Genomic DNA, 126,382 nt, shown 5'->3' on the forward strand with positions numbered 1-126,382 from the left:
AGTGTCTCGTGTTAAAAGCCCATCGCACACGCACGCACACGCGAGAGTCGCCGTGACGATTCTTCCTCACGCGAGCGAACACAACCCGGACGATGAAGCAAAACGGAACGGAGTCGACCAGACCGGACCGGATTACAATCGACCGGAACGGATTTGACCGGACCGGATTGGATTCGACCAGAATCGACCCGGCCACAGCGCGAGAGGCACATGGTTGGGATTGCTATCTCCCGAGAAGTCGACAAGGAAGAAAATGGAAATGAAATGAAGGAAGTGAACACAAATAAATAATGGAACCATGTGACGGGAAGAAAGAAAAACTGGCTCTTAAACACAGGCCTGGTACTAAAGTTTTATATTCGATATCCGAGTCACAAGGAGAGCTATTTTATTGAAAAACTCGGCATTTAAAAACAGAGCAAGGCGACAAGAAGATGATGATGATGATGATTATTGTTTGTATTTTTAAAAATCGCAACTCCCGCGGTAGATTTTCCTCACGAGAGAGTTGCTGTCGCGGCTACGGTTACCACACCCGAGGTACACAGAACCGGGATGACATCACGGGGAGAGAGGAGTAATATTTCACAACACCACGGGAGGGGACTCCACGCCATCGCATCGCGGACTTGGCACCGTCTATCAGGGACTCGCCGTGTGCCAGGAGAAGACGGACAAGATTCCCCAGGACAGCAGCTGCCTCGACAAGCCGAGGATCCTGGGGAAATCCAGGAACACACACCCCGAGTCGTGGCCGAAGGCGTTCTCCCCCAGGTTCTGACGAGGCGTTGGCCCGCACCAGGTCCGCTCCGTGGGAAAAGGCGCGACGGCATCCTTGTCCGGTGCTGTCTGCCACGGGGGAAGGCGGCCACCTCTCCACGCCAGCGCCGGTTGTTGAATGGGTCGCACGCCCGTGTGAGCGGTGAGCGAGTGTGCGCGCGGGTGAGTGAGTGTGTGTCTTTGTTTTATCTGTAGTCCTGTGGTAGTTACAGTCACGGTGGAGATGGGTCAGTGGCTGCTTGCGTCTGTCCTGCGCCCCCCCCCCCCGCTAGCCGGCGTGGTGGGTGTGTAGGCGCCGATTAACACTGCTCGCGGCACATCGCGGGGTCGCCGTCCGGCACCACTAGGAGAGACGGGAGACCCTGACCCATAACCCCTGGGTCTGTCCCCGTAGACCGCCTGCCGAGCGAGCCTTTGGCACTTCACGGGGCATCCAATTGCACCTAGCCTGGCACAAGCGCCGTGGCAATGTCACCGTCGCTTTAGTGGCGAATGGACGTTGCCGATGTGTTGCGTCCGTGTGGTGCGGGGGGCGGTGGCGGCGGCGCAGTATAGTTTGTGGCGCCGCTGCAAACTTGACGAGGCCTGCATTTGATTTCTGGCCACCGCTAACATCGGTGACCAACAGGTATTCCCTGACCTGTCCTGGGTCTCCCGCCTGTAAGTCCACTCGGCCTTGCACGAGTACCGGCTGCAATGTCTAGGCATCAACACCGGGGACACAAAGGGCGTGGGGGGGGCTGGCTTACACCATCCGCTCGTGCACGTTGCCGGCCTTGATAGGTGTTCGCGAACAAGCACTTGTCCCCAACAGTCGTCCAAATGGGAATATCTTTATTTCGGTCGGCGTATGGATTTGTGCGCGCGTGTAAACCGCGTGTGCGCGCGCGTGCCAGCGTGTATATTAACATGTGCCATTTCTCTGTGGTGCGTATTTTGGAGAACAAAACTGGTGGATATTGATGATGATGACGATGAAGATGCGGATCTGTTGGGGCACGTCCTTCGTGTGTTTATTTGTCTCCTGAGTTGCCAAAGTGTGCGAGATTGTTACCTCATTTTCATGAAAAGGCATTGCTATGTCACTTCACATCTCTCGTTCCGATAATTTTTTGTCGTCGTCGGTCCTGTGTTATTTATTCTTTTAATTTGTATTTTATCACTTTTCGTGCTTTCTGTTATGTGCCTGCATGTGTTTATATTTTTAATTAATGACTTGACTTGTAAAACGAACCGAGCTCTGGTTTTGTGTTTTGTTTTACCAACTCCTTCGTGCGGAGTTGGCAGGGGAGAGGCGATAATTTTATGTCAGTTTTTTTTTTTTGCCAGATGCTGGCAATGTTGCCGCCAAAACTGACTTTTGACAACGCGTGAATTTGAACCCCACCCGGGAGCTTCGATGCGGGGAAATATTTTTTTTTTTTCCATAACGTCCCACGCAGGGCTACGATTGTGGGACGATCATTCACGTCGTGAGAGCAAAACGGGGTCGAAAGTCAAAAGGTAAAAATCTTCGGTGCCGTAGCGAGATGGTAAAGCTCTCACGTTAAGAACTGTTTGGTTGGTAACGTCATCGAAACCCGCTGTCGCCGGCCAGCCAACCTGGCGGCAGGATAAAACCAAGCCCCGTGCATCATATCTGGTATGATGTCATCACCGTTTAACCCATCTGGCAGAGGTAAGAATTCTCATGCCCGTTTATTGATGTTCATGTTGTTATCGCGTGTTCCGATATAATCGGCGCTAACGATGGACTTGCACGTCGGCCCTTACCCACCCCGTGACATTGCTGACATGTTAAACTTTCGCCGCCGTACGTAGCCAACCGTGCGAATCGGTGGTGCGGGGAATGACGGCAAACTAAAAATCTGAACCGTCGCCCAGTACCGTAACTCTTTCGCGACACCGCTGCGATGTGCTCCGACCCCGGGTTTGAGAATCGTTCTTTCAAAACCGTTTTGTGCATTTTCGCCACGGCCGGACGGCCCAAGCGGTTCGTCTGCCGCCGTCTGCGTTTTAATTCTGTTTACAGCGCGAGCCCACGCGGACGTGCAAATTAAAGATAGGCGCGCTCACTTTGTCTCGTTTCCACAAAGTCGGAATGCCAAATGTACCGCGATTTAAGGTTTTTATGCCGCCGTTCACCGTGTAACTCCCGCTTGTTTGTTATTTTATGACATGTATGACATTAGGTTGTTGTTTAGCAAGGAGATGGAAACACGGAAAGACCTTGAGCCCCCCGTGTCCCTTGTCTTCTGTCTCTAACTAATCGCGGTTTGTAGGGTGTGAGCCCTGTGCAGCTAGTGAGAATTTTTTTTTACTTAGTGGCGAGCCGCCGATCAATTTCATCCACCCCAGCAAGCCTCGATGGATCGGGATGCCCGGTCAACTAAGCCACTGCGCACATAAGAAATAATAATAACAAGCCTCCCTGACTCCCGAGACACATTTTCACGAGGGGTCCTGCATCGTCGCAATGTTTGGCCATGAATTCTGTGACGTGTGAGAGTTTGGCCTCATGTAGGAGGAGACCGGAGAAAACCCCACCACACAGGGTCAAAAGGTAAAAATCTTCGGTGCCGTAGCGAGATGGTAAAGCTCTCACGTTAAGAACTGTTTGGTTGGTAACGTCATCGAAACCCGCTGTCGCCGGCCAGCCAACCTGGCGGCAGGATAAAACCAAGCCCCGTGCATCATATCTGGTATGATGTCATCACCGTTTAACCCATCTGGCAGAGGTAAGAATTCTCATGCCCGTTTATTGATGTTCATGTTGTTATCGCGTGTTCCGATATAATCGGCGCTAACGATGGACTTGCACGTCGGCCCTTACCCACCCCGTGACATTGCTGACATGTTAAACTTTCGCCGCCGTACGTAGCCAACCGTGCGAATCGGTGGTGCGGGGAATGACGGCAAACTAAAAATCTGAACCGTCGCCCAGTACCGTAACTCTTTCGCGACACCGCTGCGATGTGCTCCGACCCCGGGTTTGAGAATCGTTCTTTCAAAACCGTTTTGTGCATTTTCGCCACGGCCGGACGGCCCAAGCGGTTCGTCTGCCGCCGTCTGCGTTTTAATTCTGTTTACAGCGCGAGCCCACGCGGACGTGCAAATTAAAGATAGGCGCGCTCACTTTGTCTCGTTTCCACAAAGTCGGAATGCCAAATGTACCGCGATTTAAGGTTTTTATGCCGCCGTTCACCGTGTAACTCCCGCTTGTTTGTTATTTTATGACATGTATGACATTAGGTTGTTGTTTAGCAAGGAGATGGAAACACGGAAAGACCTTGAGCCCCCCGTGTCCCTTGTCTTCTGTCTCTAACTAATCGCGGTTTGTAGGGTGTGAGCCCTGTGCAGCTAGTGAGAATTTTTTTTTACTTAGTGGCGAGCCGCCGATCAATTTCATCCACCCCAGCAAGCCTCGATGGATCGGGATGCCCGGTCAACTAAGCCACTGCGCACATAAGAAATAATAATAACAAGCCTCCCTGACTCCCGAGACACATTTTCACGAGGGGTCCTGCATCGTCGCAATGTTTGGCCATGAATTCTGTGACGTGTGAGAGTTTGGCCTCATGTAGGAGGAGACCGGAGAAAACCCCACCACACAGGGTGGGGGAGCCACACTCGGAACTGCCTTCTCCTGGCCTCGACTCGACCGACAAAGCCTGGCATGGCCTAGGTGGCGGTCGCCCATCCAAGCACTAGCCAGGCTCAACACCACTTAGCGGATGGGGTTGTTGTGCATTCCAGGCGATCTGGTTATCGGCCATTCGTTTTTCTCGTATGGCCGTGCGGCAGCGCGGTTGATTCTTGGTGCAGGCGAGCCACGGTTCAAACCCGAGTTGACCGCCCTGGTGAATACTGCGAGTGTATTAACCAAACGCGCTTTAGATCCCGTGACGGTGATTTGAAAACTCTAGGGGGGGGGAGCGTCGCCAAAGTGGAAACAACAATTCCTGGCACATTTTAACTCGTTGTGGGCGAAGCCACGGAGCACCATTTGCCGCCGCGTGCTTTGCTGGCAGACGACACCAAGCGAGTGCAACAGCAGCCCCCGTCGGTGACGGCCACTGACGAGTGGCACGGGTTCGTCCGATGGCTCTTCGCACGGAGCGTCGTGCGGTGTGGCGTGCCGAGAATGAACACGGGTGGGTGGGGGCGGGGAGGACGACACCCAACGCTTGGAATAAATTTTCACTTTTTTTTATTTATCAAAAAAGGATCAAAAACATTTTTTTTTAAATGCAGCACATTTGTAAAGTTTTTAAGGTCCATGATTTGTGTCCGTGAGTCAAAAAGTGCGAATGCGCGCGCGATCGGGGAGGGGTGGACGAAAAAATGTGGCCGTGCCAAAGTTTTTTTTTTAAAGGCCAAACGATTCCGAGGGGTTTCTTGCAGAATCTCTGCCCACTGTCGTCACCCCCCCCCCCCACTTAGCCCCCCACTTGCCCCCCCCACCCCCGTCCCCTCCTGCCCCCCGCCCTCCCGCGGTCCCACGGCCGCAGGTGTTTGGCCAAAGCCAATGAGAGGCAGGTTACCTGATTAATTATTTTTATTCGAGTTATTCCGTCAAAATTATTAATCACGGTTTTTTTTTCCCCCCCCCACAAAATTAAAGCTGAAGGTAGAAGTCCTAATTTAAACAGCAGTTTATACATTTTTGCTAGTCAGTGATTATTAATGAAAGCAGCATTTTTTTGGTAAATTACATTATTTTTTTTTATATATAAAAGAGACACTGAGAAAAGGAGAGAGAAAAACCCAACGTACGAAAATATATTCCCTATTAATTTTTTGTTTAAATTTTTTGCGTATTTTTACGTTTTGAATTTTTTCCGTAAAAAAAGGTGTTTTTGCCGTGTGTGTGTGTAAATATTCAGCCATTCCCGAGCCAAGTGACGACGAGATATATTATAGATACGTTCAGTAAAAAAACAACATTCTGGCTCTCCAGTCACCTTCAGTGCATCCAAAAAGTCCTCGAATTTTAAAAGCAAAATGGTGCTAAAAGTGAAAAGCGAACAACAACAAAAATGAAAAGGCCGGCATGGTTTGAAGTTTTAAAACAACGTTCCAATGTGTGATTCGCTTCGGGACGAGCAGCCGTGAAGATGCTGCGACTTGCTGCTGGGCACGTCTTGGTGTCGACGACTCGGTTTGTTGGGAGCTCTCAATTCGCACGGTGAGGTGATGGGCGGACGTTTCTTGTGTGTTGCCGTTGGCAAGTGAGCCGGCGAACATCCGAGCATCTGGCCCGGCGAATGACCGCGTGGAGTCCATGGTTTGAGATGCGAAGAGGTTAGGACTTGCGTGGACACCCATGGACTCCGTTATCTAAGCATGGCCAGTGCGGTTACTGTGTGGTTCACGGTTTGAGATTGGTGAGTGCAGTTGCACTGTGGGCTGTTATGACTCGCTGTTAGGGTTTGTGATAGAGGCTATGAAAATCTGGCTGGCTCCGTGTGCTGCTGCTGCTGTTACCCTACCCCTCAATATTTGGCAGCCCCAGACCCATCCTATTTGCTTTTCACTCTTTCGGCGGCCTGATTCACACAGCATTGACGATCATTTCTGCCCGGGGTTTTTTTTTGCAATCGCAGACACCACCAGAATGCCCCCCCCCCCCCCCAGCTATAATGCCCTCAAGCGGGAAGAACGGCGGCGCAACTTTGTCTGCCCGCCGCTTTTAGCACACCACTTGCAGGATGCGTTCCGCGAGCGCGCACGTACAGTATAAAGAGCCGCGGGTGACGACGACGACGCAACCACTCGACGGCGGTACAACCCCCCCCCCCACCTCGCCCGTCGAGACCGGCACGAGCGCGCGAGGCGTTGCCGCAGAGGTCACGTGCATGCACGACCTCAAAAGTCCTCTGCCCCTTTAAAGACCCCTCCACACCACACCACCACCGCGTGCGCTGCCCTTTGCCACAGACATACACCTGCCCCCTCTCCTCTGACCTCTGACCCAAAGCTCTCGTCTGTTGAGAGCCGAGCCTAAACACTTTCTGCACGACGCGTCTTCTTCTTCCGCGTTCTCCTTTTTTTGTTTTTGGCCCTTAGTCCCCGCTTTGATTCCTGCAAAAGTGAACTCGCGTACGGCCAGAAAAACACTCACAGGAATGCATAGACGCACGAATTTGGAACCTTCAAGGGCATAATCATAACAGCAGCATGGATTCCATATTTCAACCGCCCTGCGTCGCTGCCATCGCAACAACTCTTACCCACAACCTCCATGTTCCCTACGGTTGCCACCTGTCCTGGTTTTCCCAGGACACCCTCTCAAGACGCAGACTTAATGTTCTACTAAGATGGGGAAGGGCTATTATCTGACCTGTCGCCAATCATGTATTTGCTCTTCTTAAAGCCCACAGCGTTACTGACGAATGTGTTTTTTTTACTCTTTGCGTCGTCTCTGCAGCAACAGCAGCAGCATCATCATCATGACCGAATGATCTGTTGCATTCCCACCTCGTTCTCGTCCTCTCCTTGGCACTCCGCGTAATTGACTCCTTGCCGGCTATTTGTTTCTCAAAGGTCTACTCCCGACGTGTGCCTCCCCCCCCTCCGCTCATGCGATCCCCGTCTTCCCCCTCAAAAACCTGCGCGCTGCCCCTCCTCCGATCAGGCCCGCCCCTAGGTTGCTCAGGCCCAGAGCGTCCCCATCTGTGGTGGTGGTGCTCGCAAACTGGGACGGTGGGAAGGGAACCCCAAGCAACAAATGATTATACCCCCACCCCCCCCCCCCCCCCCCGAATCTCTTAAAATTATAAACTCCAAGTGAGATGACAAGCGACAGCAGATGTAGCTAGCTTTAAGTGAAGGATCCGAGACAGATGTGTGTAGTGAGATAGAGAGAGATTTAACTGGCTTGTTGCTCTGTTTATTAGGATATGCATGCAAGCCGATAACGTGGCGCACGTGCCCTGCTTGAGTTGCTTGTGGCCTCGGAGCAGCCGCTGAGTCTGCGTGCGCCCCCACAGCCACCGCTCCCCCCCCCCCTTGGGCGGTGAGCGTGGTTGCCATTTACAGAGCGTACTGACCCCAAGCCTTGACTTTGGTTTACATATTTTTTTAGGTGAAGCGACAAAACCCGCTGCCCGCAGCGATGGGGCAGAAGCGCGACGAGGGGGAGGCCGAGAGCGCCGGAGGGTCCGTGGCTTCACGGCAATAAATGCCCCTTTTCGACTGGCACATCGGAGGCGGGGGCAGGTGCCCTCTGGGTAATGAGGTTTTTTTCCCATTGGTTATATTTCGAAGCAAAGCCAGGTCCGTGCCTGTGATACGCCGACCCCGCAAGACATCTTAATCCGGCTTCAGGGCCAAGCAGGGCCAGAGGTGGCACTAACGATGGGTTATTTGTGCATCTGACGTCCATCGCCATTTGTCGACGGGAGGGAGGTGTGATAACTGAGCTAGCCAATGGGAGGTCGGGGTTCACAGTGTACCCCCCCCCCCCCCCGGCAGGAAAGGTCAGGCACCCAGGATTGAAGCATCAACTTCAGCGGTGGGGGGGGAGGGGGTTTGCCCTGGGGTGGAGCAACCCAGAAAATATTTCCCCACACGGCACACCACATCCAGTATACCTCGCTATGGCTGTGGCTTACTACAAATAAATGTGCCACCTACTCTCTAGTCGTACAAGCGATTGCCGAAACACGTTCGGCGAGAGAGGAATCCGGTGGCCGAGGGCGTTGCCGTGACCGAAACGAGGGTGTTGGGCGTTCAGGGTATCGCGATTGTACAGTGAGACACCCCCCCCCCACAACCCCTCCCTTCACAGCTTAAGCGCGCTTTGTTATAGTGGGCAAGGGTCCGTGAATGTTGTGCCACATGGACCGCGTGGACACGCAGGCGAGTGCAGCAGAGTTAAATGTTGATGGGTGGCGGCCACTGGCGTGAAAACTGGTTGCGGCTTCTAAATTATCGTTGTCGTCGTCGTCATTTAATGAAGGCAATCTAGTCGAAGTTCAGGAATCTGGCCTTCTTTGCTGCTGCCACCACTGAGTATTGCCCCGCTGCGGTTTGTTTGTGTTGCATTTTCATCCGCGCGTAGATTTGAACCACGCGGGCGGTGGGAGGGTTGCCAGGCTACGCGGACCAAAAATCCAAACAATATTTACAGGTGCAGTTCCGTCGCAGCGAAAGCTGCAGGGAGAATCCAGGTTCCAGCGACGCTAAAAATCTGAAGCCCGAGACTCTTGACAAGGCAACGGAGAAGCCCTTGAACACACGGCAAGCGAGCGCTGCTCACCACCATCCTCCTAACGCAACGGCGACATAAAAAAAAAAGTGTCCGTCGTAACGACTCGGGAAATCGCCGAAGCAGGCAAAGTCTGGCAGACTGAACGTCGGCCCCGCCTGCAGACGGCGCTCCTGCGTGACGAGCTGCCGCCTTAGGGACGGGGGGGGTGGGGGGGGATGGCTTTAGCTTTTTTCAGGGTCCGCAAACATCTGTTCGTCGGGGCGACGGAGACAAGGCGAGTGCAACCCTTGGCTCCGTTCGCCCGCCCTCCCTCTCGCCGCAACGACTCCACGCCGGGCATCTCCTCCACGCTGGAACCGCGCGCCGGCCCCATCAGCCGCGCGGGTTATTGTCGCGGATGCTGTCGATGCGCAGCAGGAGGTCGCGGAAGCCAGGCCGCTGCGGTGGCTCCGTGTGCCAGCAGTCGAGCATGATGCGGTACACCTGGCAGGGTGAGGATGTGGACGCAGGCGCGCACACACACGCTCCATCAGACAACGCGCTCTCGCATCGGCAGAGGAACCCGCAGTGGTCGGAAAAGCACGAGTCGGGTGGCCATTTTTTTTTTTCCCCACCAACACATCCAAGCCGAACCAGCGCGGGGCCCTCATGGGAGGAGTGGTTTTTCGCTGCCTGGAACTGAAAGTTGCACTACGGCTGTCTCGCAAAAAGGACATCTGGCTCGGGGCCAAGCAGGGCCAGGGGGGTAATGACGTATGTAGGTAATATTGAACTTTTTTCGCACCGTGCATAGCCAAACATGCTAATCGGAGGTGCGGGGGCGGGACAACAAACTATGTATGTTGAACTTCTCTGGTTTATTGCGTGCGACGCAGGTCAGAGTAGTGGGGAAAGTGCCAAGAAAAAGAACGATGGTGACCGATGATCAAGGCAACAATCCCCAACGCCGTCGACGCCATCGTCTGTGCGTGCGTGCCTGAGACAGAGGCGAGGGGGAGCGGCGGCAGATGGAAGAATGAACGCGGCCAACACAAACCCCCAAGCGGTGTCGTGTTGAGGGGGGCAAATGTGGAAAATACCTTTGGACATTTGCGGTGGGATGGCCAGCTGAAAACACAACCTGCTGTCTCTCTGGATGTATTGCCTCTGGCTTAGGCACGCGTGACCTGACACGTGGTTGGGCACTGATCGTGTGGAACGTGACCTTTTCGACCCAAGCGCCTTTCTCGCACGGCCCCCAAACAATTGATCCACTGCTGGATTGCCATTTCTCACGGTCCCAGGATTGCAATAATCTACCTCTCACCGGATGCGATCCCTGATGCGTGCCCTCTGTGTCCAGTGTTGACCGCCGGGCAATGAGCCCTTCTCACCACTGGTCCTGCCCGAGCCCGCTCAATTTTCCTAACGGTCAGCAACATATCTACGGGACCTTTGTTTGCCAGTTGGCGTGTTCTACCTGTGGTCGCGTGGATTTTTCTCCGGGTCCTTCCGTTTAGTGTATATGGCTGCTATAAATTTCCACGCGATAAGCCACTTTGACCGATCATTTGTGGCCAGGTCGCTTCTGAAAAAAGAGCTACACAGCTCGGCGGGCCTTACCCGGTCAAATAGTTTACAGCTTCAGAGTTTAAGAAATGCGCCGAACGTTTCCGACGAACACTAATGCCCCCTTGCGTGCGTGTGAGTGGGCACGCGCGTGTGGATATGTCCGTGTGTGCGTGCACGTGCGTTCGGAGGGTCGCTCACCTCTTCGGGGCACTCGCTCGGCCGGGGAAGCCGCTGCCCGTTCTTGAGCAGCTCGATGAGCAACACGACGGCCATCTGGCCCTGCTTGGCGCCACCCATCATCCGCATGAACTCCTGCGAGCAGACAAAGACAAAGGGGCCCCCACACCCCCCGTGGTGTAGCCTTTAACAGACTGTTGGGACAAGCGCTGCTAGCGACCAGCACCGACACCGCGCCCGGCCTGCCTCCCTTGTGGCAATGTGTACACGGCGCACGTGGAACTCGTAAAGGATGCGTCGAGCTAGGGGAGAGGCCCAGGACCACCGGCCCCAGATAATTCATCACTGGTGATGGGGAATCGAACTCTGGTCACCGCCTCTTTAGCACGGTGCAGTAAACTACAACGCTACCACTCCCCCCTCCTCCCCTGTGTGAGAGCGAGGACACGCAAGCTTTGCGCATGCAAACACCGCCATCAAATTCCAACCGACGCACAACGGGGGGGGGGGGGGGGGGGGCTGAAAGTCCAAACGAGCGCCTGCGCGTTTTGGCAGCGCAGACAATGTACCAAGTGTTTTTCTCAGAGTCCATAAACCACATTTATTGCCCTTGCTTTACTTCGCCATCATCATCACGTCCGTCTGCGATCGTGACTGATCCTTTGAAGTGTTTGGGGGGGAGAGCGAGCCTGGGAATCGTCTCCCATCCATGGCATGCCCCAGAATGCCCTTGGTGTCTGCTGGACTTTGGTCTGGAGGCCACTGCTGAAGCGGCCATGACGGTGGTGGAAGCCAGGTGCTGGGGACAACTCGTGCCCCCCCACACCCCCCCCCCCCCCCCACACACCCCCACACACCCCCCCACACCCCCCCACACACACACACCCCCCCACACACACCCCCACACACACCCACACACACACCCACACACACCCCCACACACACCCACACACACACCCCCCCCACACCCACACACCCCCCCACACACACACACCCACACACACACCCCCACACACACACCCCCCCACACACACCCACACACACCCCCACACACCCCCCCACACCCCCCCACACACACACCCCCCCACACACACACCCCCCCACACACACACCCCCCCACACACACACACCCCCCCCACACACACCCCCACACACACCCACACACACACACCCACACACACCCCCACACACACACACACCCCCCCCCCACACACACACACACACACACACCCCCCCCCCCACACACACACACACACACACACCCCCCCCCCACACACACACACACACCCCCCCACACACACACCCCCCCACACACACACCCCCCCCTACACACACACACACACACACCGCCCCCCCCCCCACACACACACACACACCCCCCCCCCCACACACACACACACACACCCCCCCACACACACACCCCCCCCCTACACACACACTCCCACACACACACACACACACCCCCCCACACACACACACCAGCACACCCCCCCCCACACACACACACACACCCCCCCACACACACACCCCCCCACACACACACACCCCCCCCCCACACACACACACACCCCCCCCCCACACACACACACACCCCCCCCCCACACACACACACACACACCCCCCCACACACACACACACCCCCCCACACACACACCCACCCCCCCACACACACACCCACCAAAGACCACCCCCCCCCCCCCCTCGATTTTCACCAACCGGGTTATTCACCAATGATAAACCGGTAACCATTTTCAGAATTGGTTACCGCTTTTGAAAGCCAGGAGCGGGAAACCATGATTCTGGTGGAATGTAAGCGAGTCACGCACGGACCGGCACGCTCAGACAGCACTGTGGCTCATGTACACCCCTTGCGTCCCAGTTCAAAGGTAAAGGTGAGGCCCTGTAACTGCCTTGCTCATGCCCCTGCTGGTGGAAGGGGTGAGGTGGTGGGGGTGTAGGGGGTGAGGCAGTGAGGGTGTAAGGTGGTGAGGGTGTATGTGAGGCTGTAGGGGGTGAGTCCCCACCTGCGGAGGGCTCTTGTTTTTGTCGCTGTAGGTGAACAGCTCGTAGAGGACGACGCCGAAACTCCACACGTCGGACGCCGCCAGGAACTTGCTCTCAATCAGCGACTCGAGCGCGTACCTGGGGGGGGGGGGGGGGGGCAGGGCAGGGGGGGGGGGGTTTGGCGTCACCATCAGCCGTGATCTATCCACTGCTGGAGGAAGGCTCTCCCCAAACCACTGCCGGCTCGGATAAAGGCCTTTGCCAGAACCGCTGCTGACGAGTGGACTTCTACCCGCCGATGACGATTATCATCGTCGCGCACAGACGGCACTCGGGGGGGGCCGTGGGGGGGGGCCGTGGGGGGGGCCGTGGGGGGGGCCGTGGGGGGGGGCCGTGGGGGGGGGGCCGTGGGGGGGGGCCGTGGGGGGGGGCCGTGGGGGGGGGGGCCGTGGGGGGGGGGCCGTGGGGGGGGGCCGTGGGGGGAGGGCCGCGGGGGGGGGGCGGAAACTTGGGGCGATGGCTCACCAGAAGATTGGACTCTCCCCGGGCTGCTGGACCTTGTAGTATTCCTTGCCCTGGGGGATGACCTTCGCGAGGCCGAAGTCGCCGATCTTCACCTGCGTGTGGCTCTGCACCAGGATGTTGCGCGTCGCCAGGTCGCGGTGGACGCAGCGCCTGGTCGTCAGGTAGTCCATGCCCTGGGGGTGGGGGCGGTGTTAAACGTCAACACTCATTGCTTGTTTTGTTTGCCAAGGTTGCGGTGGACTCGCGAGAGACCAGGTCGCAGTCTCGTTTACGAGCCTGACCTGGGTCAAGAAAACGATAAAAGCTGTAACAAAAAAAAAATGGAGCAAGCAGAAATCTGAGTTAAAAACGACCGCGTCACGCACCGCCAATTATTTATTTAGAGCGTTTGGTTTTTAGCGTGCAGTAGGACACTGGAGTGCCCAGACAAAACCCACGCTTCAGCGAATAAGGAAAGAAAGAAACTCTGCATGAGAACGGATAAGCAACATATTTCCTGTACTGCCTTCTGTGGGGAGATCTCAAGCGTAAGGTTACGGGCGCGATTCACGACGGACGTTCACTTTTGTCCGACCATTGGCAAAAGCTTGTCCGTCAGGCGCGTTGCCCAAAAGATCGCTACTTTAAAAGCCGCACACCAACAAAGTTGTTTGTCTTTGCCCTGCACCTCTGACTAGCGCGGTTGGCTACACTAGGCCTGGCACGAGCAGCACGGTGCCGTCACCACGGTAGCGTCGTCATTGCTCGCGCGCGCGCGCGTCCGTTACCTTGGCGATCTGCGAGGCGAACATGAGCAGGCACTTCTGGTCGGTCTTCTCGCGGTAGTGAAGCAGGTAGTCGCGCAGGCAGCCGAACGGCAGGTACTCCATCACCAGCTTGAGGCTGCGCCCACCTGCGCAGAGCGAGACACGCGGGTCCCGTTAGGGCGGGCGGACGGGCAGGCAGGCGCCACCCGCAAGCGCCCCGCTCGGGTCGACGTGGCGCCAGCGGTGGCGGCCTCCGTCGCCGTTCGCAGCGCGCAACCCGCTGCTCTCCTACACGGCTGACTGGCCCCATACAGCAAAGCGGGCAGGACGACTTGAGGGGTCATTTTTAAAGGGATCTCAAAAGTAGTACTGCGCTACCTGCTATCCGTGGGCCACTCTGTCCTGACCAACATTTGCCTTTGGTGTCGCTGTGCGGCGAGTATGGATTCCGCCTTGAGGAGTGATTTTTACCCCCTGCCCCGCCCCTCTGTTGCGTGGCACCTGGACCCCCTCCACCCCCTCCGCCCTTGGTCGGCAGCAACAGTTGCACCGCCTGCACACTCGGCTGAAGACTGAACTCTTTTAATCAGCCATCGTTTGGCTCCGAGCAGCCACGGCCGTGTTCTTGATTGCAAGACCCCATGGCGCCACTGAGCGGCCCCCTAGTGACCTTCACTGTGCCCCCCCCCCCCCCGACACACAAATGTAAAAACATTCCCCCCCATTTTTGTCGTGCTGCTGTCAAACCCCAGTGATTTCTAACGTGTGGCGGCCCTCGCAACTGCCGATGTCTTGTTGGTGAAAGTGGAGCCCCCCCAAACCCCCCCTCTGAGAATCCGTGAAGACCACTGCGCCGCGCTGAACGCCTGACCCACTGGCGTAATGTGGTTGACATGGGCCACCGCCGCAAGGAACGACACGAAATGGGCTCTCCCCGCACTGATCCGCTCCCCCCCCCACCCCTTTATCCGACTTCCCCCTCTCTTCATTTGCACCGCCTGCGCACTCGACAGCTCTCCCCGCTCGGCGCTCACCGGTCCCGCGGCAAACGCCGAGGTACTTGACGATGTTCTCATGGTGCAGGGACTTGAGGATCTCGATCTCCTTCTCGAAGTCGGCGTTCGACTGCTCCGGGTTGCCCTGCAACTTCTTGACGGCGACCGTGTCGCCCGTGTCGTCTCCCAGGCGATCGTAGCGGCACAGCTCCACCGTCCCGAAGTTCCCCTTTGAGAGGGACCGGGGGGGGTGGGATGCAACGCAAATCAGAGGTCGCAACCGGGTACCCGATACCCGTACCCTACCCGATACCCGGCTACCCGTACCCAGCCGGGTACGGGTACGGGTACCCGTTTGCGACCCTGGTGTGGCCGGGTACGGGTACAGGTAGGCCGTGAGTCACTGGTGAGTCACCGTTTGTCACTCATTTCCCAACGTCTTGTCTCTTCTCACAATTCAAGTTCCTAGAATCAACCCACCCGCGCCTGCAACATGGCTTCATCCCAGAGGTCGCAATCAAGTACCCGTACCCGGCTGGGTACGGGTGTAGGGTACGGGTACGGCCGGGTACGGGTACCCGTTTGCGACCCTGGTGCGGCCGGGTACGAGTACGGGTAAGGAATCAAAACCCGTTTGCGACCTCTGACGCAAATGAGTCGCCAATAACCTTGCCGAGGAGCGCGAACCATTGCGCAAACTCCGGGTAACCATCGCAGCAGCGGCGGCTTTTGACTGGCCATCGAACAAAGACGGTCGCCACGTCGCGCGCTTTCGGATGCGCTTCTGTGGTGGCCGTCTGGAATGCTCTTCCAAAATTAGGAAGCCACTGGAGCTTATGCACTTTTAAATCTATATTGGACGACTCGTGTCTTTAAAACTGCTTTGTGTTTTAGTTTGTTGTCCTTCCCCCACACCTCCGATTAGCACGGTTGGCTACGTACATGCGAAATAAGTTCAACATGCAGATAGATTCAAGAATCTGTTGCTGTACTGCAGCAGTCTCGTGGCCATTCTGTAGCCCAGGCCCACAAGCACCACTCGGTTGCATTTCTGTGTGGAGTCGGTGTGTTCGCCCCCTGTACTGCAGGGAGCGAACACACACGACAGCCAAACCAATATACTCCCAGAGCTAAAAACACAGGACCAGCCACTGGTGTTGGCCAAACATCCCAACGCAGCAGCACCCGCGACACCGACAGCACGGCGGGAATAAAATTGTGGCCAAATAACAAACACATTTGCATCGTATTTATCATACGTGTGTAAAGTGAGTATTGTGCGTATCGTGTCCGTACCGCTCCCAGGATGCGTATGAACTTCAGGTAGCGATCTTCGAACGTGTTCTGGTCCTGCAGGCCGGTCCACGCCGGGTAGGCAATCACCGGCTCCTCCGGCCTGCGATCGTCCTGCAGGGGCAGCACCTCGTACCCTGGCACACGGAGATCGTGCGGCGACACGGGCATCGTCAAGCCACCATCGCACCCGAGCCATCGGTTGCGGGCGACCAAATTGCGCAACTCGGAGCATCACCCGCGACTGCTTTGCCCGCCGTTTTGGAAACCCATAGACATTCGTCGACCGACGGGCGATTAAACTGGGCTCTCAAGTGGAGTGCAGGTGACGCTCTTAGTCAAGTCACCCAGTCACTCACATCGACCCCCAGGGGCTCGATCAGACCGAGTTGTGAATAGAGCACGTTAAGTACGTTCGGTTCGGCAATTCACTTTCACTTTTTTAAATATGACTTTGGCTGTCATGCGACGAACATGACTCTCGTATGTTAGGGTGGGTAGCCGATTGCTACCCCCCCCCCCCACCCATACTGCATTGACTTGAGGTCACTTGAAGGGATCTCGGCAGTAGTTCTGCGATGTCCACTTCCGTGCCCTCCGATTAACACCAAGGGTCGTACTGCTCCGCGAGATTTCCAAGTGCATTCATCATCTCGGAACGACGGAATACGGATCGCGCTCACCTGAGTTGATGAGGCTGTTGAGCTCCCGCACGACCGCACGGAAGGACGGACGCATCTCGGGGTCATAGTTCATGCACCTGCTGATCAACTCGGCCAGCTCGGGCCACGACAGCTTCCCCAGCTGCTGCCGCCGCGCGTAGAAGTTCACCTTCTGCTCGCGCCACACGGTGACGCGCGCACACACACAGATCGCTCGCATGTTCAGCAGGGGCCGAGCCTGGCTTGTACTCGGAATACGAAGACCGCCTTGTGTGCAATAGGGTGGTGTGTGCGTGGGCTGCGAGGAAGCCATGGAGATGGCAGTGCAGAGATGAATTCTCAAATATATCTGTGTGGGGCACGGCGGGTTTTCTCCGGGTTCCCCGGTTTCCCCCACGCGCGTCTGTCTCTGCATGCGCGTGCGAGCGTGGTGGTGCAGTGGTTCGCGCGCTGCCCTCGGAACCTCCTCACCAGAGTTTTATCTCCCTCCAACGCTGTGCGCCGTGCTGCCCGTAGCAGCCGCTGCCTGGCGGCGCAGTCTGGATGTAGCCTACATGGGAGGTGCTTGCGCCTCTTTTTTCCACTGCACAACCGAGCCGCGCCAGGCGCCGTGCGCCGAGCCAGCCCAGAGTGGCTCGGGAGGCGCCCGCTTGTTTTTCCACCACGGGACACGAGCCGTGCCACCGATGCCACGCGACCGCAATTAACGCGCGATGATCCCCGCCGCTTGGCCCCGAGGCCGGTATGGCAAAAATAAAAAACCCGTGTACTGCGACGGGCCCCCCCCCCCCCCCCCGCCTGCTGGCCAAGCTTACAGACACGGCGCTCACACCGGTGCCGCGTGGACAGGACGCGCTCACCTCCTCGCGCGTCAAATTGTGCAGCGGGCGCTCCCCCTGCATGCAGATCTCCCACAGCGTGGCGCCGTAGCCCCACTTGTCGGCCAACAGGCTCAGCCTCCGCGGGTCCTCCAGGCACTCGGGCGGCAGGAAGGGGATGCGCTCCTCGCGGTCTGCCAGAGGCACGGCGACAAAACGCGCGCCGGGCTCGATCTCGCGCCAGGGATGCACACGCGGCGGCGGCACGACTTGGCACCGTGACTTGCCGTCCCAGCCCCTCCCCCCATTTCTCTTCCATCCTCGGGGATGCGACGCCGATCACCGCCCCGTCGGAAGAGGCTTGGGCAAAAAGCCAAGGAGAGTTTTGACTTAAAACTTTCGTGACTGCAGGAATTCAGATTCTTTGGTTCCTTCGGTAAAGTCACGTAGATAGAAAAAATAATAAGATATAAAAAACCACGACGTTTCGATCGTCATCAGGAAAATGATGACGACCGATTGTGTTGCGATCGAAACGTCGTGGGTTTTTTAGATCTTATTCTTTTTTCTATCTACGTGACTTTACCGAAAGAACCAAAGAATAAGCCAAGGAGAGCGAAAAGTGGAGAGCGGCGAGGCTTGCAGATTAACGCAGAGCCCCCCCTCACCCTCGAGCCCGCCCCGCCCCCCCCAAATAGATCATCTTACACCCACGTTTGTGGGCATCGGCGGCGCAACACTTTCACGTCGCCGTCACGTTCTTGGCGAGAGAGAGGAGAGCGGGAAAGAAAGAAAAAAAACACGCGTTTACGAGCCGGAAACAAGCCTGCTAATTTTATTTTGTAAGGCACCAAACGGGCGGCCGCTGGCGGCATCGGGCCGGGTCGGGCCGGCACGGCACAGCTCGCGCGTTCGACACCCGCAGGGCGGCGTGCGTCTAAACTATAAAACTATATTGCCAGGTAAGGCCCACCGAGCTTTATTGCTCTGTTTCCGACCATACCTGGCCACAAACGATAGCTCAACCAAGTGGCTAATCATGTGGAAATGTATAGCAGCCAAATACTCTAAAGGCATTGAGCCCGTGATCTCCTGTATACCAGGCGAGGTAGTTAACATCTTGCCACCGGCATGCTCCGCGCAAGTGACCGCAGAATGCGACGGGCCCCCCACCCCCCTATTCGAGGTTGTCGTTATCGTTTTCAAACTACGCCTCCCACACGTGTACATCGTTTGTGGCGATCGCAATTGTTGTCATCTGTCGGTCTGTGACCCAAATAGGTTGGTAATTCTGTGCTAAGTTCGTGCAGCAAGGGCCAAGCTTTCCCACTGCCCGCAACCCCCACCCCACCACCGTCTGTAACCGCTGCCCGGCACCCGGCTTCTGCCTCGTGCCTATGTCTGGCAACATTAGCCAGGACATTGGCAGGGCTGGGGCCGTGCCCGCTTGCCCATCAAGGCCTCCTGTCGCCACCGGATTACAGGCGGCGGCGGGGCCAGTCAGAGGTTTCCGCGTGACTCGTTGGTCAGAGACGCTGAGCCGGCACTTGTGAGATCCTCGATTTAGCCGCTGCGCTATTAAACTCGGTTCTCGAGTGTAGCGAGTTGATGGCCTTGGCTCGGTCACAGCGGCTTACGTCGACGTACGTGCAACGGACACTTATCGGGGCACGTAACGGGCTTAGTGCCGCTAAGTGCGGAAAACGAGGCCTGTCAAATAGGCTTCAGAAGTAGTTCCGTGACATCGTCTTCCGGGCTGTTCTCGGACACTCGGCTTCCGTCACTTGATTTGGACTATTTGCAGCTCTCGCGCAATTGGCAGCTCGGAGCACGGTGGCCACCCTGGTTAACACTGCGGGCACGTTGCCGTGGTCGTCAACGGGACGAGTGACGTTGCTGGACAAACAGCCGGCTGCACGCCGGCGTCGCGGCCCAATTTTGAGCAAGTTTTAACACTACTCGCAAATAGACTCGTTTCGTTTAAGCTTCACAAGCAACATCGGCTCCCCTCCCGTGGAGCTACGGGGAGACTGTGAAACGTAGCAACCTTCCCATTATATTAGCCTCGTGCTATCAGAACGGCCATTTGGATGCGAACGCCGGCGTGACTGTCGGCATGACGGCAACGCCGTGACCCCGAGGGGAGCGGCTCCGTGACCGCGAGCACTTGCCTTCCTGCGACAGCGCCGTGATGCTGACTCCCGAGTCGCTGAGCTTGATGAACGGCTGCGTGTGGTCCCGGGCGTTGCCTTCCCTGGTGAGCAGCACGTTTTTGGAGCACACGTTCCCGTGCACCATGCCCTTGTCCTCCTGTTCGCCGATGGCGGTGACGAGAGGGAGAGAGCGCCAGGGAAGGGGGGGGAGTTCCAAAGGTGAGGGCGTTACTACTGCCACCGCCGCCGCCACAGCCGGTGAACATCACTGGGTGACGTCAACGATCAAGCAAAGCCCCTCCGTTGTGCTGGTTATCGTAGGAATCAATACAACGGGTTTATCGTAGGAATCAATACAACGGGATTATCGTAGGATTCAATTCAACGGGATTATCGTAGGAATCAATTCAACGGGGCCCTGATAGTGGCTGTGGGGCTCATCCCCTCCACCACGCCCCGGGTGATGTCATTTGTTGTCGTCAGCGTCTGGGTTATTTGGCGGTCGGAGCTCTCGCCACTTGGCAGGTTGTGCCACGGCGGGTCAACGGGTCGCTTTCCCGCGCCATCTGTTGCTCTCCGTCGGCGGGTAGTTGGCGGGGCCTGGGGACGGCCACGCGGGTCAGTGTCGCGGGGCGGGGCGGGGGGGGGGGGACGCGGTCGGCCGCCATCGCCGCCCGCAGCCGTCGTGGCCGCAGCGGCAGGGAAACGTCGCGCATTTACTCGTAATAATTATAATTATTACGAGTAAATCATTATTATTGCTGTTGTTTATTTATGCAGGAACGCCACAAAGGATCATAGGACTCTTTTTCCAGGAAGGTGCTGCATTGGGTTTTTATTTTAAGATATTTTCAGCCAATTATTGACGAGTTGTGTTTTTTTTCCCAATTGTGGAAACTGGAAAACCGGGAGAAACCCCCCAAAAGCCTTGCACAGGGTCGGAGGGGGGGGGCAACGCTCTATCCCCGTACAGATGGAATAAACAGATAGCGACGAGTCCACTTGCTGTGCTGCCTTCTCCTGGTGATCCACCAACCCTAGCTGCTGCATTCACAGTGCAGGATTACAGGCAGCCACCACCACCACAGCCCGGAGATTTGATTTTTTTTCGTACCTTCCGATTACTCAGGACTCCCGCAGAGAAGAGGTCACTGAACCCAAGTCAGTTTGTGCCGGATTGAATAAAAGATGATATATAGGCGCGCGCGTATGTATGTGTGTGTGCGTGTGTGCGCGTGAGTGTGTGCGTGTGTGCGTGTGTGTTAGTGCACGTACACGAGTGTGTGCGTGTGCACGTGTGCACGTACGCGAGTGTGTATGTGTGTATATGTGTGTGCGTGTGCACGTACGCGAGTGTGTATGTCTGTATGTGTGTGCGTGTGTGCGTGTGCACGTACGCGAGTGTGTATGTGTGTGCGTGTGTGCGTGTGTGCGTGTGTACGTATGCGAGTGTGTATGCGTGTGCGTGTGTGCGTGTGTACGTATGCGAGTGTGTATGCGTGTGTGCGTGTGCACGTACGCGAGTGTGTATGTCTGTATGTATGTGTGTGTGTGCACGTACGCGAGTGTGGGCGTGCATGCGGCACAGAGTAGCGGTCGGCGCGCCACGAAATCGGCAATCCGAGTTCGATTCCCCACTCGTGAGCCAAACGCATCAATGTCGATTATCCGAACTGGTCCTGAGCCTCCCCTAGGTCAACTCGGCCTTAAATAAGTACCTGATGGGGGTGTGTAAAACATCACCACTGTGGAGGCTCAGGTGGGCCCGGGTGTGGTGCTGGCCACATGGCCACCTCGTGTGCCGTGCCGGCCTAAATAGATGTCCGCAAACAGCTCCGACAGTCGGTATATGCACGCGCCGCATCTCACCAGGAAGCTCATGGCGCAAGCGAGCTGCTTGGCGACCTGCAACCGCCAGCTGAGCGCTAGCGCGGACTGGCGGTGGCGCTGCAGGTAGGTGTCCAGCGAGCCGAAGCGCACCTTCTCCAGCACCATGACATCTGCGAGCAGCGAGCGACGGACAGCACACACGCTCTCTCCGTCAAAGCGCCGTTCCCCCCGGCCGCCGGTACAAACGCCGTCGCCTCTCTCCGAGTCCACGCGCGGCCCTCGAAGGCCCGACCCCGATGGAGTCTGGCCAGACTTTCCACAGTTGCTTGCCAGGCTCAGATTTCCGACTGCCCTCTCGGGCCGAATGTCAACAACAACAACGCCAGCCAGACTTCTTAGAACGTGGGAAAGTGCTTTTTTCCGTACTTTAGAAGCCAGAGAATGTATCAAGGACACATTCCTGAAGGTTACACCATGCACAAACAGTAAATAGTGTGCAGGGCGGATATTCGACGGTCGATTATGTGACGTTGTACTGCAAAACATTCCTCGCCCCACCCCCAACCTCTCCTTTCAATGCCCCCACAAACCCTTTCCAACTCACACTTGTGCCTTTCCTGTTGGGATTGTTGCCGCGTTGAACTATTCCCTTTCCGGTTTTTATTTTTTTATTTACCATACGCACGAGCGAGCGAACGGCTGAGCCAACAGCCGTCAGCATCCGCCCTGCGAATGTCGACTTTCCAATCCCAAGCGGGCACGACCTTAAAGCTGGCGACGGTCGGCGTGGAGGAGGACGGAGGGAGGGAGGGAGGGAGGGAGGGGAGGGAGGGGAGGGAGGGAGGGAGGGAGGGGAGGGAGGGGAGGGGAGGGGAGGGGAGGGGAGGGGAGGGAGGGAGGGGAGGGGAGGGGAGGGGAGGGAGGGAGGGGAGGGAGGCTCGCTGCGTCGTCGAGTTTGGCAATGCTCGCTCATCGCTAATCGCTCGCTCCCCGGCCTACAAGGGTTCGTTCGAAGTCCGCCGTGAAGCCGTCGTGCTTGCTCTAAAGCGTGACTGATATGCAGCGCGGCAGACTGCCCGCGGCACCGCCAGTGGACAATTTCGATAGGAAGGAGGCAAAAGAGGACAAGGCGGTCGGGGGGGGGGGTAGCGGGAAATGTGCCTGTGCGTGACACGTCCGTGCGTGAGCGAATTTACGGGCGTGTGAACGCACGGGGGCGCGTGTGCGTGCGTGTCTGTGCGCGCGCGTGTCTGTGCGTCTGTCGTTGCGTCCGAGCAAGTGAATGGGTGTGGCGCTGAACAAACATTCCCAATCGTCCGCAGTCAGTTAAAGGGGAAGGCTATATGGGCGATCTTTGTCTCCGTTTGCACGCGTCGTCATCGGGAGCGGCGGGCGGCACAGTGGCGAGCGAGTTCTGAAGCCGGTGATGCGAGTCCGATTCCCGCTCGCAGCCCGTGACTAACTATGTATGAACCTGTCCTGGGGGGCCTCGCCTCGGTCAACGCAGCCTCAAATGAGCACCTGGTGCAGTGTGTAAACATCGCCACTCGGAGAGACAAAGATGGCCGGGAGTTGTGTTGGCCACCCCACTCCCTCGTGCTCCACGCGCCAGCCTTCAAAGGTGCTCGCTAACAAGCCCCTTGCCCCGACAGCCTGTCTGTGTAGGCTGTACGGGGGATGTTCGACTTTGTGTGCTTGTACATGTGGATGCGCGGGGTGCCGTCTGGCCATTCTGTGCGTTTGTTCGCAGCCCCTACGTTTTCATCGAGTCAACGAGACTCGAAAGGATTTTTTTTAGTTCAGGATGTTGCCACGCTCAGATATGCCGTGGCCAATTTTTTTCTTTTTTACGACGACGATTTGCCGCGTGTGACAAAACCAGACCGCCCGGAGACAACCCACGCATACCCAGAAGATAACAGCCGTAGAAGTATGCATAGATAAGAAATTCAATTCTACAATACGACGTTTTGATTGCAACACAAGCAACCAACGAATGCGAAAACAAACCTAGTAACCTAAAAAATGTAATGTAATACAACACAGAGTCGGCTAACACAAGAGTCACACTATCTGGTTGATAACATTCTTCCAAAGATTGATAAATTTGAGAGACAAAATTTTAGAAATCTTTGGAAGAACGTAATCAACCAGGTAGGGTGTATTACATTTCTAAGTTTACTATGTTTGTTTTCTCATTCATTCTTACCTGATGACGGTTGCTTGTGTTGCAATCGTAACGTCGTATTCTATTATTTAATTAATTTTCTTTCCACGTGACTTTGCCGAAAGAACCAAAAAGTAATTCCTGCGGCCACGAAAGCTTCAAACCAAGTTTTATGCACAGATAGTCCACAAACGTATTTACAGTCAACTACTGGGTCCGTCCGCCTGGCACACTTGAAGCCAGTGCACATCCACGATTCTTCCCATGTCCTGTAAATTTTTCCTCCAATTCACCAAACTACAGCCGTCGGAGAGGGCACACGCGCGCACGTGCGCACGCGTGCACGTGCGTGCGTGTGCAGCATGACGCGGGCGCGTGCAAGCGTGTCTGTTGCCATGCGTGCGCGTCACTCACGCTCATCTCCCCGCACGCACACCCCATGCATGTGCACCAGGTGCTTGTGAGAGAGCTGGCTCATCATGCTCGCCGCCTCCAGGAACGACTGCGGACACACACGCGGGATGGGGGGTGGGGGGGTGTGCAGGTGAGTGCGGAGGGAGACCGCAATAGCGGCGACCAAAACAAGGGGCGGAGATCGCCGCTCACGATAAGCTGCCGTACGAGCCGGCGAAGCGGAAGCTCCGGGTACTCCCCCGCCCAAACTTTAAACTGTCCCGTGACACGCGGCTTTAAAAGAAGACACGCACGCACGCCTAGGCGCAGGTGGCTGCGGCACATTTGATCAAAAGCAGTTTTGCCGGCTCCTTTCAGTCCGTCTGTCTGTGCGTATCTTGGTGATGCGTAACGTCACACACGACGGTGGGGGGGGGGGGGGCTATATGGTCCTCGTGAAGTGCAAATTAAGTAAAGGTGCGGCCCTGCTCCGCTGCCGGAAGGGCCTCCAGCAGAGGGAAAGCGCGGTAGGGTGTCGCAGCACGGAATCGTTACTCTGTGCGATGTGTAAACATCAGTACTGGGGAGACAAAGGTGGCCCAGCCGTGGTGCTTTACAGGCAATCTTTGTCCTTGTACATACATCTACACGTAGATGAAGATTCAATCACATGGAGGATTTTTGGGGTCAGGAACTTTTGCCTTTCTATATAGACAGTATATATACACACACACGGTAAACTGTCAAAAGATACCAGCAGCAGCGGCGAGCAGGGCAGGGCATGTCATGTCCAAGTCTCGCGTGGCGACGAGGTTGATCAAAGCGAGGCGAGGTTTTTTTTTGGGTCGCGCGACGCTGGGACCCCCGCGGGTTGAGAGCGTACGACGAGATCACATCCAGCGGACTTCCGACTTCAAAGTGTTTTTTTTATCAAAAGCATTTCTCCATTCAGTTGCCGAAAAACAACAGCCGCCACCGCCGCCACAACCTGCCCCAGCATGAGGGGGGGAGGCCCTGGTCCGGCCGGGCACTCGCACTCTCGACCCGCGTAGATCAGTCGCCTCCTTGTAACTCATTTAGTCGCTCCTACCGCGGCCACCGTTCCCGTGGGCTTCACCCGTCGAATTCTCCACACGGTTTAGAGGGCTCGGTCAACCACACCGACCGTTCTGTCACGTCCAACTGCGTTCGTGCCGTTTGTTACCGAGCCGACGCAGCGACCGTGCGTTTTAAGTCGAAGGGCGGTGGAAGGGTGGAGGGTGGAGGGTAGGGGGTGGGGGGGGTCAGCGGGTAGGGGGTCAGAGGGTAAGGGGTCAGAGGGTAGGGGGTCAGAGGGTGAGAGGGTCTGGAAGGGTAGGGGGTCACAAGGTAGGGGGTCGGAGGATAGGGAGTCGAAGGGTCGAGGGTAGGCGGTGGAAGGGTGGACGGTAGGGGGTGTGAGGGTCGGAGGTTAGGGGGTCAGAGGGTAGGGGGTCAGAGAGGGAAAGGCGCGCGAGGAGGGGGATTGAAGAGGCACGGAAGGAGTGAGCGTACGCCAGCGACGTCCTTCCTCCTCACCTCGGAGCAGTTGCGGTGCTGGCTGCTCAGCACCTTGAGGATGACGTCGACGCGGCGCAGCTCGCCGTAGTCGCTCATCTCCTTGTGCACGCCCACGTAGAGGTCGGTGAGTGTGCCGCTGCCGATGTGGCGCTCCTGCACGCGCCGCAGCGCCGGGAAAAAAAAACTAAGACAAAGAACCCCCGTGTATAGCCCGAGACGAGTGCTGTTAGCGAGCACCTACGAAGGCCGGCACTGTGGCACACGAGAGGGTGGGTGGCCAGCACCACGCCGGGGTGCCGATGTTTACACGCACACACACGCACACAGGTACAGACAAGCACACAAACAGGTGTACACACGGACAAACCCAGCAATCGCGCGTCGTCATCACCGTGCATCGTCGTCCGTCTGTCCCAGCCCAGCCTTCGATTAATGATCACCGGCACGTTTCAACGATCCGCCCCCATCATCCATCCACGTTGACCGCCCCCCCCCCCACCCCCCATCTGGATGACTCGCATGTTTCAATTGTCCATCTGACCATACGCGACTTCCCATTCCAAATTTTGATCGCTCGCCAACGTTGATCACCCGCCAGTCCGCACCACCTCAATTAAAATGAAGCTCATGGAACGCGAGGTCGGAGGCTGGCGAAGCAACAGAGCCCTTGCCACTCTCTCGTGCTACTGGCAAATAGAGAAGCGTTTACCCCTGGTACAAATCCTTCTACATCCCCGTGTATTTATAGCCGAGTGAAAGACCCTCCGAGACGTTGCATTGCCGAGCAAGAACTGGGTCACGGTGATAACCCGGGGTCGCACCGACCACCGTGCTGCGGTTGCCATCGCGACGGCTGGACACTCGCCTGCCTCTGTCGGAGCTACGATCGCCCAGCGACTTAAATCGGTAAGCGACGTGGAAACCGCATCGCAACGGAAAAATAGTGCAGGATGGAAAGTAAATGGAGCTTTCAACAACACGCGACAGAGGCGCGTAAAGCAAGCACTCAGTGCATTTTGGAGAACACCGTCAGCATTTTCTGAAGAAGTGCATTATGGTCCTCTTGTCTGAAGTCACCAAAACAGCCAATCAACTAGCACCGTTGGCTACGTACGGCGCGAAAGAAGTTCAACGTAGACAAGTACGTACTTACCGTTGTCTATCCCTGCACCATTTCTGACCGCCAGTCACATCACGTTTGCTCAAATTGATTTCGATGGTCGCCAAACAGAATGCACTCGTTCACGAAACGCACATAGGCCGAGCGCTCCCCGCCCAGGGACTCGCATGGAACCAAACGGAACGACAGCGATGGGCACGAGGCCCACGGCTCTCCTCGGCCCGAGAGGTGCCAGCGTCGTACCTGCTCCAGGTTCTCGCTCCTCACTCTGTTGAACTGCATGCGGCCGACGCTGCGCTGCATCGTGGGAGAGCTCGGCATCTCCGACGCGTCGTTGCTCCTGACGATGAGCAGGTTGGACTTTTCTGAAAGACGCAAAAATGTCGGAATCCGTCCAGGAATGCCAAGCCGGCGGCGGTAGTGTCAGGTGATAACAAAACAAACTCACAAAAATCACTCGCGGATGGCCTCACTTTTCAGATGCTTATCTCCCCTTCAAAGGCCGACGGTGACGCGCCTGCTTTTAGCCTCGGCGGCACGCTCGGGTACGTCCCAGTCCCAGGGCTCGTGCGCGTCCCCGAAACACGCACCCCCCCCCCGCCCCGCCCACCCGCCCCCCCCCCACCCACCCCCCCCCACCCGCCCCCCACCCGCAGTGGAAACAACGGCGCAAGTTTCTTAGATCCCCCGACCCCCGCCGCCCGCCACCTCCGTCCCACCCAGCAGTGTGGACGTGTGCACCACAGTTAGCCCACGATTCGGCAGGTGGCGGAGTGGTGGGGTAAAGTTGTGCGTACTCCCGCCTCCTCCAAGATGTTTGACCAGTGTGGACGACTTGGTCGAAAGACAGTGGTGTGAGCAATGCATCTCAGGGCTGCACCTTTACCATCCTCACCTTCGATAATTATTATTATTATAATTCTGCAGGAATCCCACAGTGTGACCTTGACCATCTGGCGTTGAACAGCCGGGGCTCAGATCACGACACGAGCCGGATTGCTGGATTGCCGAAATGCCAGAATGCCAGACCGCCGAACGACGGATTTCCAGATGGCCAGAATTCCAGATTCCTGAATTGTTGGGTTGCCGGAGCACCAGAAATCTGTTGTTCCAGGATGCCAGATTTCCAGATCACGGGAATTCCGGAACAGCGGAAGAAGGTGCGTCGTCGCGGCCGCCGCCTCGCCGTCGGGCCGTACCCTTGGGTCTGGGCGGGCAGCAGTGCGTGAAGCGGAAGGTGACCCCGTCGGAGCGGAGCGTCTCCGAGCGGTAGTACGCCACCAGCTCGGCCAGCGTGGGGAAGGAGCGCCGCCCGCCCACCAGCACGAACTTGGAGCCCTCCTGCCTCACCAGGCAGTGCTTGAAGTCGTTGTCCTGGCGCCGGACAAGGGGCACACAACACGGCAGCGGAGGGAAGGGAGGGGGGGTAAGAGGTCAAGCGATGGGAGCAGTGGGAGGAGAGATTTTCGGAGGGGGACGAGGAGGCCTAAGCCTCCCCTCCCATTGCTGCAGGCAAATTGAACAGTTTTATTTTCAGTCACAATAAATTTGTAGGAGCGCGTAAGTAAGATGTGTGTCGTGTACCCTCCTCCGCCCGACACTGCCAATTCGATGAACAAACGTGGCCACAGTTTATCGCTGCTTCAGGAGCACCCCCGGTAGCGTTGTTGGAGAGCGATCCGCACAACGCGAAAGAGTGGGCTACGGACGTTTCGCCGGTAGTTGCAACCAGCGTCATCAGGCAGGCACGTGTAACCCAACCGGGCGTGCGACCCAACGTTCCACGAAGCCGCAGGCACGGAAGTTCCACGCCACGCGACAAGGCGAAGCTCGCGCGGGGCGGCGCCGTCTCCTCCGCCGTGTATTTCGCTGCGGCTCAGAACCATCGTGGGATCTCGACTGTTCACCCAGACAAGCCTCGCCGCGTCTCGAGACTCCTTCTCAGGAGGATGCTGCCAAGTCTCCGCAGTGTGGATGAGGCGCCAATGTGTGTGTGTGTGTGGTGTCTCACCCGCGTCTTGAGCAGTGGTGCAGTGGTTAGCGCTTTGATCTACAAAAGCGGCTAAACCGAGGTCGATCCTCGCTCGCGACCAATTACAATTGCGAATATTTGAAGCAGTCCTGGGCCTCCCCTAGGTCGACTCGGCCTTAATCGAGCACCCGTTGCGCTCTGCAGTAAACATCACCGCCGGGGCGACAAAGGCGAGCGTGGCGATGGCCACCCACCCCCTCCCGCTCGTCGTGACGACCTTCATGAGGTGCTACATCGCCAGCGACACTTGCCCCCTTAACAGCCTGCCGAAGGCTACGCGGGGGACCTTTGTCCGAGTCTCACCCGCACGCGCACGCTGATGAAGAACTGGTGGGGCTCCTTGGGGCTGCAGCGCAGCACAAAGTGGCCATCCCCGTGCTCCAAGCGCCGGAGCTTCTGCACCGCAAAGTCAGAGCTGGCGGAGGGAACGAAGACACGTCAAGCGTCACACCACCGCCATCCCCACCATCACCCACCACCACCACCACCCTCCGCCAAGACCACCACCATCATCAACGCCACCACTCCTATCATCCCCATTATAACCACCAACCACCACTACCAACCCCCATCCTCCCCACCATCACCACCAACAAACCCCCACCACGGCCACCACCATCATCACAACCACACCACTCCTGTCATCCCCATTATAACCACCAACCACCACTACCAACCCCCATCCTCCCCACCATCACCACCAACAAACCCCCACCACGGCCACCACCATCATCACAACCACACCACTCCTGTCATCCCCATTATAACCACCAACCACCACCACCACCAACCCCATCCTCCCCACCACCACCATCCCCACTATCACCACCGCCACAGCTACCACCACCATCATCACCACCCCCCCATCCTCCCCACCATCACCACCAACCACCACCACCACAGCCACCACCACCAATATCCCAATCCTAATCACCACCGCCACCACCATCCCCACTGCCACAGCCACCACCAATATCCGCCCATTCGCCTGTGCCAGGCCAGGTGCACTTTGAGGCCACGTGAAGTGCGGAAGGCTCCCTGACAGAATGAGCTCGGAACAGACCCAGGTTGCCATGGGTTGGCTGACTAACATGACCGGCAGATGCACCACCAGCTCTACGGCGCTCCGCCCGTTGTCGCGAGCGTCGCTCCTCTGCCCTCCGTCGTTGCTGGAGGGCGACGTTCATCGTCGTCGTTAACGTCGCTGTTCGTGTTGCTGTGGGGGTGGGAGTGGTGCAGTGCTGCGGACTTGGTGACCCGAGTTCAATTCGCGATCACGGATAACACCCGGAACCAGTGCAGGGGGTCTTCCCCGAGGTCGACTAAGCCTCAAATGAGCAGCCCTGGTGCGGCGTGTTCAACTTCAGCGCTGGGGAGACAAGACCCGAATTGCCCCGAGTAAACCCGCGAATGTGTGCCGCGGGCGCCGTACAGGATTGGTCCGTGGCAGTAGTTGCGGCACAGCTCCACCAGCCGCGGCGGCGCCAGGTCCTTCCACATGTAGTGGTGAGCGTCGGCGGTGAGGCGGTAGTAGCCGTCCAGCAGGCAGATGGCCGACTGCGCCTCCTGCAGAGTCGCAAACTCCAGCTCCTGCGGGTCAAGGGGCGGACGAGCGGATCAGAGACACGTCACCAGGCCGGCAGCGGTGCACACGGCTGCTTCATCATCATCAGCAGCAGCAGCAGCAGCGCTGCACACGGCTGCTTCATCATCATCAGCAGCAGCACTGCACACGGCTGCTTCATCAGCAGCAGCAGCAGCAGCAGCAGCGCTGCACACGGCTGCTTCATCAGCAGCAGCAGCAGCGCTGCACACGGCTGCTTCATCAGCAGCAGCAGCAGCGCTGCACACGGCTGCTTCATCAGCAGCAGCAGCAGCGCTGCACACGGCTGCTTCATCAGCAGCAGCAGCAGCAGCGCTGCACACGGCTGCTTCATCAGCAGCAGCAGCAGCAGCGCTGCACACGGCTGCTTCATCAGCAGCAGCAGCAGCAGCGCTGCACACGGCTGCTTCATCAGCAGCAGCAGCAGCAGCAGCGCTGCACACGGCTGCTTCATCAGCAGCAGCGCTGCACACGGCTGCTTCCGCAGCGATCCGGTGAGGTTCACTGCTCGCACAGCCGGCACCAACCCGCCAAACTGCACCACGCGAACGGCCGCCCACGCCCCGCAAAACCCCGACACGCCGCCAAAGCCTTCCTCCTCCTGCCACCGCTGCCGCCACTTCTCCTCCTCCTCCTCGTGTCGTGCCCCCCACCCCCCCCCAGCCCGCCCCCAGCGAGCTCCTCGGGGAGTCTCGTAAACTCCGAACACGCGGAGACGAGCGTCACTCCGGTGGCGTTGCGGAGCAAGGCAAGGGAGCTGCCGCGCCGGCGTTACGGTCGGCGGCGCGCCGGACAGAGGTCGCCGGTTCCGCTAGATCTGCCGGCGAGACTGTCGATACGACGGGGGCGAATTTCTTAAAACCTCCCACCCCCCACTCCCCCGCCACTGCGCTTCTGTCCACCCAGCGGTGAGCGGTGCAATGTGAGCAGTTCGAGTGAGGTGGGGTAAAGTGTAGGTACTCCCACCACCCTTTAAGATGTCTGGCCACCGTGCGGGCCTAGCCAAGTGCTGACACAAGAAGAGAGGCATCTTGCGTGTGCCAACCCGCCGATAATAGACTGACCGGCGAACGTCCCACCGTCCACGGAGAATCCGTCACGCGTCCCACCGTCCACGTGTGTCACGTGCCACACACGTCATGAAATAGCGAGTCCGAGCGCATAGTTCAGGCATGACTTTCAAAGTGTTGCTGTCATAACGCAGGGCTGGGTGAACCGAGGTTGAACTCCACACGGCTTCACAGGATATATTACTCTATATTAATTACTGTGAACGCAGTGACCGGAGTTTGATTACCGATAATGGCTAAAATTAGTGGCGAGTGATATCTTAACTGGTGCTGCGTCTTCCTCCTTCACCAAACCCCACTGACCTGCGTGATGATGTCCGGCCAAACAACCCCCGTGACCTACACGCTGCGGGGGAGTCCTTCGTCCAGCAGCGGATTGACCAGGACCGTGGCCCACTATCAATTCAGTTAAATCACAAATAAATTTCCCTTTTGCGTTCATCCGTTTTTGCTCCGCTTTTCTCGAGCGTTGTCGGTTGAATGTTTGCGCTGTCGACACGTCTGACCAAGGGCGCGACTCCGAACCTGGATGCAACGAAGGCCCACGCGGGGCTTCACGCGCCGACGTCGCCGTGCCGTGAACGAGCCGTCGGCACGCCGGGGGGGGGAGGGGCTTTGCGATCCGAAAGGTCGCCGGTGAGATTCCATCTCCTTGCCGGCGGCCCGGAGTTCTAAACGACGGTGGCAAGTTTCTAGAATCTTCGAATTCCAGCCGCGTCTGTCCCAGTAGCCAAAGGGGGGGGGGGTATGTAAATAGGCGACGTTTCGGGCAATGGCCCTTCAACAGGAGCAGCGGGCCAGAGAGAAGCGGCGTTGTCGACTGGAACGCGTCGAGTCTTTTGTTACTTTGCACTTTTGCATCACTGCCAACACTGTATGACAAATGTGTCAAGTGTGCAAATGTCGAGGGGTGGGGGGAGGGGGGGGGAAGGGAGGGGAGGGGGGGCTCCGTCCACTGCAGCGCCCGCCTCGGCCATCGGCCATATACTTCCTCGTTCACGAGCGGCACCTGCCTGCCTCGCGCTGATTAGCGTCCCGGAAACGCGCGCCGGGGGTACGGAGCGGAGGGGGGAAAACGGAAAAAACCCCAAAGGTCGCCGGCTCCCTATCGGCGTGCGGCAGCGGCAAGCGGTACCTGCCCCAAGACAAGAATGGCGAGCACCCGCACCAAAGATCCCCCCCACCCCCCCCCCGTATTAGCCTGTAAAGCATAAACTCAAATGATCTTTTTTACCACGTAAGGCCCACTGAGCTACGTAGCTATTTGTCAGACGCGACCTGGCCACAAGTGATTGCTCAAACAAAAGTGGCTTCTCGTGTGGAAATTTACAGCTGCCAAATAGTCTAAACGCGTGACATTGAGTCTCTACGCGGACGGAAAAACCGGAGGACCCGGAGAAAAATCCACGCGACCACAGAGAGAGAAAGAGACACACGCAAACTCCCAATACACATGCGTCAGGGGTCAGGATCGAATCCACAACCTCCTGTAAACCAACCAGGCGAGGTGGTTACAACACCAGGCTGTTGGGGCAAGTGCTGTGCCTACAAAGGCCGGCACGGCACACGGGTTAGACGAGCCGCGCTGGCGCCGGGCCTGGCGAGGGAGGAACGCCGGCGCTTCTCTCGCCCTCCCCCGCCCCGCGTCACCGTTCGCCGCCGGCTCACGCAATGCTGCAGCGTCGGCAATAACGGGCGCACGCGCTGGCGGGCGAGAGGCAAGCGGGCACGAACCCGTGGGGGTGGTTTTGGCTTCTGGGTGCCGACATGCGATACACGTGCGTGACGCGCACGTGTGTGGAGAGCAAAACTGGCTCTGTGACGGGCACGGATGAGGTTGCCCGAAGTTAGCACGGTGTGCCCACAACCGCTCTCTGGTGGCGTGAGCCGGCTGTTGCTGCTGCTGCTGCTGCTACTGCTGCTGCTTCTGCTGCTGCTTCTGCTGCTGCTGCTACTGCAGCTGCAGTAGCAGCTGCTACTGCAGCTGCTACTGCAGCAGCTGCTGCTACTGCTGCAGCTGCTGCTGCTGCTGCAGCTGCTGCTGCTACTGCAGCTGCTGCTACTGCAGCTTCTGCAGCTTCTGCTACTGCAGCTGCTGCTACTGCAGCTGTTGCTGCTGCAGCTGCTGCTGCTACTGCAGCTGCTGCTACTGCAGCTTCTGCAGCTTCTGCTACTGCAGCTGCTGCTACTGCAGCTGCTGCTAATTAACGTAGCCACTACTAACCGAGCTGCTGGTGGCGGTGGTGATTAACGTGGTCACTGCTGATCGAGCTTGCTGTGGGTCATGCTTTCCCACGACCCCGCACCGGCCACCCATGCGAAACCCCAGCGCGCTACTCGCGCACCCCCGATGAGCGCGGTTGGCTACGTACGGTGCGAAGGAAGTTCAACGTTCACACACAAACAAACAGGAAAGGGGGCGACGGCTCTCGTGCATTGCCACGTGACCAGCCCCGTTGCTTGTAGAATGCTCTCAAGCCCGGGAGCTGAACTTGCGGCCGCAGTGCCGTTTAGACCACAGACTCAAAAAGAGTTGAACATGCGGCCGCGCCGCATGTTCAAGGCCGGGAGCAATGAACGTGCGGACGCGTTGGTCAAATGACATGCACACGAGGCACATGGATGGGCTTCGCGCCTTCCTGATTCTGTCAGCAGCAGAGCAGCAGCAGCAGCAGCAGAGCAGCAGCAGCACACCCTTGCACGCCGCTGGCTTACGAGTTTACACACCCTGCACACGGCGAAGCTTTCTCCTCGTGCGCGCAGAGCTCGCTCGACGCGAATTACTGCTGCCCGAGAGACTTCGCTTCCGCAAAGGGGTGGGAGGGGCAAGGGAATGGGCGCTTGGCCGTGAATAGACCCAACCGTGCCGGGTCGTATGGCGCCCGTCGCGTTAACAATAGACCGTCCTCAGCACTCCGAAGCAATAAACACGCGTGGCGGGCGTTTGCTTAGATCCACCCGGGGGCGGGTGGGCTTGTGCCAAGCGACTGCATAAGCGACACATTATCCGGTGAAGGGGTGGGTGGGGGAAATCTTTTATATATATTTATTTTAAAAAGTAACTTTGGGGCGAGCTACCCCCCCCGCCCCGCTTGCCCTCGAGCATCCGCTCCGTCGGTCGCCGCTTCGGGGCTCGCCCGGACTGCTCGGGCTCGTCGAGATAGAAGTTCGTCCACCCCGCTGGCGCTGCCGCGGCAAACAGAGTACAATTCAAGTCGATGTCCCCGTGAACTAAATGTTTTAAGTCTGCATTTTTATGGGTGGGGAGGGACAGGAGGAGGGAGGAGGGCGGGGAGGGGACACTGCCGATGAGGGAGCAAGGCCCCGGGCACGATGCTTCTGCCCGGTGGGCCCTGCGGGCGCTCACCTGGCCTCTGTCCGTGAGCCGCCCCCCCCCAGGCTTTTTTACTTGACGGCGACCCAAGGGACCCGCGTGACGGGGGCCTCGCTCGCAATCCAAAGCGAGTTTCTCGCTCGTTTGGACACAGAGGGCAAAGGCAGCGGGCTCATCTCCCCGCTTAGAGCTGTGCACATTCCACATTCCTATGGCGGTGGCAAGTCTGTCCCCCACAGGACGTCCACTTTTTGGACTTGACCCCGCGGTGGATGATGGGGCCGATTCAACACCCTCCAAAACAGAACTCGCAACCCCTGTCACTGCGTGCCTGCTGCCTGGGGGCACGACGCGGTCAATGTTGAACGAACGTTAAACGCTAAACCAAACGAGTAACTCCACGGTCCGTGTGTGTCTCCCGTGCGTTCCACTCTCAACCCATGTACGACCGGAAGCAGCGGTGCCCATCGCCGAGTCCGTACCCGTTGAGTCCAGCCCCCCTCTCCAGCTGGTATCAAACATTCCACCAAATATTTTTTTCAGCATTTTCCCCCCAATTTAATGCCGAACAGCGTACGTAGCCAACCACGCTAATCGGAGGTGCAATTAGCACGGTTGCCTTTAAAGCGACCTTCTACTTGACGTCACGGGGCCGGCCCTGTGTGCCGGCCAGCAGCCTGTCAGCCCTCCCGCCCGCCACACCACGCGTCGCTCGAAACGAAGCAGCGGCCCTCGACACCAGCGCAGAGACGGCACGGGTGACGAGCGGGAGCGCGGACAGCCGGGAGCGCGGACAGCCGGGAGCGCTGCCATGCCGCTGGCTTCTGGTGCGCTCCCCCGGGTGGTGTCCACCGCGGGAGCGTGTGAAGCGCAGCTCTTGAGGTCCCTCCGCCGCGTGTGAAACTCTTTATCTCAAACCCGCACGCAGCGCCCCGGCCGTGGGTAACCGTCGTGGGGGGGGGGGGCAGGGTGGGTGGGGGAAGGGGTGGGGGCAGAGGCGCAGTGCCACCCAACCCCAAGCGAGGTCACGGCGGCAGAACCCCACGGGGCCCCCCTAGTGGGGGCCCTGCAGGCGACCCCCCCCCCCCCACGCTGCTTCCGTCCAGTTGAAAAAGGTAACCCTCGCGAGACGACGGAAGGTGTCAACGACAAATCGAGATGTGCCGAGACGAGAGAACAGAGATGTGGACGAGGCAGCGATGCAAACTAGAGACGGACGTGGATCCACGTTCCATGAGAGGAGATGCAGATTTTGCTACGAATCAAAATGCTATTTTATCTATGATGCAGTGCCCCCCCCCGCCCCCTTGAGCTGCTTGGGTGCCCGAAGCATTTTATTGGTTGTCTTGGGCCTAGCAGGCACCACCAGAGCACGGGGCGCTCCACGCTCGCTTCACGGAAGGCCCGTGGCGCAATGTCCCAAACGCTCCCGCCGGGAGCGCGACGAGGCCACGAAGACCGAGAAACGGGGACTGAGAAACGGTGGCGGCGAAGACTCTCAACTGCCCCCCCCCCCCTCCCGTGCGTCATCGTTGGGCCTTTCCAGAAAACGCACTGATGCGGCCGAAATTTGCGTGCGTGTCGCGCGATCCCAGCGCCGTGTGTCACTTCCTCCATGCCCCCCCCCCCCCCCCGCGGCCAACGGGCACCGAGCGGTGGGCGAGGTGTCGGGCTACGCCACCGCCGTCGCCGCACCGCGGTGGTTGCGGAGCGGGGTTTCACGTGCGGATGCGTAGGTCGCTTTGCCCTTTTCTATTTCCTCGACCGCCGAGCGGCAGGTGGGAATTTTGGGGAAGTGGGGCCTGGATTTGAAAGTAAAACATTGAACTTCTCGTCATTGCAAGAAAAAGAAGAAAAAAAAACTTCCCTTCACCTCCCCCCGCCCCGAAGGCCCACGGCAAACTGTACCCCGTCATCAACGCTGTGAACTACCCGTGCGTCGATTACCGGAGCGACGCTCGTTCAGCCGGACCCGTCAAGACTCGTATTTGATGCGGGCGTCCTTCACGGCAATCGCCGTCGTCGCCGTCGGTAGCGTGCCCCTCCCCCCCCGGCCCGAGCGCAGAGCGGTCCCCACGGGACGACGCCGCCAGGCGGCCCGGTAACCCCGAGCGCGCCGGCACACCGGGGAGGGGGTGGGGGGGGGCACGGTGCTCGACCTCGGCCTCCGCGTCGACCGCGGCGATGCCCCCGAGGTCGGCCGCAGCGGCGGAGGGTTTTGCTTGACGATGGCTCCATCACGCTGCTCGGTGTTGGTTTGGCAAAAGGCTCTGAGCGGCGTAGACGCAATGCGGTTTACCGTACGGCCCCGCGCTGAACCACAACGCGGGCCCCCGCTAACACCTGTTATGCACGGCGGTCGCCCGTCCGTGCCGCTGTCCAGGCTCAAACCTGCTTAGCTTCCCGGCTCCGACGAGACCGGGCGCAACTGCGGCCAATTTGGTCAACATTGACAAGCCTTTTGCGTTCAATTCCTCTCGGCTGCCACCACCGCCACCACCGCCACCACCGCCGCCACCACCGCCGCGTCGTCGGCACATCGTCGTCGTCCCCGCGACGCTCTGTGCACGCTTTGTGTTGATCCTCTTCCCCTCTGCATCTTCCCCTATTTTTCTCCCCATGTGTTTTGCACTTCCCGTCTCGTTTTGCGACTCTGGCGTCGAAGAAGCGACAAGTAATTCGCAGCCTCTTGCCGCTCCACTGCTGGATGAGAAGGCATCAACCCTTCCCTCATCCCTGCCCGCCGTGCGGCGGTAGTTTTTTTTACCGTACTTCACCACGTTTGTCAGTACGGCGTCTGCGGTGCCCAGGAACCGGTCCGGGTCGTCGGGTTCGTCGGATAATTATGAACGGCAGTGGAGCAGCGCCTTGATGCTCGTTTGAGCAGGATAGCACGTGGACTTGTGCACCGAGTGGCCTTTAAAAGGTTTGCCTGCGCGCGCATATGCTATGTCTCGCTGGACACCCGGTACTCCCTTGCATACGAGATGTGAATCCATCACGGGGGATTTGCGAGTTGAAGTGGGTGGGGGAGAGGAGCGTCGGTGCGGGGGGGGGCTCTCTCCACCCGGCGGAGTAAACTCACGCGCGGCGAGCGTGACAGGCCACTGAAGCCAAAACAACGCAAACCCCGTGAACTCGGAACAGAGAGAGACCAAACAGGTTCTGGGGCGCAGTGGCGGGGGTGGAGGAGGAAGAACATCTGCCGTCGTGCCGAGATACGGAATGCCTCGCTCGGGTCGCGCCCTCTGTTCAACCGCGCGACGCAGCAACAGAGTCGGCGTCGTTGCTTGAGCGGGGAGAGAGCGCGAGTGCCGGTGGACGGACTTGTCGTCGATTGAAAGCGACCCGCGCGCTTGCGTCGCGTGCGGCGATCGGAGCGGCTGTCGCGAGCGCCCGCGGTATTTCCTCGGCTCGTTGCTACGAGATCCCGGCAGCCGCTAGAGGCGCGCTACGAGTGGCAGCGGAGTCCGGGATTCAAGCGCGGCAGCGAACGGCGCAAGAATTCATCGAATCCATGAGCAGATAGCCCCGTAGAGGTTGTCCACCGCAATTTTCGTCATTCGCTTTCCTCCGTCTTGTGCCAATATGCCCCCCCCCAAGCAGTGCCACATCATTCTGGCACCGATCTTTTCCGCAATGTTTTTGTTTTTTGTCAGCATCTTAATTCCGAGCGAAGCTTTCGCGAACCATCCCCGAGATGCCGTGGCGTTCCTCCTCGCGTAGCCACGCGACACCGCGCCCCGCGGACAGGCCGCGCTGCGAGTGAGCCGCGGCAGGAGGTGCGTCGCGCGCGAGCGGCCCGGGCACTGACCATGGGCTTGCAGTCCTGGCGGTTGATGGTGACGATGCAGCCGTCCTTGGGGGTGCAGGCCGCGTGCATGCTGATGTCCGTGATGGCCGAGAAGTCGCAGAACGTCTGGAAGGGCATGGGGGTCTGCGGAGCGCGACAAGGCGGTCGGGGAGGGAGGTAGCGGGAGTGGTGGGGGGGGGTGTTAGTTTACGACTCTGCCTTGAACTTTTCACACTTTGGAAGGCTTTTCCGAATATTTTCCGGACGTTCGGGATCCACGCGGCGTCGCGTATATTTGCGCCCCGCCGGGGCTCGCAAGCGGCAGCGCCACGGTGCCACCGATTCCCGCGGGAAAGCAGCCGGGGGTGACGTTCACATCGGTCCAAATTTCACGTCCACACGTCTGGAACTCGCGGATTTTTCGCGAGCGCTTCCCTCGCTTGTCAGCCCCACTGCCGGACAAGGGCCTTCCCCCCCCCTGCCCCCCACGCCGTGCTAGTTGTGGCGAGCCATTGGACCATACTTCACCACACTGGTCCGTGCTGTTGGTTTCGTGAGGCACTTCAAAACCACTCCAAGCTGCCAAACCAAGCGTTTTTATTTGACCACGCAAGGCCCACTGAGCAATGACACTATGTAACACGATTTGTGTTCCTGGGTAGCAGGTGTTATTTTCTAATTGCTTATGCCTCAAAAGGATAGTAAATGGCTATTATTCCCCACAAACTTTGCTGTTGTGACCAGGACTTTACGTGAACGAAAGACACAAATGCACACCGCGTTTTCTCATTGAAAATAGGTACATTTCAAAATATCACTGTCCTGGTCACAAAAGCAAAGTTTGTGTGGAATAATAGCCATTTTCTGTACTTTTGAGGCATAAGCAATTAGGAAATAACACTTACTACCCAGGAACAAAAAAAAAATTTGTTACACAGTGTTATCGCTCGCCGCTGATGTTCGTCCGGAATCAAACTCAGGCTGCCGCACGCTCACCACCACGCCTCCGCTCCTCCGCGAGATATTCACGCATCCTCCAGTTGTGACACCGGCACGCACGCTGGCAGGGGCCGCCCAGCGCACGGCCCACACCCCCACTGCGTGGAGTAAAATAACCGCCCAAAATAATAATGACACCGACGACTTGCTGTGCAGGTTTCCCAAGCTCGTTGGCTGAGTGCTTTTTGTCTCTTTATATAGACCGTAACATATTTTACTGAAACCGCCGCCCGACTAAACAAGTTATTTTTACAGTTTTAATGCCGCCGTCGCAAAGGTCGTGTGCGTGTCTGTGCATGGTGTAGAGGTCGCAAACGAATTTTGATTCCTTACCCGTACCCGTACCCGGCCGCATCAGGGTCGCAAACGGCTACCTGTACCCGTACCCGGCCGGGTACGGGTAGCCGGGTATCGGGTAGGGTACGGGTATCGGGTACCCGGTTGCGACCTCTGGCGTGGTGCTGGCCACCCACCCCTCGTGTGCCACGCCGGCCTTCATAGGTACTACTCGCTAACAGCGCTTGCTCCTACAATCTGTCAAGGTTATACGGGGGAACCTTATGTTGGCGAGCTGTAGTGTTGTGGTTAGCACGAACGTGGAGGTACAGGTTCAATTCCCGCTCGCGGCCAACATCGGCGATGAATATCTCAACCGATCCTAGACCTTCCCTTCTTCAACTCAGCCTTAAATGAGTTCATGCACATACGTGCATTGCTGTGTACGCGCTAGTGAGATTGTGCATTTGTCTGTGCGTGCTTGTGTGTGCGTGTTGCGGCACGTTTATTGATAGGTGCTCGCTAACGGCGCCTGTATAGCTATGATGATGATGATGATGACAATGACGACGATGACAGCGGTAAGGATGATCATTCGGGCAATAACGACAATCGCGATAACAAGTAAGGCGACGACGGCGACGATAAATGTGACGACGGCGATAACGATCATTACGACGATGTCAAAAGCGCCCGCCCAGCCCGCCCAGCCCACACCTCTCCGTCGAAGCGCCACTGCACGCCGTGCTGCGCCGACACGGCGACGAGCAGCGGCTTGTGGTCGGTGGGCTGCTTGGCGGCGAACACCTCCTGGCCGAACGTGGGGTCCAGGCTCTCCACGTTGGTCAGGTACTTGAGCGTGAGGTCGCGCAGGCCCGTGCGGCACTGCCCGAAGCGGCGCACAAACCGCCGGAAGCGGTTGCGGATGCGACGCCGCGTCAGCAGGTTGTAGCTCTGGATGCGGCTACGCACGCCCACTGGGAGGCACTTCTTGTAGCTGAGCAGGCGGTCACGGCGGTGGCGGAGGAGGAGAGGCCACACACACACATGCACACACGCGCACACGCACGCATACGCACGCACGCACATGCACGCACGCGCATACACACGCACGCACACACACGCACACGCACACACGCACGCGCGAGTGTCAGTTTATCCGCCTTGTGCTCCGTTGCCGCCGTCCGAGCGACACGTTGAGCGGCGTAATGCACGCTAATCCCGGCCGTCTCACCTCCCTCCGCCCCACAACGCGACGCCCATCTTGCACAATCGGGACAATGTCTCGTGACGCGACGCCGATAGCAGTAACAAACATAGAACGGGGAGAGCACGGACAGCGACAAGGAGAGCACAGACAGCACGGACAGCAGGAACAGCAGCGGTGACAGCACGGAGAGCAGCACGGAGAGCAGGGAGAACGCAGGAGACGCCGACGACGCACCTCATGCTGTTGAACACCTGCAGCAGGGTGATGTTCTGCAGCTGCGCACGCCGCATCATATCCAGCACGGCCATGCCCAGGCACTCCTCCTCCACGCCCGCCACGTCGCTCAGCGACACGCGCCCGTTCACAAAGTCGTGTTGGACCTTGACCCCCAGGCACATGCAGGGAAGAACAACGACGATGAGGATGACGGCCACGATGGAGATCCCTCGCGAAGCCTTCGGCAGGCTGCTTGCGGCGTCGTGGTTGCTCTCGTGCCTCGCGCCAATTAGCGCCTGGGTTTGACTCCCACGTCTCGGGCGCTTTTCTGCGTCGGGTTTTTTTGCCACTTTCTCCTCCTCCGCCTCCCCCCCCCTTCTGCATGCGTTTCCTCTGGGCCCTCCGCTTTTCTCCCACAGTTAAACAGAAACCCACGCAGTGGCCAGAACATCCCAATCGTCAAAAAAATTACCCGCGCATTAAGCTACTCAATTGGGATCATCACAACGCCAGTAGCAGTATCGGCACCATGCTGCGAAATCCTGGCAGGACCCTCCATGATCAGCACGGTCGGCTACGTACAGTGCGGAAGAAGCTCAACATACACACATTGAGTCTTGAAACTCAATGAGGCTTTCTTGAGTAAACAGGCAGAATTAGATTGTTGTGAATGGCAATGTCGAGCTCCTACTGCTGGCCACGATGAGAACAGAGAGAGAGAGTTCCTCTCGTGTGGATGTTGCTCCTCCTCCGTTGAAGGAGCGCAGACCGGAGTGGCTTCATTATCCCCATTCACGAATGAGACGCGTGCACGGGCCTGTCGATGTGCTCGCATGCGTAAATAAACTACCAATATAATTGTTCAACAGGAGGCATCGGCCCGAGATCGACCTTTGCCGCGAGGTCACGGGGCGGGAGGAAGGGGCGGGGGGTGGGGAGGGGGTGGTCGTGCGTTACCTGGCAGTACAGGTAATTCATGACGTGGTCATCGAAGATTCCGTTCTCCCCGTCCTTGGACAGGCTGAATCTGTGAGCGCACGGACCCTCGGCTCCGTGCCAATGGGGGAAGAAAAACCTGCGGCACGCACACACGGACACCACACGCACACACGCACGCACGACGATCACCATGTTTAGTCTCGGAGGAGAGCCGGGGCAATGGGGCTCAGGGGTGGGAATTGGGAGGGATTTTAAGACGCAAAAGATCATCATGCGGCGTGGCACGTTTCATCTTCACCCGCACGTGGTCCTGCGATACCCACAATCCCCCTTTCTCGTTCCTGCCGTCACCACCGACCGGCGAAGTATGGTCAAACAACTTCGCACGACCGACAAAGCATGCGGGCACGTTGACATGCAGCAGTGGATCGACAGTGGGGTGTGAATAGGGCCGCCACCAGTCCGCGTTTCTCCAGGACAATCCGGGAATCGACATCCGTGTTCAGGCAGCAGGAGTCGATTGGTACCGATATCCGGTACGGGTTACTGCGTGGAACTTCATTGCAGTTTCCTGCACAGTTTTGGTCGGCCTAGGCTAGGGGTTGGCAACCATAACAACAAAAAGAGCCTTTTATTCGGTAAACAAAAAACTATTTCAAGAGCCGTAATGGAACGGGAATAATATCACGGAGCGGTCCCTTAAAGAGCCCCTGCATGTGAATAGGTTTTCCCCTTTTTTCTGGCAACAAAACAGTTGTGTTAAGATGTTAAAACACCAAACTGAAACCTTTTTCAATGAATCATGTCTGAATTAACCACAATACTTGTGGTCAGAATGCAAACAAAAAACATACCCTGATAATATATGGCATTGTCATTGAAACTGATTGGTCCACACCAGAGACGGCTTTCTTTGGAGCCTCGTCTCAAAAAGGTGTTCGACCAGAGGACGCCAAAAGGCGTACGTACGGCAGACCTGCGGCTCCGGAGCCGCAGCTCCGCCGATCCCTGACATAGACAAACTGATTTTAAAAAAAAACACATCCAGGTTTGGTGGCACCGCTGGCTGCCGAACGTCACCGACGCATTCGACGTGCGCACCGAACATCGTTCTCACGGCCGCCGCTGGGAAACCGCCGCGGCAGCGCGCGGCGCGGAGCGTGGGGGGAGAGGGGCGATCGGCAGCCGTGGAGGAGTCGTCTTTTTTTTAGGAGACTTCCTCTAACAAAAGAGGGGGGGGGGCAAGGGTGGTGGTGGTGGCGGCGGCGGCGGAACCTTCACTTTCCCCGAAACGCATCCTCCTCGCTCGGTGGCCGGCCCCCCGCCCGCCCCCGTGTGCCCCGAGAACGATTGAACGATTGTTTTCGGGGCGCTTTACGAATTAAAATTATTGTGCGGGGCAAAGGAGAGAAAGAGAGAGTGAGGAAGGGGCTCGAAAGCCTCCTGGCGACGACAATGGAAGGAAACGGGACGTTTACTGTAAACCGTGCTGAAAGTGAAACGCCCCCCCCCCATACTGCAGTTGCCGAGTCCGAATTAAATGGGTTCCTTTAAAAAAAAAGTCGTAGAGGAAGTGCGTGCGTGCGCCTGTGCGCGCACGCGCGCGTGTGGGCGCGTTATTTTTTTCTCTCTTCTGTGCGAATGCATGCAAGCGTACGTGTGCGTTGGCCCAACCGTGTGCGTGTGGGTGGGTGTGTGTGTGTGTGCGTCGCCTGTGTGTGTGCTCACGTGTGTGTGTGTGCGCGCGCGCGTGCGGTAGTGGGAGACGGTGGCGCAGTGGTTAGGACACTGCACCACGAACCCGGCAAACTAAAATCAATTCTCGCTTAAAAAACCAATAACGGTGGCAAACATTTTGAACCGGTTCTGGGCCTCTCCTTGGTCAACTCAACCTTATCATAAGTTGCAGCCGTGTGAAAACATCAGCACTGGGGAGACAAAGGTGGCCGTGAGTGATATTGGCCAGACCACCCCATCGTGTGCCGTGCCGGCCTTCACTGGTGATCACTAACAGCACTTGCCCGAACAGTGCGCCAAAGGCTATACGGGGGATCTTTGTCTTTATTGCGTGCATGCGTATGTGGGTTTGCCTTTGCGTGACCACGTGTGCATATGTGCGCGTCCATGCATGGCGTACACAGTTCGGGTGAACTCGTTCTTCATCTGAAAGAGCGAGGGGAGAGTGAGGGGAGAGCGTCCGAGAATGAATGAGCGTGTGTGCCATTGTGCCAGGGCTAAGCGCCAGCTCTCCATTGTAATGTTTAAAAAAAAACACCCAAAGCTCGCGGGATTAGAGTCAAATTCCACACAAAAGCATTTGGGGGAATCGCACAATCGGCCACAGTAGTGGCGGACACCGAAGGGGGGGGGCGGGACAGCTCCCCGCGACCCCCCCCCCACCGCAGTGCCCCCACCACTGCCATTCACTCGGAGTCGCTCTCCGCCCGGCGCTCGCAAAAATCAACGTTCACCTCACTGACTGGCCGCGGTTTCTGTCCGTGGCCCTCCGTGCCCACGCCTGCTCCCCCCCGATCCCCCACTAGACTGCCCCCCCCCTTTCCCGTGCCCCCCACCATTCCCGTGTCCCCCATATGCCAGCCATCCTTGCCTGCAGTGCAGTGGCACCACACTTGAATCGATCTGTCTGAAGTTTTGAGTGTTATTCTACAGACAAGATCTGTAAATTCAAATCGCAGTCTGGGTCAACAAAGCATCATCATCATCGCCATCGTTATCATTATCGTCACCGCCATTGCGATGGAAGACCAGCAATGGATTCTCAAATCCACCTGTGCGGAGCTTTGAGTGTTACCCTTCCACACAAATGCGTGGTGGGGTTTTCTCCGGCTTCTCCGCGCCTCCTCGCACATGAAGCGCTCCAACACTCATCCCAAAAAAAAGGAGCGGTCTCGGCATTCACTGCTGTTACGAGCAAAAGGACCGGTTTCAACATTCTGGGTCTCGTCAGCAAAGGGCCAGGACTGTGAAGCCACTGCCGTTATGTAGTCCAGATGTTAGAGGGCAGCCTAGGCTAAGGGGGGGGGGCACCGCGGGCTCCGTTATCGCCCGGTCCCAACGCCGTCAGAGCCGCCCCCGACACGGCCTTATCGGCAGGAAGCACACGGACTCCACTTGTGCGCAGCTCAGGAAACAGCTTCGCGTTGCACAAGGAGCGAGCGCGCGTGCCACCGCTCGCTCCGCGCGCCCGCAACGACCCGGCGTCACGACCCCCGGCTCTCGGAGTGGCATGCGCGGGGACGATCGCTTCGCCGCCGGCATCGCCGCCGTGCCGCCTGGCGTTTTTGCCGGCGTGCAGGAAGGTCGCCCGTCGCGCCGACACCGTGGCGTCCGGCACCGTTGCCGGTGAAGTGCCCAAACGAAGCGAGTGTGTCCAGGGCTCACGCCCGTTCTGGGGCACCGGCTGAGAACTCGTGCGTGACCTTTGCAAGGGCGACCCGGGGGCCACCGAAATGACAAAAAGCTAAAGGAATTAACAAAATTAAAAAGTAACAGCCCATGAAGCAAATAAGAAATCCCGAGTCGTCCGATGACGATTCGAAAGCATTGGACAAGCGAGGGAGTTTTTTTTTAATCGGTGTGTGCGTGCGCGCGCGCGTTCTTGCAGATGACCTACCACGACACAGATCACGAACGTGGGACACACAACGGAACGCGATGGAGCGGGTGGGGGGGGGTAGGGGACAGCCGTGCAACTGAGACGTTCCAGACGAAACGATAGAATTCATAAACAACAACAACAACAAAGAAGAGCTCTGAAGAGCGCAAGGAAGCACGGGGAGAGATGCACGCGAGGGATTGCGCCGGGAGACCGAGAGAGGAGCGGGCGGATTAGAAAACGCGCCCGCGTTACATCCATAACTTTCGCCCTTCAGAGACGCAAGTGGCTCATGTGCCGGGCGGCGTGCCATGAGAAGGGATGGAGGCCGCTGGGCGAGGCCGGCGTCGGAGCAGCAGCCAAACCGGGGGAATGTTCCGGAGAGCGCGGCAACCGCCGCAACCGCCGCAACCGCCGCAACCGCCAACACCACCACAGCAGCAGCAGAGACGGAGCGGTGTGCAGCAGGGGCCCGGCTGCGTCGCGACGGCAACAGCAGCGTGAGAGGTGGAGGCGGCTTGGGGAAGGTTTCATCCAGCAGTGGATTGGGAGGGAGGGAGGGAGGCTGTGACTTGTAAACAAGCCGTTTTGCCAGGAAATGCAGAATTTATCTCGGTGTGATCTCAAGCTGATCAATAAGGTGGCGGCCCTAGCAGCGACACGAAAAACAAGCACAAATAATAAGGACACAAATAACCGACTACAGGGGGCCGCATACTGCCGCTACCGCTCATCAGCACACGCACGCCTAGCCTCCCCTGGGCACCTCTAACTTTGGACTGCGAACATCTGCGTTGTTGGTCCTAACTCGGTAAGCGTGGAACGTTGGGCCAACAAAATTGATTCGACATTGGTGTATTTATTAGGAAGGCGGTGATGGATATTCCACCTTCATTTCAATGGCGGGCCCCCAAGTCTGTCCAGAGTCAAAACAAACACAATAACGGTTTGTCTTACACCAACTAGTGTGGCTTATGATACAGGTAATAATAACCATTCCCTATATTTACCTAGCTAGCAGAGAGCCTCACCGAGTCTCAGGACCCCTTTTTGCAGGAGGGTCCTGCTACAGTTGGACGTTTTGGCCCTTTCCATTCACGACTTCTGGTGGGGGGGGAACCGGAGAACGTGGAGAAAACCCACGACCAAGCAAACGTCCTGGCAAAACTCTCAAACAGCCGCACAGATGGATTCAAAAATCCAATTGTGGAATGCCATTTCCTAAAGGCGGTGGCTCAGTCTACGACTGCCAGACAAACAATGATGACGACGACGGTGGTGGTGGTGCTGATGAAGAGACAGCATAGACCCAGGCTGGGATTAGAACTCGCGCCCTTGTAGCCACGAGCACCCCACCCACCCCCCGACGCTTTGCGGTGGAGGAGCAACTCGGATTGGAGAACGTACGCTGCGGCCAAGTGGCCTTGGGCAGGGGGCAGGACCTTGCCGCCGCAAGGGATCGATGATGGCCGGCGGGCGAGACTAAGCGGTGGAACGGCAGCCAAAGGTGGGGGGGGGGCAGCGCGCCCGAGAGAGGATGACGATAGCGGTGCGACGATAGCGGTGCGGCCAGCGCGCGGCTCCACGGTGGAACTCAGTTGACCCAGGCAGGGATGTACACCCGGAGGGGCGGGGGCAGGGGGGGGGAGGGGCAGCACGTGAGCTCCGCGGGAGGCCTGCACGTGACCTCGCTGGTCTCCGCGCTGCCGCCGAATACAAAAGGGGGCCGCCTTGGCAATCCCGCCTGCAGCGGCCACAGAAATCGCGAGCCATTAATGCAAGAAAACAGCGCCGAGGATTATACGATTTTCAGTTTTTATCCCCGTGTCCTAATCTTTATTTTAACAGGTGCTGACGTTTCAGCCACACCCAAAAGAGGGCCTCCCGCTGGCCGAAAGCCTCTGAAGTCGCGTGACCGTCTGCACAGGCAAGGAGGGATCGGAGGGACCTCATTAGAACGTTCGGCTCCACGGAGGGAGGGGAAGGAAGGAATTCCGCCGCCTCCGAAAACTCCCACTCGCTCTCTCCCGCGGCGCTTTCGCGCCGCGCCGCTGTTGGGGCACGTTGTCCGACGCTTCGCTCCTCCTCGGTGCCTGAAAAACTCCCAGCGGCACGTGGCGCAAAACGTCGGACATCATGCCCGGAAGACAGGGTGGGGGGGGGGGCGGTACGACCCGAAAACGCATCGGAGAGCCGCACGGCGACGTGACGGTGACGACGCGCCGTGGCAACGGGAGCAGCAAACGTTTTTTGGAAGTTATTTTTTACAGTTTGCTTGAATAAACACATGCTGCTGGACAATGAGTATGCGCAAGCCAACAGGCTAAAAGGAGTAAATTATACTGTTATCCACGTGCGGAAAGACGTTGATTCTTAACCGTAGCGCTCCACGGGAAAACGCACCATGAGTTTGTCCACAATGCCGCTTTGTGCGTTGAACAGGGGCCCCCGATCGCGGGGACGGAGTGCTCTTGCCAATAACATCTGGTAAGCCAGGAGGGCATTGTTTCACAAGCCCCGAGCCGTGCTCGTGAGACCCAGACTCTCAACGCAGGCCCAGGGTTTGCTCGCTGCAACAATTGAACCTTATAGCGGGACCCCGGGTACCCAAATAAACGGAAGCCAAAATCGTAATTAATTGATTTACTTTGGGCGACTCCGTCCCACCGAGCACATAAACACCGCGACCCACCTGGCGCGGATCGTTCTGTTGTCGTGTCGTCCAAGCGCAGCAGCGAGGACGAATGCGCAGAAGAAACAAAACTTTGAAACTTCGATTAGCGCATCGTGTAGAGCTCGTCGAGAGGAATAGATCGCCGTGTCGTTCGCCTTCAAGAGACACGAAATGACGTCGCAACGCAATTTACGCGAGAGCCGGGGGCTTATGGGACCCCGGGGTCCCGCCATAAGGTCCACAAGCAGCTTGGGGTAATGTCAGCGTTGATCGCCAAGAGGCCTGTGGACTCGCACATACCTCCATTCGTACGCGGAGACGGAACAAAGCTCCGCTTATATTTTCTTCACCCGCGATGCTCCACTGAACGGCCACTCGCGATCGAATCCTGATTGGCGGAGGGCCCACTCAGCGCAACGTCCCCGTGTCGGGGTGAATAATAACGAGTGCCCCGGGGGGAGTCGATATTAGTGGTCTTACGGATAGACTCGTCCCCATCACAGTAATGTGGAGCTTCCACCAGTGAGCAGCACCACCTCGATCAGCGGGGGGGGGGGGAGATGAAACTAAAAAAGAATCCCACATTGACTGCGGGGTGGTGTTGTTTTTTTTATATATATAGAAAGCTCCACGGAAACGCCACAGCGACTTTAGGAACTCTCCAGTCACCGTCTGCGAATGCGGCAAAGAAGAAGAGAAGAGGAGGAGCGGAGTGCAGCGCAGCCTTGGCCTGCTGCCCTCTTGTCTACAATTCGGAGCGGCCGCCAGTCACCCGGAGCAGCAGCAGCAGCAGCCCCATCGGCGCGTCACGCACCCCACCCTGCCGGCCCCACCACACCACCACACGTCCATTAAGGGGTAAATTATTCGGCGGATTAATTGAAGTACAGCTGTTCGTTGGACGCCGATGGTTAATTAGCGCAACCGCAGTGGGCGAGCGGGGTTGGGTGTGGGGGGTGGCAGGGGGGTGGGCACGTGCGCGATGGAGAGATTGTTTTGCCGGGCATCCAAAGTGACAAAACGAAACGGTGTCGTCAGCCCCCCCCGCCCCAAATGCCACCGCTCCTACTTCGCCGTCTGTCTATAATAAAGCACCGCCCGGTGTTTTACCGCAGCGTTGCCCGAGGGAGTTTTACACGGCGCTCTCACGGAGGAGGGGGGGCTCCGTTTCCACACTCGTGAGACACCTGAACGTATCGCCTCCCCGTAGTCCGTAAGCCCATTGCCGTGCCGTGATGGCCAGTACACGCGGGCCACGCAAAGCCGCGGCGTCGCCGGCGCGATTCCACCTTCCGGCACGGTCGTCGCTGGAAAGAAAGCTTCCCGGCTCAACGGGCCTCGCCAAATCTAACGACCGAGACCCGGACGGCAATGAATGGTTAAAAAGCAGCGGACTGACAAAAGGTCGTGATTATCGTTATCATATTCATTCAGCGCTGGGTAATGTTTTATTTGCATTTCGCCCCGAGGTGTATTTTTCACATCGACACCCACGCACAGCAGGCGCATATCCTTGCAAATGATGTCACAACGTCCCTCGAGACAATTCACCAACCCCTCCACCTTGTGAGCGGGGTTACCCGGCGTGACCTTTCTGTGCGAGAGAACGTGGACCGCCGTTGCCCCAGTTCCACAGCTGCCCCCCCCCCTTGCCCCCCCAGTTGCTAACCTCGCCGCGCCGGCTAGAGCCCAAGAGGGGAGCGGCACTCGAGTAGAGGAAACCACTTTCCTGTAGTCTGTGCGAGTCTGTGGGTCTCTGCGTGGGTCTCTGTGGCCGGTTCGAGTCCGCGGACTCGCTGGACTCGAGCGGTTTAACCACGGTCGGGCTGGAACTCACTGCGAAGCTTTCCCCTCCTCTCTCTCCGTCCCCTTCCGCGCGGCGAGCGAATCCCGTCAGCCGCAAGTCCGTGACGAAAGCTCGGAGCAGTCTCGCCGTCGTTCACCACGTCCGACAACGGCCACGCGCCCTCGCCGCAACCCTCGAAACCGCCTTGCAGCACCAGCTGCTGCACAGTGCCGTGACAGTGCCGCATTGTATGGCTTGCTTTTCTCTCGCTCTCTCTCTCAACCTCTTCGAGCGGCGCTTCCTGTAATGCAGCACTGGAGGCACCCTCCCCCCCCCCTATCGGGCCCTCGGAAGTAATGCGTGGGGGGATATCAGGCGGCCGGCTGGTTCGGGGAGGCCAATTTGAGACAATCCTAACCCCGGGCTTGAATCGCGGTTTCCGCCGAGAGGCGATTTCGTCCGGGGTCCTCAAGCGGCACGGGGAGGTCGCTCCTCTCTCTCTGCCGCCACTTGTGGGGTTCGAGAACAGCCCTATCCGCTCATCCGCACGGCTGCCGCCATCCACCTCCGCGCACGCGTCCCCCTCTCCTCCTCTCGCGATGCAAACGTTTTGGATTGCTCGTCGTGTGACACAGTCGAATTATATTCTCCCATGTTCTATTCGCTTCCATTCCCGCACCTCCGATTAGCACGGTTGGCTACGTGTGGTGCGAAAGAAGTTCAACACGCATACGTATATCCCCGTCCTTTAATTTCATTGGTTTGCTTTTGTTCTTCCGAAGACCCAGGTCACACTTGTAAACGAGACTCCGTCCCGGTTACTCTCACTCGTTCTCCCCGTGGCCACGTGGCTTTTTCTCCGGGTCCTCCGTTTTTTCCCCCCACATTGAGAGACACGCCTTCAATGTGTATTTGGCTGCTGCTAGAAACGTCCACGCGCGGTAAGACGCTTCGTTGAGCTGTCATTTGTGGCCAGGTCGCTACCGGATAAAAGCTACATATCTCCGTGGGCCTTACCTGGTTCCAAAAAAAAAAGTGTTAACAGTTTATAGTTTAAGCAGGTCATCTACACGAAACACACCGATCAAAAAACTCTCCCGTTTGTGCAATATTTACGATTTATCATTAGACACCGTCGTTTTTGTTTTGCTCAAATTTCGATTTGCTTAATGACTGTGAGACTTTAATTGTTTCGCCCTTTGTCATTCTGGTGACCCAGGTGCCACTAGCAAATGAAGACTCATCTGCGACTCATTTGCAAGCGAGTCTCGTTTGGCGACATCTCCCCGTGCTCAAACAAAGTAAACTTGCAATCTAACCCAGGAGACCTCCCCCCCTCACCCCTCGACTCCCCTCCTCTCCGTGCCCCCTTCAACTGAGCTCGAAAGGGAAGGCCACGTGGCTCCGGAGGTCAGAGCGCCGCGCCGCGGACGGAGTTCCCTGGGTTCGACTCCGGGTTGCGGTTGAACCGCGCCCTTAGGCGCAGCGAGACGATGCCGCCCCCCACGCCCCCCCCAAACGTAATTTCACTTTTTGCCGAATTCCAGCTGCGAGTATGAAAGTAAGCGCATCCGATTGCCGCGCCGATGAACGATCTGTGGCCTCGAACACAAATGTGGACATTAGCGTTGGAAATTGGGAAAAACGACGCGCGAGCCCTCTCCACAAATACAAAGATCACCCCCCCCCCCCTGCAGCTTCTAACAGACTGTTGGGTCAACGGCTGTTAGTGAGCACCTGTTAGGCTTGCTCGGCACACGAGGCGTTGGTGGTAGCTAACACACCACGCCCGGCCGCATGTGTGTCCTCGGTGACGATGTCTACCCACCGCACCGGATACTCATTTAAGGCCGAGTCGACCTAGGGGAGGCCCAGGACGGGTTCAATATATTCGCCACTGTTATCGGTCGCGAGCAGGATTCGAACTCGGGTCGGCGCCAGGTTCGTAGCGCAGCGCGGTAACCGCCACGCCTCCGCTCCCCACACACATGTTCACACGTACAGACACGGACACACACGCACACATGTACACACACGAACACACACAGGCACGTGTTACTTTAACCCAGATATAAAACCGGCACCGACTCACGCGACGCTCGGCGTGTGTGCCTAGCGTCGCGATCGCTGCAATGCGACGCTGCCAGGACTCAGGACTATCTTAAGGCCGGGCTGCCGTGTCCCGTACATGGGGATGTGCCCCCTCCCTGACTCCGGTTCACGAGCCCGTGCCCCCGACCCCCGTGCCAGGCTAGGTTTTCGGCGTCAATTCAAAGGAAGTTTGTTTTTATTGTTGTTGCTACAACAGCAGTTCCCAACCTGTGGTACGGGTGCATCCCTCGCAGGTAGCGATGAGTGTAACAGACTGGTTCATTTTTGTTCGAGTTGCGTGCGATTTTTAGCGAGCTGCCAATGCGCGCCGCGTTTCTCTGGCTGCTGTGAGCACCTGCGACATATTCATGGCTCGCGCCGCGTTTCTCTGGCTGCTGTGAGCACCGGCGACAGTCGCCTGGTAATGGACGTATTCACGGCTCGCGTCGCGGTGGTTTCTCGGTGGGGGGGGGAGTGTGATTTGTGTGCCGCATAGCGGCGGCCAGACGCACGCGCTCGGCGTCAGCAGAGTCAAGCAGAACGACAGGGCCACGCAGGGCCACGCAGAGCCATGAAGAGCCACCACCACGCTCCGTCAACGGTGACAATTATTACTGCACAACGCCTTGCTTGGGGAATATCGTGGCTTTCTGTCTCCGTGTCCATGTGTCTTGTCTGAGAGGACACTTCACGCACTCTCAAAGAAATATACAAAACCCCCTAACCACGTGGTTGGCGACCACCCCCCTCCCCCCCCATGTTGTCGAGGCCACAACACCGAGAGAGAGTCCGCGTGTCCACGCCACTCGTCCACGCGACGTCAGCATTCACGCAAGGTGTTCGTTTCACGTTTTACTCCTGTACGGAATGCATTTTTTTTTTATCCTGCACGGTATCCATGCAGCTGCCTCCACCAGCGCTCCACCCCCCCCGACACCGCCCACTGGTTTTCACGAACCTTACTTTGTTAACAGAATAGTCGCTGATCCATTACTAGATTGGCTTGCTGGATTTGTTATTATTTACATATATATTGTTTTGTTGGGTTTAGTTGGAGACACGCGTCCGGGGGTGGGGGGCTGGAGGAGGAGTCTCACCGGATGCGGAAGGTGACGATGACCGAGGCGGAGGGCTCGACCTTGAAGTTGTGACTCGGGGAATACCAGAGAGCCACGTCTTCGTTGGAGAGCGCGAAGAGGCTGTGGTACATCAGCAGGATGTCTGCAGAGGGAGCACAGAGGCGCAGCGTCACCGTCACCGCGTCCGCTCAGCCATCGCTCGCTCGCCGCGCCGCTGGCGGAAGGGGCCTACGCTCGAGACAGGGTGCTTTGGCCTAGTCTTCCACGCGAACCGGACCGACGCGGGCGTAGCCATACTTTACCCCGGGCGTGCGCGTGGCCTGTCGATCGTGGACTTAACTGCGATGCACCCATTCGTACGGCTGGGTGGACAGAGGCGGTAAGGGGAGGGGGGGGATTGTACGAAACTCGCCCCATTGTTTCAACTTCCGCGCATGGAGATGGAGTCGAACCGGCCACCTCTGGATTGCCAGCAGCGGCGTGCTGACCGTTACACCGCCGCTGGGGCAGCGTGCGCAAAGTATTTTTTTTTTTATCACGGTGGCTGAGCAGAGGCCCAAAGGCTCGAAAAGCCAAGCGGCCTGCGAACGAGCGTCGCCGTTACAGTTGTAATCCGCAGGAGCGTGAACACTTCCATGGAAGCGAAAGAAAGAAATAAAATAAAAAGTATACTCTTTGGTTCTTTCGGTAAAGTCACGTAGGTAGAATAAAATAATACAGCACGAAGTTTCGATCGCAACGCAAGCAATGGTCATCAGGCGACTGCTTGAGTTGCGATCGAAACGTCGTGATCTATTATTTTCTACCTACGTGACTTTACCGAAAGAACCTAAGAGTATGGATTCCTGCAGTCACGAAAGCTTCAAATCAAGATTAAAATAAAAAGTATCCCAAACGAAACGTCGAGGATGTCCACTTATTAATTTTTACAACATTGCTGAAATATATCTTTTTAAAATGGTCCATGACGGACAAACTGGCCCCGAAAAATTTGCCGGCTCAACTGTCCCTCTTGGGCACTCCCCCCTGCCGTGCCTCTCTGCGGGTAGTGGGGGGGGCGGTGGGGAGGGGGTGGCGTGCGGAGGGGGTAAATGTTACATGCCCAATACCCACACCCAGCAGCACAACCGCAGGAGCCAACCGCGTGCGAGCTGCTGCGCTCCGCTGATTAGAACTTCTGGACGCGAAAACAAGCGGACGCCCGCCCTGCCCTCCGATTTGCTCGCCGGCCAAGCGGCAGCGGTGCAGCGCGACCCTTGACCCCTCGGCATCCGCGGCGCGTCCGTCTGCCCTGCGGCGACGGTCCGGTCGGGGGACGCGGCGGCGTGGATGCCTCACCTCTCCCCCCCACCCCCCCCGTGCATGCAACCGGTCCCACCGCGCGAATTCTAACGCCGTGAGACCACCGCGGCTTTCGTGGCGCATTCTAAACGGTATGTGCATACCCCCCCCCCGGCCAACATCGCCCCCCCCCCCGCCCCCCGCCGGCAACATCGGCCCCCGGATTCCAGCAAAAGGATTCACCCTTAGGGAGACTTTTGAGAATGGGAGCCTCAAGAAACAAAAGTGAAGGAAGCACCCCGTGGATTCCACGTGCGCCTGAAAAAGCTCCGCAGCCACCCACCCTTCCACGCGGCGCAAGCCGCACACGTGAGCGGCCGGGCGAGATAGCGTCAGGCCAGATACATCTCCGTCGGGGACGGGGAGGGGAATTTGAGATTTATCGTCGAAAACGCAGTGCGCACTCGGCCATCAGAAATGCCGAGAATGAGGCATTTACAAAGGTCGCGGCTGTCTCAATGCCGGGTCCTTCTGCACAAATCACCAGAGAGAGAGAGAGCCAGCGAACCGATTGACTACTTCACAGCTTTGATCGTAACGGGTACGAGATAAAGACGCAGGACGCGCAATTTGCTCGCCGACGGGAGGACCTCCCGCCCCCCCCGCCCGAGGGAGCTCGAGAGAGGGTCCCCCTCCGTAGACGCCGCTTGGCCTACTCTTCCACACCGGCTAGGCGTCTCGGAAGAAGTGTCAGAGTACCCACATTGTACGCCACCGCACGCGACCGGCTGCTCGACCGCGACAATATCGATTGCCGATCAATAAGCAATGCGGGACTTTGTTGATCCACTGCTGGATTGAAACTGTACAAGTGTCAGGCATGGGGCATAGGCATGTAAGGTTAGGAGTACAACAATGAATACAAATGCAATGTAATCCATCAGTCTATGGGCTTTCCTGACCAATATATCACGTTTGTTTAAGCAATCAACCTCTGGACGGGGTTTCGACCACCTGGGGCTCATCGGCAGAATCAGGCGTGCGACACGAGGGCTGCCGCCAGTGTTGACCAGAGGCTCAAACAAGCGCGGGGAGCAGACCGCATCGAACGTCAACGCGAAAACAAACACAGACGTAAGATTACGAAGCACGGAATATGCCACAACGCCACACTTCACAGAAATTAACGACAACAACAACAACAGCAGCAGATGCCGTAAGTGCATCGCTGTCGAAAGCGGCCTCAGAAACATTTGTTCCAACAGAGGGGAGAGGGGTCGGGCGGGCGTGGAGTGGGGGGTGGAGGAATCGGCGTGAGAGGGGGGGGTGTGGCGGTGATTACGCAATCGACGATCTGCGGGCCGATGTGTTTTTCCGTCTCGGGGTGGCTCGAGATGTTGACCCCCCTCGCGGCGGCCACTTCGCCGCGGGGGGGCGGGGGGGGCGGGAGAGCCGGCGCTGCTCGACGGCTCTCTCCCCCGCCGAGCAACTGCGCACGAAGCGCGTCGGGGCCGACCGCGAGCGTTCGACTGGAGTCGGACCGTCGACGATGCGGCGATGCGGGGCGCCCGCTGGCTGCTTTTGTTCACCCTGCGCTCCGCTCCATCCTCTCTCACCGCCGCTCCCCCCCCCCGTGTAAATATTGCAGCAACATTTTTTCATTTTTACTTAATCCCCGAGGATTCGGAACTTGGGTGCGGGGAGACAGCAGAAGGGGGACGGGGGGTAGGGGTTTAGTTCCTAATGGCCACGCAACTTCACACAGTCCAGTACAAAGTGGGCGGCTGTCAGGGCAAAACACGAATTTGCGTATTCACGCATCGTCGTCTTAGCTCTGGTTTCGTGCCGGCGAGTTTTGGCAAAGCCGGTTTTCCTCGCGCCGATTCCGTAACAACAACACGACCTCACTCCCAAGCTAGGTTCCCACTGGGTCGTCTTCTTCGTACCGGTTATCTACTCTTGTGTGCGGCCGGAGACAGTGGGCAAACGCAGGCACCATTGCGAGAGACCCGGAGCCTCCTTCGAGTAAACTGTCCGTCCGAAAACATTTCCGAAAAACTAAAAATTCACCTCCCGATCATTTTTTTTTCGCATTGTTCCAGGAGACATCTGTCGATGCGCTTTGTTTGCTCGATTGCATCAACGGAAATGCTGCCGACGTCTTAAAGGTGGCGCGGAGTTCGCCTCCGTAAACAAAAGCTGCCAGATAATGTTGGTCTGGGGAGACCGATTGGTTGATGGAATGCAACAAAGATGGTTTCAAACTTTTATTCTGCGACCAACATTCCCCCCCGATAAACCTCAACGAGACGGAGAATCCGTTAGGAAATATCGCAGAGTCGTGCAACCCTGAGAGCGGAAGCACTGCTCACACATGTGTTGAGTTTTTGTGAAGAGCATTGGGCCAGCAGAAGCGGATATCACAGCGCTACCTCTGAAATCCTTTCAAGTGACATCTGGTCCACCCGCTCCCTGCTATGCAGAGAGCGATGTTTTTTTTTACGTGCCAGTCAAAGTTGTGATTTAAATGTTCAGAGCTGAAACGCATCCAAATTAAGTGCAGAACCAAATTTGATATAATGGGGATTTGTTTATGCATTCTCTACGCCTGAGAAACCGGTTTAACCACGGACGGTTGTGACCTGGACTCAAACCCAATATTGTCAGCAGCACCCGCTCGATTACGACGACCTCTGAGCGCGTTTGGCTACCTCCCAAAACCACACGGTAATGTTTACTTGGAGACACAAATAGGGAGGTCTATTTTAAAAGCGGAACAGGGCGTATTTAGATTCGCTGCTGCCGCTCCAGACCACACATTCCAGCCCATGATCTGGTCGCGGGCAAAACTAACGAGTGACGTGCCTTGTAATGGTGCGACAATCATTTTCTCATCGTATTTGGCAGCTCCTGTTTCCGCGTTCCAGATCACCATCCACTCCGCTCCACGCACAGTTGTTTTTGATAACGCTAAAGAAACACACGTCATAGTGATATCCTGCACAAATGAACAATTATGGCGATTCTCGTGTCCCGTTTTTACAGCCCTGATCTATAGTCGGTAGAAATTCCACATTCCTTTGCCAGGAGCAAGTCTTTCTAGATGTAAACAGCCGTTCAGTTGTGGACCAAGGTGGTTGCTCGTTTGTGTCGACGACGGAGGACCGGATAGGGCCGAGTCAACCCCCCACCCACAACCCCCTCCCCCCCCCCGGCAAACGATCATTCTTAACTCGCAGCATTTGAACTCGCGACCTCCCCGCTCGTGACCGCCGCTCGCTCTCGCGCCGAGTCAGCCACCACGGAAAACATCCCTCGGGAGAAAACGGAAAGTCCACGACGACACGCCGCCACGAAGCCGCCCGGCGCCAGAGAGAAAGCCCTCGGGTGCCGCACGGCTCGAGCGCGCGACGAGAATCGGCTCGGCAGCCGGGGCTCGGCAGCCGGCGCTGCCGCCGCCGCAGCACGGCGGCGGCAGCGGCGGTTTCCTGACGGCACCGATTTGGCAGCGGAGGCGGCAGCGGCGAACGCACCAGGCGACCCCGCGCCGGGGCCGTTTGAACAGGCAGCCGCTCAGCCCGGCGTGACCCCCCCCACCCCCCCTCCGCCGCACCCACGGGGCTGACGATGCGCGCGTGAGCACGTGACGTGGGCGGCCCCCGGCTCCCGCCCCCGCCGGCCGTTTCCCTCTGGCGCGTTGCTTCCCCGCGTCCGAGCCCAATGTGTTTTTGGCGGCGAGCGGTCGGGCCGATTGCCACGCGTGTTTGAACCGAGCCGCTCCCCCCCCCCCCGTGGTTCCGGAGAGACAGCCCCTTCCGGGGAGGGTACTTGGCCTACTTTTCCACGCTGGCCAGACGTCTCCGCAGGAGTTGGAGTTACCCACGCTTGACCCCACCACACGCGACCTGCCCACCTGTTTCACGGAGGTCATAAACGGCGGAATCGTTTTTTTTTTATCACGGGTCGCCGAGCGCGGGCCCTTTAAAGCTCCCCAAAACCCCAACAAACAGCGCCAATGAAGGTGCAAGAGATGAAGATTGAGTGTGCTTCTTGAAATCGAGTAAGGTTAAGAGAGAAGCACCAGGAAAGAGAGACGACAATGGGAGCAGGGAATTCCAAAGTGGAGCAGCGCGGAGGAAGACGCGTGGCGGCCTTCAGCAGAGTGCGACATCACCAAATCACGTGATGCTGTTAATGTCGCTGGCAAGAGGAATGCCGGGTTCGTGGTGCGCCGAGCACGGGAAGAGTGTCCCGGGTCGCCGGCCCGGACACATCCGTCTAAAATTAATCCCGGGGGGCACCACCACGGCTGGGAGTTCGACCGGACCCCACTCGGCGGCCCAAGCGTACAACTAGCACCGCAAAATTTGCCACGAACGTTGGCCGTGAGCGGGGACATTAACTCGGCGTGCACTATACATTCCCAATTATCTAAAAAGTTCCCAATTAAACGAAAGGGTAAAAAAATGAACGTAATGAGCCGATGCTCATCTCCTGTTTTACAGGCCTGAAACAATGGCGGAAATTCCACAATCCTATGCCAGGGACGCACCTCTTTATACAACGACCACCGCGACTTCCTCACAAAGTGGTGATCATTTTATCGACCCCCCGGCGGAATGATGGGCGGACATTTCAGGTGGTTTACTTCGTCCTAATATTTTCCATCGGCAGTTGATCGGCTGTTCATCGTGACACACTTTGAATGGCTTCGTGCATGTATTCTACGTGTCATGGGCAAAGCTGCTGTTGGGCAATTGACACCGAGATCGCCACATGCCACAGGCAAGAGTCACCGCGAGCATCGCGAGGCGCCGAGCATTTTAAAAATAACGACTCGCGGCACCCAAACCGTTCACGTGGATGGAACACGAATATTTAATCTTTTCGGCCGATATTTTTTGTTTTCATCATTGACTGAAAGGATGTGTGACAAAATCTATCTTCCTACTGACGGGACTTTGAGATTCATATTTTTATTTGTCTACACTCGCATCGGCCACGATGATGTCGGGGGGTTTTTGTTCTTTATCTCCGTTCGGTTCAAAGTCGTCGTCGTCGTCGTCGTCGTCAGCAGCAGCAGCAGTCGCGACAATCTATCCACTGCTGGATGAAAGCCTACCGGCAAGCCGTCACCACCTCTAATCTCACGGCAGAGCAATTCACACTGCCGCCGGTTACGTTAACGAGCAGATACGACAGCAGCGCTCCGACGCATCTTTGCCGTCGCACCGCGCGTTGTACGGCACCACGTCCGACGTTTTCGCTCCGTGTGCTTCATCTAGCAGTGAATTGACAAATTTGCTGTAACGTAAAGGAAGCCAGCCCTGCACCATGACGCCACACGGCCAAGCTTCGTGCGACCGATGGAGAGATGTTAACTACCTGGCCTGGTATACAGGAGGTTGTGGGTTCGACTCTAACACCTGTATATTTGGATTCTTATCACGCGTTTAGAGTATTTTGGCCGCTATAAATTTTCACGTGATAAGCCACTTCATTGGGCTATTTCTTGTGGCCAGGTCGCTTATGAAAAAGAGCTGTATAGCTCAATGAGTCTCTCACTGGTAACATTTTTAAAAATTGCGGTACGGTAAAGGTGCAGCTGTGCAAACTCTCCCCCCCCCCCCCAAAAAGATATACATTTTATTTTATATATATACCGCACAGCAAGCGCGGCGTGCGACGCTGGTGCCGTCGACGGCCGTGGAGACGGCACGGGCGAGCGGGGGTCGTTGGTGACGCCGCGGACAAAGCCAGCCGCTTTGTATCGCCGTCAACTCTCCGGGAAGCGTCGCGCTCAAGAATGGAGGGGGGGGGGGCAGGAACGGTCCTCGCTGTCTCACGCTCCTTCGCCCACGTAGAGGGGGGAGACGTGGCGAGCCACTACGTGCGGTCTCGAGAACCGGGGCCCCCCACGCGAGACCCTACGGGGCGACCCGCGAGAACCGGGGCCCCCCACGCGAGATGCGGCGTGCTCTCGCAGGCAACGTCAGGCGATCCGGCGGGCCATTTGTTTAACGGGCCGCGCCCCGCCGATGAGGCGCAGGGAAGTCGAAACCGGGCCGTGTCGTGCACACTTAAAAGAGACGGTCCTCGGGGGCTTTGGGCTGATGGGCGCAGGGCTTTACGCTTCGTCCATTATCGCCGATATTTAGAAGTCTCTCGTGGAGACACATGTCTCGTCTTGTTATTATTCATTTAGTCATATTCCATCGTTGCAGTCGTGTCGAAAGGTTATATTTTTTTCTTTTCCTCTCAGCGAATCGGAAAAGCAAAAAATATTTACAGCTTTGGCCCAAGTTTTCCCACGCGAATAATTTGCTGACGAGAGTAATTTCACCGATTGTGAACGATCCGCTCCGAGGCTCTCGCTCTCTCTCTCTCTCCGCTCGGTCGTCCGTGGCCTGGCGACGACCCTTGGCCACATCGCCAGGTTCCGCGGTGTACATTACACCGCTGGGTTTCCCCAAGTTAATTTTGTTGAACCCGGTTTGAGAGCTCAAGAGACTGGCAGAGGAGTCTCAAAAAATTACAAAAGCAATAATATAAAAAAATATAACGACGACGAAGCAAATAGGAGGAAGCAAACTACAAGTTGCTGATGACTCCTGAAATACACAAAACTCATCTAAGCCAGTCACGACGAACAACCAAGCAACCGTCAATGGAAAATATGAACAAACTGCAGAGGAGAGTCATCCATCGAGTTTCCCGTCACCGCCCGTTAATTGAACAATCTCCAATTTCTCGGCAACACGTTAGCGCCGCGCCGCGAACCCGCCGGCCCAAGTTCGATTCCCAGCAACGGCCACCCCGCTATGCCCGGCGCGGTGAAGTATGGTCAAACAAACGACCCCCCCCCCCCTCCCTCCCATCCCCCCCATCCCACCCTCCGTGCCCCAAGCAGCGTGCGAGAACCCCCTCAAGTGCGTTGTTACTCGGGGCCCTTCCAGAGCAGCGGTCTCTCCAGGTTAATGGCCATCTGTCCGTCACCTCGGTCCATTAACCCACAACACACCTGGGTCTGTCCCATGACCTCCTGCCAGCAAGCCTAGCCACACTTTTGCGCGGCCTCAAAGTGCACCTAGCCTGGCACAAGCCCCGCGGTGACATCACCGTCACTTAGCGGTCAATGGCTATTGTCGTTGTCGTCGTACGTGGCGGTGGCACAGTGGTTAGCACACTGCACATGGAACCCGGAGGATCATCTGAACCTGGTTCTCACCAAGATCATCTTCATCCTCACGCAAGCGCCAGGTGCTGGCCACACCACCACCACCTCGCATGCCGCGACGGCCTTAATGGCTGATCACAAACAGCGCTTGCAGCCATCCGTCTGCATGGCTGAATGGAGGATCTTTTTCTTTGCGTGCGTAACTTGCACAAGCAAGCTTGCCTTGCAGTCGTGACTGATGAGTCAGACTTTTTGACTGGCATTTCAGATCCCCCCCACCCCCACTGATTATTCCTGAGAGACTGGTTTTATTTTCATCAATTACAGGAGAACCAAAACTGCATCGACCCGCGGCCCAAGGGAGAGCGACTGTCAAAGTGATGCTCAGCTTCCGTTCACAGCCCCGCAGAGCCAGTGGTGGAAAATGATGGGCCGAGTTAGCACCCCCACAATCCGGATTGAACTCACAACATTGCGATTGCGCCACGGTGGAGAGACGTTAACGACCTCGCCTGGTATACAGGAGGTCGTGGGTTTGATCCAGACGCCTGCTGTATATTTGGAGTTTGCATGTTCTCCCCGTGCTCGTGTGGGGATTTTTCTCCAGTTCCTCCGTGTTTTTTCCCTCCACGTTTAAGAAAAGCGCGTTTAGAGTATTTGGCTGCTTTAAAATTCCACGCGATAAGCCACTTCGTTGGGCTATCATTTGTGGCCAGGTCACTTCTGAAAAAGAGCTAATATAGCTGAGTGGGCATTACAGTTTTTGTATAGTTAGTAAGATTGCGAGCCGCAGGTTCTCTCATGCTGAGCCAGCCGGCTACATGCACCGGTTCTTGTTACCCAGTCAAGAGGCCTCCACCATCGTTTCATAGACTGCTGGGGCCAGTGCTGTTTTAAGCGAGCACCGATTAAGACCCGGTAGTGTTGCCGGCACCACACCCGGCGGCTGCCTTTCTCTCCCCGACGCAGACGCTTTTACACATCGAAGCAGATGCTAATTTAAGGCCGCGGGGTCAACCCACGACCGGTTTCGTGTCAACGCCGCTGATGTCAGCCATGGCTGGGAATTGAACTCGATTTGCCGGGTTGGTGGCGCCGTGTGCGCTAACTGCTGCGCCACCGCTCCACCCCACAGGGGCATTGCGCAATGACACCTGCGCGTGTCACTTGCGGCGTTAGCGATGCCCTCGAACGAGTCGGGGATTGCAGACCAGGGGTGACGGTGCTGGCACATCGCGAGATTTGGAGGAGAGATATCGGCAAGAGATGGCGGCGATCGAGCGAGAAAAAACACGCGCACTCAAAACCACCGCGAATGTTGGCGGTGGTAGTGGTGGTGTCTTTCAAATGTGAATAATTAACCATCAACTGCAGGACGAAGGCCTCGCCGTGCCTTGTTCGGTCACGGATATTGTTTCACCATACTTCACCGCGCCGGCCAGGGAGGTTAGCCGTCCTCTTCGCCGCATCTGCAGAGACCGATGGGACTGCCCAGACACCCGCAGGGAATTGCAGGCGCCCTCATAACGGACGCACGCACGGACATACGCATTCACGCACGGACGCACGCAACCACGCAATCCTGGGTTGCGAAACCTGCCGTGGCCGCGCAGGCTATTGTGTAAAGAAGGCCTCGGGCCCCGCGTGTGATTTCGCTGATCTTGATTCTGGAGGCTGCGGCTCGAGATTTCGTTGTTGAAATCGCGTATCGTGCGTCGCGTGTCACGCGGCCCGCTCTCCGCCGCTAAAACACCGAGCGAGGACGACGGGAGGGCACCAGGCCCCTCCCCCGGTCAGGCCTCACCCATTGCACGGTCGAGCAGCGGACGCGGGAATCGGTGGATCGCTCGACCGACCGCGCGGAGATCACAAGAGACGGTCGCTACCTCCGTTCCTGTCCATACTTCGCCGCGCCGGTTTATCGCGGGGCTGGTGGATGCGCCGACCGTAGATTTGGGAGCGCGCAGAAGCGCAGTACAACGACGGGTGGTCATTACACACGCGTCGTATCAATTGCTAAGACAGGCAGTCTTGGGAGGCAGCAGAGAACGGGGCCGGAAGGGAACGACTGCTGGTCGAGGCAAGCGGCGGAGTGGCAGCCAAAGGAGGGAAGAGAAATGCTCCGAATGAGCAATAATATTAACAATGTCCAGCACGATGTCTGACGTTGCGCCCCATTTGCCCGAACTTTGTCGTCACGTGCACTGTGCCTCGACGCTCCCGTGTCTGTGGCTGCCCCACCCCCGCCTTCGACAACCCTCGGTGACCAGCGCGGTGAAGTACGGACAAACAACTCCCACAACCCGCGCGGCGCCGGGAGCGAAACGTCGGACGTGGCGCCGTAAAAACAACGAAAAGGAGCGATCCGCTGAGCTTACGAGCGGAGAAAACACCGAAATTAACTGTAAAGGAAGTCCCCCGTTCAGCGTGCGGGGTTCGTGCTGCCCAAGCGCTTGGCCGCCTTATCTCGCTTGTCCCCGCAGCCCAATAACAGGATATCTGCTGGCCCTTACTCTCGCTCTTGACCCTGTCAGAAATATCTTTCGTTAAAAAAAAATGTCCCGACCACACTAGGCCGCGCATGAGCCCAACACCCGCGGGAACCGAGCAATAACTTTCCACTCGCTGCAATAATACAGTTGACCTCATTAATGGGGTTTACGGTAACACTTCTTCGTATGCTCCCAAACGTGCACACCTCAAGTGCCTTTCTGTTGAAACGTTTCCTCTGCAAGATGTGCAAGTGCTTCGCAATTTCCGACAGATGCACCCTGCCACCGTGCTCCTCTGTCTGTGGATGTGCTCCTTCTTTATGGGATGCACTGTAAATGTCCTCCTTTGTGGGTGCACTCTGTAAACACTCCTTATTTTTGGGCTGCACTCTGCAAATGTGCTCCTGTCTATGTACATGTAATTCCTTGCGACTAATTGGGCTCTGATCTCACCCTCCCAACCTCGTGGGATCGCAGAAGCTCAGCGAGGGTTGAGTTCTTTTGAGTGCTGTTTTTTCGCATGCCGGGTTGTCTCCGGTTCACTCCCACACTCGCGGGATTGGCCCAGCATCCCAACGTAGTGGGGACCGTCTTAAAAAAAGGTCACGTGACCCCAGTGAGGCTTTCCCGAGCAATAACGGCGCTTTATTCACGTTATTTATCGCTGTCACAGTACAGCTGTTCCCTCCTTTGGCCGTCACTCCACGGATGGACTGGACCGCCAGACATCGCTCCTGCTAGGGTCAATGTGATGCGTGTGTGTGATGATTACCTGTTGTACTATACTTCCATGCTCCAAACCCAACTGTATGGGTCTATGTAAATCCATGTGTCTCGATGGATTTATTATTAGGTCCATAATTTTGGTTGCGTGGCCACAATCGCACTACTGTGGCATGTCTTTAATGTATCTCTACGTATCTCTATGTATCTCTGTAGGTCTGTGTATATGTATGACCCTTTATGTATCTCTATGTGTCTCTATGTGTCTCCGAGTCTATGTGTATCTCTATGGGTCTCTATGTGTATCTCTATGGGTCTCTATGTGTCTCTGAGGCTCTGTGCATCTCTATGGGTCTCTATGTGTCTCTGAGGCTCTGTGTCTCTATGGGTCTCTATGTGTCTCTGAGGCTCTGTGCATCTCTATGGGTCTCTATACATCTCCGAGTCTCTGTGCATCTCTATGGGTCTCTATGTGTCTCTGAGTCTCTGTGTCTCTATGGGTCTCTATGTGTCTCTGAGGCTCTGTGCATCTCTATGGGTCTCTATGCATCTCCGAGTCTCTGTTTATCTCTATGGGTCTCTATGGGTCTCCGAGGCTCTGTGTATCTCTGTGTGTCTCTATGTGCCTGTCTCTGGCGTAGGCCAATCAGTTTCAAGGACAATGCATATATATTATCAGAGCGTGTTTGTTTGCATGTTCACCAAAGTACGTATTTTGTGTTTGAACACACCTTGTGTTTTATTGCCAGAAAGGGTAAAACCCTATTATTATGATACTGGCAAAAAAAAGGTCCCATGTTTTCAAAACTTTTGTTATTGTTCAATGTAAAATCCTCCAGCGATCCGCCAATCCCCGCGTCCACCGCACCGGGCGCAGCGCGCCAGCACCGGCGCCACGGCGCGCGTTCCGGTGCCGCGTCACACGAGGAGGAAGCGGGCCTCCTCCCGCGCCGCAGCACCTCTTGCCGCGGAAAAACGCGGCCGTTGAACCCTCGACCCCGGCGGCCCGGCCCCACCGGGACCCCCTGCTGCCTCGGGCCGGTCCCCTATTGCAGAGGACGACTATAAAATCGCATCGCCATCGTGGTGGCAAAACACAAAACGGCGGAAACGCAATCGCCGTGGCGGCGACGGCGACGCAGCGTGGCTCGCGGCCCGCACGATAAGACGCGCGCTTGCCCGGCTCGGTCTCCCTCCCTCCCTCCGTAGCTTTTACGGCACGTATCGAAAAAAGGGGCCAAACGTCGTTAGCGGTTACCGGAGACAATCGTGGCGATGGTATACGGCAAAAATCAGCAGCCCTCCCCGCCCCCCCCCCGCTTCGTGTCGCCACGTAAACACGCGAGGCGTTTGAGTCCGCGCGCCTGCAGGCCCTTCCTAGACCTGCACGTGACCTCGGCAGAGCTTCTCTCATCGCCGCGGTCGGGCACACGCTCGGCTAAATGCACACATCATCGCCGCGTGGAGGGGATGCGACTACGATGTTGATGATCATGAACCACGTGCCCCTGGCCCCCGGCCACATTCAGCCGTGCCGTCGCGAGGCCGCCGTGTCGCGGTTCGTTCCCGGTTCGGCCACCCGTACCGCGAGGGACTTCATTAGCGAACGTCGTTTTGATTTGACGTCGAGTTTGTGCATTGTTTCGCGATTTCTTCTTACGCGAAAGGTTCGAATTATTTTAATTTTTTTACATCTCCGATTTCCAACAGCTTAGTTGCAACTGTTATCGCTTTCGTCACTGTGGTTGCCCAGGTCACTCTCACACAAACGGGCATCTCGACAGTTCACCGCCGGCCGAACGAAACCAACTTGAAACTCGGTGGCCCCGCGCTGGCACGGCTCGGACGTGCCAATGGAAAAGCAGCATTGGGAAACGTGCACGAAAACGAATCCAACGAACTCCATCCCCACCCCGCTCCCCCACCGGCTCCGCCACCCGCTCCCCGCTCACCTCTCGTGCGTGCCACGTAGGCGCAGATTTCCTCGGCGACGTACTCGCCGGGCGGGAAGGAGAGGAACTGCGCCTCCTGCAGGCCGTGGTAGAGCCGCACGTGCAGGCCGGGCTGCTCGCGCGGCCAACTATGGCTCAGGGCCGCCTCGCCGAGCTCCCACCACGGCGCCGCCGCCGCCGCCGCCCCCCCCCTCGTTCACTGATCCGGAGCGGTGCAGCGACGCCGAGCCGCCGTTGGGCAGAGGCGCGGCCCGGCCGTCGCCGTTGTCGCCGCGACCGCCGTGGCCTCCTCCTCCGCCACCTCCGCCTCCGCCGCCTCCTCCGCCGCCGCCGCCGTCGCCGCTGTCGTTGCCGCTGCTGCCGGCGCTCACCCTGCCGTCTCTGGTGGCGGCCATGACGCCCAGGCAGGCTAACATCGGCATAAGGAGAGGGGGGGGGTCCGGTTGGCTGGCACGGCTGGAGGGGGGGGGGCGGCTATGGTCGCCCTCCGCTGCCCCCGCAGCGCCGCCGGGACTGGGGGCACGCCGCCGGTGCCGGCGCCGGCAGAGGAGGAGGAGGGAGTTCCGCCACAGCGACGGCGAGGCCCGAGCCGCGGTCCGTCTGGAGACGAAAGACGGGAATTGGCACGGTCGTCTACGTACGGCGCGAAAGAAGTTCAACAAGCATACGTGCGTACAGGAAGAGTGAAACGTTCATTTTTTTTTTGTAAACGCGGATACCGAGCGCAGGCCAAAAAAGGGGCAATCTATAGAGCGGCCAGCAATGGACGGCACCGTCAAAGTTGCGATGGGTAAGAGTGTGACACGTTTCTGAAATTGAGGGAGGTTATTCACTATGAGATCTTGGGAACAGAAAACGACGAGAGGGTGGGTGGATGAGTGGGTGGATGAGTGAGTGAGAGGGTGAGTGAGTGAGAGGGTGGGTGAGTGAATAGGTGTGTAGCTGCACAAGTGAATGGGTGGTTGGGTGAGAGAATGGGTGGGTGGGTGAGTGAATGGGTGGATGAGTGAATGTGTTGCTGATATTGCAATGTGGCTGTTAAACAATTCGTCTGGTTGATTGAGTCCTCAACACGGGAGCACGGTGTCCGCAGTCGGTGTCAGCCCTAGTCTGTCCATGCTCCGTGGACAGATTGTGCTCATCGCTCATAGACCAACACAGACTCACAACGCATTCCAGACTTCCGTTTGACTACGCATATATTACATAGGGTGTATCTACGCTGAAACGCTGACAAGGAGTTTGCGCTCGGAAGCTTATTTGCACCCCCCCCACCCGTTACTGCCCTCCTCCACAACTTATTAGACCCGTGAAATGGTGGCGCAATGGTTAACAAGTACGGTTGCCAACAGTCCCGTGTTACGCCGGGACGGTCTGTAGACTAACATGTGTGTCCGGGTGGCAGGAGTCGATTTGCGCCGAGATCGGGTCCCGGTGTTGCTGCGCTGAACTTTATCGCGAGAAGCTGCTGCACGGTTCCGATAACGGACCCCCGTGCCGACTTGAGAAGCACATCCAGGCGTCGACTACGGTCGGTGGGGAACGGTGGGTGACCCCATTTGGGCGGAATTAAGCCATGCCACAGACACGCACCGAGACCGCGGGACTTGCGTAGACTTGCACAATGGGGACGGTTCTTAATTTATTAGAATGGTAAAAAATGGCCACGTGAGGTGGGGCGTGGCGTTTAGAGGTTAACGCAAAACCACGCCGCGACCCCGACTACGAGCGAGCCACATTTCCGGGGCACGGCCAACCTCATCATCGTCCATATCGGTTGCGACGGGAAGTCACGTCCATGTCGATCACAGGTCGTGTTCGAAAGCCTTTTGCCGCGCGTGCGGCGGCGGCAATGCGGGCAGCCGCCGTGGCGCGACCCCGGCTTCGACCGGGGTCGGGGGTCGTGGATTCTCGGCGACGGAGAGCGCGTCCCCCCCCACCCCCGCCCAAGACCAAGCCGCCCGACGACGGTCAACCGTCGTCCTTCCTGCCGAGCGACTGCCCGCCGAGCACCGTCGCGCGCCGCATGACGGAAACCTCTCGCGCACGTCTAAAACTACGAAACTAGACTCAATTATTTTACCTTGCCACTTGAGCGATGTGGCTCTGTTTCTGAAGCGACCTGGCTATCACGAACGACAGCTCGGCGGGGTGGCTTTTCGCGTGGAAATGTATTGCGGCGGCCAAATTGCTCTTGAGCGCGCGACGCCGATTCTAAATGTGGAGGGGAAAAACCGGAGGACCCGGAGAAAAATCCACACGTTCCTCGGGGAGGGAGGGAGGGTTGGGATTGAACCCACCACCTCCTGCATACCAGGCGAGGCAGATAACGTCTCGCCAGCGGGGCATCCAACTGGCTCGTCGTAATCGTCTGCCCACCCTTGTCCTCACCCACTGGCTCGCCCTAACCTACGACCTTAGCCACATCAGCGGTTTCTACGGGGCAACAAAAGAGCTGAACGTGGACGGCTCAATCTCTCACCGCACCACCGCCCACCATCCCCCACCGCCGTCATCATCATCATCGGCAGGATGTTTGCGTTAATAAAGCATGTGCAGCATTTGCCATTGCTTGCAAACGCCACCGCTAGCAGAACATCCTCGACTGCAAGAGGGAACTGTATGTAGAAGCCCTCCAGACGAGGTCATCGGGGTCTGTACTTCCACGCTGGACGGAGAGAAGTCGTGGGAGTACCCGCACTTCACCCACCTCATACGCGTCCTGCCCATCGCGGACTAACTGTAGTGAACCCATTTCCACCGCTGGCAGGACAGAGGTTGTGGAGTTGCGGCGGGAGGGGGGGGGGTGCATGCGCTTTATTCGCCCGGCAAAGCCTCACCGCCGAGTCTCGGGGAACCTCTGTCAAGGTAGGATCCTGCACCGGGGTGTTTTGCCCACCTCCTTTGTAACAGTCCACAGCAGCAGACATCAGAGAACTACTTCCAAGGTGGGGTTGCTTTACAACGGCGAAAACCAAATGTGAAAATGTACCCAAAGTAAATCTCTGTAAAACTAAGGCCGTGAGAGTGAAATGGTGCACAAAGGTGCTGTGTAACGATGCTAAAGTTGTACATGAGATGAAAGTGGATGAGGTAAAGGGTGGCGGTCATTATTAACAGTGATGGTGTAGTTATGGTGACCGTTAGCAAAAAAACAGCTGGGAGTGGTTAAGGAGGGGTTGGGGTAGTGATAGCGGTGGTAATGACAGTGGTTATAGTAGTGATAGGGGTTGGGGTAGTGATAGGGGTTGGGGGAGGCCTGGTCGTAGCTGGGCGACGGGGGCAGGGAGTAGCAGTTAGGGGTAGTGATAGAAGTTGGGGTAGTGAATGTGATAGAGGTTCGTGACAGGAGTAGGGGTAGGCCTGGTCGTAGCTGGGCGGTGAGGTTTAGGGAGCAGCAGTAGCATGATGGGCGAGGGCAAGAGATGGGGGGGTTGCTTAAAGGGAAGGAACGGAAGCAGGTTGAGGTGACGACGATGGTTTTGCGTGCTGCGGCGTGACTTTGTTATCAGCGAAGGGGAGCACACGAGGGGAAAGGGAACGAGAGAGCGTGACTGGGCGCAGGGCGAGGGAGGCACCGGGAGGGACAGTAGAGATTGGGAGCGGCGAGGGGGTGGCATGGAACCGAGCAAGAGATGAAAGCAGCAAGAACGAGGGAAGAAAATAGCAAGATAAGGTGGAGGGATTTATCGAGTGAGAAATGTAAACAACAGACGGCGATAATAGACAGGGAGCCGGTGGAGGAGAGCCCAAGCGTGGGAATTGAGGTCAAAATAATCCGGGCTGGTGTGTGCTGCGTCCTTTGGCGAGGAGGGTGGGAGGCGTAGGCAGGAAGGCCGCAGCCATGCCACCGCACGGGCGCCAACTCCTGGGCACGCGCGCACAACCGTGCCGCACGGCCGTGTCCTCAACGGCGAAGCAGAGCGGACGGGCCCCACGGCATGCCGTGCATGTCCAAGGTGACGTCACGCAATTATCGCGCGGAATAATTCTGCACGCGGCCTTGTCAGGCGCACGCCACCGGCTCCACGGAGCCAACGCCGGGGCCAGCACGGAGCCAGCACGGAGCCAGCACGGAGCCAGCATGAAGTCAGCACGGAGCCAGCACTGGAGCCAGCACGGAGCCAGCATGGGACTCGTTTGGTGGACAGAGCAGCAGTCGGCGCTGTGCGGTGGCACTGCGTCAGTTCGACCCGTCGGTAACGTGTGGCCACCGCATCGCTGCCCCGTCTACCGCTGGCAGTCGGGCCCCGAGGGCCCCCCCCACCCCACCCCCCACTCTCTCGCTTTTTCTGTGCACTGCGCACGGGCGGGTTCAGAGTGGCCTCGGTGGGGCTGGATTGCCTCATCGGGTCGGAGAGAAAGTGTCTTGAGATTCTTGGGACGCTTTTGTTTCCTCCCCCTTCCCTTCCTTCCCACGTTAATGTGGCCCTCGAGAGCGGGACGCAGAGATGGCCCAACAATTATCGGCCGGATACGAACAAGAAAGATCCGCCTGCAGGGGCGTCGCCGAGAGGAAGGTCGAACAACAACAAAAAGGCAAAAGCACGTGTTTCACGTGGGCGGAAGGTGGGGCAATTCTGATAGAGGGGAATAATGTTTGCCAACGAACGTTAGCCGTGAAATGATCGCCTCGCAACTCCCACAGCCTCAAACAGAACCGCCGGCGCTGCCAGTGGCTGTGCTGGGCGCAAGCAAAGAGCAAGGACCCCCAGCCGTATCCGCGGAAAAATATTTTGTCTTATTTTAAATATGTATATCATAATCTCATCATATCTAATCCATGTCACGAGCCAATGAATCTCTCTCATCCATATCTTGTCTGCATATTCTCTCATCGAACCCCACGTTTTGTCTCTCGTCTCGGACTCATCCGCATCTCACTTCTTTCGACTCGCTGCATCTATCCGTTTCTACCACTCGCTCACCCCCGCTGCATCTCCATCTCCTGTCTAGACGATCTCTTCTGCGGCATCGACTCGTCCCGTCGACCCTCCCTTGGGCGACAGAATGAGCACCACTTCGGGTCGGAGGTCAACAGCGGGGTTTGTTCTACGGGCAGACTCGCCCCTGCCACGGGAACGTGGATGTCCCACCGCTGGCTCTGCGAGGGTGCGCACACATGACATGAGCACCAATGCCTCAATCACCAACTAGATCTGCCAGATGGCCAGATGGCCCCCCCCCCGCTCCGCCACCACCGCCGCCGCCAGCCACTTGTGAACACTGCACACTCAAACGTTGCGGCGGGCTGCCCGTCGCCTTACTTATCGCCGCCGTCATCATCACCATCCGGCCCCGTGGGATGGAAGTGAGCCGCTATCAACGCGGCGTCAGCAGCAGGCGGCATCGCCAAGCGTGTTTTTTTTTTCACACGGGGTTCTCAACCGATGTTCAGATGACCGTTTTTTGTGGAATCGGTCGTCGTTTCTGAAAAAGTCATCAAATCGAGAATGAATGTGGAAGCGACGCGCGACGCTTTACCGCCAGTTCTGGTTTCAAGCCACGCTCTCTGCGATGCCCTCTCGAGTTGTCGAGGTTGAAGCGCCACGCACGATGCTCATGATGCGTCGTTAAGCTGTTTCGTGCGTCGTTAAGCTTCAGCGCCGTTTGAACCCGGCTGAACGATCAGACCGCAGCGTGGCGAGCGCCGCTGTTTAAATGACTTGGCAGAAGCAAGGGCGACCGAGTAGCCGACTGGCCAATTAACTGACCGACTGACCGGCCGACTCACCGGTCAACCGGACTGCCGGGCACAGGCCGTGGGGCCCAACGAGGAAGCAGCGCTCTCCCCACTGACATGGGGTTAAAATAAATTAAACGCGTGGGGACGCTGGATCGGGAGCGGCGTTGTTGTGGGGTTGCTCGACATTTCGAATTGTGCTACGCACCGCTCGCTCGCCCGTGGATTCCTATCGGGTTTTGTTTCGTGCGACCAATCTCAAATTGATTGCGCAAAAATAGAAAAAAAACGAATCAGGAATAACCGACTGTTTCGGCTTTTAACAGGCGCCATAAATGCAATCTTAAGAACACGGCGGGACCTCACCTAAAACCGTTTCTGCCCCCCCCCACACCGTTTTCGCCGCTGCGGCATGGGTGTGGACGGCCTGGGAGATGCGGTGGGCTGGCCAGCAAATGCACGGACGATGCGGGGAAGGCATCCGTGACCTACGGGGGCCCGCGACCGCCGCCGGTGGCCGCGAGGCAGTGGGGAGCGGCCCGCGGGATCTGTCGCGGACGCTCTGCTCCTGAAAAAGTGACCCTCCTGGAGGGCGCACAGCGTCGCGAGAACGTTAAGGCGGCGTGACGGCGGCTCCGAAAACCGCCGCTCTGCAATACCGCACACGTGCGCGCGTTGCCCAAGGACAGAATAGACGCTGGAGCATAGTGCAGTACAACAGCGGATTGTGCCGCCACTGCCCGCGGAGCCCGACGAGACGCAGCGTCCGCTCGTGCACGCGAGATTTCACGACGATGCCAGCGGCCGCCGACTTCGGGCGTGGGCCGGGAATCGAACTCGTCCCGTCGCATCCGTAGCGCAGTGCGCTGAGACCGGCGCGCCACTGCTCCGCACGAGTGTACAGCACGACACGCGCGGATGGGAAGGATTCTTACACGCCACACGCGTATCATTAATCTCAACATCGACGTGACGAACATGTGCCTGGAAAGGCGATTGCCCCCAAACGTTGCCTATTGCACGTTTCCTTTTCGCGCCACACAGCGTTACTGACAAGGAACGCGCCGAGTTGTTCATGTTATCTGTGCGTGTGCACCACCGCCAACGCAGCAAAAACATCATCAAACAACTGAATGATGCATCGATTCATCATTCACATATTTGGTGATAATGCTGCTGCTGCTACAGCACCATCGATGAATCATCCCACCTCTGGTTTTGGCACCACTGCATCTCCCCCCACCCTCTCCAGTCCCCACCCCCCACTAGACACCCCCATATCGTCAGTATTCGTAAGCCTGCTGTAAAGCTACGCTGTAAAGCAATCTAAAAGACCATTCAAATGCGACTTTGGTTACTGGATCCTAAGTAAATTACGCATTGGCCATTGAACGCGTGTGGAAACGCGCCCGCTGTTGCAAGGAGCCAATGAGTGTCATGCACGAAGTGCTTGGCCCCTTGACACTGAAAGAGCCTTGACCCAGGGTGCACATTTTCAAGTTGTACCCAAGTGAGCACACCCCAAAACTAAATAGAAAAGAAAAGGATCGCCCCTCCGCCAGCCTTACAGACCCATGGAGCGAGCGCTGTTTGCAAGCACCTATTAAGGCCGCACGAGAGGCGCGGTGAGCCCAATCCCAGCGCTCGGTCACCTATTTATGTCCCCGGGTAGTGCCAGGCCAGGTGCACTCCGAGTACAAAATACAAAGATTTGATATCGTGCACACACCAAGTACGCACGCACACAAAGACAAAGACCGCCCCACCCCGTATAGCCGCCACAGACTGTCGGGGCAAGTGCCATTAGCGAGCACCTGTGGAGGCCGACACGGCACGCGAGGGGGGTGGGTGACCAACACCACGCCCGGCCGCCTTTGTCTCCCCAGCGGAAATCTTTACACACCGCACCCTGTATTCGGGCCGCCGGGTTCGTAGGCGCAGCGCGCTAAACCGCTGCACCACCGCTCCCCACACGCACTCACATCCCCCCACACCCGCATGCAACAGCCCCAATGGCTCTGCTCCATGTGCCCTTGCCTCTGCGCACCGCGTTCCTTTATATTCTTAGGTTTTTTCGGTAAAGTCACGTAGGTAAAAAAATAAAAAATAATAAAAGTAAAATAAAATATAATAAAATAATGTAATCTCCGAGTGCACCGTACAGCTGTGCCGAATATCGCACTATTGGCTAGGTAGGGTGCGCGTGGGGTCCGCGTGTACATTTCCATTGACATTTGGGTACACTCTGTAGTTCTGCCCCCTATGTACGTGTCATCCCTTGATGCACAACACAAGTGTGCCCTCCTCGATGTAAATGCATAACCCACATTTGCGTCCGCGATGTAAAAAATGTGCCCTCCTCCTCCTCCTGTGTCAAATGTCAACGTGTGCAATCCGCAGTGTCCTGTTATTATCGCCGAAGACAAGCAGGTTCGAGAGCCTGCTTAGTGGGCGACTGGATGGGCGACTACGTTTGTTGTTCATGGGTCGTTAAGAGGCCGAGGGGTCGCACAACAAAAGGGCAGTTGCAGCCAAGTCTATTGCTGTTACCAGCCTTGTATGCTGCCGTGTAGATGCAGCACCCCACCTTCAACAATCGCACAATGACCGCTTAAGTACGGTCTAATAACCACCTCGATCCACATGGCGGGGGGGGCGGGAGAGGCCACTATCCAGCAGTGGATTGAGAAGGGGCTGTGCCCGCTTCAATGGGTGCACTGTGTAAATGTGCCAATGTTACCTCCTAACACGCGCCCCCCTCTCCATGGGTACACTTTGTAAAGACATCTCTCGGACACGAATGTCCCCCCCTCCTCCTCCTCCCTGCTACATGGGTACAGTGTATACAAAGACAAATATCCCCCGTATAGCCTTAACATACTGTAGGGGCAAGTGCTATTAGCGAGCACCTATAAAGGCCGGAACGGTACACGAGGGGGTGGGTGGCCAGCACCACGCCCGACCGCCTTTGTCTCCCAAGTGGCGATGTTTACACATCGCACCAGATACTCATTTTGAGGCTGAGTCGACCTAGGGGAGGACCCGGACCGGTACAGATAATCGTCACCGGTGTTGTCCGTGAGAGCGGGAATCGAACTCGGGGTCGCCGGGTTCGTGGCGCAGCGCTCCCCAGTGTCTCCACGCCTACCCTGCCCCCACACACCCGACCTGCAGCAGGAGACCTGCAGCAGGAGACCTGCAGCAGGAGACCTGCAGCAGGAGACCTGCAGCAGGAGACCTGCAGCAGGAGACCTGCAGCAGGAGACCTGCAGCAGGAGACCTGCAGCAGGAGACCTGCAGCAGGGAAGTGGAGTGGAGAAATGAAAGCTATCAGATTACTCTACTGGGGGGGAGGCAAAGCCTGCAACACGTGGGATGAGCTGTCAAGCCCCTCCCACTCAATTAACTAGCCCCGCCCACTCATCACATAACGCCCGCCCACTTATCGTGTAGCCCCGCCCATAACCCACGTAGCCCCGCCTACTAGTGTAGCCCCCACCCATTGTCAATGTAACCCCGCCCACTGTTTGTGTAGCCCCACCCACTGTTTGTGTAGCCCCGCCCAGTTTGTGTAGCCCCGCCCACTGCTCAGGAAGCCCCGCCCACAGCTCAGGTGAGCCCCGCCCACAGCTCGGGTATATTCATTGACTGCCCAGCAACCATGTGACTTTGCGATAAAATAAACTCGCGAGTTTTGCTCAATATTCCGGACGGACTTTGTATAAAACGAGCTTTACTACCCGGCTTCGCCCGGGACTTGGATTCACCACGCCCGGCCGCCTTTGTCTCCCCAGTGGCAATGTTCACACACCACACCAGTTACTCGTTTGAGGCTGAGTCGACCTAGGGGAGGCCCAGGAGCGGTTCAAATAATCGTCACCGGTGGTGGCCGTGAGCGGGAATCGAACTCGGGTCGCCGGGTTTCATTGCACAGCGCGCTAAGCACTGCGCATACGCGGGTCACATGACAGATGTGACGTCACAGCTCACTTGCCATGCAAAATAAATGCATTATTGAGCCCCCCCCCCCCCCAAAAAAAAACAAAGTCTATTTTTAGAATGTTTGCATGGTGTACAGTCTGTAAAGTACCCACATGGCAAATTTCAAGTTTGTTGCATGTCGGGAAGTACGCTAAACATTTTCAACAGACACACAATCACACATTTCCCTTTTATAGATACAGATAAATAAAATATTCGACAAGTTTTAGTTTTATTCTACCAGGTAAGGCCCACCGAAACCACCAGGACTCTCCCGGCCAAACCAGGACACTGGGTATCTTTTTTTGGCGAGGCTATGGGCGGCTCGAGTTTCCGGTATTGTGTTGAACTTTATTCATAGAAAACTGCGCATTGGAGTCCTCTACTTACGAACGAGTTAGGTTCCAGGGGTCTGTTTGTAAGTCGATTTGTTCGCAAGTCCAACTTTACTCCTGTCGATTCCAAACATGTTGTACGGCGTGTCCACTAAACACGAGGAATGGCTTTACAAGTTGTATACTCTCCTATAGACGTAGACGCCACTGGTTCTTCGTGTTGCGCAGATGTAGATGCCACCACCGCCATCAATTGCGCGGCGGTTGAACTTACGACTCTCGGTCCGAACGGGCAACTGTACATACGGACCGGGTTTGTTCGTATCTCTGAAAGTTCGTAAGTCGAATGTTCCTAAGTGGAGGAGTCCCTGCCCTGCACGGGTTTGATCATTTATAGGCCCTGAGTACCGACTCGTACAGTATTTGGTCCACGGTGGAAGAGCCCGTAAGCCAGGATGTGTGTGTGTAGCAACTTTCTGGAGAGAGCGAATGAGAGAGTTGTGGGTAGAGAGAAAGTGGGGGGGGGCTATGGCGATCATTCACCGCCCTGGGTCGCAGCAGCAGCAGCAGCAGCTGGGGGTTCTGAGAATTGAGTGGACGGGAGTGGGATGACGAAGCTGACAGCAATGCCGTTCCATGGCTTTGCAGCGGCCACAGGAAACCCCCCAGAAGCACCTCCCGAAGTGCGACGCCGTTGCCGGCGGTGTCTCTACCCACGCAGGCGGTGTCTCTACCCACGCAGGCGGTGTCTCTACCCACGCAGGCGGTGTCTCTACCCACGCAGGCGGTGTCTCTACCCACGCAGGCGGTGTCTCTACCCACGCAGGCGGTGTCTCTACCCACGCAGGCGGTGTCTCTACCCACGCAGGCGGTGTCTCTACCCACGCAGGCGGTGTCTCTACCCACGCAGGCGGTGTCTCTACCCACGCAGGCGGTGTCTCTACCCACGCAGGCGGTGTCTCTACCCACGCAGGCGGTGTCTCTACCCACGCAGGCGGTGTCTCTACCCACGCAGGCGGTGTCTCTACCCACGCAGGCGGTGTCTCTACCCACGCAGGCGGTGTCTCTACCCACGCAGGCGGTGTCTCTACCCACGCAGGCGGTGTCTCTACCCACGCAGGCGGTGTCTCTACCCACGCAGGCCGTAACCACAGCCAGCGCCTCTGGTCCCGTAACTCGACCCAGCGGGTAGTGGTGGCAGCAGCAGCAGCAGCAGCGGCAGTTATATTGATGATAATGATGGTGATGATAAAATAATATGAACCTTATGGCGGGACCCCGAATAAACGGAAGTCAAAATTGTCATTGACATTTTTTATTTTCGGCGACTCCCCGTCCCACCGCGCACATCAACACCGTGTCCCGCCTGGCGCGGATCTTTCTGTTGTCGTGTCGTCCAAGCGCAGCAGCGGGGACGAATGCCGTAGCCACGAACAAAACTTTAAAACATTGATTAGCGCATCGTGTAGAGGTCTTCGAGAGGAATAAATCGCCGTGTCGTTCGCCTTCAACGGACATACATTGACGTCGCAACGCAGTTTATGCGAGAGCCGGGAGCTTACGTGACCCCCGGGGTCCCGCCATAAGGGTTCAATTTGTAATCATCGTCACAGCCAGGATCAAAGCACTGCTGGGAGAAGCCGATTCCTTCGACCCCAACACAAAGCTGCCACGGACAACTTAGGGGCCGTCCATAAATGACGTCACGCAATTTTGGACGATTTTTTACCCCCCCCCCTCGTCACACGGCGTCACAAAGAGTCAGACCCCCCCCTCAAATATGACGTCACAAAGCTCTGCCCCCCCCCCCCAAAATAAAACATGCTTCAAATCGCTTTAAACTATTGTCATTGTAGTGCGTATTTAATGTGCCGCTGCACTCTGATGTTGTAGGAGAAAACATTTATTAAAAAGTCTATTTAATTAAGTGGAACGTGTCGTCTATATTTATTTAAAGTTGCGCATTTTGATGTGACGTCACATTTCTCAAACCCCCCCCCCCTCGTCACACATCGTCACAAATGTCTGACCCCCCCCACCCCCTAGGTGCGTGACGTCATATATGGACGGCCCCTTAGGGGCCATCCATTGAGTAGGTACGCAAAAATCTGTCAAAACTTGACCCCCCCCCCTCCCTGTACGGACGCGGACTTCCCCCCCCCCCCCACACCTGCGTACGTATGCCTGACGCACCCCCCCCGAATACTATAGAACGGTCGATATTTAATCCACGTAGAAACGATCAAGGATTTCCGTAATAATATTAACGTGTTTAAGCAAACAGATAGGGCCCCCAGCCGGCTGCATTAAAGAATTAAGTCGCGTACCTCGGCCACTGATGTTGCCGAGCTGCGTGATAGCTGCAGTCAGGGGCACGGTGGCACACGAAGTGACACGTCTCCCACAGTCCCACTTCTCCCGGCAGGGCTTGTTGTCTGACAGCTGGAGACACTGAACTGTGGCTCATTTGAAGGACAATGGAAACAAATTATTATCGAGGCTTCACCCACCCACCCCCGTTTCCTATGCGTACAATGTCAGTAGACCCCCCCCCCCATACGCAAGCGAACGCATTTGGCTTAACCCCACTCCCAACTCCATGTGTCCGGACTCGATGGATGGCCCCTCACACCGCGTTGCCCCTCTCTTCACCTCCTCCGTCATTCGTCTCGACCAGCCCCACCCGTGACGAGTCATCCCTTCTGCAAGCGACGTGTCCCGCCCAGAACCCACACTTTCGAACGTCAACAGACGTCGTCGGCAGTCCAATGACACGAATAAACACATTCCTCCTGCGGAGGGAGCTGGTCGGAACGTTGGGTTGCTCGGTCAATGGCCAGGGTCAACGGCGGCGTGGTGTATTCCGCAAATATGGCCGACTGTGAGGGCGGGCACAAGCCGGCGTGAGTAGGTTAAACGTTGAGTTTTATAAGGGCACCACGGGGTGACCAGCCCCTCCCCACCCAGCCCCACCCAGCCTCACCCTCCCCACCCAGCCCCGCCCCACCCTCCCCACCCAGCCCCGCCCCACCCTCCCCACCCAGCCCCGCCCCCCCTCCCCACCCAGCCCCACCCTCCCCACCCAGCCCCACCCTCCCCCACCCTCCCCACCCAGCCCCACCCTCCCCACCCAGCCCCACCCTTCCCCACCCAGCTCCTCCCCACCCTCCCCACCCAGCCCCACCCTTCCCCACCCAGCTCCTCCCCACCCTCCACACCCAGCCCCTCCCCACCCTCCACACCCAGCCCCTCCCCACCCTCCCCTCCCCACCCAGCCCCTCCCTGCACGACGGACACAATAATCCCCTGTGGGCTGGTGTAACCAGGAAGTTCCTACCAGTATAAACAATGCACTATGCAGCCCTTGGTCAATCCACTGCTGGGTGAAGGCCTTCCACACCCTGTGGGGGTTGTCAGACCCCACTTCGGCGTGCCCCTTTTGTACGATCAGAATTATCTTGGAGCAGCGCGTCAATCTACTCGTTGGCTTACTTTTGAAGACGTTTTCTGTCCGCCGATCGCAAACACAAATGCTCAAGGAGGCGAGACTCTATCTATCCCCGTACAGTCGGAAACAGATGGCGATCAGTCCACTTTGCCGTACCGCCTTTCTCCTGGCGAGAGCCAAGGGTACGATTCCTCCTCGACGCCGACGGGAAGGGAGTTTCGCGACATCCGTGTGCGATCCACCAAACCTCGCTGCTGTCTCCACAACAGTGCTGGGTCTGAAGGCCACGTGCACACTAGCGTAGTCACCCCACGCTACCGTATTCTCATCATTACAAGCGACACGACATTCCAAGCGCCCACTCTTAGACGGTATTTCGTAAATGCCTTCTTGTTTTTTCCCCGGGGGGGGGACGTCGTATTTTCCTGAAAACGAAACCTGCACTTTTCTTCAAAATGACCTCCAAAGTTCGCCGTGAAGAATTTCACCCCCCCCCCCTCCCTCCCGGTAGTATCCCACTCGCACTGCGGAAAACACGCTCACGAAAAATAACGTTGCAGACGACACTCCACTTTTGGGGGGGGCAGGGATTGGGGGGCAGGGGTTGGGGGGCATAGGTTGGGGGGCAGGGGTTGGGGGGCAGGGGTTGGAGGGCAGGCTCTGATTCACGCAGCAGTGCATCGACTCCGTATGGTGATGATTGATGGATGATGATGATTGATGGATGATGATTGATGGCACTACGCTTTGGGGGGGGGGGGGAGCAGGGATTGGGGGGCAGGGGTTGGGGGGCAGTGGTTGGGGGGGCAGGCTCCGATTCACGCAGCAGTGCATCGACTCCGTATGATGACGTCTGATGGATGATGATGATTGCCACGGGATCGTGGTGGTGGTTGGTTGGTGGGTGGGCTGAGTGATTTCCCAATACCCCACACCCCACCCCTACGTCTCTCTTTCTCTGTCCACCATCAAGGTGGGGGCAGGGGGGCAGTGTCAACGCTCAACTCTCCACGGGGAATTCCCGCTGAGCGAAATCGAGAAACGCCGCCGTCACCTTCCTCCTCGGCCCACTTGGCCGGTTTCGCTCTGCCCCCGACCCCTCCCCCATCGACGACGGCTGTTCACCGAATCCCCGTGCGCCGGTCCAAGTTTGATTCCCACCCACGACTTAACAAGCTATCAGTGCCAACAAAATTACGCGCGTGTGATACCCGTAAACTATCCAGTATGCCTATTTAATAAGTCATATTTTTTTGTAAAACTTTTTTTAAAACACGCTTTTATTAAATGTACTAGTAATGGCAGAACTCCACGACTCCAGGAAGTGGCCCCGAAGCTTGCCACAACGTAAGGGGCCGTGGCCGATTACAGCCAACGTCAGTTTACTGTGGACAATTAGACCCAAGCGGAAACATAACATATAAAAAAGATTGTTTAAAATTATATATTTTTTATGATAGAATATACCACATTGGGAAGTGGGTTAAAATTGAGTTACTTGACACAACAACGACAACAACAACAGATAGAGTGAGTTAAATGAAAGCGTGTAAAAAGGTGGTCATAAGGTCACATTTTCCCCACCCATTGTAATTCTAATTCAGAGTCCCATTGTGTTAAGTGCAGCCTCCACCTCGTATCGTCCGTCCACTCTATGCCCTCTCTGTTGATGTGCTAGAAGGGCCATTGCCTGAAACGTCGCCGATTCTACTTTTTTTAAGGCCACAATGTTGTTGACGAATGTGTACAGTTCTGTGTTATCCGTGTGCTACTAACCAACTACACATCAAGAGACCCGTCCCCAGCAGGCTGACGCAAACATATCATGTCCAGTGTGCCACAGAGTGTACCGGGCTCACGTTGGCCTCTCCATTCATCTTCGCTCTCACCATACCCCAGACTCATCCCCAACGAAGCGTGTCAAGGTGATCATCAACCTTGCATGGACAAACAAGAGACTACCAACACAGCAGCAGCAGCAGCATCACCGGATACTTTGTGATGCCTAGGGTGACCTTACACACCACTGTGGGCCAAACCCAGACACGTCTTCCTCCTCGTAAAGTCAACACTCTGTGTGTTATCAACACTGTGCCCTATGCTGTGATGACGTTCAACACCGCACTAACGCCGCCACATCTCGGTACGAATACATTCCTGTCGCGACACGAACACAGCGACAGATACCATTTCCCGGACTGTACCGGGCCAAACCCAGACAGGTGGCAACTCTGGTGATAGATACTGCGCTTGCAGTGGTGCACAAGCACACACGATAATTACTCGGGTCTCTGTGTAAGTCTATGGGTCTCTGTACAAGACTATGGATCTCTAGGCAAGTCTATGGGTCTACGTGGAAGGCCATGGTCTCTGTGTAAGTCTATGGTTCTCTGTGTAAGTCTATGGGTATCTGTTTAAGTCTATGGGTCTCTGTGTAAGTCATGGGTCTCTGTGTAAGTCTATGGGTCTCTGTGTAAGTCTATGGGTCTCTGTGTAAGTCTATGGTTCTCTGTGTAAGTTATGGGTCTCTGTGTAAGTCTATGGGTCTCTGTGTAAGTCTATGGGTCTCTGTGTAAGTCTATGGGTCTCTGTGTAAGTCTATGGGTCTCTGTGTAAGTCTATGGGTCTCTGTGTAAGTCTATGGGTCTCTGTGTAAGTCTATGGTTCTCTGTGTAAGTTATGGGTCTCTGTGTAAGTCTATGGGTCTCTGTGTAAGTCTATGGGTCTCTTTGTAAGTATATGGGTCTCTGTGTAAGTCTATGGGTCTCTGTGTAAGTCTATGGGTCTCTGTGTAAGTCTATGGGTCTCTGTGTAAGACTATGGGTCTCTGTGTAAGACTATGGGTCTCTGTGTAAGTCTATGGGTCTCTGTGTAAGTCTATGGGTCTCTGTGTAAGTCTATGGGTCTCTGTGTAAGTCTATGGGTCTCTGTGTAAGTCTATGGGTCTCTGTGTAAGTCTATGGGTCTCTGTGTGAGTCTATGGATCTCTGTGTAAGGCTATGGGTCTCTGTGTAAGGCTATGGGTCTCTGTGTAAGGCTATGGCTCTATGTAAGTATATGGGTCTCTGTGTAAGTCTATGGGTCTCTGTGTAAGTCTATGGGTCTCTGTGTAAGTCTATGGATCTCTGTGTAAGGCTATGGGTCTCTGTGTAAGGCTATGGGTCTCTTTGTAAGTCTATGGATCTCTATGTAAGTATATGGGTCTCTTTGTAAGTCTATGGGTCTCTTTGTAAGTCTATGGGTCTCTTTGCAAGGCTATGGGTGTCTGTGTAAGTCTATGGCTCTATGCAAGTCTATGGGTCTCTTTGTAAGTCTATGGGTCTCTTTGTAAGGCCATGGGTCTCTGTGTAAGTCTATGGGTCTCTGTGTAAGTCTATGGGTCTCTATGTAAATCTATGGGTCTCTTTGTAAGTCTATGGGTCTCTTTGTAAGGCTATGGGTGTCTGTGTGAGATTTCGGGTGTCTATGTAAGTCTATGAGTCTCTGTGTAGGTCTATGGGTCTCTGTGTAAGGTCTCGGTTTAAGATTGCGGGTCTCTATGTTAGTCTATCTCATGTGTGTGGGCCACTGTAAGCGTGTGGGTATCTGCAGTCCTGCGTTCACCAATGGACTCAACATTCAAATTCAAATTAACTCGTTCCGCGCGCCCGAAGATTGTTCAAACACATCCCACGTAAAGCGCCAAGCAACTCAAGGTGTCTCCGTCAATTGAGCCAACTCTCAGTGTGTGCGTGCACACGTGTTGCCCGTGTGTGTGCACACGTGTTGCCCGTGTGTGTGTACACGTGTTGCCCGTGTGTGCGTGTTAGGACAAGGGTTTGAAGGTTACCGGACTGAAAGTTTGAATGTTGCGAGTCATGAAAACACAAAATAATCACGGGTACCGTCGATACAAGGGGGACACTTTAAGTGGCTAAGGCTATATGGGTCTCTATATTATAAAGTCAGTGCCTCTCTTTGTTAGTCTACGAATCTCTATTAAAGTTTATGAATATCTATGAAAGTCTCTGGGTCTCTGTGAAAGATTCCTAAGTGTATGGGGTATCTACTCAAATCTATATTGATAAGTCTCATTAAGTATATGGGTCTATATGCGAGCATATGGACATCTCTGCAAAAGGTACGATGCTGTGAGTCTTTGGGTGCACACACATACCGGTCTATTTAAGTCTCTGTGGGTCTCTGTGCAAGATTACGGTACAAGCGTGCCCTCTGCGTGAGCATGAACACGTGCCCTATACAAGTGCGTTGCAACCATGCCCTTCGTACGAGCGATCAAAAATTTCATGTTCGGAGCGTCACAGATGCATGCTATGCGTGGTATGAAATTAGTAGCTGCTCCCTCTGTGCACGTGATGAAACATGCCCCACTCACTCTGGATACGGGCAGCAACGGGGCATTGCAAATATGCAGACGTGCCCTCTGCGCAGAGAGAAATCTCATAGGGTACAGCCCGTGCCGGATGAAGCAAGTGCCGGTCCTCTAGCGTATGTTATAAAGGGGCCCTAAATGTAAAGAAAATACAGTAAAACCTTGGATTGCGAGCATAATTCGTTCTGGAAACGTTCTTGTAATCCAAAGCACTCGTATATCAAAGCACTCGTATATCAGTTGTGATCACGTAACGCTCGGCAGACAAAGCGTCTACACGTACTACTCGTTTTGCAAGACCTCGCTCGTTAATCAAATTAATATTTATTTAAAAAATTTGCTCGTCTTGCAAAACACTCGCAGACCAAGTTACTCGCAATCCAAGGTTTTACTGTAAATGAAAATACACAATTTTAACTCGCATAGTAAAGTAATTGTAATTTTTCATTTGCTATACAGCCAGATAATACGACAAATCGCCAACCTTAAACACCCAGTCGTTCATGAAAGTGAAGGCGGTATTGCCTACTAGAATCACCCACAAATGTCTGTCCGTCCCGCGCGTGACGTCACACCACGAGGCACACCTCCCCCGCGTGACGTCACACCACGAGGCCCACCCCCCCCGCGTGACGTCACACCACACGAGGCCCACCACCCCCCTCATCAATATTCATAACGCAGAGGAAGGTCGAGCTGAATTAAATAATTTATTACGCAAAGTCGCTTCAAATATGACGACGTTTCTTTACAAAAAGTGACGGTAAAAATAAATCTACGCGGCACAGTGCTACATCCGTGTGTGACGTCACTGAAAAAAATCCCCCCCCCACCCTTCATTAATATTCATGACGGCGTGGAAATGAACACTAACGCACAAGGTCGCGCACTTCCACATGCCGCACCCCTCTCCCTCATTAATAATCATGAGCGTGTGACGTCACTCTACATGCCACACCCCCCCCCACAACCATGAGCGTGTGACGTCACTCACATGTCGCACCCCCAACAATAAGCATGAGCGTGTGACGTCACTCTACATGCCACACCCCTCCACACAACCATTAGCGTGTGACGTCACTCTACATGCCACACCCCCCCCCACAATAACCATGAGCGTGTGACGTCACTCTACATGCCGCACCCCTCCACAATAACCATTAGCGGGTGACGTCACTCCACATGGGGCAACCCCCCCCCCCTCCCCACATTAATAATAATGAGCTGAACAATTCTTCTATTGGATATTTCAAATTTACTGCAATTCATACACGCATACTTGGACGGGCAAAGCAGCTAGTAGTACTGTACTATAGTAATAGAGCAAGTGCAGAATCAATGAACCGGAATTGATCGCTTGAACGCGTTTAGCGCGGGGCCCTTGAAAGTGCAGGGCCCGTAGGGGCCGTCCATAAATGACGTCACGCACCTAGGGGTGGGGTCAGACATTTGTGACGATGTGTGACGAGGAGGGGGGGGGGTTGAGAAATGTGACGTCACATCAAAATGCGCAACTTTAAATAAATATAGAATTGTTATAACAACACTCCTACAACATCAGAGTGCAGCGCCACATTAAATACGCACTACAATGACAATAGTTTAAAGCGATTTGAAGCATGTTTTATTTTCAAAATGGAAATATGGTTTTGGGGGGGGGGGCAGAGCTTTGTGACGTCATATTTGAGGGGGGGGGTCTGACATTTTGTGACGCCGTGTGACGAGGGGGGGGGGGAGTCAAAAATCGTCCAAAATCGCGTGACGTCATTTATGGACGGCCCCATAACTACTTGTGCTCCGATGATAATCCGGCACAGGGCACAGCAAACACGTGCCCGCCCGCCCGCCCACCCCACCACCACCCACCAGTTCATGCACTGCGAGAGAATGTTAGCCGAGTTCGCGTGCGGTGGCGGCGTGGGGCTTGTGGGGCCGTATGGGGGGAGGGGGGTGTTTGTGAGTGGATGAGTCAGCGAGTCGTGGTGTGCGCGGTGAGCGGGCGGGTTGGTCGCGTGAGTGAGTGGGTCAGTGGGCGAGGGGCGTGAGCGGGTGGGGAGATGCGTCAGTGAGTAGGTGAGCGATTGCGCGAGTTAGGTGAGTTGGTGTGTGGGCAGATGTGAATGGTTTGATGGATGGGTGAGAGTTGGTGTGAGTGTCGGGGATGTGAGCAGGTGAGTTGGTTGATGTATGGGTGAGTTGGTGGGTTGGTGTGAGTGTAGGGGATGTGGACAGGTGAGTTGGTTGATGTATGGGTGAGAGTTGGTGGGTTGGTGTGAGTTTAGGGGATGTGAGCAGGTGAGTTGGTTGATGGATGGGTGAGTTGGTGGGTTGGTGTGTGTGTAGGAGATGTGGGCAGGTGAGTTGGTTGATGGATGGGTGAGTTGGTGGGTTGGTGTGTGTGTAGGAGATGTGGGCAGGTGAGTTGGTTGATGTATGGGTGAGTTGGTGGGTTGGTGTGAGTGTAGGGGATGTGGACAGGTGAGTTGGTTGATGTATGGGTGAGAGTTGGTGGGTTGGTGTGAGTGTAGGGGGTGTGGGCTGGTGGGTTGATTGATCTTTGGGGTAGAGTTTGTGGGTTGGTGTGAGTGTAGGGGATATGGTCAGGTGAGTTGGTTGATGTATGGGTGAGTTGGTGGATTGGTGTGAGTGTAGGGGATGTGGGCAGGGTGATTGGTTTGATAGATAGGCGAGTTAGTGGGTTGGTGTGAGTGTAGGGGATGTGAGCAGGTGAGTCGGTTGATGGATGGGCGAGGTGCTAAGTGGGTCATTCTGGTGAGTGGGTAAGTGGCTGAAAAGGGGGTGGTGGTGGTAATAAAAGTTATAATGCTCGTGGCAGCCACTCCACGCTCACCGGACACTGTACAAGGGCCAGTGCCGGATTAAGCTAGTGCGGGGCCTGTAGCTCATGCTATAAAGGGGCCCTAAATAAATAAATAAACACATAAATATTAAAACACAAATTTTTCACTTGCACAGTAAAGTAATTGTAATTTTTTCATTTGCTATACAGCCAGATACTACGACAAATCGCTCACCTTTAACACCCAGTCGTTCATAAAAGTCGAAGGCAGTATAGTACTATAGTAATAGAGCAAGTGCAAAATTACTGAACCGGAATTGATAGCCTGAAAGCATTTAGCGCGGGGTCCTTGAAAGTGCGGGACCCGTAGCAACTACATATGTAGTAGCTACTACATACGTAGTAGCTACTTTTGCTACGAGGATCATCCGGCACTGACAAGGGCAGCAGTAGAGCCGTCTCTGCAGGCCGCTGAGCGCTCAGTCAGAGCGTGAGGCAGCGCGGGGCAGAGTGGAGCAACGTGGAGCAGCGTGGGGCAGAGTGGAGCAGCGTGGGGCAACGTGGAGCAGCGTGGGCAACGTGGAGCAACGTGGAACAGAGTGGAGTAGCGCGGAGCAGCGTGGGGCAGAGGGCGGAGGACGAGGCAGGCAGAATGGGTGCCTCTGGGAGAATCCGCATTGGGAACGCTGCATATTGACAGCCTGCCAATGTGCGTGTGCGTGGAGGGGGGCTCGTGAAGGACACTGCTGGGCAGTTGGGGCGAGGGGGCAGTTGGGGGGGCAGTCGCCCTCCCAACAACAGCGAGGGGGGGGGCGGTGCAACAGGAGCGACGCTCACAACAACAACGGAGCCACAGGGGGGGGGGGGGGGATAAAACTGGCACAGTCGTGAGCACAGGTGGTGCGCATCTGCGAGCTCGTCTCGGTGAGTCCATGCGTGGCACCTCTGGGTCTGTCACCGTGGCCCTCCTTGCCAGCGAGTCTTCGACACTCCGTGGGGCCCACAAGGTGCACTTAAACTGGCACAATCGCTGGGGTGACGTCATCGTTGCAAATGCCACGTGCTGTTGTGTTAATGCGCGTGCGTGCGCGCGTGTGTGAAAATGTAATGATTTGTGCGAGAGCGTGCGTCTATGTTTTGTCTGTGTATTGTCATCTCAGTCAGTCGGCGAGTGGCACCTGCTGGGTCTGTCACCGTGACCTCCTGCCAGCGGGCGTTCGACACTTCACGTAGCCTCAACGTGCACCTAGCCTGGCACGAGCGTCGTGGTGTTGTTGTTGTGTCTGCATGCAATTCTCGCTCACGACCAACAAACAACACAGGTTGCTGGGTCTCCTGACGTTGACTCGACCCTAACCGAGTGCCTGGTGCAGTAGACACATTGACACACTGGGTGCAGACATACATTCACTCACCACATTCACTCACCACAAAACATAGCTACAAAACAGACACATTCACTAACCACAAACAATAACCACATCCACTAACTACCCTCACTAAGCACATTTACTAAGCACATTCACTAACCACATTCACTAACCATAAACAGTAACCACAAAACATAGCCACATTCACTAACCACATCCACTAACTACACTCACTAAGCACATTCACTAACCACATTCACTAAGCACATTCACTAACCACATCCACTAACCACACTCACTAACCACACTCACTAACCACATTCACTAACCACACACACTCACCACAAAAATAACCACAAAACATAGTCACATTCACTAACCAAATTCATTAACCACAAACAATATCCACATCCACCACCGCCTCTCAGCACCCCCCCCCACCCCACCAGCCCCCCACCACCACCACTGCTTCTCAGCACCCACCACCACCCCACCAGCCCCCCACCACCACCACCGTCTCTCAGCACCCCCCACCACCCCACCAGCCCCCCACCACCACCACCACCACCGCCGTCTCTCAGCACCCCCCCCCCCACCAGCCCCCCACCACCACCACCGCCGTCTCTCAGCACCCCCCCCACCAGCCCCCCACCACCACCACCACCGCCGTCTCTCAGTACCCCCCCCCCACCACCAGCCCCCCACCACCACCACCACCGCCTCTCAGCACCCCCCACCACCAGCCCCCCACCACCAAAGGCCTCCCCTAGTCGCGACGACGTTTCTCGATTCACGAAGCGTCTCGACAACTCCATCGGCGACAACCCCCAAAGGTCTCCACGATCCACCAAACCTCCTTCATTCGACGTAAAAACAACGACAACAACAACAACGACAACAACAACAACAACAACACAAACTCAAGGAGCTAGTCGTGAACACGCAGACAGACGCGGCGTCACGTGGGCCGCGGTAGTCGAATCGAAACAGAAGAATCTATTTCTAACTTTATTCGCGCTGTTTGTTGCTGGCCGCTTGGCACTTTGTTTTGTGGGGTGGGTGGTGATCGGCGGGGGGGGGGGCTTTGGGCGCCTGTTAATGCTCAGCAAACCGCGACAACGCAGACACACAGACAGACCGAGTGTCACACACACACACACAGACACACAGAGTGTCACACACAGACAGACAGAGTGTCACACACACACACAGAGTGTCACACACAGACACAGAGTGTCACACACAGACACAGAGTGTCACACAAACACACACACAGACACAGAGTGGCACACACACACAGTGTCACACAAACACACACACAGACAGTGTCACACACACACAGAGTGTCACACAAACACACACACAGACACAGAGTGTCACACACACAGAGTGTCACACAAACACACACAACAACAACAACAACCGCCATTCGCCACTAAGTGGCGGTGACGTCACCACGACGCTTGTGCCAGGCCATGTGCACCTTGAGGCCACACACAGACACAGAGTGTCACACACAGACAGACAGACCGAGTGTCACAGACACAGACCGAGTGTCACACAAACACACACAGACACACACACACAGACACACACACAGTGTCACACACACAGACACACACACAGTGTCACACACACAGTGTCACACACACACAGACACACACACAGAGTGTCACACACACACAGTGTAACACACACACAGAGTGTCACACACACACAGACACACACACACAGTGTCACACACACAGATACACATACAGACACACACACACAGACACACACACAGACACAGAGTGTCACAGGCTGACGGGACAGTGTCCCTGAGCGGTGCTGTCAGCACGAGGAGGCTGCTGCTGCTGCCCCTGGCACCCCGAGTGCTGTTTGCGCAACAGCCGCTCACCATTGTCCGTCACACGGCCGCGTTCTCATTCTGTTACCCGCATTGACACACACGGACACACACAGATAAAGACCCCCCCGTATAGCCTTAACAGACTGTAGGGGCAAGTGCTGTTAGCGAGCACCTGTGAAGGACGGAACGATACACGAGGGGGTGGGTGGCCAGCACCACGCCCGACCGCCTTTGTCTCCACAGTGGCGATGTTTACACACCGCACCGGGTACTCATTTGAGGCTGAGTCGTCCTAGGGGAGGCCCGGGACCGGTTCACATAATCGTCACTGGGTGTTGGGCGTGAGCGGGAACAGAACTCGGGTCGCCGGGTTCGTAGCGTAGCGCGCTAACCGCAACACTACCGCTCCCCAAACACACACAGACACAAACAGACACACAGACACACACACACAGAGACATTCACAGAGACACACACATACATACACACAGACACGCAGACCCACACAGACACACACACACAGACTCACACACACAAACACCTGCCTAGCTGGCAGGGAAGCGAACCACACGCATTAGCAGCCGGGGTCACAGGAGATGTACATTCATTTATCCGCGGAGTTATTTAAGTTGTAATCACCCCAGGCCACGTAGAGCGGCGTCGGTCACTGCCGAACTTTGGGGGGTTTCTCTCTCTCCCTCTCATCGTTATTTAGTGGTAGGGCCCAAGTTCACCCACCACTCGATCCGGCAAATTAGTCTCTCGGCGTCCCACCTGGCCAAGCATCATGAAGTGCAGGTTCACAGAGGCCAGACGAAGGCTTCGATGCCGTTCAGTGCTGATCACGGAATCTCACGGAGCCAGGCCTCGGAGTGTACCCAAGCCTCTTGTGCACACGAGGTAAATTTCTCATTTTTTTATTTTTTTGCATTTCCTACATCTACATCATTTCAACATCATTTCAACGTCTCGAACACCCTCCCCCTCACCTCTCTCCCCTGTACGTGCAGTTAAATACCCGGCGTGGCACCGAACATCTGCTGTGCCACGTGGGCATCCCTTTAAACGCACAACGGCACGCTGCAGGCGAGTTAATAAGTAACCGTGCCGGTGCAAGAACTCAGTTGTAGTCTTGAAATAAATCAACAAACTGTCTCTCTTGCTCTCTGTATCCCTGCAGGAACAATATTTGCTTTAGTTTTGCAGCGCACCAAGCCTGTGTGTGTGTATGGGCTGTGCCCCCCCCCAGCACCTCCGATTAGCAACGTTGACTACGTAGGGTGCGAAACAAGCGAAACATTTCTACAACATATACAACATCCATTGTTTAATATTTATTGTATTATTTTATATTATTATTTTATTATTTCCCTTCTACGTGACTTTACCGCAAGAACCAAGAATATGAATCCCTGCAGTCACGAAAGCTTTAAATCAAAATTTAACATCCAACAAGTTAAACATATATACAACAAGAACCAAGAAGATATATACAACATATCCAACAATATCCAGCGGTCCTAGGCTCGCGAAACCTCTCAAGCGGCCATCAACTAACGGCACTGTCGAAGGTATGCGCAAGATAGCATACACTGCAATTCGTTTACTTGAATCGATGGAGCAAAGGGTTGTTGTTGCTGTTGTTACGAGAACTTGGGCAGCTATTATAAGAAGAGCCGACAAGGTCAATCAATTCTGCGCCGCATAATTGATCTAAGTGTGGGCACATTGGCACAGCCTAGCAGGACCGGCTTCGGCTTTCTGAGTCTCATCAGCAGGTCTGTAGTCTTGTTTCACGGATGCCGGATTGGGTCTCCTGGTGTCATTGGTAAGAGCGGTTCGTTTGCACTCGAGTGCAGTACTGATATAGAAACCCGCAATTACAGTCCTGCACCTAATATTTCATACATCTATCGTCTTGTTTACATTCTCCACGACGACGCTTGTGATTATTGCGAAATTTGCATTGTAACGCTGTGCCTGGAACTGGCACCCATATCTAAGACAGAGAAGAGACCTTGGCCTATAACAAACCTGTCAACCACTTATCAGTGCCCCCTACCTTATTACGGACCAATTCAGACATTGTTGGTCACCCCGTGCCACTTAGAAATCTCAAAGTTCATCCTGCAAAGTCCCATCACAAGGGAGAAACACAAAGAATGTTTTTGGCCGTATTGAAACGGCCGTGCGCCGTATGGACCTGAAAACTCAATTTCCCTGTACAAGAATACGGGGTAAACCGTACGGGTCGACAGGTATTATAGTGTATCGTGTTGTGTATAAGTGGAGTGTATAGTAGGGTATGGGAGTGTATAGTAGTGTGGAGTGTATAGTGCATACCTGTCAACCCCTTATCATTGCCCTACCTTATTACGGACTAATTCAGACCTTGATGGTCACCCCGTGCCCCTTTATAAACCTCAACGTTCATCCTACAAAGCCCGACCGCAAGGTAGAAACACAAACAAATAGACAAATTATTATTTTGTTTTCCCGCATTGCAACGGCCGTACGCCGTATGGACCTGCAAACTCAATGTCCCCTGCACAGGAACACGGCGTAAACCGTATGGGATTGAAGCGGTGTGCTAGAAACATCCCGACAGGTCACCAACTTCTGCCGACACCGAATGTCTAAACCGGACCTGGGGGGCTCTTAGCCCTCGTCGAACCAAACGAACGATCCGCTCTGCGCGTGCGGAGAGAGAGGTGAGTTCCACGCGGGTTGCAGAAAGCCTGCCCCGAGGATTTATCAGCACGCAGATGAAGGCCGCGTAATTTTCAAGTCGTTATCATCAGCAGCAGCAGCAGCAGCCGTGATCTAGACACTGCTAGATAGCAAGCAGTGACCGCCACAAACACTGGCGGAGCCAGAGGGTGGCACGTGCCCCCCCAAATGAAGCGATCGAAATCCCTAATTTCGATCAAAATCCCTAATTTCGTTCGGATCGTTGGGGTTTATTAGTAATAAATCGGCATTTTGCTACCCCCACGGCCACTGTGTAGCATATTATTACGTGCCAGGGACTCTATGAGATGATCGGACAATAGTCTGAGTCCATAATTGGCAACAAGTAACGGCAAAGCGGTGATAAGTGGCTCACAGAATTGTGCGCAGCAGCGTATACACAGTCCACGACTTCCCTGAAGGCATTCACCTTCAGCGAGCGCGATTCCGATCACATGACGCGGTTCGAATTCGACCCTCGATCGATGGCTGCGCCATCGCCGCACACGCGTCGAATAAAAAGCAAGGGACAGATCCTTACTTACAACTCCTATTAAAAAAAATGTACACGCTTTCTTTTAACTCACTGTCTGTTGTTGTTGTCGTTGTTGTTGTTGTATCCTTAAATCTTGTAACTCAATTTTAACCCAATGTGGTATCGACTGCAAACTTGGAATACTTATGTCATACTGATGGCAATACTATATTCTTATCATAAAAAAATCTATATTTTTAAACATTATTTTTTACATGTTATGTTTCGGCTTGGGTCTAATTGTCCACGCTCAACTGACGTTGGCTGAAATTGGGCACGGTCCCTCACGTTATGCAAGCTTCGGGCCACTTCCTGGAGTCGTGGAGTTCTGCCATTACTTGTACATTTCATAAAAGCGTGTTTTTTTAAAGTTATTTTTAAATATTACTTATTCATTGCTGGATAAGTTGCCCCACACCCTACCCGAAAATCCTGTCTCTGCCATTGGCCACAAGACGTTGTCATTCATGCCTGACGAGTGAGTAGACGACCCACTGCGCACATGTCTTTAACAAGTCGAAATGACACGTGTATGTACTGCAACTTCTTTCGCACCGTACACAGCCAAACGTTGCTGATCGGAGATGCGGCGGCGTAGGTCGGAGGTGGGCTGGAGAAGGTCAACAAACGACACAAAACGCATATTGTATCCCACGAAATGTGAAATACAATATATGTGCTGTACGCGCAGATGGCCAAAGCGATGTGGGGGGATGAGCTCCATCGAGGTCAAGCTCACGCAGAGTTGGAGCACTACAGGGCGACCACGCCAAGCGTGACCCAGGTGCTATAGGCTGCGGGCAGCAGAAGGCGATGCCAGCCAACATCCCACCCCAGACGTCAACCCGCATTGACCAGCGTGGTGAAGTATGGTGAAATAACTAAGCGTATAGTAATAGGTTTTTACCCTATCAACTGGCACAAAAACTCACACCTTTATACAAGGCATCATGTTTGCAATAACCACAACACAAGCAGTCAAAATGCAAACAAAAAGAAACAACTCTGATGATGATAATGATATGCACTGCCCTAGAAGTTGATTGGTCCACACCCGAGACAGCTTTTCTTAGAGCCTAGTCTCCATTGGTGTTGGACCAGGAATGACGCCAAAAGGCGTACAACTCAAAAACAACGCACTATCAGAGTATTGAGAGCTCGGGGTAAGCATTTACACTATGAGACATCTCCTTTACCAGTGGCAAAATATAGTAATAGGTTTTTACCCTTTCAACTGGTACAAAAACTGACACCTTTATACATGTTTTTGGGGCGACTGGTCAAACCCAAACAAAAGCAATTAACTTGCAATGATGAAGAGTTCATAATGTGACGTTAAATGTGCGTGGGGGGTGTGCATGTGACGACGCAGTCGCATTGCGAAATCGGCCTTCGAGCAGATACAGTAAAGCAAACACACCAACAACAACGTCACCACCACCAACCACAACCACGTCACCACAACCAACCACCACACCACCACCAACGACGACAACAACAACCATCAACGGCCACAACCACACCACCACCACCAACGACAACAACAACAACCACCATCAACGGCCACAACCACACCACCACCATCAACAGCAACAACTATACTACCATCAACCACGCCACCAACAACAACCACCACACCACCACCAACGTCAACAAGAACAACCATCATCAACGGCCACAACCACACCACCACCAACGACAACAACAACCATCAACGGCCACAACCACACCACCACCATCAACAGCAACAACTACACTACCGTCAACCACGCCACCAACAACAACCACAATCCCACCACAAACGACAACAACAACCACCATCAACAGCAACAACTACACTACCATCAACCACGCCACCAACAACAACCACCACACCACCAACGACAACAACAACCACCACCAACGGCTACAACCACACCACCACCATCAACAGCAACAACTACACCACCTTCAACCACGCCACCAACAACAACCACCCCATCACCACCAACGACGACAACAACCACCATCAACGGCCACAACCACACCACCATCATCAACAGCAACAACTACACTACCATCAACCACGCTACCAACAACAACCACCACACCACCACCAACGACGACAACAACAACCACCAACGGCCACAACCACACCACCACACCACGCACTTGCAGGAAGTCGCAGGCGACATTCGGCGACCACACAAATCGCCATGCAGAATCAACAAACAACGACGACGACGACGTTTCCCTTCACGAGGGGGCCCTGCACTGGAACGTCGGACAAATGACGCCCTTGAGGTCGTGTAGCGAGTGCGGCGTTGGCTCCCAGTCGCGTTGCGGCCAGAGGTAGCAGCAGTCAACAACTCACCACGCGTAATGCCACCCACTACCTACTACCAACCACCCACTAATCCAACCACCCACTAATTCAACCACCCACTAATTCAACTACCCACTAATTCAACCATACACTAATTCAACCATCCACTAATTCACCCACCCACTAATCCAACCACCCACTAATTCAACTACCCACTAATCAAACCACCCACTAATTCAACCACCCACTAATTCAACCACCAATTCAACCACCCACTAATTTAACCACCCACTAATTCAACCACCCACTAATTCAACCACCCACTAATCAAACTATCCACTAATACAACCACCCACTAATCCAACCACCCACTAATTCAAACACCCACTAATGCAACCACCCACTAATTCAAACACCCACTAATGCAACCACCCACTACCTCCCACCTGGATTCCTACTGCGCACATTCACAAAGCGTCGCAACTACATTCCGCCTCTGGGCGGATTTGAAATGAAATATAAAATACTGTACTGTGTGTGTGTGCTGATATTCACTGACCACGCAAAGCCCACTGGGGGCTTACCCAGAGCAGACATCAACATGACGACTTCCATAATACACAGGGCCTCGTGTGTTCAAAGTGAGACACATTCTGAACCTGTTTCAATCGTCTGGGTCACGATGGGTCGTGCGCTCTCTGAACTCACTGTCTGAAAGGGCAGTAACCACGGGCCTACTTGCTGTACTGTAGAGCTGTGTCCTTCAACTTTCACAGATCGCTACGTGATCCACCAACTCTCGCTCTCTCTCCCCGCTTAAGCGCTGCCAACAGTGGCATTGCGCAGCAGCTACAACCACCGTCGCCACCACAACAACCCATCATCATCACAACAACCACCACCAACAACCCATCATCATCACAACAACCACCACCACCACCAACAACAACCACCACCACCACCCACCGCGCCCCACGTTCTGACCCATCTCGGATGGGGTTCGCCCGTTCCGCACAACCAGAACCGAAACCAAAGAGGGGGGTGTGTAGGGGGTGCCACTGTAGCACGGTGCCACGGTAGCACGGTGCCACGGTAGCACGGTTGCCACGGTAGCACGGTTGCCACGGTAGCACGGTGCCACGGTAGCACGTTTGCCACGGTAGCACGGTGCCACGGTAGAACGGTGCCACGGTAGCACGGTTGCCACGGTAGCACGGTGCCACGGTAGCACGGTTGCCACTGTAGCACGGTTGCCACTGTAGCACGGTTGCCACGGTAGCACGGTGCCACTGTAGCACGGTGCCACGGTAGCACGATGCCACTGTAGCACGGTAGCACGGTGCCACGGTAGCACGGTAGCCACTGTAGCACGGTGCCACGGTAGCACGGTTGCCACTGTAGCACGGTTGCTACACTGCCACGCTGCCACACTCACCGAGTCGAAGGCTCCGCGGAGGTCGTCCGATCAACGCTGGTGGTTGCTGCTGCTGCTGCGGTATCCGTGCCTCTGTGCCATGGGGCAGAATCGCGAGGCCTCGCCAACACGGGCGGTGGTGGTGGCGGCGGCGGTGGTGGTGGTTAGAACCTTTCTCGCCCACGAGACGCTTCGCGAACGACGCCGACTACGCGCAGCGAGCGGGAAGGGTGGACAAGATTGGAGGGTCGACTATGGGAGTAGCTACTCAGATCCTTCTTCTTGCTGCTGCTGCTGCTGTGGACGATCTCTGGCGTGCGCGCTCGCCTCTGCTGCTTCCTGCGCCCTAGAGAAGGAGGAGGATGATGATGATGGGGTGGGGTCTGGGGAGAGGAGGAGGAGGGATCATGTCGCGTCACACGCTGGCAAGCACGAGGCGAGAGAGAGGGAGGGGAGAGGGAGGGGAGAGGGAGGAGAGAGGGAGGAGAGAGAGGTGGGTGGGGTAGCTACGAGGCAGAGGCACGAGGCGCTATTGGACGGGGGAGGGAAGAGGCGAGCCGTGTAGCCGCTTGCTGATTGGTTCGCTTCACTCGCCTGCGCCACGCCCTTGGCCACGTGGGGGGCGGGCCCTGCTCGCTGCTGCTGCTACTGCCTCTGTGATCGTGGTCTGTGGTGGTGGTTGTGGTGGTCTGTGGTGGTGGTGGTGGTTGTGGTGGTGGTGGTTGTGGTGGGGGTTGTGGTGGTTGTGGTGGTTGTGGTGGTGGGGGGGGTGTGGTGGTGGTGGTTGTGGTGGTGGTTATGGTGGTGGTTGTGGTGGTGGTGGTTGTGGTGGTGTTGGTTGTGGTGTGTTGTGTATATGCCCCCTTTTTAATTTTTTTAATATTATTTTTTTTAAAGAATTATTCTGCTAACATATATAATATCGTTTTTTAATAGACACGCGGCAACGTGGGAACGAACACGCCCCACACTTCCACAGATGCGCATACACCATATCAAAAGACTCGAGGACATGAAAAAGGGCAATAAAGGTAATACAAACTCCCCTAATTTCACACAAGAGGAACAAGGGAGGGGGGAATTGCAGGCGGGGGGGGGTCAGGAGGACATCCTGTTGTTAAAAAAAACCCTTTGATAAATACAAAACCAGGCCACGAAATATAATTATATTCTTAACAAAGGAAACAACATTGACGATAAAAAAAAGCACAAACGGGTTTTGAACCATGTTAGATAAACAAGTTACCAACTTAGCCATGAAGAGTAAGCAAACAGTATCCATCCTCACTCCAATTGGAAACCAGACTACAGTCTGCACCAGCGTCGCGATTCATCAATTGTTACTTAAATACTGACCTTATTTACTTTAAATAATTTCTACGCGGCCGGGCCGAAGCATCAAAGAATAATTATGGCTTGGGTCGCTCCAAAACAAAAATTCCTAGCCGGGATATCAGATTAAATAATCACAAGAAGTCAAATAATAAGTACGGAATTAAAGTGGATCTCTTAGAGGAGCTAAGGGCGGAGAAGCCTCTCATAATTAACCAAACGCAACACGGCCGTCTTTGTTTTCCCGAAGAGGATCTCTACACTCACACGCCAAAAGCCAGGAAATGACACCAATAAAGGTTGGGGCAATGGCTCAAAGGAAATTAACACGTCTTCGGAAAATAAATAAATAAGCGCATGCGCCGGGTGCTCCCACTGTGGAAACAACCGTCTTTGTCTCCCCGCAACACGGACAGCAAAAATTGCACACGCGAGCAAATAACATTTCCATGGGAGATCGGGTCACGATAAAACATCGTGAACACGGTTTCGGCATAACTTGGGCATAATGGAACCAAGCAGCAAATAAGTCGCATTTCAACTTCCAAACCAAAACAACTTAAGCTGTGTGAGACAAAAGATATGATCCCCGAGCAAGGGAGGGAATAATTAAGCTCGCTTAACGCGTAGGTTTTCGCGACAAATATTATTCAGTAACAAAAACATGGATTCGAATATTTATTTTTATATATATAACTCGACGCGAATCATCGGTCTGGCTAATGGATAACTTAGGTGGCGCCGTCACGAGGCCCCCACCCCCCCCTTCCAGAACGACACACAGCTGTGTCTTCAAAGCTAATAAACACACGGACAAACACGCACGTGAAACACACGGACGGACACGCACACGACACACACACGGACGCAGATGGTTCACACCCACAGGAATGTTTTATGACAGACTTTGAACAACTCGGGAAACTGAGTAGAATTTCTAGATATAAGCCAAAGAAAAATCCATCTAAAGCAGATTGTCCGGGCCACGGGCCCCACCAGAGATCGTCAAGAAGTTTTCGTCATCCAGAATGACGAGGTTCGCGGGGTAGCGACGTGCCGCTACAAGCCGAGGTCTGCACCACCTGAGCAGAATCGCTACCCTGAGTCGCCGAGCTGCGAGTGAAGCCAACAAAGACGCCAACGTCCACCCTGCCACGAACGAAGCATCGCTCCTCGTCAGAGTGACGACCAACGAACAACCCGCAGGAAAGGCGGAGGTTGTGGTTGTGGTGGTTGTGGTGGTGGTGGTTGTGGTGGTGGTGGTTGTGGTGGTGGTTGTGGTGGTGGTGGTGCAGGCACCGCCCCGTGTGGACCCGAGCTTCCGCGTAGGAAGATCACGAGGGGAGGGAGGGGAGCGAGAGAGGGAGGGGGGTTTACATAAAGCAAAGCATTACAAAAAATACGAAATGATGAACGAAGCAAAATGCCGACTACACCGAGCATCTTCTTGTTTCCACTGATCGTAAAAAAAAGAGGGAGGGAGGTTGATGGCCTGGGGGGTGTAGGGAGCTCGTGCAGAAGATGGGGAGTGGGAGGTGGGGTGCACAGGAGGGATCGAAATGAAGAGGGGGGAGGATTGGGATGCTAGAGACAGGTAATAGAGATGATGATGATGATGAAGAGAGGGGTGATAAGAGAGGAGTATCATGGTGATCGGGGTGTCAAAGAAAGCCGTGGGAGGTAGGGGTGAGTGGGGAATGAAGAGGCGTTGTTAGGAAGAGACGACGGGGTGGGGTTGATGATGGATGCTGTTTGACGATGTGTCGAGAATGAACTTGGAATGGTGTGGGAAGGGAGACTGATTGTGTTGGGTGATAGTGGCCGTGGTGACGGGGAAATTAAGCAGAGGATGAGGAGGGAGAAGGTTCAGAGGGTCGGTTGGTGGTTGATGTTTGGGTTGAAATGCTGACAAGGCAATGAATATGGCATCAACTGTCGACCTCCCACCGAGTACAACTCGATTTATCGACCTCGGAGGGGATGATAGGCAAAAAAATACGTGGCAGCTATTATTGTATTTCAACAAAAAACAATCATCGTCTGCCATCATCGACCCACAGCTTACGAAGCCGCCGCCGCCGCCACCTCTCACGATCCTGCAAGAATCCATCCAGCACGAGCTGCTTTCGCGGCTCCATCTCCTCTCGGGGACGTCACCGGTGCCCACCGTGGCGAGATGTTAACTACCTCGCCTGGTATGCAGGAAGTCGTGGGTTCGATCCTGACCCTGACGCCTGCTGTAGATTTAGAGTTTGCGTGTCTCTCTCTCATCATCATCAGTGGCTAGGAGATGTTGACTACCTCGCGTGGTATACAGGAGATCGTGGGTTCGATCCTGAGCCTGACGCCTGCTGTAGATTTAGAGTTTGCGTGTCTCTCTCTCATCATCATCAGTGGCTAGGAGATGTTGACTACCTCGCTTGGTATACAGGAGGTCGTGGGTTCGATCCTGAGCCTGACGCCTGCTGTAGATTTGGAGTTTACGTGTCTCTCTCATCATCATCAGTGGCTAGGAGATGTTAACTACCTCGCCTGGTATACAGGAAGTCGTGGGTTCGATCCTGACCCTGACGCCTGCTGTAGAATTGGAGTTTGCGGTGTCTCTCTCTCTCTCTCCCCGTGGTCGCGTGGATTTTTTTCTCCGGGTCCTCCGGGTTTTTCCCCTCCACGTTTAGAGACGCGTGTTTAGAAGATTTGGCTGCTGCTGCTGCTGTAAATGTCCACGCGATAAGCCACTCAGGTTGAGCTGTCATTTGTGATGACCGGGTCGCTTCTGAAAACGAGTTGTCGTAGCTCAGAGGGGGCCTTACCTGGTAACGTGAAAAAAATAGTTGAGTTGACTTTAATTATGTCGGAACGCGTTTTGTCCTTTAGTTGCAGCTCCCATGATCATTCTCGACCATCGGCATGTCGTCCCTTCTGCCAGCGACGCGTCCAAGGCCCCGGACGCGTATCCTTACCCCCCTCTTTCAGTTTCACGGTCCAATTCCAAGCTCGCGTCTCTTCCGTGAGAATGAGCCGATTTGTTCAATGCAAAACTCTCCGCACAAAATGTAATTTCTGAGAATGTTCAAACAGCCCAACTTCCCAACACCACCACCCTTCCTTGTGACGTTACGTGGGCGCTGGTGGGGGGGGGTGTTTACAGAAACCGTCATGCGCTGAAACTTCCCTGCCAAGCTGTGCAGAGAAAGAGAGAGAGATCCGTCAGCTAAGAGTGCATGTACTTTTTTTTATCCAACCAAACAATAAAACGAGCGGACGAAAATCATCATCAGGCATAGCCAATGACTACTACTCACCAATATACCCCTCATCGTCATCATCACCACCACCAACATAATCAACACCACTCGATCTGGCTGCTCCTAACACATTCCTGCGGAGGGAGCTGGTAGGAACGTTGGGTTGCTCGGTCAATGGCCAGGGTCAACGGCGGCGTGGTGTATTCCGCAAATATGGCCGACTGTGAGGGCGGGCACAAGCCGGCGTGAGTAGGTGAAACGTTGAGTTTTATAAGGGCACCACGGGGTGACCAGCCCCTCCCCACCCAGTCCCACCCCTCCCACCCCCACCCTCCCCACCCAGCCCCTCCCCAGCCAGCCCCTCCCCACCCAGTTCCTCCCTCTCCACCCAGCCCCACCCCTCCCATTTCTGGATGCACGACGGACGGACGGACACAATAATCCCCTGTGGACTGGTGGAACCAGGAGGTTCCTACCAGTAAAAATTGACCACGTGATGAGCCACTTCGTTAAGCCATCATGTGTGGCCAGGCCGCTTCTGACAACAACAAAACATAGCTATGGTTCAGTAAAAAAAGGTGTGAAGCGGTTAAATCGTTTACCAGTCATCACCGCCGCTAGACTACGACTGCCTCGGCCAAAGACCAAAGCGTGACTGACCGTGACCAGACAAAATTACCGTGTGTGCTTGCAGGCGAAGCAGCAGCATGCGGAGATGATATAATCTCGCCTCGTCGCCGGCTCCGGAGAGCAGAGGAGGAGCGCACGCGCTAATTGGCTCCGCGTGATCATCAACACATCGTAAACACATCAACAACACATCATCAACACGTCATCAATACATCGTCATCCGCGCGAGAGTTCCCCAAACGAAAAGAACCGAACCTTTAAACACATTCGTCAATGAACACCGGGGGCTTTAAAAAAAAAAAGGTTAAACGTGAAGACGCGACGTTTCTGGCAATTGCCCTTCGTCGGGACACGTGCGTTATATTCTGAGTTCACCGATTGGTTCTGATCTGAGAAATATTGGTAATAAAATAGGTAAATAAACGAGCAGATGAATTGTCTCCTTGACCAAAAGTTAAAATTGGGGATAAGGAGGAGTGGGGGGCGAACTCGATTCCCGCTCACAGCCGACACCAGTGACGATTATCTGAATCGGTCCTGGGCCTCCCCTAGGCCGACTCAGCCTCAAATGAGTACCTGATGCAGTGTGTAAACATCGCCACTGGGGAGACACATTTGACCGGGCGTGGTGCTGTCCACCAAACCCCTCGTGCGCCGTGCCGGCCTTCATAGGTCCTCACTTACAGCACTTGCCCCGACAGTCTGTTGAGGCTATACGGGGGCTCTTTGTCTTTGGAGAGCGCGTGGCTGCCAGAGTCGACCAGACGGAGGAGAGAGCGACTCCGTGACCCCCGCCCACTGAGACTTGATGAGAGCTCCGCAGGTTTTAGTCGTGTATAATGTAGTGTATACTAGTGTATAGTGTAGTGGTGTATAGTAGTGTATAGTGTAGAAATAGTAGTGTATAGTAGGGTATAGTGTAGTGGTGTATAGTGTAGTGTATAGTGCAGTATATAGTAGTGTATAGTGTAGTGTTTAGAAGTGTATAGTAGTGTAGTATATAGTAGTGTATATTGTAGTGTATAGTAGTGTATAGTGTAGTGTATAGTCGTGTATAGTGCAGTATATAGTAGTGTATAGTGTAGTGTTTAGAAGTGTATAGTAGTGTAGTGTATAGTGTAGTATATAGTAGTGCATAGTGTAGTAGTGTATAGTGTAGTGTATAGTAGTGTATAGTGTAGTATATAGTAGTGTATAGTGTAGTGTATAGTGCAGTATATAGTAGTGTATAGTGTAGTGTATAGTAGTGGAGTGTATAGTAGTGTATAGTGTAGTGTATAGTGTAGTAGTGTTATAGTGCAGTATATAGTAGTGTATAGTGTAGTGTTTAGAAGTGTATAGTAGTGTCGTGTATAGTGTAGTATATAGTAGTGCATAGTGTAGTAGTGTATAGTAGTGCATAGTGCAGTATATAGTAGTGTATAGTGTAGTGTATAGTGTAGTGTATAGTAATGTAGTGTATAGTGTAGTGTATAGTAATGTAGTGTATAGTAATGTAGTGTATAGTGTAGTGTATAGTAATGTAGTGTATAGTAATGTAGTGTATAGTGTAGTGTATAGTAATGTAGTGTATAGTAATGTAGTGCTGGAGAGTGTCGCCAGGGAAAGGGAGGTCTGGACCGTCCGACTCGCCACTCGGCGTTCTGTGTAAAACAACGCCACCTACTGTGCAGCCCGCGCTGTTACAATTAAAAAAACAACTCCCTACATAATAGAGGGTTTTTTAGGGTTAGGTCAGGCAAATATGTGTCGTTTGTTGCCAGAATAAAATATTTAAAAATACTTTTTTTTTAAACACGCTTTAAAATGTACTGTCCGAGCTGCACCTCCCCCTGCCCCCTTCCCCCATCGCCCCTCCCCCTCCTTCCACATCCCCCGCCCCTCGGCGTGGCTCCACCAAGGCTTGCCGTGACGTCAGGGACCACGTGGTGATTTACAGACAACGTGAGTTGAGTGTGGACAATTGGAGCCGTAAAAATTGTTTAAAAATATTTATTTTTTATTTTCAAACCTATACCAAGTTTGCAGTCGATACGACATTGGGAATACAGTGGAAATTTAGTTACAAGATTCGTGGATAGGACAACACATACAGTAAGTTAAATAAAAGCGTGTAAAAAGTTTCAAAATATTTATTTTTAATTTCCAATGATAGAATATCGTGTTGTCGTCAGCATGACATAGCTATACCAAGTTTATAGCACATTGGAAAGTGTGTAAAAATTGAGTTACAAGATTTTTTTTTTATGATACAACAGACGAAGTGAGTTAAATAATACAAATAAAATCGTGTAAAAAAAGGGGAAAATCTCTTCTTATATTTTGACACTGGCAAAGGAGGTCCCATGATGTAGCTGCTCAGCCCGAGCTCTCAATGCCCTGATGATGGCATGGTCTTTATGATGTTCGCCTTTTGGCGTCGTCCTCTGATCTAACACTGCACCCCTAGCTGCCAGCGCTATTCAGTGGCCTAAAATAAAATGTTTCGCTCCGGATGACCGCTGCAAAGTATGATCTGTGTTTTGATTTAGTGTGCTGATCTTAAAGGTGCATTGAAAAATTATAATACTCCGATTGATGCTCCTGCTGTTGTGGAGTGACTCATGCAGCCAGCTATGGCTGCAGGGTTTTGGTAGTGCATGTTGTTTATGTCGTTTATTGTGAAAATTCCATCACAGTTCCTATGAGCACTGTTTCATTGCTTTCATGGCTTTATTTTGGTGATTTCGAGAAGTTTTTTGGTTTGGCCATGTTTGTTGTAGTACAGAGTTAGACTGATGGCCTTAATCTAAGTTGTCTTGTTGTTGTTTGACATGCATCCCACTGGTATGTTTGCACACAGCGTTGGTGTACGGTGATTTTTCTGGAATATTTTGCTGTCTTTTCTTGGATTTTGTGTTTGCACCTAGTCACATTCACTTTAAGATGTTTTCTTGTTCATGGTTTTTTTTTGTTTGTTGCGGTTGCACCCGATTCAAGAGCCAAATGGCTCACAGGGCTACACCTAATAAATGAACTTGAACTTGAGACGAGACGAGGCTCTAAAGAAAGCTGTCTCTGGTGTGTATCAATCAGTTTCAAAGACAATGCAAATACTGTCAGAGCATGGTTTTTTGTTTGTATTTTCACCACAAGTATCTGTGGTTAATGCAGACAGGATTCCCTTGCAAAGGGTTTCAGTTTGGTGTTTTTAACATCTTAACACAGCTGTTTTATTGCCAGTAAAAAGGGGAAATGATGTCAAACCCGCCACCACCCGACACAGCCAACTAGTAAGGGTTGTCACGTAAACAGAACGTGCCAATTCGTCACTAGTACAGCACACCGATGTGTTGGAGAGCCAAGCCACAACATTTACTATCTGAGTACGACGTTTCGCCAGTTATTACAACTAGCTACATCAGTCGACAAATGTTCTGTTTACGTGACAACCTTACTAATTGGCTGTGTCGGGTGGTGGCGGGTTTAACGACACATTTATACATTTACGCAATCTAACCCCCCCAACAAACAACCTATATTTTGGACGATATTGGTCGTGAAAGCCTGCTACTACGTGTTAAACTAACCAACTCCCTAAACACCAATAAACCGAACTCATCCGCTGCGTGCGACGAGTTCGTTGTGTGTTTTTATTTTTAACTGAAACTCACAATCTTGGCGTCGTACCCAAGACGAACCAGGTAGAGACCCCCTTGATCGCGAACAGCTGCAGTCGGCTTCACCAGATGTCTGGTTCAAGCGAGCCCCCGACTCTGCCGATGAGCCGTTGAATGTCGAAGTGTGAGTGCGCGTTTTCGGCATCAGAATCTGTTTTTTTTTAAAATCCTTTATATTAAGTTCACTTGCTCGCTTGCTTACGACCGTGCAAATCTTTTGGTCGTTTTTTAACCCACTTCCCGTGATCCAATCGAGCTGACATTTTGCACACAGACTCGTTGTGCGTGACAATTTATTTTCGTGAAAAAAATTTCCATAACTTTACACTTTTTAGGAATTTTTTTTTTATATTTAATTACCAATTGCTTAATGGTGCAATGCAATCATCTGACCCATAGGTGGCAGCCATCTCAAGCCAGAGGACGAGAGGACTCTAGCCGCCACGTATATAAAGGATTTAGAGTGAAAAACTTTGTTTTTACGGGTTAATTTTTTATTATCCATGGAAGACATCGCCACGAGCTCACGAAGCTCTCTCTTGGTTTTCGCGAGATGTCCAGCGACGGCCGCGGTGTGCCAGACGGCATGAGTATAGACGAAAAAGAACCCAAAAAAATACAGCACGGAGCGTCTCCTAACGCCCTGCGACTCTTGCGAGGTGTGTGAATCGTCAATGTCTTTCGGCACCGTGCGGGTTTAGCGCAGTTGTGTGGGAGTCGCGGTGGAATGCACCACGGAAAAAAACATCAAAGGGCACCGTAACCCACCCCCACCCAGTCACCCCCCCACCCAGCTTGTTTTTTTTACGTAGCTCTATATCTCTATGATTCGAAATGTATCTCTATGAATATGTGTATCTCTATGAGTCTCTGGATTATATGTGTCTCTTTGTATTTGTATCAGTCAACGTATCTCTGAGTCTCTATGTATCTCTATGAGTCTCTATGAGTCTCTATTTATCTCTATGTATATCTATGAGTCTATATGCGTATCTATGTATCTCTATGAGTCTCTGTGTATCTCTATGAGTCTCTGTGTATCTCTATGAGTGTGTATCTCTATGAGTCTGTGTATCTCTATGAGTCTCTGTGTATTTCTATGAGTCTCTGTGTATCTCTATGAGTCTCTGTGTATCTCTATGTATATCTACGAGTCTCTATGTATCTCTATGAGTCTATATGAGTATCTATGTATCTCTATGTATCTCTATGTATCTCTATGAGTCTCTATGTATCTCTATGAGTCTCTATGTATCTCTACGAGTCTCTGTGTATCTCTATGAGTCTCTGTGTATCTCCGTCTCTATGGGCTTTCTATCCGGTCCACGGCAGGGTTGTCGTCCAGGTTCAGACGTTCTGACCTCGAGCTTGACCTCATGGTACGGGAAGAGGGTGTGGCTATCTTCGTGCTGCCTGCCCAGTGGGCGGAGCTATGTAAAAGTAGGCGGGGCTGTTGAGCCGCAGTGGGCGGTGCTATACATCTGGTGGGTGTGGTTATTTAAAATGGGCGGGGCTAGTGAGTCTTGCTCCTCCTCCTTACACGTCTCCACCGATTCCTTGGGATACGTCGATTAATCGAGTCGCTGGCATTAAACGACAACATAGGCGCACACTGAATGAGTTTGAGCTGGTGGACTGGAATCGGCTGACGGGTTTTTTTCAACACGTGATGGTGCACATATATTGCGTGGTGCTAAAACGCGATGAATTCCGGCCCGGATTGAATTTTTTTTTTGTTGTGATTGGTTTTCTAAACAACACCGTGTGTGGCTTTAAAAAGGTAAACACAAAACAGCATTAGGCGACATTTGATGGCCCTTCGCAGCACATACAATCTATTGAAAGTATTTTTTTAAATTTCATTAGGTAAGGCCCACTGAGCTGTATCGCTTTTTTTTCAGTAGCGATCTTGCCACCCACAAATGATAGCTCAACGATGTGGCTTATCATGCGGAAAGTTACAGCAACCAAATACTCTAAACGCGTGACGTTGATTCTAAATGTGGAGGGAACAACCTGGAAACCCGGAGAAAAATTCACGCGACCACAGGGAGAGAGAGAGACGCGCAAACTCCAAATATACAGCAGCAGGCGTCAGGGTGGGAATCGCATCCACGACCTCCTGTATACCGGGCGAGGTAGTTAACATCTCGCCACCGTGGCGCAGAGAGACAGCGTGGACGATAAGAATTGGACACTTGCAGTCGCTTACACCACGGGTGCCTGATGATAATGACATTTCGAAAAAAAAATTTTATTGATGACACCAGTTTTCAAATCGGCGTATGAATCGTGACCTAATAGCTCCTGGGTAACAGATAGAGCCTGGGGTGGGATGGAGTTTCTAGTCATTTACAGATGTGAATAGTTGGAACTCTTCCAGCGGGTGTCGTGATGCGCTTGCGGCAATCGTAAAACATGCGGAGAACGTGAAATCTCCATAAAACATTCCCCGAGTGGCCATGTTATTTATGTATTTAGCTCGTGTTGCCGATGAAAATCCTGGGGATTGGCGTGCCGATTAATCTCCCCACTGTCAATTCGCGCTCCCCTGCCTCTCCCTCTCGTCTCCCTCGCCCCTCCACGAAATATCCTCTCACTCACCCCTCCCCACTCCACACACTCTCCTACCTCTCCACCCCCCCTGATCACTCTCCTACCTCCCCCCCCCCACTCCACACACTCTCCTACCTCTCCCCCCCCCACTCCACACACTCTCCTACCTCCCCCCCCCCACTCCACACACTCTCCTACCTCTCCACTCTCACCCCCCCCCCACTCCACACACTTTCCTACCTACCCCCCCCACTCCACACACTCTCCTACCTCTCCCCCCCCCCCACTCCACACACTTTCCTACCTCTCCCCCCCACTCCACACACTCTCCTACCTCTCCCCCCCCCACTCCACACACTCTCCTACCTCTCCACTCTCACCCCCCCCCCCCACTCCACACACTTTCCTCCCCCCCCCCCACTCCACACACTCTCCTACCTCTCCACTCTCACCCCCCCCCCCACTCCACACACTCTCCTACCTCTCCCCCCCCCCACTCCACACACTTTCCTACCTCTCCCCCCCCCCCACTCCACACACTCTCCTACCTCTCCCCCCCCCCACTCCACACACTTTCCTACCTCCCCCCCCACTCCACACACTCTCCTACCTCTCCCCCCCCCCACTCCACACACTCTCCTACCTCTCCCCCCCCCCCCACTCCACACACTTTCCTACCTCTCCCCCCCCCACTCCACACACTCTCCTACCTCTCCCCCCCCCCCACTCCACACACTCTCCTACCTCTCCCCCCCCCCCACTCCACACACTTTCCTACCTCTCCCCCCCCACTCCACACACTCTCCTACCTCTCCCTCTCATCTCACTCTACTCCCCTCCACACACTCTCCTCTCCCCCCCTCCACGCACTCTCCTACCTCGCCTCTCTCCCCCCCTCCACGCACTCTCCTCTCCCCCCTCCACGCACTCTCCTACCTCGCCTCTCTCCCCCCCTCCACGCACTCTCCTACCTCTCCTCTCTCATCCCCCCACTCCACACACTCTCCTACCTCTCCACTCTCATCTCAATCTACTCCCCTCCACGAACTCTCCTACCTCTCCCTCCCCTCCACGAACTCTCCAACCTCTCCCTCTCGTCTCACTTCCCTCCACGAACTTTCCTACCTCTCTTCTCTCACCCCCCCACTCCACACACTTTCCTACCTCTCCACTCTCATCTCACTCTCCTCCCCTCCACGAACTTTCCTACCTCTCCCTCTCATCTCACTCTACTTCCCTCCACACACTCTCCTCTCCCCCCCTCCACGCACTCTCCTACCTCTCCTCTCTCACCCCCCCCCACTCCACACACTCTCCTACCTCTCCACTCTCATCTCACTCTACTCCCCTCCACGAACTCTCCTACCTCTTCCTCTCATCTCACTCCCCTCCACGAACTCTCCTACTTCTCCCTCTCATCTTACTCCCCTCCACGAACTCTCCTACCTCTCCCTCTCATCTCACTCCCCACCACGAACTTTCCTACCTCTCCCTCTCATCTCACTCTACTCCCCTCCACACACTCTCCTCTCCCCCCCCTCCACGCACTCTCCTACCTCGCCTCTCTCCCCCCCTCCACGCACTCTCCTACCTCTCCTCTCTCATCCCCCCACTCCACACACTCTCCTACCTCTCCACTCTCATCTCACTCTCCCCCCCTCCACGAACTCTCCTACCTCTCTTCTCTCACCCCCCACTCCACACACTTTCCTACCTCTCCACTCTCATCTCACTCTCCTCCCCTCCACGAACTCTCCTACCTCTTCCTCTCATCTCACTCCCCTCCACGAACTCTCCTACCTCTCCTCTCTCATCCCCCCACTCCACACACTCTCCTACCTCTCCACTCTCATCTCACTCTCCCCCCCTCCACGAACTCTCCTACCTCTCTTCTCTCACCCCCCACTCCACACACTTTCCTACCTCTCCACTCTCATCTCACTCTCCTCCCCTCCACGAACTCTCCTACCTCTTCCTCTCATCTCACTCCCCTCCACGAACTCTCCTACCTCTCCCTCTCATCTCACTCCCCACCACGAACTTTCCTACCTCTCCCTCTCATCTCACTCTACTCCCCTCCACACACTCTCCTCCCCCACGAGTCGCCCTCGCCTAGGAGGTGACCTTAGCTGACCCCGGGCATCACCTGGGCAGGTCACCAAGGTCACCTGGGCTGGTCACCTGGTCAAGACTGTTAAGGCGGAAAGCACCAACACCTGCTAGAGGCACCGCCGCCTCTAGCAATCGCTCTCACGATACCAACACCGATCCACTGCCTGTATGAAGACCTCCCCAAATCCGCCCGCTCATCACAATCCTGCGACCCTTGCAGGAATCCACACTCGATGGCCATGACGCAATCCTCGCTCCGTCTCCTCGGTGTGCGCGGTACAATACCAACAACGGGTAAACAATTGCACGTGCGCAGCCTTCAACAAGCTCCCCGGATCTCAAAATACAAACACGCCCACCCCTTGCCGATGGGTAGAGGGGGGGTAGATCTTGATCCAAAATTAGCTCGCGACGTCTGCTGAAGATGCAGCAGCAGCAGCAGCGAGCGGCTGTCTGCGTCGCTATATTTACGATGACCGTGGCAGCAGCGCGTCCCGGGCTGTGTCACGCCGTCGGGGATGGCCTGTGGCAGCAGCAGCAGCAGCAGTGGAAGGAACCTGCACCCCACACTCCCCTCGTGCTCCCCACCCATTCTGGCTCGAGACCACCTCCCCCGTCCCTCGACTCTCCCTGCCCATCTCCTGCTCCCTCCCTCTCACTATCCTCTCTTTTTTTAAATCCTTTATATTAAGTTCACTTGCTTGCTTGCTTGCACGCGTACGACCGTGCAAATCTTTCGGTCGTTTTTTAACCCACTTCCCGTGATCCAATCGAGCTGACATTTTGCACACAGACTCGTTGTGCGTGACAATTTATTTTCGTGAAAAAAATTTTTCCTAAATTTTACACTTTTTAGGAAAAAATAAATTATATTTAATTACCAATTGCTTAATGGTGGCAGGCAATCATCTGACCCATAGGTGGCAGCCATCTCAAGCCAGAGGACGAGATGACTCTAGCCGCCACGCATATAAAGGATTTATAGTGAAAAACTTTGTTTTTACGGGTTAATTTTTTATTTTTTACGATCAGTGGAAACAAGAAGATGCTCGGTGTAGTCGGCACTTTGCTTCGTTCATCATTTCGTAAAAAAATATTTTATTTATTTAAACTTTGCTTTATGTAAACCCCCACCTCTCGTTCACTCTCTCGCTCACTCGCTCTCTCTCGTTCTGCACCTCCCTCCTTCCCCTCTCCCTCCTTCCCCGCATCACTCTCTCAGTCTCCCCCCCCCTTTCTCCCGCACCGCCCTCGCTCCCTGCGGTCGATTCGCTGTCACGTCCATGGCTGCGCGTGTCCCCGTGTCCCGGCTGGCCCTACTCGGGGCCCCGGGCTCGGGCAAGGGGACCATGGCCCACAAAATCCGCCTCCATTTCGGCATCACGAGCGTGGCGAGCGGGGAGCTACTGCGGGACCACATCTACCGGAGGACCGGTACCACCCCTACACCTCCCCGCCCCATCTCATCCCCCCCCATCTCATCCCCCTCGCATCCTCTCTCGTTCACTCCCCCCCTCTCTCTGTCTCTATTTATCCCCTCTTATCCTCTCGTCTCTCATCCTGTGTCGCTTTGTTCCGCTCTCTCTCATCCCCTCTTATCTCCCCTCTCTCACCCCCTCTCTTCACTCCCTCTCTTCACTCCCTCTCTCTATCCCCTCTCTCATCCCCTCTCTTCACTCCCTCTCTCTATCCCCTCTCTCATCCCTTCGTCTCTCATCCTCTGTCGCTTTCTTCCGCTCTCTCTCTCATCCCCTCTTACACCCCCCTCTCTCTCTTCACCTCCTTAAATCCCTTCTCTTTACCCCCCTCCCCCTCTCATCCTCTGTCTCCCGCCTCCCCCTCTCTCATTTCCGCCCTCTCTCTCTCTCCATTCACCCACGCGACCGCTGCCCACCCCTAATCTCTCTCTCTCCGTGGCCGGCACGAGGAGCAGACACGTGCTCGCCCTGCCCGGCTGCCCCGGGGCTGCCAGGGGACCCTTGGCACTCTAATCCCGGAGTTATTTTGGGCGCCCCACGGTGACCGCCACGGTCGTGAGTCGTCACACGAACGGGACAGTCTGCGCGTAACTTAATTATGTCCCGACTGTGTGTGACATAATCACGTTCGGAGGGTAATTACAACCTTTTTTTTCTGCGTGTTATTAAAATCACGAGAGCTTCTTTTTAATTCCTTTATATTAAGTTCGCTTGCTTGCTTAGGACCGTGCAAATCTTTCGGTCGTTTTTTAACCCACTTCCCGTGATCCAATCGAGCTGACATTTTGCACACAGACTCGTTGTGCGTGACAAGGCATTTTCGTGAAAAAAATCCTAAATTTTACACTGTTTAGGGAATTTTTTTTTAAATATTTAATTACCAATTGTTTAATGCTGCCAGACAATCATCTGACCCATAGGTGGCAGCCATCTCAAGCCAGAGGACGAGAGGACTCTAGCCGCCCCGATGCCACGCATATAAAGGATTTAGAGTGAAAAACTTTGTTTTTACGGGTTTACTTGTTAAGTATAAGGAGACGACTTTGATTTGTTTCACCATTTATTTTAAAATATTTTTTTGTTATCGCGATTTCGGGGAAGGAACGTGAGACCCGGACACGTGCGTGCTTGACCTTGGGTTGGTGAACCTCACAACAAAAACAAAGATCCCCCGTATAGCCTGTAACAAACTGTAGGGGCAAGTGCTGTTAGCGAGCCCCTATGAAGGCCGACACGGCACACGAAGGGTTGGGTGGCCAACACCACGCCCGGTCGCCTTTGTCTCCCCAGTGGCGATAATTACACATAGCACCAGGTACTCATTTGAGGCTGAGTCGACCTAGGGGAGGGCCAGGACCGGTTCAGATAATCGGCACTGGTGATGTCCGTAAGTGGGAATCGAACCCGGACGCCGGGTTCGTAGCGCAGTGTAGCGCTAACCACTACACTACCGCACCCCACACACGCTACACATTTGAGAAACTCCCAGAAGACAGCAGTGCAGCAAGAGTGTTGAATCAATCTGTGCGGTGCTTTCCGTGTTAACCCATTCCATTGCGTGGTGGGGGGGGAGGTCTCTCCGTGCTTTCCCTGTTTTCCTTCCAACCCGAAGCTAAACTCTCGTGAACGGAGTTGACCGTAAGGTCGCGAGTGTGGCAGGACCCTCCTGGGCAAGAGTTCACAGACTCGGCGAAGCTTCCCTATAGTGGGCAAATGCCGTGCATCGAATTAATCACGCGGTGATCCAGCAGTGGATTCTGTTGTATTCTTGACAGCAGTCTGGTTCAGGAGCTAGACACCAATGTGGAGATGCTGCTGCTGATGCTGCTGCTGCTGCTGGCCAGGGCGAGAGAGCTTCAGGAGAGAGGGAGAGAGTTCGTGTGGTGCTGATGCTCCTCCTCCTGCTCTGTTGAAGGACTCCACTGCAGGACCACATTGTAAAGCAGGGCAGTGGATTAACAATCGGGCTATACATCATCATCATTATTATTTACAACTACACGTTTCCTATCACAGAAGTAATCATTCAAGCCGGACAACTGCCCCCCCCCCCCCATCACCGTCCCTGCCCCAAAGGTAAGAAAGCAGTTGCAGGGCTGCGCCTTCACCTACAATATCGATTGGGTGCCACGGGCTCCTCGTGTGGCCCACGTGGTGGCCACCTCCCTCTCTCTCCATCCCCTGCGGCTCCGCGCGTTCCTCCCACGATTCTTCGTATTCCTACCCACTGCGAGCCGCCGTGGTAATGGCTCCCTCGTGGGTGATGAGTGTGACACCATGAACGTTGCCCTCCGGCTTCCCGGAACGCGGTCAACGCCAGAGAGTGGTGGTGGTTGGGTGAGCGAGCGGCAGGGAGTAGGGGTGGTGGTTGGGGTGAGAGAGCGGCAGGGAGTGGTGGGGGTGGTGGTGGGGGTGGGGGTGGTGGTGGGGGTGGGGGTGGTGGTGGGGGTGGGGGTGGTGGTGGGGGTGGGGGTGGTGGTGGGGGTGGGGGTGGTGGTGGGGGTGGTGGTGGGGGTGGGGGTGGTGGTGGGGGTGGGGGTGGTGGTGGTGGTGGGGGTGGTGGTGGGGGTAGTGGTGGGGGTGGTGGTGGTTGGGGTGAGAAAGCAGCAGGGAGTGGTGGGGGTGGTGGTGGGGATGGTGGTGGTTGGGGTGAGAGAGCGGCAGGGAGTGGTGGGGGTGGTGGTTGGGGTGGAGGTGGTGGTGGGGGTGGGGGTGGTGGTGGGGGTGGGGGTGGTGGTGGGGGTGGGGGTGGTGGTGGGGGTGGGGGTGGTGGTGGGGGTAGTGGTGGGGGTGGTGGTGGTTGGGGTGAGAAAGCAGCAGGGAGTGGTGGGGGTGGTGGTGGGGATGGTGGTGGTTGGGGTGAGAGAGCGGCAGGGAGTGGTGGGGGTGGTGGTGGGGGTGGTGGTGGGGGTGAGAGAGCGGCAGGGATCGTCGAGGGTTACGGTAAGGGCGGCCGCCCGTGCCGGAACACGGAGCCGGGGTCGCGCCGGGACCCGCCTCTCCGTCCCTTGCCTCCACGCCACTCGTATAACAACAGACTGTGGGGGGGGGGGGGGTCAGTGTTCTGTTGTTGTTGTTTTGTTTTAGCGAGCAGCACCGATGAAGGCCAGCACGGCACACAAAGGGGGTGTGGGTATCCAGCGCCACGCGCGACCGCATTTTGCACAATGCTCATACACCCACACCACACCAGGTACTGATTTAAGGCTGAGATGACCTAGGGGAGGCACAGGACCTTGTTCCGACACCGCTCGCCACACCGACATTGTCTCTTGCCGCCAATCCAAGCCGGCTTGTCTGGTTCGAGTTGAACGCCTTTATCCAGGCGAGCAAGCAGGGTTACCCGTGTGACCCCAGGCATCACCGTTGTGCTGCGTGCTGCGTGTGTCCGCGTGCAGAGATCGGGCACCGGGCACGCTCCTACATCGTGGCGGGTCGCCTCGTGCCCGACGACTTCATCACGCACCTCGTCATGCGGGAGCTGCAGCGGCGCGGTGACGAGGGATGGGTGCTGGACGGTGCGGCGACACCCCACACGTGACCCGGCTGACACCAGCAAACTCGCTGCACTTGTGAACCCGGTTTAATCCGAGTGGGCAGGCTGTAAGCTCCGAGTCGAGTCCATGGATCTCAGCGATAGCTGCTCTGCGAACTCTGATATGCTCGTTGTATGGTTGCCGCACGTGGCTTTTTAATTCTCAGGACCGGGATTTGATTTGAATTTAAGTGACAAATTGATTTCACGTGATTTTAAAGCTTTCATGACTGCAGGAATTCATATTCTTTGGGTCTTTCGGTAAAGTCACGCAGATAGGATATTTTCTTTGAACCTATCTACGTGACTTTACCGACAAACCCAAAGAATATGATTTCACGTGGTGTGTACTATATATATAATTAAATCCTTTATATTAAGTTCGCTTGCTTGCTTGCTTAGGACCGTGCAAATCTTTCGGTCGTTTTTAACCCACTTCCCGTGATCCAATCGAGCTGACATTTTGCACACAGACTCGTTGTGCTTGACAATGAAATTTCGTGAAAAATTTTTTCCTAAATTTTACACTGTTTAGGGAATTTTTTTAAAATATGTATTTACCAATTGGTTAATGCTGGCACACAATCATCTGACCCATAGGTGGCAGCCATCTCAAGTCAGAGGACGAGAGGACTCTAGCCGCCCCGATGCCACGCATATAAAGGATTTATAGTGAAAAACTTTGTTTTAACGGGTTAATTTTTTTTAGTATTATTCTAACCGAGCTGACACCGGAAAACTCACTGCACTTGTGAACCCACTTTAATCTGAGTGGGCAGGCTGTAAGCTCGGAGAGTCGAGCTCAGGATCTCAGCGGTACCGGCTCTGCGCCTCTGATATGCTCGTTGCATGGTTACCAAACATGGCTTTTTAATTTAAGTGACAAAGCTGATTTCACGTGGTGTGTGGATATATATACACATTTTCTTTTCGTGTTATTCTGACCGAGGTGATACCATCAACTCGTTCCGCTTGAGAATCCGGTTTCAACGCGGCTGTAACTCGGGATTCGATCCCAGGCTCTCTGCGGCGCGGGTTCAGCGAGTCCGTGGCTCTGCTACGGACATTATGAACCCCACCACCCTCTCCCACAGCCAGCCTCACCAACTCAACTTCCATCCGATAATTACACTGGTCAACAAAACAAAAAATTCTGGCCTGGACTTTTGCAGCTGTTTTAGACTAATTTCAGGGTGCTGATTCCAAATCTGATCTCAGATTTGCTCTATCACATCTTATTTTTATGCTATCGGCATACCCCATTTTCATTGATTTTACCCGAAATTAACTCTGTCACTTATGATTGCAAGTTGTTGCCTGTCAGTGACTGCTTTAGTGTTAAAATATGGTTCTGTATTTTTAGGATAGTGTGTTTATAATATAATTTAATGTAGATATCCACATTTATTTAATATTTTTCTTCTGCAGTTTTTATTGAAATTGCAATATTTGATATCTCCTGATGTGATTTGGAATCGGCACCCAAAAATTACCTTAAAACCGTTGGAATACCTTATGCCAGAAAAAGTGTGTTGACCGGTGATAATTATCAACGATGCCGCGCGGGTCTCGGGATCTTGGCGCGAGCTGCCGGGAAAAGAACGGAAGCCGTGATTTCCAGCGGGGGGGGGGGGCAGGGGGTAGGGAAAAAACTGGAAACACTCCAACATGTAAATGCGACCACACAGCGCGAAACCGTGGGCCGCGCATTAAATCCGCTCGTCCCTTGTGGGATTCTCGCTCCGAGTTCCCCGTCTTGTGCGGTCGCGCGGCTTTTGCGGTGGGGGGGGCTGGCCGAGGTAGTTTCTCTGCAGGCCAAAAACCTCCCCCCCCCCCCAACTCTCACCCTCACCCATCACCGCTGGGGCAAGTGCTGTTAGCGAGAGCACTCATGGCAGGGGCCGGCACGGCACACGAGTGCGGAAAGGGGACCTCCCCACTGATGTTGTTTACGCGATGTGCCGGGTACTTGCATGCCCCTGCCATCTAAATCATTGTATTCTTTCACAGTTTTTTTGCTAGACTAAACTTTTTTATTTTTACCAGGTAAGGCCTACTGAGCTGTTGAGCTCTTTTCCAGAAGCGATCTGGCCGCAAATGACAACTCGACAAAGTTGCTTATCATGTGGAAATTTCGATTTGAAGCTTCTTTCGTGACTGCAGGGATTCGTCTTCTTGGTTCTTTCGGTAAAGTCACGCAGAAGGGAAATGATAAAATAATAAAAATAAAACAATACAATAATTCTCACGATTTAAAGCTTTCGTGTTTGCAGGGATTCGTCTTCTTGGTTCTTTCGGTAAAGTCACGCAGAAGGGAAATAATAAAATAATAAAAATAAAAATTAAAATAATTCTCACGATTTAAAGCTTTCATGACTGCAGGGATTCGTCGTCTTGGTTCTTTCGGTAAAGTCACATAGAAGAAAGAATAATAAAATAATAAAAATAAAACATAATAAAATAATTCTCACGATTTAAAGCTTTCGTGACTGCAGGGATTCGTCTTCTTGGTTCTTTCGGTAAAGTCACGCAGAAGGGAAATAATAAAATAATAAAAATAAAACAATTAAATAATTCTCACGATTTAAAGCTTTCGTGACTGCAGGGATTCGTCTTCTTGGTTCTTTCGGTAAAGTCACGTAGAAGGGAAATAATAAAACAATAAAAGTAAAATATAATAAAATACAATTCTAACGACGTTTCGGCCACAACGCAAGCTGCTGTCCTCAGGTGAAGAACAGGTCTGTCAGAAAGACAGCGTCTGAATGTCTTTCCGACAGACCTGTTCTTCACCTGAGGACGGCTGCTTGCGTTGTGGCCGAAACGTCGTGAAAATTGTATTTTATTATGTTGTATTTTTATTATTTTATTATTTCCCTTCTACGTGACTTTACCGAAAGAACCAAGAAGATGTGGAAATTTATCGCAGCCAAATACTCTAAAAGCACGTTTCGAAATGTGGAGGGAAAACCCGGAGGACCCGGAGAAAAATCCAGGCGACCACGAAGAGAGAGAGAGACAGACACACAAACTCCAAATATACCGCTGTCAGATTCAGGATCGGAACCCACGGACCTTCTGTATACCAGGCGAGGCAGTTAACATCTCGCCACCCTGGCGTTCCCATCTCCTCGTGTTTGCGTCTCGGCCAGGATTCCCGCGCACGCTGCCCCAGGCGCACGCCCTGGAGTGCGAGCGCGTGCGTCTGGACGCGGTGCTGTGCCTCGATGTCCCCGCCGACACGATCCGAGAGCGCCTCTCCTCCCGCTGGATTCACGCCCGTAGCGGCCGCGTCTACAACACCCACTACAATCCCCCCAGGAACGCGGTACGGACCGACGGACTATAGGTGATGGTAATGACTGTAGGTTATGGTTACTGGTCATAGTTAGCGAATGTGGTTATTGGTTATTGATAGTGAATGTGGTTATTGGTTATTGATAGTGAATGTGGTTACTGGTCATAGTTAGCGAATGTGGTTATTGGTTATTGATAGTGAGTGTGGTTATTGGTTATTGATAGCGAATGTGGTTGTTGGTTATTGATAGTGAATGTGGTTGTTGGTTATTGATAGTGAGTGTGGTTATTGGTTATTGATAGTGAATGTGGTTCTTCTTAACCTGGGGGTGTGAGAGACATGGGCAGATTTTTTTTTTAGAAGGTAAATCATCATAAACGCAAATTAAGCACGGTCATGTAAGTACAACTTACTTTGTTTCATCAAACCCTGTGCATGTATGAACATTCTACATTTAGTTTTGTACGACTGAGATCCCAAATGGGTGCAAGGCTGCAGTAAAGGTCAAGAACCCACTGCTCTAGTGGGATTCTCTCTCTCAGGTGGGGGAGGTTTGGGGGCCAACTCTCTCATGACCCCCCGTGGCCCCCCTTCCCCCCGCCCCCCACTCCCCTTCCCCCCCCCCACCACCCCCAGGGCCGTGACGATGTGACGGGGGAGCCGCTGACGCAGAGGCTGGACGACCGACCCGACACGGTGGTGGCGCGACTCCGCGAGTATCGCGAGAGGACGCAGCCGCTCGTCAACCACTTCGCGTGAGTACGCTCGTGTGAGTACACGTGTGAGTAGGCGTGTGAGTACACACGTGTGCGTACACGTGTGAGTACGCTCGTGTGAGTACACGTATGAGTACGCTCGTGTGAGTACACGTGTGAGTAGGTGTGTGAGTAGGCGTGTGAGTAGGCGTGTGAGTAGGTGTGTGAGTAGGTGTGTGAATAGGTGTGTGAGTAGGTGTGTGAGTAGGCGTTTGAGTAGGCGTGTGTGTAGGCGTGTGAGTAGGTGTGTGAGAATTTCAGTAGTGTAGCGATAAGCGCTACGCTGCGCTACGAACCTGGCGACCCGAGTTCGATTCCCGCTCACGGCCAATACCAGTGACGATCATCTGAACCGGTCCTGAGCCTCCCCGAGGTCGACTTAGTCTCAAATGAGTACAGTAAAACCTTGGATTGCGAGCATAATTCGTTCCGGAAACGTGTTTGTAATCCAAAGCACTCGTATATCAAAGCACTCGTGTATCAGTTGTGATCACGTGACGCTCGGCAGACAAAGCGTATACGTACTGCTCGTTTTGCAAGACCTCGCTCGTTTATCAAATTAATATTTCTTTTAAAAATTTGCTCGTCTTGCAAAACACTCGCAGACCAAGTTACTCGCAATCCAAGGTTTTACTGTACCTGGTATGATGGGTAAACAGCACCACTGGGGAGACAAAGGCGGCCGGGCATGATGCTAGCCACACCACTCCCTTACGTGCTGTGTCGTCCTTTATCCCCATTTAGCCGCTCGCCAAATCGGGGATATTTATTCTTGTTTTGTCAGCATGAACTCCTGCAAGCGAGCCTTGAAATGCACCTAGCCTGGCACAAGCGCGAAGGATGATGTCGTCACCACCACTTCGTGGCGGATGGCAGCTGTTGTCGCTGTTGTCAGCGTGCGCGTCAGCAGTTGCAACTGTCACCATCATCTGCAACCCTCCACCAATCGTGCATCACTATCATCCATCACTTTCCAGCGTCATGTTGTCATCTAATCGTTGAGACAGAGGAAGCTCCCAGCCCCAACCGCGAAAACCTTTGCACGACCATCTCGTCTTCACCATCGCAGTAGCGATCCATCGTGTACAACCATCGCCCTCGACCAATCAACATCACCATCATCACCATCATCATCATCCATCATGCAAGCAGCATCACTTCACGTCATCGTTTTCACCCAAATCGTCATTCATCGCCATCTTTCATCACCATCCTCCACCCAGGGATTCATTTCAGCGGCATTATAAAATATTTCCAGACCCAGAACACCACGTCCAGTATACCCTCTCGGCTGTGGCAGAGGCCGCCGGTCACGTGTCATCTACCCCAGCCTACCCAGCGGCCCGGACAAAATTCAGTGAGAAAACACGTAGCTTGGTGTTCGGTGGGGAGGTGCTTGGGTGGGCGGAATTCCGGATATGCACGACAGACAGACAAATAATCCCTGGTGGGCAGTGTGGAACCTGTTGTTCCTACCTGTATTAAGCCCCCGTCCTCCACCGTTCACCTGCAGCCATCATCCATCATCATCACCACCACCGTGACCACGCCGCCCGACCTGCGTGCGACAGCGTCACCCATGCCCCTGTCGTTGTTGCCATTGTCCTGTGCGTCGAGCAGCAGCAGGGGCCTCCTGCACACCTTTGCGGGCACGGAGACCAACAAGGTGTGGCCCGAAATCCACGCGTTCATCTCCAGCCAAGTCCGCTCGTTCGTCTGAAGGGGACCCCCCCCCCGCACCTTCCCCCACCAAGGCACACTCAACATCAACCTGCTCACCACTCCCCCAGCTCTCACCGCCACCTATCCATCGTGGGACTCGATAGAAAGGACGGCAAATAGCAGGCAATGCCGCCGGAGACGGAGGAGGAAGACCTAAAGCCAGATGTTTGTGGAGGTGATGGCACTGTAAGAACAGATCTTGAAAGTCCGGTGTGTTAAGGAACTGTGGACACGTGGAGGCCGGTGCGTCAGTGGCACGGGATGGACTACGTGCAAAGTAAAATTGCGCACTCGGAGACTCTGCTGCACACGGACACATTGGCTCATCCTGACCCTGGACGACTTGTCCGAGGAATTTAAATGGCAATGCCGGACAGATTATTTTTTAAGCTTTGGAAATGGCAGCGATTATCCGCTCTCGATGCCATAACATCACTTCCAATTACGACACTTGTCTGCAGAGTAAAGCGAAGCATTAAAGCGCGCTAATTTCACAACGTCTGGATGGAGTCTCAGTTTTCTCATCCGCTTGGCTCATGTGTGTCTCTGCGTGGAAGGAAACGTCACGCAAAGCCTCTGTGGGTTTCAACTGCGACGATTGACACACCCGGCCCGTGGCTCGGCAAAGTGTCAGATGTCACAACTCGGCGGTCGCGATTTGACTCATCGAGATATCATTCGTTGCCCTTTCCAATGATGGCCGAGAGTCCGAAGGCATTCGCTCCGCCTGTCTGTCTGTTGCGGTTGTTCAAGTCGATTTTGTTTGACCGTGAGAATTCTGCAGGGCGAGTCAGCGGGGACATTGATTGCCAGTCGGGGCGTAGTGATCGCCACGATTGCTAATTTGCAGGTAATTTTTGAATTGGGAAAATTTGGACTCTGTCGCCAATAACTCATCGTAAAGATGGTCCCATATCGGGTGTGAGACTGATGCCTGAAACCGCCAATGCCCCTGCAACTACTGCACAGGACGTTGATCTGTACCCGTCAATGTATGGTGTGAGGGAGGATGTGGAATAAAAAAGATATTTTATATATATATAACAAAAAGATGGTCCCATGTGATGAAATTTTTGCATAGAGTTGTGTTGCTATTAGAGGCTTGCCCTAGAGAAAAAAAAAAGAGTGGCCTCATCGATCAAACGGTTGCCCAGAACTTGGATTATACGAACCACCGCTATCGGGAATATTAGCTAATATATGCAAACGGCTTCTCCATTTCGGCTTCTCCATTTCTCCCTGCGAGACCGATGGGGCCACCATCGTTATTTTTGCAAGACCGCAGCTGTGCGCTCACCATAAAAAAAAAGTCACCACAGTTGGTGTTTCCGTTCCACCTTCCACGGACCAAATCCTTTCTTCGTGTGCCAGGTTTTTTTTATTTTTAGCGGTTTAAAATGCGCACGGGAAGACTTGCTACCCACGGCCACATTGGCCGGTCCTGAACCCGCCTAACTTGTTCAAAATGTTTAATCATCTCAAATGGCAATGCCAGACAGAGTGGGGTTTTTTTAGCTTGGGAAATACCGGCGAGCGTCGGCTTTCGATGCCACTAAAATGATTTCCAATTACGACACTTGACCATGAAGACAAGCAACATGTGCGCCAATTTCACAATATCCACACGGAGTCTTCCTTTCTTTCTCATCCTGATACGTACGGTTGGCTACGTGCAGTTCCAGAGAAGTTCAACATACATACATATGCCTGCAACTGAGCCTGGTTGTATGACGACGCCTTAAGTTAATGGGAGTTCACTTGGTAAAAGGGCAGCCCTACAATGTCTTGCTCATGCCACTGATTGCACAAGGGGGCCTTCCTCTCGTCGAAGGTATTTGGCCTACTCTTCCACGCTGGTGAGATGTCTTGCTCGGTGATCTGTGGCTTCTAGGCCTTGCGTATTATGGCAGCAATATGGCTCAGGAGCTATAGGCGCCAGTGTCATGGTCTGCTGCTGACCATGAGAGGGCATCAGGAGAGATTTCGTGGCGTTTTGCTATTCCTTCTCCTCCGTTGAAATGGGTTTATTAAATTGTTCAGGGGCTGAGACAATGCCGGAATGAGGTAGTGCGGGGCCTGTAGCATATGTTATGAAGGGGCCCTAAATAAAAAGCACGTAAATATTAAAACACAAATGTTTTACTTGCACAGTAAAGTAATTGCATGTTTCCATTTGCTATACAGCCAGATAATACGACACATCGTTAACCTTAAACACCCATTCTAGATTTGAAGCTTTCGTGACTGCAAGGATTCATACTCTTAGTTCTTTCGGTAAAGTCACGTAGGTAAAAAATGAAATTAAAATTAATAAAAAAATATTTAATTTTAATTTCATTTTTTACCTACGTGACTTTACTTAAACACCCAGTCGTTCATAAAAGTTGAAGGCGGTATAGTACTATAGTAGTAGAGCAAGTGCAGAATCACTGAACCAGAATTGTAGCTTGAAAGCATTTCGTGCAGGGCCTTTGAAAGTGTGGGGCCTGTACAGGACCGGATTAATATATTTGTAGGCCCCTGGGCTGCATGTCCTGTGAGGGCCCCCAGTAATATTTTCAAAAGGAAAACAAATCTTCTTGGTTCTTTCCGTAAAGTCACGTAGAAGGGAAGTAATTATTTTTATTATTTTATTACTTCCCTTCTACGTGACTTTACCGAAAGAACCAAGAAGATGAATCCCTGCAGTCACGAAAGCTTTAAATCGAAATTTAAGGAAAACAAAGTTAAAGAAAAATTTAATTAACTTTTTTACAAGGCTAACAACAAATAAAATTCAGCATTCACAAATGAAATAACTTTTCACTTATTCTCTGGAGGCCCTCCATCTGGCTGAGGCATCTGGGCTGCATCTCCTAAAGCCCCGTGCCCTGGGCCCGTAGCATGTGTAGCTACTTTTGCTACTACGATAATCCGGCACTGAGCTGAGAGCTCTAGACGAACATTCGACGAGCGGGTCTCTCATCACTCGGTCTGTTTGGTGATTAATATCGTTGAAAGTTTCTATGAACGTTGGCCGTATCGCTGCCCCTAATAGCAGCAGATTAAAGATGCGGTTTTAGATGTTGTTAGGGGCCGTCCATAAATGACGTTACGCGATTTTTGACGATTTTTGACCCCCCCCCCCCCCTCGTTACACAGAGTCACAAAAAGTCAGACCCCATTCTCAAATATGACGTCACAAAGCTCTGCCCCTCACCCCCCAAAGAAAACATGCTTCAAATCGCTTTAAACTATTGTCATTGTAGTGCGTATTTAATGTGGCGCTGCACTCTGATGTTGTCGGAGAAAACAATTATTAAAAAGTCTATTTAATTAAGTAGAACGTGTTGTCTATATTTATTTAAAGTTGCGCATTTTGATGTGACGTCACATTTCTCAACCCCCCCCCCTTCATCACACATCGTCACAAATGTCTGACCCCCCCCCCTAGGTGCGTGACGTCATTTATGGACGGCCCCTTAAGGCCTTTCGAACCCACAAAAGAAACGTTTTAGGAGTTTGATGTAACCAGTAAAAAAAAAGATCTCTCTCCTGCGCACGTAAAAACACCGCACAGTTTGACACGCAGGCTTTCGCGACCAACGCTTATTCATAATAACGCGTTTTAAGGGTTCGATCGAATATACGGGGTGCTTAATTTTTTTAATACTTCTGAGAATTTGCAACAATATCACGAGAAATGTGTCTCCGTGCTCTGGAAACCACCTGCAGAAGATTCCAGGCAATGCGTTGACAGTGATGGCGAGTAAGTGGAGACTTTGACTTTTTGAAGCTTTTAACATTACATTTGTTATCATGTACTGGTAGGAACCTCCTGGTTACACCATCCCACAGGGGATTATTGTGTCCGTCCGTCGTGCAGGGAGGGGCTGGGTGGGGAGGGAGGGGCTGGGTGGGGAGGGAGGGGCTGGGTAGGGAGGG

General features: G+C 54.8%; 2 protein-coding genes and 1 long non-coding RNA gene across 3 annotated transcripts; 1 reads left to right on the top strand and 2 right to left on the bottom strand.

Moving 5' to 3' along the window:
• Positions 1 to 7,537: 7,537 nt before the first annotated feature.
• Positions 7,538 to 67,602, bottom strand: LOC144947660 (tyrosine-protein kinase JAK2-like). The gene is made up of 23 exons (XM_078876918.1): positions 67,312 to 67,602; positions 53,705 to 53,828; positions 42,459 to 42,576; positions 41,520 to 41,665; positions 40,793 to 41,072; positions 38,822 to 38,944; positions 30,433 to 30,590; positions 29,304 to 29,415; positions 28,168 to 28,342; positions 27,212 to 27,333; positions 25,867 to 26,001; positions 24,331 to 24,418; positions 21,789 to 21,919; positions 19,938 to 20,076; positions 17,809 to 17,960; positions 16,970 to 17,120; positions 16,290 to 16,423; positions 15,033 to 15,222; positions 14,020 to 14,144; positions 13,253 to 13,425; positions 12,748 to 12,865; positions 10,745 to 10,858; positions 7,538 to 9,478 (listed from the first exon to the last, which is right to left on the bottom strand). Exons 2-23 carry the CDS (start codon positions 53,815 to 53,817, stop codon positions 9,368 to 9,370), a joined length of 3,108 nt encoding a protein of 1,035 aa, XP_078733044.1. The 5' UTR covers positions 53,818 to 53,828; positions 67,312 to 67,602; the 3' UTR covers positions 7,538 to 9,367.
• LOC144947661 (uncharacterized) lies at positions 67,440 to 98,517 on the bottom strand. The gene is made up of 2 exons (XR_013640084.1): positions 98,158 to 98,517; positions 67,440 to 67,911 (listed from the first exon to the last, which is right to left on the bottom strand). It is a non-coding gene; the product is annotated as an uncharacterized LOC144947661 (long non-coding RNA).
• A 14,436-nt stretch (positions 98,518 to 112,953) lies between these two features.
• Positions 112,954 to 123,466, top strand: LOC144947593 (GTP:AMP phosphotransferase AK3, mitochondrial-like). Its single transcript, XM_078876804.1, has 5 exons — positions 112,954 to 113,104; positions 116,547 to 116,666; positions 119,836 to 120,011; positions 120,618 to 120,736; positions 122,357 to 123,466. Exons 1-5 carry the CDS (start codon positions 112,954 to 112,956, stop codon positions 122,454 to 122,456), a joined length of 666 nt encoding a protein of 221 aa, XP_078732930.1. The 3' UTR covers positions 122,457 to 123,466.
• The last annotated feature ends 2,916 nt before the right edge of the window (positions 123,467 to 126,382 follow it).

The sequence above is a fragment of the Lampetra fluviatilis genome, chromosome 46 (genome assembly GCF_964198595.1).
Source record: "Lampetra fluviatilis chromosome 46, kcLamFluv1.1, whole genome shotgun sequence".
Taxonomy (NCBI): Eukaryota; Metazoa; Chordata; class Hyperoartia; order Petromyzontiformes; family Petromyzontidae; genus Lampetra; species Lampetra fluviatilis.

Coding starts and splice junctions, on each gene's coding strand:
- LOC144947660 (XM_078876918.1), bottom strand. CDS start 53,817: ATGTACCACAGCCTCTTCGCGCTCTCCAACGAAGACGTGGCTCTCTGG. Junction 28,343..29,303: donor TCATCAGCGTGCGCGTGCGG/GTGAGACTCGGA, acceptor GTCCGGCGCCAG/GACAACGACTTCAAGCACTG. Junction 10,859..12,747: donor AAAACAAGAGCCCTCCGCAG/GTGGGGACTCAC, acceptor GTCTGCTCGCAG/GAGTTCATGCGGATGATGGG.
- LOC144947593 (XM_078876804.1), top strand. CDS start 112,954: ATGGCTGCGCGTGTCCCCGTGTCCCGGCTGGCCCTACTCGGGGCCCCG. Junction 113,105..116,546: donor CCACATCTACCGGAGGACCG/GTACCACCCCTA, acceptor GTCCGCGTGCAG/AGATCGGGCACCGGGCACGC. Junction 120,737..122,356: donor CCGCTCGTCAACCACTTCGC/GTGAGTACGCTC, acceptor TGCGTCGAGCAG/CAGCAGGGGCCTCCTGCACA.